General features: G+C 33.6%; 7 protein-coding genes across 20 annotated transcripts; 4 read left to right on the top strand and 3 right to left on the bottom strand.

The window, feature by feature from the left end:
• Positions 1 to 18563: 18563 nt before the first annotated feature.
• Positions 18564 to 41998, top strand: LOC141458173 (uncharacterized). Its single transcript, XM_074135815.1, has 2 exons — positions 18564 to 18921; positions 35714 to 41998. The coding sequence occupies exon 2, from the start codon at positions 35736 to 35738 to the stop codon at positions 38268 to 38270; it is 2535 nt and encodes an 844-aa protein (XP_073991916.1). The 5' UTR covers positions 18564 to 18921; positions 35714 to 35735; the 3' UTR covers positions 38271 to 41998.
• Positions 41999 to 53579: 11581 nt separating this feature from the next.
• LOC141458175 (SET domain-containing protein SmydA-8-like) lies at positions 53580 to 70504 on the bottom strand. The gene is made up of 8 exons (XM_074135817.1): positions 70013 to 70504; positions 63507 to 63652; positions 62097 to 62360; positions 59971 to 60225; positions 58458 to 58768; positions 56145 to 56506; positions 54011 to 54129; positions 53580 to 53854 (listed from the first exon to the last, which is right to left on the bottom strand). The coding sequence occupies exons 2-8, from the start codon at positions 63645 to 63647 to the stop codon at positions 53702 to 53704; spliced, it is 1605 nt and encodes a 534-aa protein (XP_073991918.1). The 5' UTR covers positions 63648 to 63652; positions 70013 to 70504; the 3' UTR covers positions 53580 to 53701.
• A 6956-nt stretch (positions 70505 to 77460) lies between these two features.
• LOC141458177 (SET domain-containing protein SmydA-8-like) lies at positions 77461 to 88148 on the top strand. 7 transcript variants are annotated; one of them, XM_074135820.1, is made up of 12 exons: positions 77461 to 77790; positions 78746 to 78916; positions 79279 to 80216; positions 83648 to 83730; positions 83833 to 83976; positions 84215 to 84388; positions 85259 to 85436; positions 86081 to 86098; positions 86308 to 86493; positions 87036 to 87262; positions 87377 to 87636; positions 87733 to 88148. In XM_074135820.1, the coding sequence occupies exons 3-12, from the start codon at positions 80193 to 80195 to the stop codon at positions 87966 to 87968; spliced, it is 1530 nt and encodes a 509-aa protein (XP_073991921.1). In that variant the 5' UTR covers positions 77461 to 77790; positions 78746 to 78916; positions 79279 to 80192; the 3' UTR covers positions 87969 to 88148. The 7 variants fall into 7 exon arrangements, with proteins under 7 accessions (XP_073991921.1, XP_073991922.1, XP_073991919.1 ...); XM_074135821.1 differs by lacking the exon at positions 78746 to 78916; XM_074135822.1 differs by lacking the exon at positions 86081 to 86098 and having other exon boundaries at positions 77462 to 77790.
• Positions 88149 to 90624: 2476 nt separating this feature from the next.
• Positions 90625 to 94427, bottom strand: Sf3b2 (splicing factor 3b subunit 2). 2 transcript variants are annotated; one of them, XM_074135811.1, is made up of 2 exons: positions 94268 to 94427; positions 90625 to 93968 (listed from the first exon to the last, which is right to left on the bottom strand). In XM_074135811.1, exon 2 carries the CDS (start codon positions 93863 to 93865, stop codon positions 90896 to 90898), a length of 2970 nt encoding a protein of 989 aa, XP_073991912.1. In that variant the 5' UTR covers positions 93866 to 93968; positions 94268 to 94427; the 3' UTR covers positions 90625 to 90895. The 2 variants fall into 2 exon arrangements, with proteins under 2 accessions (XP_073991912.1, XP_073991913.1); XM_074135812.1 differs by having other exon boundaries at positions 94088 to 94391.
• Positions 94428 to 94576: 149 nt separating this feature from the next.
• Sec31 (COPII coat complex component secretory 31) lies at positions 94577 to 120133 on the top strand. 7 transcript variants are annotated; one of them, XR_012460768.1, is made up of 28 exons: positions 94577 to 94778; positions 94911 to 95121; positions 95192 to 95366; positions 95439 to 95574; positions 95650 to 95747; positions 97272 to 97414; positions 97673 to 97775; positions 97870 to 98031; positions 98602 to 98727; positions 99106 to 99336; positions 99852 to 99938; positions 105727 to 105765; positions 106640 to 106766; positions 106855 to 107009; positions 107671 to 107821; positions 108371 to 108510; positions 108723 to 108887; positions 108973 to 109128; positions 109214 to 109469; positions 109829 to 110167; positions 110751 to 110857; positions 112414 to 112593; positions 113564 to 113716; positions 114036 to 114188; positions 115246 to 115317; positions 116840 to 117162; positions 117260 to 117348; positions 119059 to 120133. XR_012460768.1 is itself a non-coding variant. In XM_074135808.1 (26 exons), the coding sequence occupies exons 2-26, from the start codon at positions 94919 to 94921 to the stop codon at positions 117020 to 117022; spliced, it is 3756 nt and encodes a 1251-aa protein (XP_073991909.1). In that variant the 5' UTR covers positions 94577 to 94778; positions 94911 to 94918; the 3' UTR covers positions 117023 to 118579. The 7 variants fall into 7 exon arrangements, 4 of the variants coding, with proteins under 4 accessions (XP_073991909.1, XP_073991908.1, XP_073991910.1 ...); XR_012460766.1 differs by having other exon boundaries at positions 116840 to 117348; XR_012460767.1 differs by lacking the exon at positions 119059 to 120133 and having other exon boundaries at positions 117260 to 118579.
• An 82-nt stretch (positions 120134 to 120215) lies between these two features.
• On the bottom strand, positions 120216 to 128417 carry LOC141458172 (kinesin-like protein KIF23). Its single transcript, XM_074135813.1, has 16 exons — positions 128053 to 128417; positions 126912 to 127128; positions 126187 to 126527; positions 125391 to 125561; positions 125077 to 125275; positions 124677 to 124815; positions 124399 to 124595; positions 124206 to 124313; positions 123982 to 124127; positions 123554 to 123681; positions 122551 to 122654; positions 122352 to 122456; positions 122123 to 122269; positions 120974 to 121228; positions 120644 to 120883; positions 120216 to 120404 (listed from the first exon to the last, which is right to left on the bottom strand). Exons 1-16 carry the CDS (start codon positions 128055 to 128057, stop codon positions 120216 to 120218), a joined length of 2691 nt encoding a protein of 896 aa, XP_073991914.1. The 5' UTR covers positions 128058 to 128417.
• A 439-nt stretch (positions 128418 to 128856) lies between these two features.
• LOC141458174 (E3 ubiquitin-protein ligase RAD18-like) lies at positions 128857 to 134223 on the top strand. The gene is made up of 8 exons (XM_074135816.1): positions 128857 to 129073; positions 129153 to 129231; positions 129314 to 129839; positions 129920 to 130063; positions 130574 to 130770; positions 130856 to 131148; positions 132064 to 132484; positions 133688 to 134223. The coding sequence occupies exons 1-8, from the start codon at positions 129020 to 129022 to the stop codon at positions 134041 to 134043; spliced, it is 2070 nt and encodes a 689-aa protein (XP_073991917.1). The 5' UTR covers positions 128857 to 129019; the 3' UTR covers positions 134044 to 134223.
• The last annotated feature ends 9956 nt before the right edge of the window (positions 134224 to 144179 follow it).

The following is a 144179-nucleotide window of genomic DNA, read 5'->3' as shown; positions in this document are numbered from 1 at the left end:
ATACATTTTAGGAAAACCATAAGCCCCAAAAAAAATAATCCTTCAAAAAAAAAAAAAATGTTCAAAACACAAATTGGAACCCTTTTTTTCTATGGGAAGGTGGCCCTAGGTTTAATAATAATTTTCAAAAAATATATCAGTTGCAGTGGTTTTCCGGTAAGTTGGGGGCAAAAAAAAACCTTGGAAAAATTCCGCATTTCCGCCTTTATCTCACACTTAAAATTTTGCAACTATCTTATTTCCACGTTATTACAACAAAATAATAAGCGTTTTAAGGGGAAAACCAGGTACTTGCTTCCTTAGAAGTGCACTTAATCGAATTTTATTGGATAAATTGTAATGAAATAAAAGCTCTAAGTTCTATTATAAATGTGCAATGAATGAGGAATATAAAGCTCACCAAAACTTATTACCCATTTTTTTTTTTAAAGCATTCTCAAGCAACTAGTAATAATGTGGAATAAGCACTTTTCTTATAGTGTTTTGAATTGGTACGTCATGAAAGCTTCATACAATCACCTGGGGAACCTGAAAATGGTTAGAATGTTCCAAGAACATTTCCGGCGAATGGTCCAAATAAAAAAAAAGCTGCACAATTATATTTCCGCTGGCAAAAATTTAGTTTTCTATGATAAAGGAATTAAACAATTTTAACCAATCGAACTTACGAGTAATTTTAAATTGAAAAAACGTATTTTTCTCAGTTATAAAAATAAAATTAATGCTATAATATATAAATAAGAAGACAGAATTTAACAAAAAAAAAAATTAAAAAAATAAAATTGAAAATTAATTATTACGAATTTGTCAATTATTTTTTAGAAATTGTACTTTCATTGGTAAAATAATTTTTAGGAACTTCCTGTTTGCGTAGAATAGTAATTACTTTGTGTGAGCCAAGCTCAAAAAAAAATCATAAATTACGGATCGTAATTTTAGTCAAAACTGTCTCAAGCGGAAGTACGTATTACTCGTACCTACGTATGTACAGAAAATTTGTTACTTCCGGATTTTCTTGTAATGACTACTTTGATTTTTTAAAAAATGATTTCTCACTTAAAAATAACAAAGCATTCTATAAAAAAAGTAATAAACGTGCTTAAAAATAATATATTATTGTAGACATAATATAAGTTGTTTGTAGTATGAAGGAGTAAAGATAGACTATTTGTTAATAACGCCTTACTTCTGTGTATTGTAACACGAGTATACCCTCAGGAATGTAACAATAAAAATGTATATTATTATTTATTAATTGCATTTTGTTTTTTTAATCGAAAATTTTATTTTAGAAAGTTTTATAAACAGGAAGTGGTACTTTTAGAAAACTAAAATTGACGTAAACTCAAATTTTTATAAAATAAAAAGTCTAATTTAATACTAAAAAATGAGTAAATAGCAAATCGTGAGTGCTACTTACTTAATATTTTTTTATTTTTTCTCCATATTTGTGACCTTGAGATGAATCATTAATGAAACTGAATAGTAACCGAGGGAAGGGATGAAAAGACTCCCTCCAAAAAATTTAAAAAAATACAAAAATTTTTTAGTTTTAAAGAGAGAATTTTTCTTTTTTTTCAGTTTTATTTTAAAGAATATCGATTGTTATCAGATCAAGTAATCGGAAAACACTATTAGATTGATGTTCTGAAAATCAAATAGCATTAGGCACCTTTTATTATATTGTAAAAAAAGAAAAACTATATGGCTTACCTTAAATATTTTTCCAAGTGTTCCTATAATGTAAAATAAAATTTTAAATTAATCGAAACGATTTTCTTAAAATTTGATTGGTTAATTAAAAAGAAATTTGTATTAAATCTAATTAAATTATTATTAAAAAATAAAAATAATTCACTAATTATAAAAATAATTAATTAAACAAAAACCAAAAACAAAAAAAAATTAACAAAAAGAAAAACAATTTTTCATCCAACCGAGCCTACATGGAGAACGCCACCCGGCCTCCGACTGAGGCATGAATGAACTGAATCCCCCCCACCCACGTGTTACTTTGGAAGGGTAGGGAGGGTGGCGCGAGGGAAGTTGCTCAATGGGACCCCCCACTATTTCCGGGAAACCGCCTCCGTGCTTTTTACTTCTTTACCGCCCCACGGTGCCCGGCCACCACCCCATTCAATTATTCCAGTTTGTTCGGAAAATTAAAAAATAATTAAAAAAAACAAAAATTACTATAAATGTTTTTTGTTTCTTCCATAATAAAATTATTGAATTCGCATAATTTGCAATTTATACGCGTTTTTTTTTTGGGGGGGGAGGGTTAAAATAGTGTAACTCCAACTAATACTCGTTTAATGTAATCGTAACGGGTACGAGATGGCAGCAGCCCATCTTAGCCAGAAACCGATCAATCAGGTTCCGAAAGTTTTGTCCCGGAAGAGATCTTGCAAGGAGTTTAGAAATTAAAAAAATATTTTTGTTCCCCTACCCACAAAGTAGGGTGCCCAGAGTAAACATTATTTCGTCAACTACTCTGTGGTTACTCCCTTTTTTTTTTTTGCGAAGATGTTCTCTCCTCTCTGCAGGTTTACCAATGAAATCTCATGAGATTTCACTCAATCGCGTCTATTCTCTTACTCTCCAGAGAACTGCAGCGATTTTTTTTTTTTTTCACCGTTCTTGAGTTACTCTAGCCTCTTTCTGGCGTTCATTTATAGGCAGGAGCAGATTCAGTGCACAATCTATACTGCCTACTTTTCTACCTAATCTAAAACTACTCTGTCCACCTGTTCAGATCATGCTGCAGCTCTGTGGCTTCTCAGAAAAATGCTGTAATACCCATAAAAAAAAAACCTTGAATTCCATCACATGATCCTTGGATGGCCCAAAAGAAAGCGAATCAAGTTAAATTCCCAGAAACTCCCGGATGTACTGCGATAAACCACTATAGTACACTAATAAATTTCTCATATTAACCATTAAATAAAATCCAAGGCTTAAGACAGGGGCAATCGAACCCACTAAACCAACATTACATCTTAGCTTTGCGGGTCTAGCCTATAACTGCCTAACATACTTTACTATAAATTTCTCATGTTAACCATTAAATAAAATCCAAGGCTTAAGACAGGAGGAATCGAACCCACTAAACCAACAACACATCTTAGCTTTGCGGGTCTAGCCTATAACCGCCGAACATATTTTACTATAAATTTCTCATATTAACCATTAAATAAAATCCAAGGCTTAAGACAGGAGGAATCGAACCCACTAAACCAACATTACATCTTAGCTTTGCGGGTCTAGCCTATAACCGCCGAACATATTTTACTATAAATTTCTCATATTAACCATTAAATAAAATCCAAGGCTTAAGACAGGGGGAATCGAACCCACTAAACCAACAATACATCTTAGCTTTGCGGGTCTAGCCTATAACCGCCTAACATATTTTACTGTATATCTATTTTATTAACCATTAAATAAAATCCAAGACCAATCCAATCGAACCCAGTACTACAATACATATTAGCTTCGCAGGTCTCGCCTCTAACCGCTCGGCTAACGTGGCGCCCTAATTTTAATGTAAAATTTATTAAAAGCAATTTATATACTTGTTATTTTTTTTTTTGTTGATAAACGCCTAAATTATTACAATATGAAAAAGGGTAGAAAAATATTGAATCCTTACAAATAAATAAAAAATAATTTGCCTTGAAGGCAATATCAATTTAGAATCCTTTTAAAAGTATATTCTGTGTTACAAAAAAAAAACTTTTCCGGCTTTTCCTCATGGCTTTTCCAGGACATAAAGTACTTCATCTCCCTCATCCCTCCCCTAACTTACAGTTTTCTTTGATAAATTTCAAAAGATGGAAAAAACAAAATTATACGTATAATCAAAAGAACACGTTTTAGTTAACCAGAAGGTTTTTTTTTTTTAAATAGAGTTCATGTTAGGGGTTTGAAAACGGGGAACCAATAAGAATCTGAATTATTCAATTTATCTCACCCTTAGTTTTATTATTGTCAAAAATTACCTTTTGTTGTATCTCTACATTTTTATTTGGAACATTTGAATACGTACAGGTATTTATTAAATTTTTCAAAGAAAGAGAACATTTTAATTTAAAACATTTCTTTACAAGTTGTATTCATTGTGAAATATCAAATTAACCTTGCACTTTGGAAACCACTTTTCTATTTAATTTTTTGGTTTATCGTAAACGCTCCATTTTATGTCTCCAACCTGACTATACACACTGACCTTAACATTCCTTTTGCCACACAAGTTGCTAAAATATAGTGCTGCACGAGACCGAGACAAAGCGAGACTTTATGCAGTCTCGATCTCGGTCTCGGTCTCGTCGAGATATCTCGGTCTCGGTCTCGGTTTTTTGAATTTTTTTTTAAGTATTAAAAGCGGTTTGCTGTTAATAATCTTTTCTAATAATGTTATTATTTTCTAATAATTAATTTAATTTATATATTGGTAATGAAAATGTGTGTAAAAGAAGACAACTACTTACACTTCAATGCATCATATATTACTATTACTGTTATATATCTTTATATAATTTCAAAAAGATGTTGAAAACGCGACAAATGAAAGACCCAAATAACATATCTGCCTGCTATAACAAGTCGATTCGTGAAATAAAAAATACACCTCCCAACAAACTTCCCGCTCCATTAGTTATGGCTGTTGGTGAAGATAAAGAATCTGATGATTCACCTTTTGACGACGACGACGACTGCATCAATATTTTTGCAACATTTGCTCAAAAATCAGCAAATATCACCGAAGCATGGAAGACAGAAATAATTAATTACACCAAATTAGACCAAGCACCAGTAGACGTTGACATTTTAGAATGGAGAATTCCTTCAAAAATTTGTCTAGAATGGCGAAAGATATTTTTAGTATCTGTGCAACTTCAGTGCCATCGGAAAGATTATTTTCGCAAGCTGCGATGATAATGACCAATAGAAGATCTTCTCTAACTTCTGATTCAGTAAAAGCTCTTTTATGTATCATTGCTTGGGCAAAGTGTATCTTAAAAACGAAAATTTGTGGCAATATTTTTTAGGTGCATAGATAGTCTTTTTTTCAAATTCAATAATTCACTAATTCTAAAATATAATTCAAATAATATCAAAGTTCAAAGTATTAGATTATTAATAGTGAAATTTATGAAATTGAATGAATGAATGATATGAATTGTGAAATTTAGTGAATTTATGTAAAAATTATGTAATTCGAAGGGGTCCGCCACGGTAGCCGAGCGGTGCGAGACCTGCGAAGCTAATGTGTATAGTGGTACTGGGTTCGATTCCCGGTCTTAGGCCTTGGATTTTATTTAATGGTTAATATGAGAAATTTACAGTAAAGAATGTTTGCTAGTCGCCTCCGTCCGCGACACCAAACTGGTAGTTGGACGTAAAGCCCCGCCTGAAAAAATAGGCGATTACTTTACTTTGCTTACTTTACTTATGTAATTCGAAGTCAAATTGATGTAGTAATATTGAACATATATAATAAAATCGTATCTTTTAATAATTAATTCAATACCCGTAATGATTATTTATTAATAAAGAACACAATTTTATAAGTTTGTAGCTAAAAATTAATATTTGAAAAACCGAGACGAGACCGAGATTTCTCGACGAGATATATATCATGTCTCGATCTCGGTCTCGGTCTCGGTTGCTCAAGTCTCGTCTCGGTCTCGTTTCTCGTGCAGCACTACTAAAACACGATACAGAAAACTCCACTTCATCCTGCAATCTCATATAAATCCTCTAGCTCCAAAATCTTTCTTCTAGAACTCTTCCTGACAACCCGAACAAGACGCCTTAAAAGACAGTGGTGGCCTCGTGATCTCCTCTCAAGTGAATAGAGAGTGACTAACCATATAATGTTTTGGAGTGTTACCACTGCGGTAACTTCTCTACAACTTACCTTATCATTTATTGCTCTATTCTATCACTGTTACTTATAGCGCTAACGCGCTGATTGTAGCACAATAAACGCAAAAAAAAAAAAAAGAATAGGTTGATACTCTTCATTCAAATTTTATGTATTCAATATTTATTCTCTTTCTTTTACACTACTGCAATAAGAGAAACTATAGTTTGTCTGTCTGTCCCTAAACTGAAAGTACAACTTAATAACTGAAAAACAAAAGGAAAAAGCTCTGGGTGAGTAATTATATTTTATGATTCAGGGGAGGATGCTGCAGTGAGATCTAACAATAAGCTATTCGACAATATCAACGACCCGTAAAAAGTGACCACCTCACGGAAGGCTGACTGCAGAATTAATCCGTCAAGGCTATGGGGCTATAAGGATGATTGTAGGCCTATTAACTGGCCACTGCAGGCCCCAGAAAACACATGTATCGCATGGGCCTGGCAGATGGCTAGCCTTTGTAGGTTCTGTTAGGAAGAGGAGCAGGAAACGGCATTGCACGTGTTGTGTCAGTGTGAGGGGCTCGTGTGGCTAAGGATGTTACTTCTCCGGGGGAGGAAAAAACCAAGGCCTGTGAGCTTTACTCAAGAGTCACTCTCCAGAATTTTATAGTCTGTTTAAAAAGACAGGTCTCTGGAGGGTGAGCTTTAAAGTGAGGGGAGCCACAATAGATCCAAAGGGGTCGCAGTGGCGTAGGCCTTGAGGCCGCCCTAGTCTAATCTAATCTACCACTTCACGGAGTAGATTTTCCCGGTGTTTAGGGAAAATTCTTCTTTTTTTAGAAAATGGCTCTTAAATTATTTTCCAAAAACTTTTGGTTGCACATATGTAATTTCCGTTTGAAATATTTTTGAAGTAAAATCTGAAACTGGAAGAGGAAGTGTACGAGCTCATTCTCTCTGTATAAATTATTATGAATTCTGTCCACCGGAAGTACTACTTCACACAATAGATTATTTGCAATGGTTCAAAGGTTTTTGTTTTAATCTATTGAGTTTTGCTGTCTAAATCATTTAGCTAGGGCCAAAAAAAGTTACATTTAGAAATTCAAACATATTTGTCTTCGGCAAATCACATCGATTCGAATCTTTCTCACTGAACAGAGAATTTTTATAGTGAACAGAACACTCATTAATATTTTGAATTCAAAACTATCTTCTTTTTTTTTTGTAGAACTTATTGGTGAGGACTTCGCAGGCAAGCACCAACTTTCAATTTGTTTTATTCTTTTTATAAATTTTACAGACAAAACTACAGACTCCATCAATCTACGTAAACATACTTGAAGATGCTCAATACGGACCTTTATCCCTCAAACTCCGCCAACTCGTTTTTCCTGAGATTCTAAAGGGTAAAAAAGAAAAATTAAAATTAACAAAAACTTTCTCAGCAATGATCAAAGGAAAAATTCATTAAGAAGTAAGAGAAAAGTCTTGAACGTTTTCCATGACCTCTGTTTGAACGGCTAGTCGACATCCTTTTTTAAAGTCCCTTTAAAGTAAAATGGGGGATAAAAATGGGATTACTACTTCCTAAAAGGAATTAAAACCCTTTCCCCAACATCTGAATAAACGGAATCTGTCTTTGGACGGCAAAAATGCCCTCAATTTTATTTTGAGTGGGGGAGCTCAGTATCTTGAAGGATCCGGTTTGAACCCATTCACCCTGGGCCATTCATTCTGCGGCATCTAGGTCTTTACTTGATCTAAGAACTAGGTCCTTGTTATGCGGAATATTGTAAAGCAAAAAATAAAGTAATGCCTATTTTTTCAGGCGGGGCTTAACGTCCAACTACCAAACTAGGTGTCGTGGACGGAAGCGACTAGCAAACATACTTTACTATAAATTTCTCATATTAAATAAAATCCAAGGCCTAAAGACCGGGGGAATCGAACCCACTAAACCAACAATACATCTTAGCTTTGCGGGTCTAGTCTATAACCGCCTAACATACTTTACTATAAATTTCTCATATTAACCATTAAATAAAATCCAAGGCCTAAGACCGAGAATCGAACCCACTAAACCAGCAATACATCTTAGCTTTGCGGGTCTAGCCTAGCCTAACATATTTTACTGCAAAGTTCTCATATTAACCATTAAATAAAATCCAATGCCTCTAGACCGGGATATCCAACCCAGTACCACAATGCACATTGCGTAATATTCAGTTCAGTAAGGAGGATTAAATTTGATGCCTACCCATAGTGCATGGGCTATTTCTTGGAGAATTTGAGACTGTAGAGAACTGGATTCTTTTGGTATTGGAGAGCTTGATATTTAAGATTAAGATTAGAAAGCCGAACGAAATCTATGTCCCACCCACGGCACCGCAGCCTCAAGAGGCTTATTGGGCCTTCCCCTTTTGAGTCTAATAGTTGAAACCTCCCGTTCTAAAAAATGGTTGAGGACTTCTCTCTACCAGTTCCTTCTACGTCTCAAAGTTTGGCCTCAAAGTTCCAAAGATGTCGGTAGCGCAGCCGCTCGAACAACAGGTGAGAAACGGTTTCCTCCTCTTTTTGACACAATCTGCACAACGGTTCCGAGCTAATAAGCGCCCACCTTGTGCAGAACTTCTTTCTGAACCTGCCGTGCTTCAGTGAATAGTCCTGTTATCAGAGTAATCTGATCTCTGCCCAAGCCCAGGAGTCTCTTAGGTTCTTTGTTTACACAGCACGGGCATGACACTCTTGCCGTGTTTAACCTCTGGGAAGCATCACCCAGTTCTTTTCATGCTCTCTCTCTCCAGATCCAATCTCTGAGAGCCGCACGAACTACCACACTTGGGTGATCCCCAGGATAGGTTCCAGGCCAATGAAAGGAGTACTAGCTCTCCATTCCTGGCCAGTTCATCAGCTATTTCATTCCCCTTAATCCCCATGTGGCCTGGCATCCATTCCAGTTCAGAACTTTATTGTGCCAGGCCAGCTTGATATTTAATGGAATTTTAAAAAAAAAAAAAATTACCATAGAAAGTTCATTTTACAAAAAACAATGTTACGTTTAGAAAATAAACAATATGGCCTTTTAATAACATTTAAAATTTTAATCAATATTATTGGCGGATAGTTCAATAGATGTTCAATTTTAGAATGATAAATCTAGCCGCTGAAATTGCTCTCAGCAACTGAACAACATTTAATTAAAGCTGAGTCAATTAAATTGTTTCTAGTGAAATTATGGCGGGAGAGGGAATTATTACCGCGGTAGTTAGAGAGGCTCGACTGGAGAGTGTGATAGGGCGAGCGGTTAGCAGCATCCAACAGTATTATCTCTAGTTTAGTACTTTATTGGATGCTGCAGTCTAGAAAAATATTCAATAAGTGGCTATAAAGATGCGAACGCAAATATAAAATAAACTATATCTAGCTTATTTTCTATTTCATGGAGAACTGTTTCTCATCAACTGTTTTACTCGTAATTAAGTTTTAAGAACTTTAAACTAGGACTTCATTCACTAATTAGAGCATCATTCCTATTTATTTACTTAATATCCGGAAGTAATCACTGTTTGTTACGATTTGGGCGTGTCTGTATCTCAAAAACTGAAAAATGGATACTGTTTTTGTTTCCCCCCCCCCCCCACAATTTTTCTAGGGGACCTCAAAATATTTAATTCTTGGGGAATCCTGGAATTTCCAAAAAAAGTTTACCTGATTAAAGTACCTTTTTCCCCCTTCTCATTGGGTAGTAAATTATTTTAGAATTATCAAAATTGTTGCAGTACTACAACATCTTCCGTAGGTGACGTCAACTTTATCTGCCCTTTAATTCTTTTTGTCTAATGCAGGGGTCGCCAAATTTTTTTTTGATCATGGACTCCCCCTCTATATAATTTTTCGAAATCTCCATCGACACCCCCCATAAAAGTAATTTTCAGTAAATTAAAATAAGACTATCTAATAAAAATTAGGTACTGTGTTTTGTACATTTATTTTATGATTTTAAACATTTATTAAAGTAATTTTACATTGTGGAACCCCCCATACTAGACTTAAAAGAACAGAACTAAACAGACGCTATCGACTACATAAAAGACTCTTAGACGATAGATCAAAACTCTCTCTGGACAACAAAAGACTGACTTATACTTCTATTTTGAAACCCATTTGGACGTATGGAATAGAGCTGTGGGGTTCAACCAAACGCTCCAATCTCAAAAGGCTTCAATCCCTACAATCTAAAATACTTCGATCCTCAGGAAACGCTCCATTTTATGTCTCCAACCTGACTTCACACACTGACCTTAACTTTTGTCACACAAATCGCGCTGAAAACACGATACAGAAAACTACACTTCAGCCTGCAATCTCATATAAATCCTCTAGCTCCAAAATCTCTTCTTCTAGAACTCTTCCTGAAGAGACAGTGCGGCCTCGTGATCTCCTCTCCAGTGAGGAGAGTGACTAACCATCTAATATTTGGGAGTGTTACCACTGGGTAACTTCTCCACTCGTTACCTTATCATTAGTTACTCGGTTATCACTATGGCTAACGCGCTGATTGTAGCATAATAAATAAACGCAAAAACAAAAACATTGTTTAACAATAGTTTTATGAAAAATATCTTAATGTTGAAATTTAAATAACTTAATATTTATTAAATAATAAGTAAAGTAACCACAGTATTGCTTCTAAATTAATGAGATGGGTGTGCCTGGGTGTTTCTTTGCAAGGTTCCGCTATATTGGGTTCGAAATTGTTTTTCCTTTGACCCCCTGGCTCAGATAGACCCCTTATTTTGTTAAATAGACCCCTGGGGGTCTATATAGACCACTTTGGCGACCTCTGGTCTAAAATATATCTGAAGCTCGGTTAAATTACAAATACTTTAAAATATTCATTGCATAATTAATCAGGATGTAGCACAGGAAGTGGAACAATTACTCAATTATTCCTCACATCTTGGTAAATCTTGTAACCCCGCCCCTCCAATTAGTGAATCGACTCTGGACCCTTCTCGATCATTCATCTCGGCCAATAAATCGTTTCAAGAAATCAATGAACCTCCCCCCCCCATCTTTTATTGGAGCCAATCAATCAGAACTAGAACCTAACTAGTAACACCAGTTGATTCTGGAGTAATAAACAGAAGTTATACTTGTAACCAATCAAAGAGGAAAGAAAAATGGAAGGAAAAACTCTATTATTTGAAGCCAGTATTATATACACCGCCAAAGTCCAACATTTGTTCACATTTAATTTAATAAAAGTTTGTGTCCTCAGAGTACGATTTATTATTTGGGAACAAGTTGTTAATATTTTCCCTAGAAAATTCGTTATTACACCTTCTGGTTCAGGGAAAACAAAAAAAAAAGTGGGAGCCAGGAAAATTCCCAGATTTATTACAGTAATACTCGTACAACGCAACCAATATATTGAAAGTAAATTTCCCTCCTGTAAAGAAAATATAGCAACACATTTGTTACACGTATTTAGACAATCCAATGGAAAACGGAGGACTTAATTTTCTTTTACTTTTTCATTTATTTATTTTCCTCATATATTTGTTAAATTGTACGTAACAGAACAGCCGCATGTGGGACAAGGTTTCTATGGACAAAAATACATATTACAGCGCCCAATATGAAGCCTAAGTTTAAACTTAATTAATAAATAAATCGCTCTAGTAGCAACCATTCAGGGCTGGCGTTTGGTATAAAGTGCGGACTTATAATTGAAAGATGCCAAGTTCAGATGCTGCGAGTTGCTACTTTTTATTGGTTACAAAAAAAATGTTCATACGTAATAAAGAATGTACTTCCGCCTCAGCTCACTGTACCTAATTGGGGGACTTACAATTCCCGTCTGGAACAATAAGCTATTACTTTTACTTTTAAAATGATCAAGTTACTTAACTTACTCATTTTCTTTAATTCTTAACAAGGTTCGGTGTGGATTCCAAAAATCGTACTTTGTTTTGTTTCGCCAAATGTTTGTTCTTAATATAATTGAGAATTATTTTGTTACTAAATTATAAATTGAAAACTCTGTTATAATAAAAACAATAATTACTAGATATAGCATTACTAATAGTTAGAAATAGCATGATTTATGCCAGATGTTGTTGTAGAAAACTATAGAAAAATAAATAATAAAATAAATAAATGAAAAAGTAAAAGAAAATTAAGTCCTCCGTTTTCCATTGGATTGTCTAAATACGTGTAACAAATGTGTTGCTATATTTTCTTTACAGGAGGGAAATTTACTTTCAATATATTGGTTACGTTGTACGAGTATTACTGAATACTGTAATAGCACACCCGCTGTTAGCTGCCATCTAGCGGCAGTAACCTTGAATCTCACCCAACTATTTCCACTATAACTATATGTAGTCTCTAACTAAAATAACGATAGGTTACAGCATTTACTGATTTGTTAATTTAGTTTGAATTAATAAAAAAAATTCAATGGAGAGGATCCAGCTTACTTAAAGGTCCAGAACTGTTAAATAAATCTTATTTTTCTAGATGCCCCATAAAATTAATCTGCTTCATCTTTATTTGCAACTATATTAATACGCTTTATATTTTTATTGGTTACTAATTAATAGCAATTTAACAATTTTAAGAAGAATAAAATAAATTTATTATTCTGGGGCTTGTCACCTTAAGAATAAATACATGTGCAGTTGGAGGCCCTATTAGTTTGGCCTAACTTTTAAATATAATATTTATAAATAAAAATAAGTATTTACAAAAATGAAAAATAAGAATTAATGAAATAAAAGAACACAATTATAATTTCGGAGGAAGCTGAGTAGAAAGGAGGTAATTGAACAGAAGGGATTTAAAGATGGAAAGGGTAGGAGCGGATGGTGGACAGATGATGGCAAGGAGTTCCAGAGAGAGGTAGCACGTGTTAGGAAGTATTTGTTGAAGGATGAGGTACGGTGTGTGGGAATATAGAGATCTGGAGGAACGAGATCTAGTATTGTGAGAATGGATCAAGAATTTGAACTTGAAGAGTTGGAAAATATAAGATGGTCTCGTTGAGATTGGATAACTTGGAAAAGGAATGAAGCCCAAAAAAATACTGGCGGCTGTAGACAGGAAAAAGCCACTTCACGAGAGTCTCTGGGAATGCTGAAAATGAATCTTACGAAGCAGTTCTACTATTTTGCTGCAAAATTACATGTAATTGGAAGTAATTTGGATTTTTTATGAAGTTTATAAAGCAAGAATAAGCAATGAAATGCTGATGTTATTATTTTATTGCTGAACAATTTTTATAATCCTCGCAGTACGCTCACCACGGTCCCACCTTCACTCAATAGAACTTTGGTTAGAAAACTGGCGTATAAAAATTAACCCAAGTCTAAATACATAGTCTTCACACTCAAACGACAAACTCCACCATCTTACATCATACACCTATCCCTCCAGCCGTGCGGTACCTTGGAATGTACCTAGACAAGAGACTTACCTGGAACCCCCGTACGAGACTTAAACGTACCGAACTAAACAAACTTCTAGCCAGACTACTTGACAAACGCTCAAAACTCTCACTACAGAACAACGAGGACTCTATACAGCTCTTCTCACACCAGTATAGACTTGTGGACTCGAACTTTACGGGACAGCTAGAAAATCCAACATCAATAGACTGCAAACACTCCAATCCAAAATACTCCGCCGCATAGTAAGACGCTCCATTCTATTTTAGCAACCACACACAATACATACAGATCTCCAAATTCCACTCGATCTCCGAACTTGCCAAAAAAATTCGATATAAAAATTTGCACCAAAAACTCTCACTTCATCCCAACCCTTTAGCTGCTAACTTGGTCTTCAACTAAGCTAGCCTCCAATCCTCGAAGACGGCTGAGGCCCCGTGACTAATTGGGTGACTAATGGCGGGGCTAAGGAGGAACAGAAAAGGACTCTCTCATAGATAAGAGGATTTAACTCCTACAACAGCGGGACTGCAACATTAAGTAGAACTTCGGGTAGAGGTTATCCCAATGAGGGGATGAACTTCAGTGAACTTGAAAGAGAGACAATTTTAGTAAAAAGTTCGAGGGTGAAAAGAAAGAAATCATTACCCAATTGGGGGTATCACCCCTTTAAATATTCCTCTCTCTCTCTCTCTCTCTCTCACTTCCTCGCTCATCGTAGATCTCTTGTCAGCTCTTCAAAGCATACCACTTTTTGCCTCTATCCCAGGTTTAATAAGCTTACCAAAAACTCCCAATTAAATGGGGGTCTTATGTTTTATGTATCGCAAAAACGAAGGAAAGGTCTTCAACCTTTTTCCTCCTCATTATTTTGTTTAATCATATTTTATGTATTAATATATTGTATTATATAAATAATAAGAAACATTATATTAAAACATGTATTAATTAAGGTTATTTTTCTGTTTATATACTAAATAAATAATTATGTACATATAATCAATGACCGGCTAATTGGAGCTATGAATCATATTGCTTTGGACAGAGTTGTTAGCTTGGAATCGTTTTGTAGCAAGTGTGCGTGTGTTGGGGGCAGAGAGAGAGAGACAGAGAGATAGTTCTTTCTCTCTCTCACTCAGTCTCGGCTGGAAATGCGGGGGCGGCAGAATGATCTAACCTGGTGCCAGCAGGCAGGCAGGCAGGTAGCATGAACGGTTGCTTATTGATCCTCCTTACCATCGTATACTCTTGGTCTAAAACGAATATCTTCTGCTACTATTGGGTTCGGTAGGGGTTGGGCTCGTTACTCTTGGGGAAAACCCTTCTTCTTTTTTTTGTTCCTTGGAAATGTTGAAGGTTGGGAGGTTTACTCTTTTTTTTCACCACTTACTGGTTACCCATTAAGGAGGAAGAAAAACTTCAGGTTATCTTGGATCAATATTTATTTATGGGCAAAACAAAAATTTATCATTTCTTATTTGGGTTTAAATTTAATTAACAACATCTTTCATGATGCAAACTCACAAGATTTTTCTTACCCGCAATTTATGCTACTTAAATTTTCTTGTAACAATTTGCGCGAAAACATCGTTAATTTTTAACTTCCAGTCAAATAAATGCCTTCAAATTTGATATTCCGTTTACTAATGAAAATCCTATTATCATTATAGGTTGGTACCAACTGGTAATTTATGAAAAAGTTTCCGGTTTGTCTCCACAGCGACCAATGACGACTGACTATCTTTCGCACCGTATCCTCATTTCATGACGTTCCTCTCTATCTCTCTTCCGATGGTGTTCAGGTGATCTCATGGGAAGTTTGGGTTAATCAAATCTTTAAAAACTCTTGTTCCGAACGACATCATCTTATCTCTGCCTGAAGTTTCTTTGATTCCTTCTCCCCGGGCTCGTCTTCTTGATAATTCCGTCACAATGTCGTTTCGAGATGTGCTAGACCCAATTAGCTGCTATTACTATTACTAGTGCCATTAGCTCTTTTAAAGCCATAAATCCTTCAATGTCCAGGTATTCAAAATGGTTCAGATTTCTCGAACAAGATCGGGGTCAACGAGTTTAACTAACTTGCTTATTGATGCAGATCTAAAGCCCAGAACTTTGGTTTCCTTCATAATGGCGCTTCATGCACTTCGGCACTTCGCCTTTTTTTTTTACTTTATCGTCCACAAGTCCTGTTCAATCCTCTTGGGCCCACTGTCCAATCCTTTTCTTGCTAAAAAAAATCGTAACCTGCATCTACTTGGCATCCTGTTGACAGCCACCTTTTCCATGTGCTCTAACCATTCGATACGGAGTACCTGAGAAAAGAAAAAGCGTTGCTTACCTATCGTATATAAGATATTTATCTTCACAGCATTATTCCCGGAACCTCTACAGCTCCTCGCTGTATTCTGTTTTGAAAATATTTCTAGTGCCACTCATTGCGCTTATACCACCTTACGCCAGGACTCCTTGCTGGATAACTTCTTGAGATTCTGTATTGATCCATGTCTGAAGCAATGTATTCTCTCTCTCTTGCAAATAACCCCCCAAAAAACTTAATTAAATAATATAAACCCTTTAAAAGAAAATTGGAAAACTACTGAAAATCTCACAGTCCATTTTCCAAAATATATATATAATTTAAATCTAATAAAAACTCTACATTTTAAAGTTCTTTATTTAAAGAAATCATTTTCTCTTACTTCAATCTAGGAACTTTTAAGTTAAAGCTTTAAACAATCATGAAGGTTGACATTGTTGGGCCGGCTAGCTTATCTCTTAGAAAGAAGCGCTTATTTTCTTGTACAAGGAAAAACAATTAGAAATGTAATTTACTGAGTGGATTACAAGAATACATTCTAGGTCGACTGGAATAGATAACTGACTGGTAGGAAATCTAGGAACGGGTGTACTTCTATTTCAGATCCTGAAGGCCGCGTGAAAAGGGGAAAATGCCATGAGAGATTTGTAGTAGGCGATTCAGTCTTTTATTCAGCCTAATCTTTTTTTTTTACAAAAAAAAAATTATTAAGGTAGCTGCATTTCAGACAGTTTTCCGGAGTGGATTTTCTTTTATTTTACTTTTTCTCGCTTCTAGCGGAAGAGGAAGTATTGCGATCGTCCAGATTTTTTTGTTTAGAAAATATACCTTTTTGTATATTTGTACGTTACAATTCGGTATTTATCTGCTTCTCTTTGTCCAAGTTCTGTATAAAGCAGAAAAGAAAGCAGTAAATCATAATAAGTGTTCGAATTAAATAGTTCCCTTTTTGAAGCCACTTCCGTCTCACCTACTGACTATATCCGGAACTGGTCAGGAATACGATAAATATGCGTGCTTCGATGGATAAAAACAGCGATATTTTTTCTCAGTTATTACTGATCGCACGTTACCCGTTGACATTATCCAAATTTAGAAAGTAGGCCCAAGACGATCGCCCATAATCGGCTCAGATTATGATTGAAGTCAAAAGCTTTCTTAGAAGTTTAAAGAAGAAATCTTCTAAGATTGATAAGATTTAAAAAAAAAAAAGATACCATAAAGCTTTATTGTCTCATAAATTGTTCGTTTAAATAAAAACTAGAGCAGCTAGTTTTTCATAGATTGTTCAAATTTTCCCTCTACTTCCCAAAGGCTAAGATAGAGTTTTCCATATAATGGATGCAAAGTTTGGTTTTGTTCTTCGATTGTTTAAATCTTATTAAGAGTCCTGTACTTAGTATTCATACCAGAAAGTTTTCCCTGCTTCGTAATACGATTGAATAGAAATAGATTTTCTGGAAAATATTGATTACTTCCGCTCTTCCTCTTCCTCTTCCACTTGCACGCACACAGTTTATCCCCCTCCCCCCGGGAAACTGAACGATTAAAGGGCATTATGACATCATAATGTAATATACGTATATGCTATAGACCAGTGGGTCCCGACCTTTTTTTGTCGCCCCCGATGTCCCTAAAGAAATTTCACTCGAACCGCACACCCCCTAAAATTTATATTTTCCTCAAGGATAAATATAACAACAAAAAATCATACACGTGGAGCCTATAACAAAGAAAGTATACTTTAGGTACATTAAAATAGTAATTTCCTTGATATATGTGCAAGATAATAATATAATAATGAAAAATATTTGAATAATAATAATATCCTATTATTTACCTGGACTTTTCTCGTACCCCCTGGAATGGGTTCTTATTTAATACTTACTTACTTATCCGGCGCTACAGTTCGATATGAACTTTGGCCTCCCGTACAATCCTGTTCCAGGTATCCCGATCTAACGCCTTCGTCCTCCATGCAGTCACTCCAAGTCCTGCTCCACGTCTTTCAACCAGCTCGTTTTTTCCATCAAACTTCTGCTTCATTATTTTTTCTTGTCATCAGTCCCTCTGGTAAACTCTCTATATGCCCAAGCCAACTTATTTAATGATACTTCCATTTATTTGAGTGTTGACTGACTTGTTAAGCGATACTCCACAGACCATGTTAATTATCAGATTTTATAAACAAAACTCTGGACCACTCACTTGACTTCCTTTTACAACAGTTCTTGAGGCTCAAACTTATGCACTTTCTATTTAACTCCATCTTTCGAAACTTATTAATTTTATTTTTTTTACCAACATTTCCTTAATTAAACTGCGCAATGACCAAAATAGATCTTTGGCAGAGGACAGAGAAGGATGGTCTAAAGCAGTGATAGCGAACCTATGACCCGCGGGTCAGACACTGACCCACGCAAGCTTTTTCACTGACCCACACAATTGCTAGGCAACCATTTGTTTTTTTACGCGGATTGATTTAGATTTTCTAATTGTGTGGATAATTTATATTCTATCTGTATTTTTTTTACAGTCACGTATTGACACAAAAGCAATTTAAATGCCTATCTATAACCTTTAGTTTGATCATTACAGTTCTAAAACGCAAATGACGACAAATGCTTTTGTAGTATTTGAAATAACTTAACTCTTGTGCAAATGGGAATTAGTGGTGACCCAAGAACTCACGTCTCAAAAACGTTCGCCATCCCTGGACTAGGTCATCTTCAGGGCTAATTTACAATATACAGTTTTACATCATAAAAGGGTTGGTGTGTCTTCTGTCTTGTCTGTTCATGGGACTGAGTGTGTTCACGCTCGGAATTACAAATTTCAGGAAATACAATCAATTTTTAGCAAGATGTACGTGTACTACTACCAAAGCGAGCCAAAAAAAAAGAGGTTGGGGAAAACGCTGGTTTAAATAATTCATTTATTGGTAGATTAGCAATAGAAAGCGAATTAATTAACTTCGAGCACGGCCGTTAAGAGTGCGGCACTGTCGCACATAACTTCTCCTCCACCAATAACTATGGAAGGTATACGTATTACTAATAGGAGCCGACGGTGTAGGTTTGTCAGTGTGTAAGGTAATGTGGTGACGGAAGCTAAACTACTCAGAAGAGAATGGTCAGCGTACAAGAGGGGATACAACCAACCTTATAACTGTTTATTGTCACCAGTGGAGTGCGCAGTTTTTGTTCAAATCAACTGCAGAAACTTTGGAGTACAGTGGATTACTATTTTAATTTCTTATTTTTACCTCAGGTACACACTTTATCTTAGTTTAAATTTATATACTTATGATTAAGTAAGCAGAACTTGTACACTTCTAAATTTTATGTTCACGTGCTTTTATAATCCTGGTCGTGATAATTCAATTTTTAAAACAAAATTTAAGTATTACTAACATATCCGGTTACTCGCCGTGAAGGAGGTTGTGCTGTTAGCCAGGTTGAGGATTGGCCACATCTTCAGAAGAGAAGAACCACCTATTTGCTCTGGGTGTAACAACGTCCCTTTAACTGTACGCCATATCCTGGTTGAATGTTTCAAGTATTTTCCAGAGCTAGGCAAAAGTTTCAACATTCCCTCACAACTGGAAGAAGTATTGAACGAGACAACGAAAACAGCGTACAAAACTATTCTGCAATTCCTTAAAGATATTAAGGTTTTTAATTCAATATAACAATGTATATATATTTATCAGGATGAATGTATCTATTAGGACGAATGTACTTAGATTAGATTTAGATTTAAAATAACGGGGCGGGACCCTATTCCCACGGCACCCCAGCCACAAGAGGCTTATTGTGCCTTCCCCTTAAATCTAATAGGTGAAACCTCTCCTTCTAAGAAGGTTGAGGGCTTTCCCTACCAGTTCCTTCTGCGCTAAAATCTCCTTTGGTCTCAGAGTTCCAAAGCAATCGAATCAAACAGGTGAGAGGCCGTTTCCTCCTCTTCCTGGCACAATCTGCACCACGGTTCCGAGCTGATAAGCCCCTATCTTGTGCAGAACTGCTTTCTGAACCTTCCGTGCCCTGTGTTAATAGGCCTGTTATCAGAGTAATCTCATTCCTGCCCAAATCTAGAGTCACTTTAGTTCTCTAAACCCTCTTGCATGACCCTCTTGCTGTGTTTGACCCCAGGAAGTATCACCCAGTACCTTTCATGTTCTCTCTATGTATGTACTTATTAGGATGAGTGTATGAGGGCGTATATAAATTTTGTGTAAATAGGTGATTTTAAAATTTAGGCTAGATCTCTATGGGGTGCGAGGAATATCGAGTACGTCACTCCCAACTTTAGTTAGTTAGGTTAGAAGGAATGACGCGTTAGAGCCACCAATAGGTTAGAATTTCGACAAGATTAGATGTTAAAGTAAATCAAGTAAAATAGTAAAGTGCCTATTTTCCGGGATAGTTCAGGTGCAAAGGACCTTCGATATTACGCACCTTTCAAAACAAAAAACAAGAAAAAAAATATCCAGTTGGTAGAACTGCATATTACAAGGAATCAAATCTTAAGAGGGAATCTACTCAAAAGTCCCAAAACCTATTTTTTTTTTTTTTTATACAAATAAGTTGAAAGTAACTTCCGTTTCTGCTAACTCAGAACTTTAGCAACTTAACTTATTATATTCAACACATAGGATCGTACATTTTACTGAAATGGGGCTATAGAGGTATGCCTGTGGATCCCCCACTTTCATAAGTGCCCTTTATTTAAATTTTCCTGGAGAAAGTAATAGTTCCAGTGAAAGTTGAAAAAAGTTTGTCTGTGCGTAAATTAAAAGTGAAGCCTTTAAAATCGAAGTCCAAAACCGAGAATCAAACTCAGTATCGATTCTGAGCTTCACGAGTCTCGCTGCTGACTTTCTCGGTCGTCTCTTTAGTGAATAATAATAATCGCCGGAAGTTTTCAGTTTTTATATTTCGATTGAGTAAACACACGACGATCAAACTGTAGCTAAGCCAAGGAAATCTCTAAACCGGAAATACCAAATTAGCGAATGGATTTTTTTGGAATGGGTGCGAGGAGCCAGCCGTTCTACTAGACTTTTAGACATTTAAACGACCAAATACTATGGACAACTAATAATGCGGAAACCGGATTGTGGCGGAAGCTGGATTTTGGAGGCCAAGGCTGCTCCACAGCCTTGTTGTTGTAGCAACGATCATTATTATTAATGTAGTAACAGAGAGGACATGATAGCACTACACTTAGATTGTAGATTGATTGTAATTTACGGTCACATCACTTACGCAAAATTTACGTGAATTAAATTCCTTGCTATAATCTCTGGATTGAATAATATTCCGGAAATCCCACTTTACTGAATGGATTTATTACATCATTGCGCACTCCTTTCGAAAATAACGCTTAAGACATTCCTTACAATTGGTGAGTACTTTACATCCACGTTGATCTCACTTTTTCTTGGATTATAAATTAGTTTTGAGATAGTTGTTAAGAAAGCCTCTAATGTGCTATTTCAGTGTACTGTACGCGTGTACTAATGTTTTAAAAACTACGTAGATCTATCTAACTGTACGCAATGTGCCATTTCAGTGTACTGTACGCGTATACAAATATTTTAAAAACTACTTAAATCTATCTATAGTTTCTATTTGATATTTTTCTTGTATAATTAATTGGTTTTGGGATAGTTGTAAAAACAAATCCTCTAATGTGCTATTTCAGTGTACTTTACGCTTATACATATATTTTAACAACTAATAATATTTCGTACAACATTTGGTCGTTGTGTTCAATCCTGAGGGAGAGTCCTGTATTACGGGCCAGACATTGATCTAACTGATGGAAACATTTTTGGGTAACATTTTCCAGCTGTTAATCTCCTCTTGTAGGCCTCCTCGGAAGGCAGTTCCTTAAATGACGAACACTTTTTATTCAATTAAAGAAATTCCTTTTTAATTCATTTAAAGCAGCCAATGGGAATTATGTAATCGAAACATCTTTTAGTTCAGATAAGGGATATTGATTTCAGCCATTAGCTGGTTTATTGTTATTCATACAAACATACAAACCTCCACATTTCTATCCGAATGACTAACTCTACCGTAATTTTTAAGTTCATTGTCCTTAAGTTTAAGTAAAAGTACTGATTTATCTTCGCATCTTTTTTTTTTTTTTAATCGGCATTCTTTCTTCATTCTTCAAAATGATCAACTTGTAAACAATGTTTGTTAATTTTGTTTGTAACTGTTAATTTTGGCCAATCCAGTTGATTGTTTTCCCCACTTATTTTGTACAAATACTGTAATCAAACAATGAACCTGCTTCTTTTATCTCTATTCTACCGTACGACAGTGCTAAATATAGAAGACGATAGATGTACGAGTGAAAAGTATGTGTAAAGTTTTGGAAAAATCGTAGGAAGCCAATTTTGGGGGAAAAAACAATCTTAGAACTGTGGAAAAGTCCAGTGCATTTTCCTAGTTATAGAATAGACTTTTAAATTTGTTGACGTTCGTTGAATTTTCCGTTGTAGCCACCATGTATATTGTAACTCTTTCAGCCATCATCAAATCAATCAGTTTTTTTGTAGGAATTTCCACCTCTCACTTATATCTCCGTCTCACATTATACTTGAATCTCATTGAAACTATACTTGAAGCAAAGTCAAGATTTCTCTGCACCAAACTCATTAAGTCATGCTTGCTACGCGAATAATACTACTACTCCCTAGCCATCATAGCCCATGAAGGGACTAGGACCTCAGCCACCAACAGCTTTCCACCGTTCACGGTCCCTCGCAGCCGTTCTCCAACCGTGCAGAGCCCAACCGCCTCCACGTCATCCTCCATGTCCCTCAGCCATCTCAGCCTTGGGGCTTTCTCCCGCCATACAATGCTCTCTTTGGAGCCCTTATATCCTCCATGTGTACCAACCAACGCAGTCTTCCCTACCTTGCAGTTATGCAAGACACATCATCAGGCTCACCAAACAGTTCAGCCACTTCTCCTTGTTCGTCCTGATGCTGAAGCCTTCCTCTGTCCTCGCACAGATCCAAATATTCTCCTTAATATTTTCCTTTCCCACCTGCGTATCCTTTGCACATCTGCCCGGCTCCAAAACCCACGTTTCTGAGCCATAGGTTGATTTTTCTGTTGTAGCCACCATGTATATTGTAACTCTTTCAACCGTCATCAGATCAATCAGGTTTTTTTGTAGGAATTTTTACCACTCACTTATATCTCTGTCTCGCATTATACTTGAATGGCATTAAAACTATCCAGTAGGACAGTTGTATGAGGGTTGATCGTCAAAAACTGCACGAAAAAGCTGTAACGTTGAAAAACACCCAACTTTGACAATTTTTTTCTCTTTTTTTCTATAAAAGATAAAATTCCCAAATTTTCTTTAAAATATTGAACAAATCTTTGTTTACAAGTTAAATTTTTTTTTGGAACTACGTAGATAATACAGATTTTGAGAAAAAAAGTTGCCAAAAATGAGCAAAAACTGCAATTTCAGAAAATGTTCTTGTTCTTCTTCTTGTTCTTGTAAACTTTGTAGCGCCTAAACGCGTGAACCGATTTTCATGAATGAGGTGTCATTCGATTCGGAATTTTATGTAGATGTGCCTTGACTTTGAAACTATACTTGAAGTAAAGTCAAGATTTCTCTGTACCAAACTCTATAAAGTCATGCTTGCTTTTCCTGGCTAAGGATGTTACTTCTCATGGAGGAAAAACCCAGCTCTTCCCAGGAGTCGCTCTCCAGCATTAAGAGTCTGATTAAAAGGACAGGTCTGGAGGGTGAGCTCTAAAGTTGGGGAGCCACAATAGATCCAAAGGGGTCGCAGCGGCTTAGGCCTTAAGGGCCGCCCTATTAGAATCTTATCTTACGCAATTAATATCGTAAGATATTGTGAGTCTCACCTTTCTCACTAATTATCTCAATCGTAAAAAAAAAATTTGGGCATTATCTCATTTAAATTACGCACTAAATAAAACCCCTAAAAAAATTATTAGCGTTTTAAAAACAAGAATCTCAGTTTGATTAAACGATAGTTTGAGTGCGCTGCTAGCTAATGGTGTCTGTTCAGCTGAGAGCTAAAATCCCTCCAGCAGTTACGGCTGTTCAGCGCTCTAATCAGCTTACCGCTTACTTTGTCGTAGTAAATAATTTATGACCGTGGGTTTTTGGGAGAGATCCTACTCCTTTATTTAAATGCGATCAGGAATATCAAGTGAAAAAAACCCACCTACTAACTCAATCTGTATTATTGCAGAATCTTTATTCATTAATGGGTTAAAGAAAATGAAAAAAGAAGTATATTGCCGAATTTGATTGAAATAAAAACTTTCCACTTTTCTTTAAGAGTTTTCCTCTTACTTTTTTTTGGTTATCATCTGCTTATTAGTATTAGAGCTCGTTTTAATAGCTTTTCATTAAAAGAAAATTGTTTTAAAATTGTTTCGAGTTTACAGTTTTCAATTTTCCTTTTTTTTAAAAACAACAAACATATATTAAAAATTTTATTAATAAAGCTAATCCTGCTTATTGTAAAAATTAATCCGAAAAGAGAAAGGATAAAAAAAGGGATCATAAGGACCTCCTTAAAGTAAAAGATAGTAAAGTAACTGCCTATTCTTTCAGGTGGGCTTTACGTCCAACTACCACAAATTAGGTGTCGTAGCAAACATACTTTACTGTAAATTTCTCATATTAACCATTAAATAAAATCCAAGGCCTAGACCAGGGGAATCGAACCCACTAAACCAACAATACATCTTAGCTTTGCGGGTCTAGCCTATAACCGCCTAACATACTTTACTGTAAATTTATCATATTAACCATTAAATAAAATCCAAGACCTAGACTGGGGGAATCGAACCCACTAAACCAACAATACATTTTAGCTTTGCGGGTCTAGCCTATAACCGCTCGGCTACCGTGGCGCCTCCTTAAAAAAAAGGAGATACACCTAACGAACCACAGTTCTTCTTTAGCCCTCTACTATGGTACTTCAATAAGAATTCCCAAATCCTAGGAAGACGTAATTTCTAGTTAGGTTCCTGGTTCATAATGTTTGGTTCTTCTTTTTCTTCTTTCAGCTCTTAGTTTTACACATCGCAATAATTATCATCTGCAGGCCCAACAACCAATAACCATAGATTTATGGGCAAAGGAAGTATTATACATTTAAAAAGTAAAATTTCTTAAGAAATGTTTTTGAGGCTATGCTCATACTAGTTGAATCAATTAGGCTAGTTAAATGGAGCTAGAAGTACCCACCATTGATACGTATAATTTCTCAGCGAGGGGTGTTCACAAAAGTCGATCGCCTGTTTCCGTTTAATGTGACTAAAAAGCGCGATGTATATTTTTGGGAAATCATATGAGTTTAAGTGAATCATTTATCGTGATCGTTTTAATCGATTACTATCTTTCATTGGACTGTTTTTTTCATTTTGTAAGAAACATTTTATAGTAATACATTAGACTGTATCTTTTCTTTGTAGTACTGATATGGTTTGCTTTTCTTGGATTTCTTTATTCCTATCTTGAAAATTCATTACATTTCCGGTTACCTGATTTGGTCCAAAAGATTGTTTTAATAGTGCTATCTCAGTGAGGTGTCAAATTGGGAACTTCCTGTGACTTTTCTTTTTTTATGAGTTATTTTGACCACGTTACTCGTCAGACAGGAACTCAATTGGAATAAACATTTTTTTTATTTTTTGGACCCAAAAGAACTCAAAAAATGAATATTTTTGGATGAAAAGTCGTAAAATGTTTACTTGCTTGCAGTACGTTTTGCCAAATGTCCAACCAAATCGCCATAAGAAATGGCCAACTAATTATAAACATTCGGTAAACACTCGCTGACCTTTTTAACCTTTCTGAGGTTACATCTTTAAAATAAATCCTTAATTTTTACTTTCTTTTAGTTTACCAAAAAATTTTTACTTTCTCTGACCCTCCTAAATGCAAGTCGTTGCGTTTTTTTCTACTCATTGGATGCAAATCGGGTGCCTATTTATACGGATGGTCAGTGGTCAGGGTAACTAAAAAAAAAAAAAGGAATCTCTTCAAATTTTGTATTTGAATTTAGATGTAGCCAATCAATGGGCCCGATAATTAGCTTTTGGTCATAATCAACCAATAGCAAGTCCCTAATTTAACCAATTTCTTACATCCCAAAACTCGTAACGATTTTTTTTTTTCTTTCGCTCTCCCTTGATACCCAAAGCCTATTTTCAAATTACAAAACTTTGGTACCAATTGGTGACCAATCATTCATGTACGCCATCGAAATCATACACGAAATACCAACTTTTGAGTTCCTTACAATAATCCGGAAATGGATCGCTGTAAATATTTTCCTCTTTAATTAAAAAAATTCTTTCATATAATTATCTATAATTAATTCATAAAGACACAAAGCAATTATTAGCATTAATCGAAGATATTTAGGCCGTAATAATTAAGTAAATCTAATTAAAAAGAATAAAAAAAAAATTAGAATAAGGAAATGATGTTAATAGTGTTTGGAGGGAACGTTACCAGGACGTAACTGTATAAACAGTCGTAAAAAATGTTAATTGCATGCTGGTCCACGTCCTGTAATGGAGGCTTCCGCTTGGACAGTAGTCCAAGCCTATAGGAAGATGTTTTGAAAAGAAAAGGCACTTATTCTCTCTAATACCCCAACCAATCGTCCCTGTTGCTATCTTAAGAAGGCCGGATGGTTCCTTGAATTAAAACTCTTTAAACATCCTGGTCCTCAACGTGTCTCCCTAAACTCCATCCCGAATTTTTAGATCGGGAAGTTCTTGTTCGTCCTATAACCTCATGATTCTTTCTTATCACCTCATATTCCTAATTGTTGCTTTTTTTTTGTTTTGTTTTTTTGTCTTTAAGTCTAAAAAGAACGTAAGATATGTTTACTGATTTGCTGCAGGATGTAACATGTCTTTAGATTGGGAGCAATGGTTTGTCCTGTTCTTTAGGCATTACACTTAGGCCTAATTGTGGCCTACTTCTTATGAGTCTAGAACAGAGATGGCGAACCTATGACCCGCGGGTCAGACACTGACCCACAATTGCTAGGCAACCATTTGTTTGTTTACGCGGGTTGATTTAGATTTTCTAATTGTTTTTTTTTTTCAATCACGCATTGACACAAAAGCAATTTAAATGCTATCTATAACCTTTAGTTTGATCATTACAGTTCTAAAAACGCAAATGACGACAGATGCTTTTGTAGTATTTGAAATAAAGTAAAAGTGTTTACAAAATATCAAATAAAATGTATAATTTTACTCATATTTTGTTGGTTAAAAAAAATCGACAACCCAAAGCAAATAACCATATTTAGATTTTTCTTCAGATTTTGTTCAGGTTTTGTTCAGTTATGTTTGTAAAAAGAGAGACTTCCATAACCACTTGTTTCGTCCCCGTTTTACCCCGTTAAGCCAACTGAATTTTAAAGATGTTTAGTTTTGAAAATATTCAGTTTAAAATGTTTAAACTTAACTCTGGTGCAAATGGGCATTAGTGACCCAAGAGCTAGTACTAAAAAAAAAAAAATGAACAAAATTTGACCCACGTCTCAAAAAGGTTCGCCATCCCTGGTCTAGAACATCAAACCTCCCCTTCTTACAAGAATCAACAGTTTTTTTCTTAAGTGGTTTTTTGCGATACCTTCGAAGTACCTTGGTTCGCTCCTTAGTTCTATTTCTTTGCACCAGATTTCGCTGTAGTCTTTCCCTTTTTTTCTCATCCTTTTGTATGATACTCTGGTTTGATAATCATGTTAACCACCTTCAACTCTTTTTCGCAACCCTCGTAATGACTGAAGAAGGTCGTTATCATTGCTCGTCTGAAGAAAGCAACCATCTTGTCAGTTTACGTCACCAAGGAAACAGTTTTTCCTTCTCTTTTCATTTCTCTCTTAGCTTCACCTTATGACCTTATCCAAAAATAAAGCAATAATGGACTACAATAGACTACACTCTTGGATGTTTCCTTTTTGTCTTTGCCAAGATTTTTTTTTGGGGGGGGGGACATTCTTATCAGTGAATCTGATATCGTTTCTATTTTGGAAAAGCTTTATTTTTTCAGCTATGTTTTCATCAAGTTTTCTTTTTGTGGCATTGGCTTCCGCCCTCAGCCAGCATCGTCTATGTGCTTATCACTAGAATATCACTCACTCTCCATTCTTACCTACAAATACATTCGCTTCACACATTCATCCCTCTACTATATACAACTATTTACATACAAACTTACCAACTAATGGATGGATCAGTACTCCTATATTCCTGCCATCCTTATAGCTTAACCGAAATTAAAATCACCGTAATCCTTCTCTAATCATTTTCTTCCATTCATTCTAATCGGCTATAACTTTTAAATCCATTCATATTTCATTGCTAGCTCTGTTATAGACTTAAGCACATAGATGTTGGTGGAGAATATAATGTCTTCGTAGCGAAATGGTGCATCTAAATACCTGTATATATCGTCAAACATTCGTTTCCTTTCTACTCACATAACGTGGACATATCATTATTATATGTTTGAAATCCTCCTCCTCATCAGCAATCTACGCAAAGAGGAGAGAGGACCTTTTTGTTGATCCTTTGAAGATACGATCCACACACCGCGTGGTTCGCTCTCAGCCTGCTTATTGTCGTAACAACCCATTTATTAGTGACAGTTTCCTTTAACCATGGTTGTCTAGGTAACTGATCTGCCATAGTTTTATAGAATCTCCCTTTATTACCGTTACTGTTAATCTGTCAGCTACTTTTGTAGTACTGCTTTTGCAATTGTACCCTTGATATCGGTGTCTGGTAATTTATAATTAGCCCTTTTTACCCGCTATTGGTGGCTTCCTTTGCAAGATTATCAACAAGTTCATTTTCTTTTATACCACAAGTTTCTTAAGCTAAAAGACAGATAAAATAATGCTATTTTTAGAAGAGGTTGGGCTAGCTTATAAAAATTACTGGTCAATGATGTCATCTCACTGTTTGAGAAACCAATCTGTCGATGAGCACAGGATTGGTGTGTGTGTGTCTAAGTGAGTGACGTTGATTGTTCCACCTCCATCTACGAGTAATCGTCCTTACGATTACCTAAAATATTACCCATATATACTTCGCTCATTGATTTCACGTATTTGTGAATTAATTCGGCACGCCATTGTTAAATAATAGATTAATACTTCAGGAAACCATTGTCACTTCCTCTTTTCAAAATTTTATAAATTCAGTTTCTACAGGAAGTTCCTGTACGGAAAACTCTGAAAATGAATAATTTCTGTTCATAATTTTTGGTGACTGAATCATAGTATCAATAGGATGAAAAATTAATGCCAGTTTCAGTCAGTATAAACTTTATTATGCCGAGCTTTCGACCTAGGGGACTAGGTCATCTTCAGGGCTAATTTACAATATACTTTTTTACATCATTAAAGGGTTGGTGTGTCTTCTGTCTTGTCTGTACATGGTCTGTTCATGGGAATCGAATCCACTAAACCAACAATACATCTTAGCTTTGCGGGTCTAGCGTATAACCGCCTAACATACATTACTGTAAATTTCTTTTATTAACCATTAAATAAAATCCAAGGCCTAGAGAACCGGGAATCGAACCCACTAAACCAACAATACACCTTAGCTTTGCGGGTCTAGTATCTTAACCGCCTAACATACTTTACAGTAAATTTCTCATATTAACCATTAAATAAAATCCAAGGCCTAGAGAACCGGGAATCGAACCCACTAAACCAACAATACACCTTAGCTTTGCGGGTCTAGTATCTTAACCGCCTAACATACTTTACTATAAATTTCCCATATTTACCATTAAATAAAATCCAAGGCTTAGAGATTGGGAATCGAACCCACTAAACCAACAATACATCTTAGCTTTGCGGGTCTAGCGTATATCCGCCTAACATACATTACTATAAATTTCTTTTATTAACCATTAAATAAAATCCAAGGCCTAGAGAACCGGGAATCGAACCCACTAAACCAACAATACATCTTAGCTTTGCGGGTCTAGCCTATAACCGCCTAACATACTTTACTGTAAATTTCTCATATTAACCATTAAATAAAATCCAAGGCCTAGAGAACCGGGAATCGAACCCACTAAACCAACAATACATCTTAGCTTTGCGGGTCTAGCGTATAACCGCCTAACATACATTACTGTAAATTTCTTTTATTAACCATTAAATAAAATCCAAGGCCTAGAGAACCGGGAATCGAACCCACTAAACCAACAATACACCTTAGCTTTGCGGGTCTAGTATCTTAACCGCCTAACATACTTTACAGTAAATTTCTCATATTAACCATTAAATAAAATCCAGGGCCTAGAGAACCGGGAATCGAACCCACTAAACCAACAATACACCTTAGCTTTGCGGGTCTAGTATCTTAACCGCCTAACATACTTTACTATAAATTTCCCATATTTACCATTAAATAAAATCCAAGGCTTAGAGATTGGGAATCGAACCCACTAAACCAACAATACATCTTAGCTTTGCGGGTCTAGCGTATATCCGCCTAACATACATTACTATAAATTTCTTTTATTAACCATTAAATAAAATCCAAGGCCTAGAGAACCGGGAATCGAACCCACTAAACCAACAATACATCTTAGCTTTGCGGGTCTAGCCTATAACCGCCTAACATACTTTACTGTAAATTTCTCATATTAACCATTAAATAAAATCCAAGGCCTAGAGAACCGGGAATCGAACCCACTAAACCAACAATACATCTTAGCTTTGCGGGTCTAGCGTATAACCGCCTAACATACATTACTATAAATTTCTTTTATTAACCATTAAATAAAATCCAAGGCTTAGAAACTGGGAATCGAACCCACTAACCAACAGTACAATTTAGCTTCGCAGGTCTAGTAAAGTGAACTATTGTTCGGTTTCAAAAACTATGTATTTTTAGCAAAAGTTTTTAAGTACATACCTTCTCCATCTTTCACTTGTTAATGAAATTACGTCACCTCTCAGGAAAAATTAAAAAAAAAGAAATTATTCTTCTTTAAAGTTTTTCTATTTTAAAACTTTGACGCACTAAATACAACTTCCTTTTACGTGACTTTGCAAGAAAAAAGAACCTCTTTTGAGCAAAAAAAAAAAAAGAATATCTCTTTGCATAAATGCAAAAGTTTCTAAAAAGAAGTGTGTTTTCGCAGTTATTAGCACCTGGCCGCCTCTATTTACGGACATTACACTCCCTATATTTCTTTCATCTTTTACCTGTGAGTTGTGTTTCCAACTAATTTACAAGTAAATCTTCTTTTTTTTTTTAGTTATTAAAGCAAAAATATGTCAAATACATGCTGCTTTGATTCGCTTTGCAAAAAAGTTAATAACCTGATGGATTTTATCGCAAATATGGCATCAGGGCTTCCGGTTTTTTGACGTTTGTTCCCCTACTTTATTTTTTGTATCCCCTCAATTACTTATTTTTATTTTTTTTATCTACATGTAAGTGTTTTTACATATTTTGTACATATCGACATGAACTCATTTAAAGTAATCTAATCAAGAAGTTGTATAAATGTCCAAACTTGTCGTTTGTATGTCACCTGTCATTTATGACTTCATATAATAACAACGTTGGTTGATAAATAACAAAATAATTGAAATTTATTTAATTGTCTTTTTTCCTTATTAACGAGATAAAGAGAATTGCGACCATGTCTTTGTCAAATTGTTTATACCAGGGGGGTATCAAAGCTGGCGGCCCCCGAGGTAATTTCTTGGTGGCCCCACGATGTACTGAAATAAAATGAAAATAGAAAAACGTTTTTATGAAGGAGATAGCGCTTATGGGAGGGAGATCGAGGTAATATCGGTACACATGATTCCTCAGGTTCCGTTAACTACTGAAGACGAGTATAGACGTGGACCCAGGGTCTTTCCTGTGGGGCCTGTGGGCTTGACTTACTCGTAGTTCCAGCGACGTAAAAGAAATCCCTACTTTTTCAGGCGGGGCTTAACGTCCAACTACCAATTAGGTGTCGTGGACGCAGGCGACTAGCAAACATACTTTACTGTAAATTCCTCATATAAACCATTAAATAAAATCCAAGGCCTAGACCGGGGGAATCGAACCCACTAAACCAACAATACACCTTAGCTTTGCGGGTCTAGTATCTTAGCCGCCTAACATACTTTACTATAAATTTCTTATATTAACCATTAAATAAAATCCAAGGGCTAGAGACCGGGAATCGAACCCACTAAACCAACATTACATCTTAGCATTGCGGGTCTAGCCTATAACCGCCTAACACACTTTACTATAAATTTCTTATAATAACCATTAAATAAAATCCAAGGCCTCTAGACTGGGAATCGAACCCAGTACCACAATACACATTAGCTTCGCAGGTCTTAGTTCCAGCGACGTTTGGAAGCCATATGTTCTGCCACTCTCAGTGGAATTCCAGAATGATTTGGTTTTTATTTTAATGACGAAGTAGGAATTCCCTAAAATATATTCTTATTTAGGCGAGAAATATCCAAAAATGTTTGCTGTGCGCTATTTTTTGGATCACGTTCTTGTGTGAGCAACTATTTCCCGTCTTAAGAAATTAAATAAAACCGCATACAGAGCACAAGATTGACTGGATAAATGAAGATTGTCTGTTCTCAATCTCTCTGAGAATCCAAATATTCGAAAAACTAGAGAAAAATTTGGCAAATATGGGGCACTAAGTGACCAATGGTTTAATTGAGTTTGAAACCCCTGGTTTAAAAACTGTCGTTAGCTTGACATATTTCCAATATTTTCCTCAGCTAATGAAAATATGGGTTCACACTGTGAAATTAGCTTTTCTTTAAGAAAATTCTTGACCCGTTGTTAGTGATAATGCAGTTTGCAATTATTATTATCAGATCTTTTTACCGTTTCCTCTATTATCCAATGCATCCAGTGTCCAGGACGATTAGTTACGCTTTCGGTTACTTTCTCCATTCCAGTTTCCTTTCATTCCATTTTTTCTTTATTCTCCATTTCGAGAATTATTTCTGGAACTGGAATTATTAGCATTTTTGTTTTTTGGAGATCTTAAAGATAGTGAGAAGAAAACAGAGAAAACAGATTATAAAACTGGTTCCATCGCTGGAACATTCAATTTTGTTATGTTCTACTAACTTATTCATGATTCAGTTTCCATTTTGAATTAGCATTCAAATTACCACTGTTCGTGGATTCAGGAGTCATCCATGTGAAAAAGATTGCAGAGCGATGCAACGGAGTTGTTCACTAGTTTCTAAATAATTCACAACTTTATTTTCTTATTCTAATCAATATTTAGTACAGTTGTTGTTGTTCTTGTTGTTTTTACAATGAGGTAACTAGTTGACCACATTCTTTTACTTTTCACCAGTTTCCATTGTGAACAAATCGGTTTTCCTCAAATGTATAGTTTCAGTCGAATGAGGTCTCAGGAGTGGTGGCTTGTCACCACTGGGCAGAGACAGGCGAAGGAGTTCATTAAAGGCTATTCGCCGAGGCTGACTGCAGGAATTAATCCGTCAAGGCCGCGTGGGGCTATATGGGTGATTGTAGGCCTATTAACTGGCCACTGCAGACTCAGAAAACACATGCATCGCTGGCAGATGATAGCCTCTGTAGGTTCTGTCAGTGTGAGGGGCTTGTATGGCTAAGGATGTTACTTCTCGGGGAAAAAAAACCAAGGCCTGTGAGCTTTACCCAAGAGTCGCTCTCCAGCATTAAGAGTCTGATTAAAAGGACAGGTCTGGAGGGTGAGCTTTAAAGTGAGGGGAGCCACAATTGATCCAAAGGGGTCGCAGTGGCGTAGGCCTTGAGGCCGCCCTAGTCTAATCTAATCTAATCAGTCGAATGAATATGGGAACTCATGCTGCTCTATAGGTTCCTTGCAGTTGCTTGGGGTTGCTGGTCAGTTCTGCAATTAGGGAGCGCTCAAAGCGGAGTGAGGGTTCCGCTTTTCTCCTCGGAAAACTCGAAAGTAGAAACTTAGTTACGATAGTAATACTTAAGGTGTATTTTCACTGTGTCCTGACAAGAAACCTACTTACAAGAAACTTGTAAATAAAGGACAAAGAATACAACAAAGTTTACAAAAAAACAGGAGTCACCCTGATCATTCCAAGAAAATGGATCCTGGAATTACAAATGTATGTGTCTAGAATCGGGTACAAAACATCCTAGAAGGGTCCTCCACCACCCAACCCTCTCTTCAGAAGATGCCCATCAGAAGGCTTCTACCAAGAATGTGCTACAATTTGTCCAGTTAATCTTCTAACTTCCAAGAACTTTTCTCTCAGCTGGGTTCAGTGATTTATTCACATGTAGCAGGCAATAAGTATTTCACCCATTTTATATCATGGACATCCGTTCATTCTTTTTTAAAGTATGGCACTTTAATTTAATTCAAGCATTAAATTGAGATTGACCCGCAATGCTAAGATGTATTGTTGGTTTAGTGGGTTCGATTCCCGGTCTTAGGCCTTGGATTTTATTTAATGGTTAATATGAGAAATTTATAGTAAAGTATGTTAGACGGTTATAGGCTAGACCCGCAAAGCTAAGATGTATTGTTGGTTTAGTGGGTTCGATTCCCGGTCTTAGGCCTTGGATTTTATTTAATGGTTAATATGAGAAATTTATAGTAAAGTATGTTAGGCGGTTATAGGCTAGACCCGCAAAGCTAAGATGTATTGTTGGTTTAGTGGGTTCGATTCCCAGGTCTTTAGGCCTTGGATTTTATTTAATGGTTAATAAAAGAAATTTACAGTAAAGTATGTTTGCTAGTCGCCTCCGTCCACAACACCTTATTGGTAGTTGGACGTTAAGCCCCGCCTGAAAAAAGTAGGCAATTACTTTACTTTACTTTTTAAATTTAGATTGATTAACAGGAATTTCAAAAAATGTGGAACGGTATTTAAAAAAACAAGAAAGATTCCGTTCTGTTTCCGGTTACAAACCTACTAAACTTGACGCTTGATAAAAAAAAAGACGGAAATTATGAGCGGAGGTTACACTCTATTCAGGTTACAAACAGATGTTTTGTTGATGCTTTCTTGTATTAATAAAAGTTCAAAAATTTTCAATCAAAAAAGTTAACGGCAATCAACAAATGCAAGTTATCTGAGTTTAATTACAATCGAGTAATGAGCCTATCTTCCTAGGCTATCAGAGCCACTGATATCCTTCTTCAATCAAACATTGGCAATTAAGTAAAAACACTTTTACGAAGCCTACATCTTTTAAACCAGACTTCAAACCAAACTTTGTTCAGACTGAGACGTACCAAATTGTTACAAACATCTATAACTCTTTGTAAAACCGTTTCCTGTTCCGAAATGGCACATTAGAGGTAAGTTTAAAGGAAAAACTCTCACTAGGTGGACTTAATTATTCCTTAAATTTAAATTTGTTATTAATTTACATAAATTTAACAAAATGCCTGTATCAAATTAAGGTTTTTTTTGTTATTTTTTGTCCCTTAATATGTAAATATGTTCCCTTTTAATCTGTGCTAATATTTATCTTAAGAGTTTATATAGACGCTAAGCATCAAACCTCAATTTCTGGGTTCTTTCTTTTTTGTGTACATATGTAAAGTTTTGTAAATAAATAAATAATTATTATTGACAAAAGTCCATACAATAAATGAAAAAGTAAAAGAAAATTAAGTCCTCCGTTTTCCATTGGATTGTCTAAATACGTGTAACAAATGTGTTGTTATATTTTCTTTACAGGAGGGAAATTTACTTTCAATATGTTGGTTGCGTTGTACGAGTATTACTGTTATAAATCTGGGAATTTTCCTGGTTCCCTTTTTTGTTTTCCCCGTGAAAGATCAGGGAGAAATCTGTACTTCCGGGGACAAATTTATTTTATACGATTTTCCACTCTATAGTTCTGCTTACTTACCTCTCTCTAGCACTAGTAAGCTTAAAAGATGAAATAGATTACAAATACATATTTTAGGTGCTTATTTCTTTTAATACTTGTGCTTCTTTCTTTATCAACAGCTTACTATGAGCATGGACAAGAATGTTTTCAGCATTATCTACATGGTTGTTCATACTATCTGCAGGAATCGTACAATATCCCTGCAGTCATGCCATCCAACAAACATGGATAGAGCAAAATTTCCCTAACAAGATCACACAAGATGATTTTGAACTGTTGAAAAGAGACAATGATACCGGATGTAAGATACTGTTATGCCCGCGTACACATAATTACTATATATATGGTTATACATGTTGGAGAATACCAACAGATACGGAAATAATTGGTAATACTTTGTTTCTAAGAACAACTAGAATTGAAAGAATATTTGCTGGTGAATTTGAGAAATGGCCACAGCTGTTATCGCTGAATATTGAAATGAATCCAGAATTGGTTGAAATCGAGACGGGAACATTTAGTAATTTGACAAATTTAAATTATCTATCGATTAGTAATAATTATAAATTGAGCAGTATAGAGCCGGATTTGTTTACAGGTTTGGTAAATTTAAAAGAATTACAATTGGTTAAAAATAATCTTTACCATTTAACTGATCTTATATTATCGGTGAATCCAATCATTTTACCTTCATTAAGATCACTAGATCTTTCCCAAAATTCTTTCGATAAGATCAATTCAAATGATTTACACAAATTTCATTCAAAAATAAAAATATTGAGTTTAATGTTTTGTGGTCTGTCACAAATTGATGGAGATTCATTTAAAACATTGACTGAATTACGTGAACTAAATCTAGCCAATAATAATTTAAATGCAAACACTTTATCAAATTTAATTTCAAATTTAACAATAACAATGAAAAATTTGACTAGGCTTAGCATTGCCGGCAATTTATTGCATAAAGATCCATCAAAATTGTTCCAGGCAATCTCGTTGACAAATATAACCGATTTAGACGTAAAAGATAATCATTTTGATATACTGAAACCAAAACTATTTCCATTCATGCCAAATATAACCCGTTTAGATCTGTCTGGCATAATGGCTGTTAATATTGACAATAATACATTTAATGAAAAACTATTACCAAATTTAACAACATTAATTGTTGCTAGAAATAGTTTTCCCGGTGTACTTGAAAATCTACTCTTACCAAATCTAATAGAATTAGATTTATCAGAAAATTCTTGTGAAAATTGTTTCTTATCACCATTGTTTAAAATTAATGAATTTATTTTTGAGAAAATGGAAAATTTGAGAATCTTAAATTTAGCTAAAAATGCATTATATCAAGTGAAAAGTTTTACATTTTATGGTTTATTCAATTTAGAAATATTAAACCTATCAAATTGTTCAATATTTTTGATTGAAGATTATTCATTTGTCAATTCAACTAATTTAAACCAATTAGATTTAAGTTTTAATAATTTTTTAATGAATTATTCAATAAGATCTAAAACATTTACTGGTTTAAACAATTTAGAAATGTTAAAATTGCATAATTGTGGATTGAATTCAAATTTTGATCCATATTTATTTAGCGGGCTGCCAAATTTGAAGTATTTAACATTAAGAGATAATTCATTAACGTATATAAATTCATTATGGTTTGAAAATTTGACAAATTTAATTGAAATTGATTTAGCCAATAATTATATTGTGGAATGGAATCAGTTTAGGCTATTCAATAATAATAATGATTTAGTAGCATTAAATCTTTTCTCAAATAGATTACGTATTTTTACTAGTGATATGCTGGAAGATTTTCAGAAACTCCTATATCTGGACCTAAGGGACAACCTGTGGGATTGCACTTGCCAACTTGTGCTCAAAGTACAGGATTTTCTATCCGCCAAAAACATCAGTATAAATTCATTATCATTAAATACGACCAAAAATAAATGCTTTTCGCCGGAAAATAAGGAAAATTTAGAATTAATTAAATTTCTAAAAAGCCATATTGATAGAAATCAGTGTAAGAATATTCAGCTGGCTTTGATTATATTTTTCTGCTTTTTAGCCATTGCTTTGTTATCGGTTGGTGCACTTTTGATCTATTATCTGCGATGGCATATCCGTTATTGGGTGTTCCTATTTCGTCAAGCTATGAGATATAATTATTTCCCGGGCAATAATAAAAGAAATTCCAAGGATAGTAAATATAAGTATGATGCTTTTGTCTCGTACAGCCATGAAGATAGAAACTTCGTCGTAAGACTGGTTGCTATGTTGGAAACTCAGCCACCGTACTATAAACTTTGTGTTTTCGAAAGAGATTTCAACGTTGGCAACATAATCACTGAAAGTGTCTTTGAATGTTTAACATCTTCCCGGCGGACAATTTTAGTATTGAGTGATTCATTTGCTAGATCAACTTGGTGCCTGTGGGAGATGCAGTTAGCTCAACATAAACGTTTATTCTTCAAGGATGAACAAACTGAACCATTGGTTATCATTAAAATTGGCGAAATTATGGATCGTCATATGACGCCAACGTTGCGATATCTAATCAAAAGTCGTGTCTATCTACAATGGAATTCGGATCCGATCAAACAGAAATTATTTTGGCAAAGATTACGAGAAGCTTTGACACCGCCTAAAGTTCCGGTCTGAGCTTCTACATATATCTCTCTCTCTCTCTCTCTGTTCATTAATTAAATAGCCAAATGTGATCTATTATTATCATTATTATCATTTCTAGGGCACAGCCAGATTTGTAAAACACTTATCGAGAAGGTCCTTCTCTGATCGGGACAGACTGTACCTCCTCGTTGAAAGACTGCCTTCTCAATGTCCCAGACAGTCCTACAACTAAGAATAGTTCTTGCAGCATTGACTTACTGGAGAGTATTTCACTTCCAAATCCTTTTTTGAAACATTTCCTGAACATGTGAACAAAGATAGAAAGACTGACTCCAGATTTTCTGGTTTCTAGTCTACTTGGTAGAGTTAAAGTTCGACTCCTTACCAGTTAACTGTTTCGATCTTGTTGGAAAATGTGTCCCCTAGGTGTATCGTACAAAATTAGGCGATGACGAATAAATTCGTCAAACCCCAGAGTATGTTTGATATGAAATTGGGTTGCGATGAAATGACTTTTATATTTTTTTCGTTATTTGTTTCATGTCATTTATTCATTTATTTATATTAGGGGTCCACAAACTACGGCCCGCGGGCCACACGCGGCCCTCTGAGGACATTTATCCGGCCCCCGCCGTTACTTCCGGAAGGGGCATCTCTTTCATTGGTGGTCAGTGAGAGGAGCACTATATGTGGCGGTGCCGCAAAGCGCTGCGTCGGTCATGTACAGTACTACTTCCGGCGTCACGGCTCCGAAAACAGTGTAAAATAACAGCAGAAGTAGGAAGAAAGGCAAAGCACTATAACTAAACCGGACATTGGACCATCTCATTAGCCAAAACCAGGTCCCATAGTTCCCACAGAAATACTGGGCAGTTTGGTGATTTAAATTTACTTGTTCTTTATTTGAAATATTCTATTTGTTCTCGTTTTGTTTTTTTTTTACTTTAAAATAGTTTTTTTTTTTATATTCTGGCCCTCCAACGGTCTGAGGGGCAGTGAACTGGCCCCCTGGGTAAAAAGTTTGGGGACCCCTGATTAATATTAACATAAACAGGAACCAAAAACATCAAAAATAAATTTACGAATATAATTTAGTTTTAACTAAAATTGCAAAATTAAACTGCCGATGGTCACTACTGAAAACGCATGATGAATATACTCGTCATAAACAGTTAACTGGTTAATTGCATTTTCAGACTGGAAATGATAGTCATGCCCCCGGAAGTGTTTGAACACTTACTCTACAGTTTGGAATAAATTACTCCATGTCCTTGGTCTTATTTTCACCGTCAGTGATATTTTTGAAGAAGACACTCTGGGTCTTCAAGACTAATGTGCCAGCAAGGGATCTTAAGAATACTATAATATTATTCTATACTCTTAGATATGCAAAGAATTGTCTTTGGCCAGGTTATTCTTGGGTTTCCTTGCAGCCAATTCTAGGCTTTAATAACTTGTCCATACAGGATATCCTTTTACTGACGTTTCAACGTCGTATCTCAAGAATGACTAGTTTTTAACCCTCCCACGTCCATGAATTGCTTCTTTTTTCTTGGCAGATGGTATTTTTACCGGTTATACACCTATAGTAATTATTTTAGGAGCTTGTATTCTACTTAACTATAATTAACAATTATTATTTTTATTTACGAAATCAATTTTTAGTGGCTCTTTCAATTATTTACAACAAAGTTATTGCTTTTTTATTTTAAAAATAGTTTTCATTACTGAAATTACGACAGACATATTCGAAGGCCAAAAATACATTTTCTCTAACTAAAATAGAAGAGGTTTTTTTAAAAAAATGTTTACATTAAGTTGGGTGAGTAAAGAGGGGGCAAATCCAATTAAATACTTCTTTTTTGTTTTATCGATTCTATTGCTCAAATTTTGTCGATGTTATTTAAATTTTAAAAATAAACTTTCCATGATATTCAAAAAAATTTTAATACGTACTTAACAATCAATCATAATCTAACATTTGTGCATAATCAGCGGGTTAAGAAGTTTGAATGAAGCAATATGATCTTGATCGGCCAGTTGGCCTCCTATGTCAACGATTACAAATACTCTGCGTAAATGTGAGGAGATTTGATTACACCTGTGATGAGATAATTCTGACGGGGAAGAGATGTAGTTTAAGAAGTCTCATACTCATTGAGAGATCTCTTGGGAGATACGCCACAGTCTTCCAGGCCGAGGTTTTTGCTATTAAAATATGCGCTGAGGAAAACCTGCGAATGGAACCTAGAAATAGGGAGATTCGCATCTTTTCGGACAGCCAGGCTGCACTGAAGGCTCTCGTATCCTTCAGAATCACCTCTTCCCTGGTCTGGGAATGCAGGAAGGCCCTAGAACTACTGGCGCGGCACAACAAAGTTTGGTTGGAATGGGTGCCGGGTCATGTGGGTATTGAAGGGAATGAAAAAGCTGATTATCTGGCCAGGAATGGGGCTAACACTCCTTTCATCGGTCCAGAGCCTGTCCTGGGGATCACCAGGGGTTCGGTTCGCGCGGCTCTCAGAGATTGGATCTGGAGGGAGCACGAAAAGAACTGGGTGATGTGTCCTGGGGTTAAACACAGCAAGACCTTGATGCCTTGGCTGTGTAAGCAAAGATCCAAAGAGACCCTGTGTTTGGGCAGAAATCAGATTACTCTGATTACAGGCCTATTCACGGGGCACGGTAGGTTCAAGAAGCATCTGCGCAAGGTGGGGCTTATCAGCTCGGAGCCGTTGTGCAGATTATGTCAGGAAGAGGAGGAAACGGCCTCTCACCTGTTGTTCGATTGCGTTGCAATCGAACGTTTGCGCTATGAAACCTTTGGAACGTTGAGGCCGAAGGAGATAGTAGCGCAAAAAGAACTAGTAGGGAAAGTCCTTGACCTCTTTAGGAGGGGAGGGTTCGCCTACTAGAACTAAGAAGGGACTGGCACAATAAGTCTTCTGTGGCTGCGGTGCCTTGGGGCATAGGTCCCGTCCCATCTACTATCTTATCTTATCTTATCTTAAGAAGTCTCAACGGGACCACTCACGGGATCATTCTTTCTTTTTTTTCTGGCTCCTTAAAATTCAGCCTCACGAAGATTTGTAATCTCTGCATAAACATAGAAAACAAGTTAAGAAGTTAATACGGTTTTTTGTATTAATTTATCAATTATTTCTATTATTTATTAACTAAATACGGTCAATTGTCAGAAATAAATGAGAAGCAAAAATAATTATTAATAGGTACTAATATTAATGAATTAATAACTAATATTAACGGAGATCACAGATTCAAACCCATGTGGCCAGGACCTTAAGTTTTTTTTTTTTCTCTTCCTCCTTCACCTCTAAGTTTACTGCCCGTTGATGGACATTGTTGTCTCTAACAATAGAACTCTGATCAAAAGAATTGTCCCAAAAAAGGAAACCATAAACTTGTTCTCGAGTTTTGATTCTCTAATTGGTATTGTTTTTCGTCCAAATGTGGAGTTTTTAAAGACTGAAATCTTCTTGGCAATTCACAAGCAAGTGTTGATTAAGTAATTATATTTGTTAATAAGTCAGTCATTAGCTTTTACTTTAAATTGTATTATTTGTGAATAAATTAATTTTTAAATTTATGCTGTCAGAATCATAGAATTTATCAGAATTTTATGTTCAATTTGTATAAAATAATGTACTTAAATTGTGATAGATTTTTTTTTTTTTGTAATAATTAAATTTTTGTCAACTCTAGTTTTGTAACAAATAAATAAATATTTTGTAAATTAATTTTGTTAATTATTTATCAGATTTTTTTTCTTATCTCTCACAAATATTGAAGGGGATTATTGCCGGAGAGCTTGACGTAAATACGTTTAGCTCTTTCTTAATTAGAAAGGGAGAGCGAAGGAGAGAGTAGTAAGAGAGAGAGAGTAATAAGGGTCAAATTCTGAGTGAGAAGGGCTCCAATCAATCGGAAGTACTACTTCACTTGTTGCTCCAGATGAACTTTCTTCAGCATCATTGGTGCGACTCGGCCGCTTCCTGTCTCCAGTTGTAATGTGCAGAATACCCAGCATCTTGAATGGATGATCTCTATCTGATGGGTCCATTAATGGGTGGGGGACTAGGGTCCTATTTTCTCTAGGTACCACCTCTGTCATCTTCATCTTTAGATGGAGCCTTTCTTATTTATTTTCCGTAATCAATCAGTCAAATTGTTCTGCTGGGGACAGGTAGAGAGATAAACTTGGAAACTTTTAAGTTCTGAGTTTTGTTGATCACAAAGTACCAACTCTCGGCTGTATTGGATGTCTTAAAAAATAAGTACAACGAGATACTACCCTTGCGTATCATTTGAATCTAACCTTTCTAATTAACTGGCTTTTTATTAGTAGTTATACTAAGCACACAATACATGTATGTCTTGCTGGTTTACCTCATCCAAAATTATCGTAGATTGACTTCTACGTAGCTCCATCCAAAAATCGTGTAACATTTCAACCCAAATTGTGTGTATCGTGCAAATCAAGAGTTAGGTGATTGTAAGTAAAATACAGAGTGTTCATTTTAAGACGGCTCAAAAGCATTTCATGCTTAAAAGGTTAATCTGAGCAAAAAAATTGTAGAGGAAAAATTTGTTGCTCGTCACCTCTAGTTTCAGCTCACAAGCCAGGTTAGGCTGGAGGTTATCAACTGCTCTCTTTGAAGGCACAGTACTTGCTTCACAAGTTGTGTAATTTGCATTATTTGATAAATTAAGGAATATGTTTGATCCTTTACATGAAAGATATTGATCACTTACATATGTGGCAGGAGGTTTCCAATTTTTTTGGTAATTAAACGCAACTCTCCCAAAATTATCAAATAATTATTAAACCTTCTTGTTTGTAACAGATGTAAAATTATTTTTTAGCCATTTTGTGTGTGCTTGAGAACATCTAAAGCTCTTAACATTGGATTTTTCTTTAAAAAAAATCACTCGGAAAACGACTTATTTCCCCGATATTAAGAAAAATACTAGCTTTACTGCCTCGGCAATATTTTCAGTAGAAAGGGGATGAAAAAATACATAAAAATGACCTATCGCGTGCTCTTCTTTCTCTTTGATAACAAGTTAAAAAATTGAAATGTGATTAATAAATACCAGTTTTTGAAATGGCCTAGCACCTTTAATTTTAAAGATAACGAATTGCGGTTTCCGGTTTCTTTCCATAACTTTTTATACTCTTTAAAAATGTGTAAATTAAAATGGGGGTCAACTGCGTACCCGCACTTTTGGTGAGGAATCTAAAATCAAATCACATATTCTGAAACTAGAGGTGACGGGCAACAAATTTTTCCTCTACCATTTTTTGCTCTGTTCAACCGTTTAAACATGAAATGCATTTGAGCCGTCTTAAAAATGAACACCCTGTATATTTAGCGCATCTTTGCTATCATGTCTTTTAGACCAGCATTCCATTGATAAAACTCAGTATTTGAAAACTGAAGATTCGCGAAGCAGAATTAAAAGAACCAAATCAAGCCAACAAGGTTGTCTACTAGTAAAGCCCCCTAGCTTTACTAGACTTTAAACTACAGTAATTTAGCTTTAAAAAAGTTCAGCTTGCCCTGGATCAGCTTCCAGAATCGTTAATATTTTCAATAAAATAAAATAATTAAAATAAACTAAAAATTGGGCAAAAATAAAACCAAATATTGAAATACAAATGAAATAATCGGGTAAAAAACAAATACTATAAGTTATGCGCGATGTTTATTTTTTGAAGGCCACTATCACTTATTCCTGCCACTTGCGTAACTAAGTATTAGCAATTTTAAATGCTTTATCGTGAAGTACTAATAATAAAAATAAATAAAGAATAAAAAAACAAAAAATTCTAATAAAAAACTAAAATTGCGAAGTAATGAAGGTTCCATTGCTGAATTATTAAACTTTATTATTTATTGTTAATTTTTTTTATTTATTTAATTGCCCATCAACATCCGAGGTCACCAGGGTCTCGGCAGCTTTTTTTACAGGTGGACTGACGGCCTCCGGATAGGGTTATCTCGGTCTATCCACGGGGACAGTGAGCTGTAAGAAGCTCCCTAGGAAGAGAAAATGTAAAGAGTCATCAGCTGGATTCGAATTCTTTTACTTTATTATTACTTTTTTTGCATTTTCACTTTCTAGTTAGTATTAAAAGGAAATTCGATCATAAAAAAATGAACAAAAATTAATTATAAACCGGAAATAGGTTTTCTCAGTTCGAAAGTGTAGGAGGGAAGTGGACTAGTCCCGGAAATCATTTCTCCCAGTTCTAAGGCGTAGTGTTCCTAAAAATGGCATTTTCATCTTTGGAACCTGTAGGAATAGAAGTGGACTAGTCACTTCTTCAGGGATCTTGGCGTCCCTGCTTGTATCCCAGCCTATCAACACGAACAACACTCATACTGTTACCACCAGCACTCACACACACAATACGTTCTGTGAGAAACTCAATCTTAATAAATTACTAGTTTTTCCATATTAGGACCTCGTCAAATTCTTATATCCGTAAAACCACCTTATTTTGTATGTCTGGTTGGTTTGTCTGATGAAGGAAGTAAAACTTAAAACAGTAGCAGGTGTTACTTGGCGGCGTAGTGTTGGCAACCGGATGTGGAAGCGATATATATGTTGTAACACTAACACAGCCACAACTGGCTAACTTATTAGGAAGTACATAATCGATAGAGTTGGGGGTTCCATATTACAAGTTTGGCCGGGCCTATAAACGATCTGTACCTATACCCCTACATACATACGTTGATGTAAAGTTCCTCAATACGTGAAAGTACATAGGGAAAACCCCTTGTTCCTGTGAAAGGGCTAGACAGTTTGGCACCAGTTCCATTTTATAGTCTAGTAAACTTTTCCATTTTAATTATTTGCTAGGGATTTTTCAGCTGTCATAATAGCTTTTCTTATTTAATTTTCTCTTTTCACTAGTTTGATGTAATGTTTTCGTGGGCGTATACGGAGAAAATAATAATACAATTCTCAAAATAGAACGTTGGCATTATCCTCATTTAATCCAGAAATAATAACACCTCAATTACGAAATTTATTTCAACACCAATTTTATCTCTTGCAGATGAACTTGTGAAGCATTTATGGTACTTAGAGCTTTCAAGCACTTAGATTCACGGCCAACAATACCATCTTCAAAAACCTGCGATCTTTTCTGTCCAAATAGGAATGAGGTAACTAAAAACGGTATTCAGAGCATGATTGGGGATTAGGATTGGATGCTGTACTACATTTCAGTCGACGCTGTCCATTAAAAAGCGAAAATCACCTTATTGTGCAACACTATCAACTATACGAGTAGCAGCACTTTAGAGGAACCGGAAATTGAGGTTACGCTCGTAGTCAAAAATCGAACTTGAATTAATGAAATTAACAAAAAATAACTTCTTTTCAAGTATTTGCAGTTCTTTCTTCCCTGGCCGCTTCACGTAGTTCTGGTTCTCGACGTCCAATTAATCCCTCTCATTTCTCTTTTCCATCACATTCTGCATCTTCCAGTTTTTCCCAATCCTTTCTGCGAGTTCCGTTGCATCATCCTTTATTGCTTCCGTTAAATTCTCAGCGATTTTTCTTTTCATCTCTTTCTATTATCATAGTTTTTTTTTGCAATTTTTAACGATTTTTTACAATCGAATAAATAATCGAGATAATGTGTTAATCGAGAAATCGCGTCCGGAAGTTCCAAATGAAATCTTTTACGGAAGCTAGTAATGAATAAGCAAACAGCACGCATGCGTTTACTGCATCCCTGACCTGAGGATTCGAACTTTCATGTATCTTCAGAAGTGAACTTATCAGTTTGGTGTAGAGATTTCGACTTTACTTATGTTTCTGATCCGCACTTGGAGTCAGCTAGTGTAGGGCGAGACGGATACATTCAAAGTTAACAATAGTACTTTTTTTATTCTTCTTTTAAGATACTCAGTACTTTTGAGATTAGCTTTATAATAATCATTATTTTTAATCAAAAGTGTGTTAAAACTATTTAAGTAGTTCAAAACATATTTCATGTAACATTTTACATTATGTTATTAACATAAATAGCGAAATATTAATTGCGGGATTAATAAAATATAATCCTTTAATTAATGTGGATTTAAAGGTGACACTTCTCTTTAGCTCTCTAATTTATAATCATAATGATTTCTAGCCTGGAATTAGACTGGATATTCCCTTAAGTCCTGATAAAAAGTTTACTGTAATCCCAAAGGAAAGACTTAATTAATTTTCTTTTCTAAATCTGATTGTAATGTCTTAAGCGTCTTCCTGGGCGTTAAGAGAATTAGAACGGTACCCTCTACCTTCTAGAAAAGTTTAAAAACAAAAGAAAATATTGTAAAGTTTTTTCTTGTCCTTTTACTTAGAAAGAACTTTACTTACACAACTAATGCCTGCCACTAGTTTTTGAATAATATGTGGGTTTGATAAATAATAAAACTCGCTAAAGTTGTAAGTAATAACCTGATTTATTAACACATTACCTTTACTCACATTAACATTTACTAGCAACTAACGCTATTCATTACAGTCACCATTTACAACAGTCACAACAGTTTACTGTTACTTACTCACTACGTAACGCCACAAAACTGTTCCCCGACTGACCACTGGTCCGCACTGCACCGAAATGCACTAGTCTCTGCTACACAAACAAAGCTCTACTCACGTCTCTCCAAGACTCACTCAAAACTAACTGATTAAAACTGATTAACAACTCTAATAACTCGTTAAGAACTCTAAAAACTGACTTCTCCAGCTGTGTCTGCCTCCTTTTAACTGCGTGCCTCCCTCCAACTGGGACTGCCCTCCTCCAACTCTCTGAGCATAAGTTTCCACGCCCTCCTGACGTTCATTGGCTGGAGAAAACATACTGCCATAACCTCAGCTGGGGCCGCCCTCCTCCTACTCTCTGTCTCGCTCCTACATGTCAATCACTGGCTGGGAAAACACATATGCCACCACCCCAACTGAGGCCTTTCTCTTAGCTGGCTTTTACACAGGTCACTAACTCCTTGAACAATCTAGCCCTTTTCTTTCTAGTTCAGGTAGAGACCGGCCCTTTTGTCTACACAGTGGTGGCCTGATACCGACTTTGGTCGCTTAACCCCTAGAACAAGCTAGGCCTTTCTTCTCTGCCACAGGTAGATACCGCCCTTTTGTTTATGCAGTGGCGGCCTGTTACTGACTTTGATTGCTCAACCCCTAGAACAATCTAGGCCTTTCGTTTCTGCCCAGGTCAACTTTGTTACAATATTATAATTGTCTACAAAATTTCAATAATATTTCCAAAGTTTGGTGATTCACCCGTATTTATTTGTTTTTTACAACAAACAATCTCTGGATCTTATTTACTGCTCATTGTGTTTTTATTTCTAAAGCATTCCTAATATTTTTTTTTTTTTATTATTAACCCAGTGTCATTAATTTTTTATGACATCACAAATATTTCCTATAATAAAATATCAAGTATGATTCAAATTAAAATGTTCTGTTTACTTAGGTTAATTAAATTGTGAATCAACAAAAAGAATAAAATGAAATGAAATTTGCAACATTGGCTCGTCACTTTCGTTAGAAACTTGTACCATGCCAATTTATAGATTTGTAATTTTTACCGGGGAATATCCGTTTTTTGACGTTTCCGGTAGTTCAAAAAAACGGTTTTAATAGAGTGTTGTATTGTTGGTTAAATGTCCGTCAAATAGGTAACGATTTCTTTAGTTCTTGACGGGCCTCGTAAGTCAGCGAATTGACCATGCAAAGTCCTTGGTCTTGGACAAATGACGGCGCAAACTGTTTTGTGCACAAATCGGGCGGTGAATAATTAATTAAACAAATAGGAAGACAAATATTATACATATATCTAAGAGTGAAAGAGTTATGTTCAGAAGTTTTTTTTTTTTTTTTTTTTTTTTATATCCACTTTGATTTTTCCATTTTCCAAACTACTGCTCTACAGCAAAATAATTTAGGTGTCTTGGACGGAGGCGACTAACAAACATACTTTACTATTAATTCCTCACATTAAACATTAATAAAAACAGAGGCTAAGTGACAGGGAATCGAACACACTAAATCAACAATACATCTTAGCTTTGCGGGTCTAGCCTATAACCGCCTAACATACTTTACTATAAATTTCTCATATTAACCATTAAATAAAATCCAATGTCTCTAGACCAGGGAATCGAACCCACTAAACCAACAATACATCTTAGCATTGCAGGTCTAGCCTATAACCGCCTAACATACTTTGATATAAATTTCTCATATTAACCATTAAATAAAGTCCAATGCCTAGAGACAGGGAATCAAACCCACTAAACCAACAATACATCTTAGCATTGCGGGTCTAGCCTATAACAGCCCAACATACTTTGATATAAATTTCTCATATTAACCATTAAATAAAGTCCAATGCCTAGAGACAGGGAATCAAACCCACTAACCAACAATACATCTTAGCATTGCGGGTCTAGCCTATAACACCCCAACATACTTTGATATAAATTTCTCATATTAACCATTAAATAAAGTCCAATGCCTAGAGACAGGGAATCAAACCCACTAAACCAACAATACATCTTAGCATTGCGGGTCTAGCCTATAACACCCCAACATACTTTGATATACATTTCTCATATTAACCATTAAATAAAGTCCAATGCCTAGAGACAGGGAATCAAACCCACTAAACCAACAATACATCTTAGCATTGCGGGTCTAGCCTATAACACCCCAACATACTTTGATATAAATTTCTCATATTAACCATTAAATAAAGTCCAATGCCTAGAGACAGGGAATCAAACCCACTAAACCAACAATACATCTTAGCATTGCGGGTCTAGCCTATAACACCCCAACATACTTTGATATACATTTCTCATATTAACCATTAAATAAAGTCCAATGCCTAGAGACAGGGAATCAAACCCACTAAACCAACAATACATCTTAGCATTGCGGGTCTAGCCTATAACACCCCAACATACTTTGATATAAATTTCTCATATTAACCATTAAATAAAGTCCAATGCCTAGAGACAGGGAATCAAACCCACTAAACCAACAATACATCTTAGCTTTGCGGGTCTAGCCTACAAGCGCCTAACATACTTAACTGTAAATTTCTCATATTAACCATTACATAAAATCCAATAGTAATCGAACTCCGTACCACATCTTACCTTTGAATGGCTGTACCACTTGTTGTATTTTTTTTTTTTTTTTTTAAAGTAATATGATCGAATGTAATTGAAGTTTAAAGTTATCTTTTTACATCCGGCTACAGAAAAATATTTTGTTGAAAGATGTAATTAACAGGTGGCCAAGGTTACCTGGTAAACAACAATGGTCTCTACAGTTTAATGCAGTTTTAGAGTGAAAAAAAATCTCCACAGTTATTTGTGACAAAATTTTAAAAACCTGATAGATTGATGTAGAATTTTTTTTTTGAAATTTAAGCAATTCATAGTTGCTTAAATAGTTGAAAGTACTGACTGAGAGACTCTAAATGTTTAGGGGCCTGGGGTCGGCAAATGCGGCACGGGAGTCGCATGCGGCTCTTTTATCCAAATTTTGTGACTCTTCATCCTGCCCAAAATATTAACTAAAGGGAATCCCGAAATTGAATTTAACACATTCTGAATTATCGCAGCACTTTTACGTAAATATTAAAAAAAAGGAAGTAAAATTTATTATCTTCAATTTCCTGTTCGGCTTTATTTATTGCCAAGATCAGAAAGGAGTTTTATTTTATTTCCGGACAGCTTTAAGACCAAGATAAGGCTTACTAAAACATGCCTTTCAACCCAGAATGTTAAGCTGACATGTGCTTAGTACCGGGCAAACTGCAGGGCATACTGATCTCTGATCCTGTCGGAAAACCCTATCACCCCATGTCATATAAGAGAGGCCCCGTTTAATACCCCGTAATACTTTCCCCCCTCCTCTAGTCTATCATTATAACATTTATTCCCGGAGTTTTGCTCAAATCATTGTTTTGATAGCCTGTATTGAAAGGAATTTTCGGGTATCCTGAATGGGGATTTTCGGTCGGTGAAAGGCATACAAGGGTTGTATATGAAATTAATACGTTTTAACCAAACTGACGTAATACGGGATGTGGAAGTTATTTTCAATTTTCTCTATGACGTTCACGTTATTTAATGAAAATATCTCTTTATTTTTAATATTCATAATATTTTAATGAAGAGTTATATCAAAATTTTGCTTTTTGAGTTACTTAATATTAATTAAGTAAGAGTAGTTATCGTAATCGAGCAGAAATAGCCGCTTTGAGACTCCCCAAGTCTAAAAATCCACCAAAACTCTGAACTCAAAAATTGCAGGAAGTTGCAACTCGATATTTTTTGTAATAATAATAATAACAGTCTTTATTTTAATTTTTGTTACATTTGATTGCCAATTTAAAAGTATATTAAGTATCCAACAAGACTTACTCATGGTCAATGACCGTCTGAGGGTATTTTTTGTATTGGGTGCGAATAGAGAATACGTCACACACACACAAGGTTTAGGTCATAATCGATCAATCGGAAGTCCCACTTTACTGAAATAGATTTTCTTTTTTTTTGTAAATAATTTTCTCAATAAATTTTTCCAACCATTTCCTGTAAAATTTTTTGGTTTATTAGTTGTGCATATCTTCATACCAACAAAGTTCGCTTACCAAATGCAGAGATCACTCAAATTTTGGAGATCACAGACTCCGATTAAAAGAGCATAAAAAAAACAAAGATTCCTCGCTCGTTCATCAAGGATTCTAAGAAATACTTAGTAATTATGCAAATTAAGATAAAACATTTACTTAGCTAAGTACACTTCCAATTTAAGCCATTGTCTTAGGTACTTATTATTTAATAGTGTTGTTTTTTTTTTGTTTTTTTTCAAGTCAATTAGAAAACAAAAAATACTTGTTTTCAATTTCTTTGAACATTAATCTCTCTTGTGATCTCTTCCTAAATCTCCCATCCCTGGATTATTAAACCACCTCTGGTTTTTTTAGGGGGGGGGGGGATAATAATGAGTTTTCAATATCTCTGGGATCAATAAATCATCAGGTTTGCCATTGGGGGGGCATCACTCTATCTCGCTAACACTCAAATTTAAGATATATTAGCGTGCTGCCAGTACTTTATTTGTTAATAGACATAAGACATAGACATAATTTATTTGTTTTAAGATACATATCTTATACAAAAGAGTATGATTCAATAATTATATACAAAAATAATGATAATAATAATTTTTCCCTCAATTTTCAAAAGAAATAATAAATAAAATATATAGCACATGTAAAATAATTAAACAGAATAATAGAACAACAAATTAAATATTTACTTTTAATAGCAATAAAACAATAATAATAATAAAATAGATTACTATGATTCATTCTTTAAATAAACTATTCATTTTTTATAAATGCTCTTAGTTTGAGCGACCCTACTATATACAAGTAAATATTATTTGCCTGATCTTTGTCTTGAATTTCCAGCAATTTCGTTAATTTTGCCACTTTATCATTCACCCCATTCATATATTTGGCCAGATACTGCATTCTTAAAGGTTCGTACAAAGGGCATTCGATCATATAATGTTCTATTTATTTGTTAATATAAAGACCCAAAACATATTGCGGACCAACTCAAGTTATCTTGAGCTGTAGCTGAAAATTGGCAAATACGGCATTTTCAGAAAATGTTCTTGGTCTTCTTGTTCTTCTTCTTCTTGTTACCTTTTTTTTTTTTTTTTTTTTTTGTAAACTGCGTAGCGCCTAGACGCGTGAACCGATTTTCATGAATGAGATATCATTCGATTTGGAATTTTATGTAGATGTTCCTTTTGGGGGTCTCGATGCTGTACATGGAATGGGAGAGGAGTTAGCCCTATATATATATAGTTCACAAAATTTTAATTGCCATAATTCTCCGTAAAGGAAATAAACGATAAATGTTTTAATAGCTCGCTTTCAATTGATATTTAGATCAAAAAGCTTTAAATTGAATTAAAAATCAAAAAGGCTCTGATGAATGTAACATTTGATCGCTAAAAAAAAAAAATGAAAGTATTTCTTTGACGTCCCCTAAATCATTTTTTTTTAAAAAAAAAGGATGGCAGGTATTACAGAGAAATCCGTTGGTGATTATTTTATTTTATCCTTCGTTTCCCAAATCCAGCCCTGAAACGAGAATTCCAATTCAGGCCGCTACAGATAACAGCTTGTCTACCATTATTATTTTCCCACTTCCGGCAATGAAGACCAAGAGGTATCTTTGGAAATAGAAACATACAATATGATGATGATTTCATTCATTCATATTCTTACAAAGTTTAAGATTATTCATAGTTCGATGAAGGCCGATATCAACGGGGGTACTTGTTATTCAAAATACATGACACACTGACGTAATCTAATCAAAGTAATTAAAATGGAAACATTTAAAAATAATGACAATAAAAAAAAAATTTAATTAGTTAATAATAAAAAAGACATAATTGAGGGAAAAATTATATAGATGCTTAATCGTAATAAATGGAAATTTGTTTTTCCGACTTCAAATGAAAATAACATTATTTGAAGGGGCGGGGAGAATAAGGAAAAATCAACGAGGAAAACTGCGCAATTGGTTTGTGGAAGTTGAGAATAAATACCGAAATTTTTAAAAAATGTCCTGAGCTTAGAATTGTAATGAAAGGTAACAGACTCGGCAGCATTGGGCATGTAGGAAGTCTGAAGTTCAAGTCCTATCCTAGTTGAAGTGAGATTATGCTGAATTCCCTGCCAAGAGACAGAGAGAGAGAGATGAACATGAAGATTTAGGAAGGAATGGCAGGATTTTGCAGCCTTTACTTCCTGTATCCTCTTCTAAGGATTTCCCTCCTCCACCGACGCAAATGCAAGGATCAAGATTTCCTTATCCAATCGGCCACGTTACGTCTCATTGCTCTCTGACAGTTTTGAGAGCACTTTCTTCCAACAGATTACTGGCGGTAAAAGCGGCTGCCTGTGAAAGAGAATTATCTAAAGGCAATATTGCCTTGAAACGGGTCGGAACCCGTTTAAGTGGTCCAAAAAAAAGAACCCTTCTTCCGGTTACCCCAACATAAAACCTATGGCTTAGCAAGCCCAACATCCTCAACAGTTCCAAACTACATTTTCATGGATCTCCCACAGGCTAGTAATGTCCGTGAGCACTTTAAGTGCAAATGGTGTTTTCAGCAGATCTACCATGATATTCAATGCTGTTCATCTTTGAACAAACAAGTTTTTAAGGTTCAAAAAACATGTTCAAGTGGTTGTACCCTCAATTTAATTTTTACAAAAACAAAACAAAAATTAGGTTGTATTTACCATAACAAAATGTTCCTTTATTTACAAACAAAACAAAAATTCAACCTTGAACTTTTTACTAATGCTTCTTTTTTGATGAATTCAACGATTTGTACAATTTGTCTAAATCCCTTTTATTCTCCACAGCTTGTTGATAGATTTTCCCTTCAGGCAGCGCTAGTGGTTCGAATTTCAATAATTCCAACGATCTATCCAGATAATTGCCAGATTCCTGTAAAAAAATCAAAAAATGTTAATAGAAAAGAATAATTATAAAAGTTCAATTATTAAAACGTTGAAAATTTTTTTCCATTTGCACCGTTTTCACGTTTCAGAAGTTCTCTTTTGAATAAAAAAAGACATGGAAAACCAAACAATGTACTCATACCATTAGCAGAGCTTGTGCAGAAGTTTTTTCAGCCGCTTTGTGATCACAATTTCTTCGAGCTTTTTCTGCAATCGCTGCGTGCAGTTCGAAGTAGAGAACTCCTTTCAGACGACATTCAGCTGGAATAGAAAGAAATCAAATTACCTTCAGACAAACTATTTCTAGTATCTAGGTCTTTTAGATCTTAGACTTCCTACTATATGACTGTTTTGTGTTAAATTATAATTGTGGAGATCTATTACGCTGCCAAAGGCCCATAGCACGTTGAATACACCGTCGGTACTCGTCCGAACACCGAAGTTAAGCTAGATTAGATTAGATTAAACCAGGGCAGCCTCAAGGCCTACGCCACTGCAACCCCTTTGGATCTATTGTGGCTCCCCTCACTCTAAAGCTCACCCTCCAGACCTGTCCTTTTAATCAGATTCTTAATGCTGGAGAGCGGCTCTTGGGTAAAGCTCTCACAGGCCTTAGTTTTTCCTCCCCGAGAAGTAACATCCTTAGCTAGACCAGCCCCTCGCACTGACACAACACGTGCAGTGCCGTTTCCTCCTCTTCCTGACAGAACCTGTAAAGGCTATCAACTGCCAAGCCCACGCGATGCATGTGTTTCCTGAGCCTGCAGTGGCCGGGTTAATAGGCCTACAATCATCCTTATAGCCCTACGGCCTCAACGGATTAATTCTGCAATCAGCCTCGGCGAATAGCCTCTAATGAACTCCTTCGCCTGCCTCTACCCAGTGGTGGCAAGCCACCACTCTTGAGACCTACTCTGCACCCATAAGTTAATGGCCGCAGTCTTCACACACTTCGGAACCCCAAAGCAGGGCTCCGGGCCCAACGAAGTGTCCCGCAGAGCCTTCCCGGGCAAATAAATCTGCCGCTTCGTTTCCCTTATGACCTGAATGACCAGCTACCCAAACCAGAAAGACCTTTTTTTTTTTTTTTTTTTTTTTTTTTTTTTAACCTTATTATGGTTACTAATTTCCTTCAGGGCATCCAGGCAGTCCCAAACCAGTCTTGAGTTGGCCTGGTAGGAACTAATTGCTCGTAGAGCAGCCTGACTATCCGAGAAAATTACGATCTTAGAATTAATAATTCCTCGCCCGTTAATCTCGGCAGCACAGAACCTAATTGCAGCTAGCTCAGCCTGAAAAACTGTAGCCAGTTTCCCTAGGCTAACCGAAGGCCAACATTTCGGCTTCACCCCGTACACTCCCGCTCCCACGCCCTCCTCCATCTTGGAGCCATCAGTGTACCCAACGAATCTCCCACAACTGGAAGTCCACGTCTCCAAGCCTCCCGGTCTCCAATACAGACTTTGAAAGGCTAGTTATATTTGGGATTCATAGAATCCGAAGGCAGGCCCAAAATAGGATCGGCCTCCAGTTCCTCATATAACTATTGATATGCTCCTCCATGCCTGACGGTAATAGGAGCTTGTCCTTCCATAAGCCTAACGACAACGGCCCTTGCAACGCCCTGAATGTATATGTGCAGTGGGGGCAGATTTAACAAAACCTCCAAGGTTCTTCACACACTCTTGTAAATCCAGAGAAGTTATACTAAATCGGACTTGGTTAGTACCTGGATGGGTGACCGCCTCGAAACACTGCGTGCTTATTTAGCACTCACTTCGGCCGGAGTTAGGTGAGAAGCAGGATTATTTCTGCTGCCGGATGGTAAATGGGGTACCGCGATTTTCTTTCTAACTTTCTATAACATTGTGAAGGTTTTTACCGAGGGAACTTCAGCAAGAGGGTGAAGTTGGAACATACTCTTATCAGTGAACCGGACGCTTCTTTTTGGAGCTTTTTGTTAATTTAGTAGGCAATTGATAAAGGTTATAACCTTATAAACTTATAAGTTTAGTGTGAATCTAGGGGGATCTGTGACGTCATACTTTCTTTATAATGTTCTTTATAATGGAGAAAGAAAAAGTCAATCGCGGAAAGCAGAACTCTTGAATGCTTTCACACCAGGAGTTTGTTTTTAGATGAAAGCAATGAAAAGATAAACACTTTTCGGACTATTCTTGTATTATACTCATTCTTTTAACTTTCTTTAAAAGCTTTCAAGATCAAACAGGAAATCAAAAAAGAAAAACAAAAAGCATTTTAAAAAATCAGAATACCTGGAAACAACGTTTCAGCCAAATCAATCATTCGTCGACAAAGATCTTCTTTTAATTGTAACAAAGGCATTGGTACAGCTTGTAATCCTCTACTTCCAGAAGTTTGTCCAATGATTTGCACTAAAGCTAGTTTTATTTCTACAGCTTGATATTGATTATCAGGTACCATTTTTCTAACTTTGTCTAGGAAATTCCTACAGGAATCTATTATAAATTTTTTGGTATTAGACAATTCAACAGCGACAAGTTCTATTATAGAGTTAACTTTATTAACTTCAATTTCATTGTGGCATGAATTACATATCCATGGTTTGTTGGCATCTTCTAAGAAACTATTTGGCAGCACAAGACCAGTACAATTTCTGTAAGCAAAAAGAGAAAGAGAGAAAATTAATTCACAAAATACATCCAATGGACCAGAAATCTTGGGAGGGATCCAGTTATTGTTTCAGGTTTAATTAGAAGAAAATACGATTAGCGTTTAAGTTAACTTGTAGTTAACACTTGAGGGGAATTTAGCGAAGCTTCAGGAAGAAACGACATTAGGAACTAACTATTGATGCTTCCTTTTTGTTGTGATAAAAGTTATTTCCTGTTATGGATGTTCTTAGAGTTATTAATAATTTTTTATTGACTAGATGCGCTACTTGAAGTGGTAGGATCTCTATGGAAGCGGCGTATGAGGGTGTCGGGGCACCGAGGAAATTCCAGTCTTTGTCTTCTATGGCTGGTTCCAGTCGTATAGTCTTGTAGTTTATAGTCTATAAACTATAGTTTATAAACTTATAGTTTATAAGCCTGTCTTATATTTCTTAAGTCTTATAGTTTAAGTCAGGAATCCCCAAACTACGGCCCGCGAGCCACATGCGGCCCCCTGAGGACATTTATCCGGCCCTCGCCGCACTCCTGGAAGAGGCTTCTCTTTCATTGGTGGTCAGTGAGAGGAGCACCTATATGTGGCGGTGCCGCCGCAAAGTACGGTATCGCTCATGCTCAGTACTACTTCCGATGACGCGAGACGGCTCCAAAAACAGTGTAAAATAACAGCCAGAAGTAGGAAATAAAGGCAAAGCACTATAACTAAACCGGACATTGACCATCTCATTAGCCAAAAGCAGGTCCATAGTTCCCACAGAAATACTGGGCAGTTTGGTGATTTAAATTTACTTGTTCTTTATTTGAAATATTCTATTTGTTCCCGTTTTTTTTTGTTTTTTTTTTTTTACTTTAAAATAGTTTGTTTTATAGTCCGGCCCTCCAACGGTCTGAGGGACAGTGAACTGTGGCCCCTTGTGTAAAAAGTTTGGGGTCCCCTGGTTTAAGTAACATCTCGTAGGATCACTTACCCTGAGGGAAGACATCAACCGGTAGTTCTGAGTTCCTCCCATGCTTTAAGCTTCAAATAAGTTTCCTGCCTAAATATATATCATTTACTAAATCCTACACTCCTGTAGACTTAGTCTAACAGGGGATTTTACAATCATAAAGACTTTGATCCAGTTCTAAATATAAGCACCAGTTTACCTGTTAGCTAAGTCCTCTTTGCATTTGACTTAAATTTGATAAAGAAATTTTCCCATTTTCATACATAATCAACAGGCTCTTACTTCTTTCAATTGAGAGTAAAGGCTTTTCATCTGACTAAGTGAAAAGGGAAAATGCTACAGAGTATGTCGTAATTATGAAATCCTGTAGCATGGTACATAGGTGCTATTCTAAAGTTGCCTAGATTTTCTTCTGGGAAAGCGGCATTATTTCATTATAGCATAATGGTCCATATCTTACTCGGAAAATTATAGCGCATATACCTACCATACAATGGTACCATTAATCTAATTTTAGCTTCAAATAGCATTTTCTATTTCTAAGGAGCTTTATTGATTTAATGCGGTAATTTCATTAGTTTATGTATTTCAAAGAAGATCTGTGATAAAAAGCTTTTAAAAGAGATATTTTTCATTCAACAAGGTTTATTATTTATCAAAGTTTGTTCTAATTAAAAATGAAACATGCTCTATATAGCACTAATAATATGTACAAATAATTCGTTTAATTACAACAGTAACTTGTATATGCTTTGGAGAGGCTATATTGAACTACAAAATCTACATCTTATTTTACCTCTACTTATTAAAACTGTCTAGATAGGGCAGTTGTATAGGAGTTGATCGTCAAAAACTGAACGAAAAAGCATAACATTAAATAACACCCAACATTAACAATTTTTTTTTCTCTCTTTTACTATAAAAACCTTAGTGTCAACTAAGAAAACAACGAAGAAGTATAAAAAAAGAAGAAAAAAGAGATACTTACTCCAGATTACAGCCTACAGCACTGAAATATGTACCCATTTCCGTTGGATCTGAACACCTAGCACAAGAACAAGAGAAATATTTAGTGTCCTGAAGATGTGCCCTTCTGGTCGGTGTGGCCCATAAGGGATCCGTGTAGCAAATGGTAAGACGTTCACCTTGGGCTATGTCTCGACAAGCTCTTATAACCGCTTCACCAGTATCGCTAAAACTTTTACTACAATTTGGCCGGCAATCGTGTTGCCACAATGAGGTTCTCCAATAAACGCTTACGTAGGCTGGCTCACTCAATGGTATTTCGTGGGCGTTTATCTGCAAAGAAGAGATTAAGGAGCTCATGAAATATGTAAATGATTTTTTAGCTATATTGGTCTTCTGTAATTTGTCTTATAATAATAAGGTGTATATTTTTCATTTATGATAAACATAACAATGAAGAAAAATTACAATATAGAACACAAATGCATGGACATCGTTAAACCATAGACTTCCTGTATCTACCTGCGCATATACAAAAACATATTAAGCTGAGTCCAATCCCTACCATTCAGATACTCAAAAAATTGGGGTCTACTTAACTGCTTCTTCTCAAAAGATCTAATTCTAAACTCTCCCAAAACTGGACAAACAACTTCTCTACTTGACCCTAGATTGCACAAATGCACTCGCTCATTTCTCCTAAACTCTAAAATTCAACCCTAAGAACTGTCCCCCTAACCTTGGAATATAACTTCTCATCAAAATTAAAGTTAATATCATCGGAAATGTAAGGATTTTGTAAACAGGATAACCGCTAAAACTGGGACTTCCGACAGCACGTACGGGCAGGTTGCCCAACGATACCTAAGAGGAGGCCTAAATTTTGGTAGCAAGCGTCACATTTTTAGAAACCTATAGCTATTTCCTCTTCATGATTCCAACACAGAGATGTGGTAACTCCTTTTAGGACATACTTCCTGCCTGATTATGACAAGAAGGAAATGTTGCCTTAAAAAATCATAAGTAATGATAATCGCAAAATAATTTGCATCTCATTACAAGTTTTACAATTTGATCTCATCCTACCAACATGTACACAGTACTCGAGGTCCATTTAGGTAGCGATTGCAGGGTTATTTGAAGGGCGTGACTATGTCTCCCCTAGGTCTAGGCTCGTGTGACTCTAGAACAAGAAGGAAACTAGATTTAGGGCGCTATTGAGCATCGCAGTTGATACGCCAAAAAAATAAAACAATCTCCCCAAAGCCAACTTAACTGCACAGCTTGTACCATTCTTCTACATCTACAAACAAAAACATTGCCTCTGAAGATGCTGCAGCAGCAGATCATCGTGGATTTGACTTCACAGCCTCTCATCGACATCGCTTCTAAGTAGAGTGCAGAACACTTAAATATCAAAGAAGCTTTTGAAACATATTAGTTCTTAAATCAAACCTCCAAGTGCAGTTAATCCATTTTGAAACTGGAAGACAATGGATCAATAAAAACCTCTAAAACTATTATTCTTTCATTACCTGAATAATGCCACAAATTTGTAGAATATCTTCTTCGGTAAATTTATCTTCTAATTTGTAAAATCTCCTTAGAAACTGTGCTACAGCAAATCTTTCTTGTTCCAATTTACCAGTAGATCTTCGATGTTCTGTATGAGATTCAAGTTCCTGGAGTCTGTTCCAAAGTTCTGGTTTATGTTCCTTAAAGTAGCAAGCTCTTAGAGGAGTAATGCCGGCATATGTTGGATGTGGTGTTACAAATTGGCTGATCTTCACCTGTTCAAAGAAGAAGTTTTAACTAATTTGTAGGGAAAACGTTGCGGTAATTAGCCAGAAAATGGGAAAACCTAGACTAAGAAAATATTTATTGAATACTCTGCTTTGGATTCGGCCATTTTATTAAGTATATCAGGTTTTTATGATCTCTCTTATCTCTAACATGCAGAAGTACTGTAATCTTGCAAATTTTAGATTTTGGTCCTTTCATCAAAAATTCACTCTTGAACTCGAAAAAGGTATTTTTTAAAAACATTGGACAGGATGTGTTTCTTCCTGCGGGTTTACTACCCAAACAAACACTTAATACTCGCCTCACTACTTCCAATACTTCTTACACAATACAAATAGGGCTAGCAGTAAACGGGTGTTCAACAATTTGGGTTTACCGAACCCACAGGCGAACTCTAGCTCACCATCACCGGCACACATTCACACCTGCAATTTACACAGCCATACTGTGACAAAAAAAACATCGCACATTTAAGCAATCTAAGGAAGCTATAAATAAATAGCGAAGGATTTGGCCCTCTAGAGCATCCCAAGATGTTCTAAAGGATGGTTTTAGTTAGACGTAAAGTTCGCCTGGAAAAACAAAAATTGCTATACTGCTTACTTTTTGCAAATCAAGGGAACTAATCTTTTCAGCTAAAGGGGGATTCCAAACTGGGTAAGCGATCTTACTCTTGCCGGAGACTAATCAATCGTTAAATCTAGCCTCCTCAAGTCAACTAATTCTTACTAAAAAATCTAATTTTTGCAGAGAACCTAACGAGTTATAGCTAGAGCTAGTTGTTTGAATGGTTTATCAGATTTTATTAAAAAAAAAAAGTTAAGAAAACTATTATTTATTATTTTAATTTATGGGTAATAAAATTAGAAAAGTAAGTAGTAAAGTAATTGCCTATTTTTTTAGGCTGTGCTTAACGTCCAACTACTGAATTAGGTGTCATGGACGGAGGCGACTAGCAAACATACTTTACTGTAAATTTCTTTTATTAACCATTAAATAAAATCCAAGACTTAGATAGGGAATCGAACCCACTAAACCAACAATACACCTTAGCATTGCGGGTCTAGCCTATAACCGCTTAACATATTTTACTATAAATTTCTCATATTAACCATTAAATAAAATGCAAAGCCTAGGCTAGTACCGCAATACATCTTAGCTTTGCGGGTCTAGCCTATAACCACTCGGCTACCGTGGCGCCTCGGTAATAAAATTAATTTATCATTTTCCCCTGTTGAAGATGATGTTTGCCTTCACCAAAATATGTGATTTAAATTCACTATTGTGATATGTTAGATGTCTAGTTTCCCGGGATGGAGATTTGATGCAGATATTTAACAGCTGTTTCGGGCATTAGCTGGAAGATTGCCTAGCGATCTGTATTAGCGAGCTGTAATTATGGCTGAATGCCCAATTGATGAATTAGTACAAAATCATATTCATATGATGAACACAACTGTATGAGTAAAGTTATATAGAAGGGGGGTATACGGTACTTATCAGAAATGCATCCAGCATTGTTTAGTCTCATAATCATAGAGTCTGCGTAAATAGAGATCTGCATGAAGATTCAAGATCGGTAAATTATTGACAAATTTCCATGTGAGACTTCCAGCTTGGAAAATGAAAGACATTCGTGTGGATATAATGAGTATGCAAAGGGGGGGAAAGGAGTCGTTTTCAAGAAAATCCAATAAAAGAAAAAGTCTGATTTTCTAGTTTTGGAGTTAACGTTCCACACATTGACCCGATCATACTCTAAAAAGGACCACAAAGTGGATATATCCAATGAAAATGAGATACCGGAAGTTGGACTCAATCATCCAATTTTACTGACGTAGTAAACAACAGGAAATACCTTAGCATTCCTTTGTTCCATGGTCCATCTACATTCTGGCTGATGATTTTCCGAACTGACACACTGTATAGAGCACATCGGCCAACCACAGTTCGGACATGATAGCCAGGAATTTGGTGATAGTCCATTATGGCATCCCAGACAGACTGGGCCAGTCACTTGAGGTGGACCACTCAATAATGGTTTCTCCTTCAGCACTATCTCTCCAGAAAATACGGCACGACTAGCGCACAAGTATCTTCCCACCTGGGTATCTTCTTTTATCTGAAAATCAAGAGAATTGTTTATTGGATTAAGAAAAATCATTTTGTTAAGAGTTCTCACACATTTTCTTTCGCTTTTCGTAGAATAAAAACGAAGACTCATCAGATTTTCCCCGAAAATTAGTTGCATTTTTGTGCATTGTGCATAAATCCAACTACTACTAATAAGAAGAATTTCTCGGGCAAAGCAGTAAGTAGAGCAACCAGAGAAACTGATGATGATAAAATGATACAGCGAGATCTAGCGGCTTCGAGCACACAGGAAACTAGGAGATCTCTTTGTAAGATAGTGTTAGAAACATTTTTATGTTTCTGAAATGTTTAGATTATGTAGGCATTGGAAGTTTTAGTTGAACCTTAAAATTCCATTTCCTGTATGTCCAGACTGTTTTGAGTATCAGTTAAACAGAAAATTGGTTTGTTGTTCAGTGAAGGCCGTTTGTCAAGAAGTCTAGAGGGAAGTTTGCATTGTCTAATTAGTTATTTCCATTTTGCAAATTCCACGTTTGTATATGAAGTCATCCTAATGGTACTTATGACGACAATCTGGTGGAAAGAAATGAGTGGTTTTGTGGAAGGATAGTTCGCTCCTAAGGGAGAATTTAATGAATGTAAAATAACCTTTGTTTTCATTTATTCTATTCCTCCATTTCTTGATCAAGGCTCAAAAGGATTCTACACGGGATTGAAAGGAGCAATAAACCAGGAACCGGATCTTTTTGAAGGAAAAATTATTAACTTAAAGCAAAAAATTCCGATTCTTAATCTTCAGAGTTCCCGGAGGTTTGCGTTTAGTCCTCGACGCTTACATTAACCATCAATCAATAAAATCAATCCATCCGGTTTCCTCCACCCTCCTCCATAGTCTGCACAGAGACTGGAACGAAAAAAGTGGTTCATATCCTGCGTAGGTGACTTCTGAGCCAATCGTTTACTTAAGAAACAGAGTTGGCGAACTTTTAGAGCTATACCAATTCTACCTAAAGAACCTAACCATTTTTACATACAATTCTATGTTACAAGTTCTGCTGTTTGCTCTTTCTATACTGGCCGAACAATTCATCTACTTACAAAGCATCCAAAATCAAACAACTCATAAGAAAAACTAAGTCATATGATCCCCGGTATTTTGGCCATCTTTACTTACGCAGAAAACTGTACACTGTTGTTTGTGTTTTCTCCAATCAGCTTTCTGATGTTCCTTGCAACAATAGGCTACTTTTAGACAGGATGCACACCTATTTTTGGCTGGTTTTCCACAAATGTTACAAGTTCCTGATAGTACCATGATACCTGCGGGAAATTTAGAATTAATTAGAAAATAAATTTTTTTGATAAAATTTTGTCAATCTGAAATCAAAGGGTTTTGTTTGTAATTGTTGGCATTGGCGTTCGAGCTCTGTTTGGCGTGCCGCCATCTCGTGCATTGCCTGAATTGTCGTGCACAAACTGGGTACTAGCCAGAATATTTACCCTTATCCTATCCAACAGGAAATCCTAACTCACGCCCAACTCTCACATTCAATCCTCACACTGGTTACTCCTAAAATTACCAGGCTAGTCCATAGTACGAGTCTCAAATCCGTCAGACTTGTCTTTTTGAATTACCTCCACTTCTAATACCCTGAAACTGCAATGTATTTAATGCAGGCATTCTCCTCCATCTCGAGTCTAAAACTTCACATTGCACACTCAAGTTAAAGTAGCCGCCAGTTACTGTTGCACGTCTATTAATCAATTCCAAAAATTAACTTAGATCTTTACTGGTCCATAGACAACTTCAAGGGGGTATCCAAAGGTCTTTAGATTCTGTATAAATCTTTTTACGCAAGAGTTAATTCGGTAACCATCTCAAGTTCATTTCTTGCCAATAACTGCCAATGATTGAAGTGTTAAGTAGGACGCACTTCTACCAACTCATCAGCCTTTTTTGATAATCTGAAGACAAAAGGCACCACTGCTATCAACTGGATCTAATTCAAATCGCTTTCCTTCTACATTTCTATTGGTGAACCCTCTGCTTTTTTCGAGAGCTTTTAAAGTGAATGTAGCAGCAAAGCAAAGTGAGATAATCCTCCAAAAAGGGATCTTTTGCTACTTTAAAGCATCGCCAGAAGTGCACTTCCATAAAGTATCAGCTCATAAGCAAAGAATTAGGCTGATTTTAATCACATAAAAATTCGGTTACTAATCTCATGCTACTTCTCAGCATATTTTGAACTTAAACGACTTCTCCACTAATAGATATCTCCAGTTCAGAGTTTTTGATCTTAGTGACGTATCCAAAATCGGATTTTAAAGTTCCGAGACACAGCATAGCTACAAAACAGATCATTTCCTTCCACTCTTTTACATTCAGCAGAGACCTTAAAACTTGGTATTTCCTCTAAAAGTCGATATCGAAAAGTTCGTCATTAACTTCCGCTTAATAAGAGGGTAAAAAAAAAACCAGAAATGCTAAATTTATAATCTGTATTTAAGTTCTATGTAATCAGCAGGAACATACACCACCTGGTGACGTAGTAATACTAGGCTAATTTCTGTTGTAACTAAAAAACAAAAACAAAGGCAAACCCCCCGCCGCCCTAGGCTATTTCAACCAACTGTGTGTGCTGCCTAGCAACCAACTTTTTATCTTAAACCTCTTTTCTCCTTTACAAATTCTCTTACATCATTCATCTCCTCCTTTCTCTCAATTTTATTTAAATGACTTTTTCTTTCCTTTAGTTTGTCTTTAATTAATAAAATTTTAAACAAGACGAAGAAAAAAGGTTATAAATTGTTGTAAAATCAAAATCTTAGAAATAAAACAAGCTTTGTCTGTCTGTTTGTTTCGAAATTCAGCATTTTAGAATAAGAAAAACTTTTAAGATCTTGCCGATTTGTAGTTCTCCCCGGAAATAATCGTTTTCATATCCTCTGATTAATAATAGGAAGTATTTTTTTTAAGTAATTTGTCTGTCTGTAAAGTGAAGACAACACAATATTCTCAAATTGGCCTTACGTGGAATTAATTGCCTTACACGGCAATTAATAAACAAAATTTGATTGTTTATTAACTTAGATGATGATCTACAAAATTTTTTGATAATTAATTCGTTTTCTGGAACGATACAAGTGGCCCTTGTTAAGGATAATGAATGGAAATTGAGCTGCTTTCCTCTTCAAACAGGAATAAGGATGTCTACAGGAAAGTGTTGTTGTTCTTAGAGCTCCTGTAGGATTATTGAAGTTATTAGGAGGTTGTTATTGAATAAAGGAGGTGAACTGATGGCTTGGTAAAGAACTGATGAGGTGATTTTTATTAAATCAGGGCAAGTGGTGATAATCGAGAAGGCAGAGAGAGAGATAGCTCTTAACTTCCTCCTAACATCGAACAGTGGGGCCCTCTTATAACGTCTATTGTTCATGGAATTCCTTTTAATGGGAAACTTAAGGAAAAAGCAACTGCCACGAAGGAAAATTTTATTATTTATTACATTCTCTTGTAAGAAAAGCTCTTTCGATGAAAATGCCTACTTATGAAATACAGGATTTTTGGCATTTTAGGGGCGCCAAGCATAGAAGTCGCTGGGCTTCCAGCTTTTACTGAAGATGAAGAACAATTGAAATTATAAAGAAAATATAATTTATCTTTACAATTTTTCTAATTATCGATTAGATTTTCCACAAGATATGTTAACGATGAATATTTATTTTAAAAAAAGTCACATTCAGGTTCCCACAGGAGCTTTGGGAAGGTACAAATTTTGTAAGGACTTGTGTCCTGTGCTTTATCTTTTTTTCCAGTACAAATTGTAAATTTCGTAAATTTATTCACCCCTTCCCCCCTCTCACAGCCATTACTTTTGAATTTTATGAAATAAATAATTAATAAAAGACAGAATAATATATCTGAATTCGAGCTGCATATATTTCTCTTTCGTTGCTCCATATTTTTTGCTTCGTTAATCGTTATTTGCACATTCTTCCAATGTCATCTGGGATCTGATTGATGAACATAGCCAGGTCGAGTGGAAAATTCCAGCTACTCTAACGATAACATTCCTCTGCCGGGAAAGCTGATCCCTCTGCTACCTTCAATTTTTCTTTTCTGTTTCATCTACTGAAAAAGGAATAATTGTTTTTCCCCCACTATTTGCTCTATTTATTAGATGAAGTTAAGGGCACGTGAAATAGATAAGAATAAAATAAATAAAATTCAATTTATATGCGAAAAAACAATTGAATCACTAATAAATTCAAATATTTGATACAATCGGAAGTAGATGTATTACGTGACCAGTCATGCTGATATACTAATAATTCTTAAAAAACGAAAATTCCCCTCCTGGGATAAAACATTCACATGATATTCTTTAAAAAGCAATGATTATGTTGGCAAAATTGATTCTACCACACTGAAACTTCCTGATTATATTTGTAGAAGAGAGATTGTCGCGGAATAATGGAGTTGGGTGGGCAATTGGGTTATTGAGAAGGACAGAAAAAGTATTAGATTCAATTGATTAGAAAAAAAAAAAAGGATTACGTCTAAAATACGCGAAACTAAAACGTCATCAAGCATTACTTCATTACGTCATACTGTAATAATAAATTTTGGAGGGAGCCTCATGTACATGGGGTTCTAAGCTCCTCTTCCAGTCAATGTTAGTGCTGCACGAGACCGAGACGAGGCGAGACTTTATGCAGTCTCGATCTCGGTCTCGGTCTCGGTCGCTCAAGTCTCGGTCTCGGTCTCGGTTTTTTTGAATTTTTGTTTAAGTATTAAAAGCGGTTTGCTATTAATAATCTTTTCAAAAAATGTTATTATTTTCTAATAATTATTTTAATTTATATATTGGTAATGAAAATGTGTGTAAAAGAAGACAACTACTTACACTTCAATACATCATATATTACTATTACTGTTATATATCTTTATATAATTTCAAAAAGATGTTAAAAACGTGCCAAATGAAAGACCCAAATAACATATCTGCCTGCTATGACAAGTCGATTCGTGAAATAAAAAATACACCTCCCAACAAACTTCCCGCTCCATTAGTTATGGCTGTTGGTGAAGATAAAGAATCTGATGATTCACCTTATGACCATTTGCTCAAAAATCAGCAAATATCACCCGAAGCAGGGAAGACAGAAATAATTAATTACACCAAATTAGACCAAGCACCAGTAGACGTTGACATTTTAGAATGGAGGAAAACACTTGAGAATTCCTTCAAAAATTTGTCTAGAATGGAGAAAGATATTTTTAGTATCTGTGCAACTTTAGTGCCATCGGAAAGATTATTTTCGCAAGCTGCGATGATAATGACCAACAGAAGATCTTCTCTAACTTCTGACTCAGTAAAAGCTCTTTTATGATATGATTAGTGAAATTTAGTGAATTTATGTGGTACTGGGTTCGATTCCCGGTCTTAGGCCTTGGATTTTATTTAATGGTTAATATGAGAAATTTACAGTAAAGTATGTCCGTCCGCGACACCTAATTGGTAGTTGGACGTAAAGCCCCGCCTGAAAAAATAGGCGATTACTTTACTTACGTAATTCGAAGTCAAATAGATGTAGTAATATTGAACATATATAATAAAATCGTATCTTTTAATAATTAATTCAATACCCGTAATGATTATTTATTAATAAAGAACACAATTTTATAATTTTGTAGCTAAAAATTAATATTTGAAAAACCGAGACGAGACCGAGATTTCTCGACGAGATATATATCATGTCTCGGTTGCTCAAGTCTCGTCTCGGTCTCGGTACCGAGACCGAGATTTATCTCGTTTCTCGTGCAGCACTAGTCAATGTACTGTGTCGAGACCCCCAAAAAGGCAAATCTTCATAAAATTCCAAATCGAATGCCTACTTCATTCACACTAAAATCGGTTCACGCAACATTAATTTGAACGATTGCAAAACTTCCCCTCAATAGGTGTAAGAGCAGAACATTGCTTTAATATTACCTAGGGAAGCCCTAACCCTTTCACCCTGCCACAAATTTTATCAAAGATTTACAGAGTAATTAGTAACAATAATTTTGGAGGGGGCCTTACATAAAGGGGGCTAACTCCTCTCCCATTCTATGTACAGCGTCGAGACCCCCAAAAAGACACATCTACATAAAATTCTGAATCAAATGACACCTCATTCATGAAAATCGGTTCACGCGTTTAGGCGCTACACAGTTTACAAAAAAGGTAACAACAAGAAGAAGAAGAACAATTTTTGAAAAACTGCTTTTTTTGCACATTTTCGGAATCGTTTTCCTCAAAAACTAATTAATCTAAGCTGTTACGAAAAAATTATACTTATAAAAGAGGATATTTACTATATTTTAAAGAAAATTTGGGAATTTTATCTTTTATAGAAAAAAAGAGAAAAAGATTTTTCAAAGTTGGGGTGTTTTTCAACGTTACAGCTTTTTCGTGCAGTTTTTTGACGATCAACCCTTGATACAACTGTCCTGCTGGACAGTTTCAATTCGTATTTCCTCTTCCTGTATATCAGGAAATTGCAAGGGGTTTTAACCGGAAATATATTCATTTTGAGACCCCCCCCCCCCACTCACTGAACATAACTATTTTTCACTCTTTTGAAAATTTCTTATAAACGGGACTTTCCATCAAAATATTGCGCACACAATTCACTAATGGTCGTGTCTACTATATTTGTTGAGAATATTTTTTTGTACCCCTCTACGGGTTCTACGGTTTTTTTTGGGTAGTATGCCGGCCCCCTCAGTAGAATAATTTCAATAAAGTGCAGCCTAATAGCTATTTCCGTGTTTGAAGAGAGAATTACACTTTCCCGTTACAGGTACCCATTAAAAATGGGTTTATTTCAACCATTTTTCATGGAAAATCTTCTTCTTCTTTTTTGACGGTGGGGATTGCTAGGAAAACGAAAATATGGGGTTGACATGGAATCCCCAGACTAGACTGGAAAAGACAAGAAACTAACCAACGCTACAAAACTTCTCGCCAGACTACTTGACAAACGTTCGAAACTTAACCTACATAACAAAAGTGACTCTTATATCTACTGTTACATCGAAGTATGGGGGTTCGACAAGGCGTTCCCTCACTACGCCTCCTGGCATTATAGTCCAATAATACTTCAGAAAACTTCTTAACGCTCCGTTCTATGTATCCTAACCTCACACTATCCATAATGACCTCAAAATCCCTTTCATTACAGGTTCTTGCTAACACTCGTTTTCTCAAATTTCATTCCTCTACAGCAGAGCTCATCCTAACCGTCTCATAGAACACCTATCTTCCCTCCACATTACCAGGTAATCCTCTTGAGGAGATTGAAGAGAAGATGGCCTCTCGTGATCTACTCTTATCGTGAGAGCAAAGCACATCACTGGGTGCCTTCTCCACTCGTGATTTTCACGTATTTGTTTATCAGGTACCATATTTGCTTGTTGCAACAACCGTTGCAGTGATAAATTCCAATAAAAGACTTGAAAAAAAATATATATATATATATATATATATATATATATATATATATATTAAGAAAAAATTAAACTAAAAGGAAGTGAGTGGTCAGATCATACGTTCATCTTTAATTTTTAAGAGCAGATTAATGGTAAACCAAAAACCGTAATCTAATTTTAGCGTATTACAGTTACCTACGTACCTTCTCCAATGTAGCATCAGTTTTTATAACTAAACAGAACTATCACTAAATAACTATTTGGATTACAAAAAGAAAACCAACATAGACACGCTATTAGACAAAACATTCACTTCCTGTAGCTCAAAACTTCCGCTATCGTTGAGTTTCTTTTAAATAATGACAAAACTGCCGTGAGTGTGTGTGTGTGTACTGTACACCAGCCCCGACCGGGCGACCGACCGGGGTAATGTTTTATTTTGGTCTATCAGTAACTAGGTAACACGCACGGAACTAACTTCTGCACGATACAAGTTTATTGATGTCACAGTTTACGATCTGAATACTAAGGCAGGCAGGAAGGAAGGCAAAAAAAAAAACGACAAAAAAGGGCAGCTCCCCCCCACAAAACTTCTCGTTGGCCCCCTTCCCTGACTCCGATTTGAAGGAAGTGTCGAGGCAAACGCTACGTACCTAAATATAACACAATGCTAACAACCGTATAAACAGACTCGCCTGTATGTTATTTGTAAGACAGAGTTACACTAATCTAGCCCCTGTTACGTGTGCATTCGCAGCTATTCTTACCAGGTATAGAGGGGGCTTCATTTTAAGTATTAACTTCACATCATGATCAGTGTTTTATTCCTTTAACAGACCTATTTATTGTACTTCCTCTTCCTCATACTTTATCTTCCGGTCTTTCACTCATTGACTGTAACCAGTGTTCAAGGTTAACAAGTAAATTTCAAATTTTGAATTGCCCTAACTTACTGTAAGCTTAAATCTTCTTCCAATTTGATTTTCTTTTAAATTTTCACAATTTATCGTGTTCACAATGTGGATTTTTCCAAGCTTTTAATACACACACACACACACACACACAACACCAATAAATGTTTATCTGATTGGGTGATAAAATTGCATTAAGTTGATTAGTTTCCGTGCACGTGTGTAAGCCAATCAAAAGCGTGCTTCTTGATTTGTTTTTTTTTGTTTCCTATTTTTTACTGTTTTCCTAATTTTTTTAAAACTACAAAGTTATGGTACTTATTTTAAAATTTTTGTTTTGCATCACCTATTTTATAGTTTTCTTTTGTTGTTTATTTTCTTGAACATCTTACAAGTACGTCCAACCTTATTTTTTTGTTCCTCTACTTCTTTGTAGAACATCATTTCCCCTTTTCTGGACTGTTAACCTACTCCTTTTTTGACAACCAAGTTTCTGAGTCTTCTAAAGTCACGCCACTTGTTTCTTGGATGGCAACATCAGGACCCACCCATGACGTCGAGGGGGATTTGAGGTAAATGAGCGTGCGAAGATGGAGACTGAAGACTCTTGATAGTAGAGCTCAGTGGAGAGCCTTGGTTGAGGAGGCACTGGTCCTTCAGGACTGTAGCGCCGAAGAGGAGAAGGAGGATTCTTAAAATTACACATTTACAGCCCTTTACTTGGTTACTTAACAAAAATGTTTTAGAGTATTATTGGTTAGTGCCCCTGACTCCCTTATTTTACGAACTATTTGGATCTTATAACAGGATTGTATAGATTGCTAAAACCTTCCTATGTTTTCCTTAAAGGAAACGCCAGGACCTAAACGCCTACTCACAATGGCCACCTTCAGATCGTGAAGCTAACTATCCTAGCTGGCCCAGATCCAACTCTCGCATCTTAAACACTCGAAGATTCTTATCGGTTGAGAAAGTTGAACTTGAAATCGGATAACTGGCAATGCATCCCCCCCCCCGTGGGTCATTCCAGTAAAGGGCAGAATACCTTCCAAGGGATACATTAACCAGTAGTTTGCATGGCCATACCCTCCACCTTACGAGTACCTCATTACGCGTTGTAGCGCACGAGATCGCTAGAACGGTAATTCAGAAAGCTGCTCCAGGATACAAACTTAAGGTCCTGGCGTTTCCTTTAAGGAAATCATAGGAAGGTTTCAGCAATCTATAGAGCCCTGTTGTAAGACCCAAATAGATCGTAAAATAAGGAGTCAGAGGCACTAACCAATAGCACTCTAAAACACTTCTGTTAAGTAACCTCGTACAGGGCTGTAAATGTGTAATTTTAAGAATCCTCCTCCTCCTCTTCGGCGCTACAGTCCTAAAAGGACCAGGGCCTCCTCAATCAAGGCTCTCCACTGAGCTCCAATCAAGAGCCTTCAGTCTCCACCTTCGCACACCCATTTTCCTCGAATCCCCCTCGACGTCATCAATCCATCTCATTCTTGGCCTACCTCTTATTCCGACGCCTCCGGGGCCTTCCATATAAAAGGTGTTTATCGATGCGGTTATCCACCATCCTCTCCACATGTCCTAACCAACTTAATAGTTTAATCTTAAACTTAAATTTTAAGAATACCTGCTGTAAATTTCATTTATCCCAAGTTATTTTTAAGCCTAATTTAAATAACAGCATAATAGAAAATTTGTAATCCCTTAACTTAGTAAAACACCATTAGATGGCTTGATGTAACAAACAGATAACCTATTTTTAGAATAGGTTAAGTAGTTACTACCTGGTTCTTCCCCACCACCACCAATTTGTTAAAAAAGCTCGTTAATTATTTTATTAACTAAAAACTCAAAACAAGAACTAAATCGTATGAATTTAGAATTTCTATTTCACGATCAAAGTGCCTTTGCAAAATGGTCTGTAGCACTAAGTTGTCTTAGCCCAGCAATGTGAGCTTGGTGCTTAGAAACAAAAGAAACAAGAACCATGTTTCCTGTAGCACTGAGAGCTAGTAGTTATGGTAGGAGGTTATTTCCTGTTAATAGGGCTTAACCGAAGTGCTATTATTAGTAAATAAATTTCGTAATATTGAGTTAGTAAACATTATTAGATAATAGTTTCAAACTAAAGTTTAAAATATTGGGGAAAAAAAGCCACCAAGGTCAGGTTTTAAGCAAACCAATTGTACCAACAATGTGTCATATAAATTATTGGTAACTGAACATTCTTGTTCCATGTTATTCTAATTTGTTCGGTTTGCATTTTCATTATTTTCTGGTGGATCTCGAATTAACTTTTCTCAACAAGAACTGATTCCTCCAGGATAGAGGCAAGTGTGCTTACCTTTATCATTTCAAGACATCCAGGTCAAGTTCTTCAGATCAAAGAACTACCTAATCGATCAACTCAATGAAGTGGCAATCTTCAGCGGTTGACTGATTTTCTATTTTTTACTAAAACCTTATTGGTTCGCTGGTGGGCAACTAAAGAAATATCAAATTTGACTTTCTGTTGTGTCTATTCTTTTTTTAGAAAAGGAACAACTCCTCAATGCAGTCCCATAGAGGCTGGAGCCCGCCCAGGGAAGTATGTTAGGACCAGGCCTCTGCATATTTTACCCAGATGATATTCCTGTACATATTAAACAATGGGGACGCCACGGTAGCCGAGCGTTTATAGGCTAGACCCGCAATGCTAAGATGTATTGCTGGTTTAGTGGGTTCAATTCCCCTGGTCTAGGCCTTAGATTTTATTTAATGGTTAATAAGAGAAATTTATAGTAAAATATGTTAGGCGGTTATAGGCTAGACCCGCAAAGCTGAGATGTATTGTTGGTTTAGTGGGTTCAATTCCCCTGGTCTAGGCCTTGGATTTTATTTAATAGTTAATATGAGAAATTTATAGTAAAGTATGTAAGGCGGTTATAGGCTAGACCTGTAAAGCTGAGATGTATTGTTGGTGAGTGGATTCGATTCCCGGTCTCTAGGCTTTGAATTTTATTTAATGGTTAATATGAGAACTATACAGTAAAGTATGTTTGCTAGTCGCCTCCGTCCACGATACCTAATTTCGTAGTTGGACGTTAAGCCCCGCCTGAAAAAATAGGCAATTACATTTATTGAACAATGATCCCATAATTGGAAAATTAAACTGAATGAAATCATGAGCAATTTTATCTCCTTTACTTTGAGAAAAGTCTCGACGCTTCCAGTTACTTGCTAGCCAATCTCTATCCAGTCTGCGGACAAATTACCTGGGATCCCAATTCCAGGAACTAAAGCTATCATATTCACATCTGCCTTAAAAGAGAAGACAAGATGCTACAAACTACTGCGACGTTTACCAAGGAGGAAAATAATACTCGTAAACATTGATACACACAAGAATTGTACCTGGACCTACCCGGAGTTATGGAGCTGAACAATGGGATTCAACCAAGCCTATTTTACGCCAGTCAATCCCAATCCAGAATCCTCCACCAAATCTGTGGCTTTCCCTATTATGTTTCCAAATCTTAACCTCGATAATGGTCTTAATATCTCTTTCAATTCTATTTCTGATTATCTCGCGTTAGGCTGGAAACATAGTGGAGCGGCGAGCAAAGCGGCGATGATAGCGAAGAGCAAAGCGGCAAAAACAAACACTCTCTATAGATAGCGTTGCTCTATCTTCTCTTTGCTCCCCACTAAGCGCGGTCCTGTACGGTTAACTTGTGTTTGTTTTAGCCTCTTTGCTCGCCGCTTTGCTCGCCGCTCCACTATGTTTCCAGCCTTATAGGAAAAAACCATTCCATCCCCTGATATTCTTATTTTCAGCTATCATTCGCCCAGAAAACCTAAACTCTTTTACTCAATTATTTAAATCGCTTTTATAGGTCGTGTAATGTTAGCTCTAGGAGAGGGGAGGAGGGAATGCTTCCTTAGAGAGTGGCATTTCTGATTAATATGTGGCTTTGTAAAACTCTGTATAGAATTTTAACTTAAATGTAAGAGAAAAGAGAATAGGAGAAATAATTGGATGAAAAACTGATAGTTCAGGAGTTAACTCAAAATCGGGTGAGAGCAAATGAAATGGAGTGAGTTAAAAAGAGTAAAAGAGAGTAAAAAGTTGGCCAAGTGTTATTTCCGCTCACCTCCTTTTTCATCGGAAAATTCCAGGTAAAAACTGAATGTTACGTCCAATTTTTGTCGTGATAAATCCTGTGATATAGAAAATGGTGAGGGTGGTATCCAAACGAGCTGTTGGAGAGAGAGGAAGGGAGGAAGGAATATTGTGGGTGGACCAAGGGGAAGTCGAGCCACACTTGGAGATAAGGTCCAGATGATTGAATATCCTGGCTAACGACCAAAATATATAACACATTGCTCTTTTCTGGTAGTTTAGTGACGGGGGCGTTCGGCCTTAATACGCTTACAAGGGGAGTAGGTAGAGTAGTGACTTCACCAATATGAATATATATTTTGTTGTGACAGTCTGAAGTATAAATTTAAAAAAAATAAAATACACTTCTATCTGAAATTTTGCCAAAAAAAAAGGTGCGAAATTCAAGCCCTCTTAATTCATAAAAATCTCAGATTCTACTTTATGTTTCTCTTAAATTGTTACTCTCCCACATTTAGTGAACAATCTATGGTGTACCTGCCCAAAGAGTAAGACCTTTAGGTTAATTTTGTAAATTAACTTTACAAAAGGCACGATAATGTTTTATTTTAAAGGCTTTATTATTTTAAGTACTTAAATAAGTCTTACAGGAGCCCTTTGCTTTCTAAACTATGGAGAGAATTTTTTTGGGGTGGTCGCGAAAATATATTGTGAACTTGATAAATTAATTCACTTAATTTACATTTTAGTAACACGTAAATAGAAAAATAAACAAGTTTTCTTTGTAGGTTCTGTCAGGAAGAGAAGGAAACGGCACTGCACGTGTTGTGTCAGGTGAAGGGCTTGTCTGGCTAAGGATGTTACTTCTCAGAGGAGTGAAAAACCAAGGCCTGTGGAGCTTTACCCAGGAGCCGCTCTCCAGCATCAAGAGCCTGATTAAAAGGACAGGTGAGCTTTAAAGTGAGGGGAGCCACAATAGATCCAAAGGGGTCGCAGTGGCGTAGGCCTTGAGGCTGCCCTAGACTAATCTAATCTAGTTTAAACAAGTTTTCTGGGTTTACTTCATTAACTCGCGAACGTTTAGCAAGTAGTGGGGATATATGTTATAGAGATCCTATCAAAGACACCGTGCAAATGAAGTGTAAGTTTGTTGTTCTGTGGCAGTACACTCTTCAACGGAGTTTAGGTTTCGCCCAGTTGCCCAGTGTCCGTTAATCTTTTTCAAATAAATGGCAAATGTTAATGCCTATAAAGTTCTACGTTTCATACAAATTAAAAACATCCTTCACTTATTTACCGGCTTATTTCAGTTGAATTTATACACTAAAACAGGATAAGTGGCTAAAATGAAAATTCAAAACTTCTTTGTTTCGTATTTCTGAAGGTCTAACTTTAATTTCTATATAGGCTAAAGTTAAGAAAAGGGCCAATCAACCTGTTTAATTTAGGTTAGTGTAGATTCCCTGTTTTATTTAATGAGTGAAATAGAAGAAGATCCTTTTGTTGCAATCTAAACTGAGAACGTCAGTGTTCGTTGACCTTTTACTTGACAGCCCTAAAATGTAAGAGTAGAGTGATAAACAGACTTGTTTTAAAGCAACAGTTTTCAAGACTTATTTAAACTATAAACGACAGGACAGACAATTACATTTAAATAACCATTAAATTTTATTCCTTTTTCGTAAATAGAAAAAAAACATCCGGTATAGCCGTGCAAACAGACTTCCGCTAGTACTTATTTTATACCTAATTAAATTTTCTTGTAACTTACAATTTGACTAAAAAGATATTAGCCATCAATATTATAACATAATCACAATGATATAAAATGATTCTATTGATTTAAAGTGTGATGTTACAAGTCTAAACAGAACCTAACTGAGGAACAGATAAGAACCTAAAGTTAAAGAACAATTCTTAAGTTTTTAAAGAATTTAATTTCTATTTCTTAAGCAAATTGCCGCCACGCTGTTATCTGGTGAACAGTTCCCGCAAAGATGGGTCTCAAATTACCAGTATTTCTTCCCTAGTACTCTCCTTTCAATCCAGTCAATTCCTCTTTAATCTAAAGCAATCTCTTTTACTATATATCTCTCTCTAAGCTTTGCTTCATCTTCTTCCTATATTTCGTAAATAAGGGGCCTCTGTAAGTTTTGTTAGGTTTAATTCTGACACCGTATACTACTGTACATTTTTAACTCTATTCTATGTGTAGACCAAGGTCTTATTTTACTGTCTGTAATTGATAAATGTGAAAGTGAAGACGTATGTCATAAGGATACGTTAATATTTATAAGAAATTCGGACTTATATGAATTCCACTTAGTTTTATCATTTTTGAGTTGAGTCATTTGAAATAATCATTTTCAAACATTTAATTTAAATTACTAATTTTTTTTTAAATGTTTTCTAACATTTTTTTATTTCCATATTTTTTTTAAAAAATGTAACTTTATTATTATCATCTTTTGTGTACACTAAAATTTGCTGGTTGTAAAATCTTAATTCACTTGATGGTAATTTCAATGTATATTATTGGTGAATTTTTAATTGATCACTAAACTGTACAGCCTTTGCCATCTAGCGGCGATTTCTTAAACTAGCGCTGTATTTATTAACCTGCAAATAAGAACCTCCTTACAGTTCAAATTCTTATTACAGAACTCCGCACATTTTCATCGTTTTAGTCTTAAAATTATTCTTTAAACTGGTGTAATGTTAAGTTTTATTGTAATTTTTCTTTACCACGGTTTTAAACAAATAATTTTAGACAAGATTTTTCCTAAGGCTTACTATAGTTACAGTTATCTATTAATCTAAGAAATATGTTGATTATAGTAATATAAAGTCAATACAGATAAATGAATTGAGAGTGTAACTTGTAAACAAAATGTTATCTATTATGTCTAAGGTCACAAAAACGAGATATCTATTCTACAATGTTTTCACGCAAGACAAGGTAATTACTTTCAATTTTAGAACTATAGTTTAGACGTTGTACTTAAGAAAAAAAGAACTAAGTTTTATTGCAAATTCTAGAAGAAATTCTCTAATACTAGTAAAGTTAGATGTTTTTTAGATGTTATACTTTAGGTAAATTTGTAGTCTTTAAATTATAACACCGGCGTAAATGTTTGTAATATAGTATGCCCAGAATTGACTTATAATTTCGTAGTAAAAGCTCCAGAATTCTTTTTCTCTGTTTAGAAACTGTTACTTCATCTTGAGTGAATTCACAACAGTCTTTGCAGGGTTTTATTTTATGTTGTACTGTTTATTTTTACTTAAAAAATGTTTGATTAATTTGAAACTCATTTTACTTTCGTATAAGTCTGATTAGTTCAAATACTTAACAGTACGTTTTACTCAAAACTAACAAGTACGTGTCGAATATATCCGCTTTTTAGAACATTCACCACACTTTTTGCTTTAAAAGAAGTTTTCCCCTTTATATTCAATGAAATGAGTTTACTATTAGTTAGTGATTTGTTTAGTATCAGTGAAATGTATAAAGACAGAACTTGTTTTAGTTTGCCTTATGTTGTTGTGCTCTAATTTTGTATTTAGAAATGCTAGTTTCTTAGTTATTTTTACTGCCAATTTTGCCTGCAACATCGAGACATTGTATCTTGATCTCAAAATCTTTCTGCAACAAAATATGACATTAAAGTTGATCTGGTTGTTACTATTGTTATTATCGAATATTATGCTTGAAAAATCGAAGAATTCTCGAGTATCAGTATTTACGTTACAAAAATAAAGTCTTAAAATTGAATTTTACTTACATTTTCTGGGATCATAAGGGCTATGTGTAGTAGGTATTGTTCTTTTTTGTACTAAGTACTTTTTTTTTTCTACTGAATTATGCGATGAGCTTAAAATAATTACTTATAATTATAATATCTTTGTTCTAGAAGTTCTAGAAATCCTGTAAACTGTTGTCAATAAATTGGAACTACTCTAGATAAGATAATCGCTAGCAATCAAGTCCTCTGGTAACGTCCGATTTAAATATTAAGTTTCAGTTTCCTGCGGTTTTTATAGGCCAAATTAACCCGATAGGGCCAACATATCCCCACTTTAAGGTATGGTAAATACAATGTTTTAAAAACCTTTAACGATAAGAACAGAAGCAAACGTTAACTTTTTGTTGAACATAGTAACTTCTACGCTTATTATTATCACCATTTATGTTAATATAACTTTAAATAGTAGTGCGCTAAAAATTTCATTAAATCAAATAATCCTAATTTGTTGCATTGATTTTATTATTTATTATTCATTTTGTAAGTTTAGTATTTATTTTAATGAAGGCATTAATCAACAATATTCATACATAAAACAAAGCATATGAGACGTTGCCAAAATTAATTTAGCTTTGTCGACCATAGTTTTAATATATAAGTTTTGTTATAATAAATAATGTTTATATTTAATTTTGTTCTAGATTTTCTGAGGTTTAAAATATACTGTGTTTTAATCTTGAATTTAAATTTTCAAAACTCTGATGTGATACTTTGAGGGACTTTGTTTTTGAACAACTTTAAGTTTTTATAGTTGTTGGATCTTCGATAAATGTTAACTTAAACTTTATTAGAAGGGGAGCTGAAGCTTGTGGCATCGTTTTATGACCAGAAGTGCTGCCATAAAATGACGACACTAGTTCCGAAAAGCACAGAATCCTGCACTTCCTCTCATTACACTCTAAAGCATGGAATGCTTCCCATTTGGTGAAAAAGAATAGATGGTAGATTAATTGCTCCTTTGAAAAACAATTTGGAAGGGCACCATATTGATATTAAGAAGACCAACGACTGAGATTAAATAAAATGTATAAAAAAAAAATGCAGAAACAAGAATACCGACAAGACTGATGCGTATTTCGTTGATTGAAACTATGCAATTGTCGCCTTATACGAAGGCTCCCCACAGGTTTAAGGTTCTCTGTAAAATTGAACCTTAAAGAGATTACCTAACTGCAAGAGTAAGAACTCGGCGTGCATGGATGCGATAACCTGTATCCGTAATATCCCATAATGCAGCTTCCCTAACAGAGTAAAGAGAGTAACGTTCTTCCGTATTGCAATTTAGCCCAGTAAACTAGATTTAAAAGCATAATAGAAGAACAGAAAAATGGAATACAAAAAAAAAACTTTGAATTTAAATGTTTAAAATAACGAAGCCACATGGTACTTTAAAGTAGATTAGCTTATTATAGCCACCGACTACTTTACAACAGGCAACCCTCCACATCTGCAATAAACATGGTGTTCGTCGTGAATAGAGAAAATAGTGGGATTACCCCACTCTGCACACTGAGGATAGTTAGAACACGCCAGTCAGTTGCTGACAGGAATTATCATGGGGAAGAACAAGAAATGCAAGGTTAGTTAATTGTAAATTCGGAAAAAAAAATAACAAACAAGAAGTTTTGGCGGACAAAGCAAATCCTATCAAATTAATATTTTCAATCCACTAGACCAGATTTTAATACAACTAGTGTTGAGTTAGCTGTTGAAATTTTATTAAAAAATTCGTTTTAGGGATTCATTTTGATGTAAGTAAAATTTCGTGTATTGCTTCTACTTGTTAATGAAATCAATAAGATCTGCTGATAACCAATGTTCTGAAGTAAAACGAAATAATCGTAACTTGAATTAGGGCTTTCCAGAACAGTGTTAATCATAAAATTTTCGAAACTTTCCTCGAATGCTACTCCAAATATGTTCTTTGAACTTAATATGCACACGTAAGCATATCATTTTAACTTATATTTGTAGAAATAGTTAACTTATTGTACAAGGATTCTGGAGAAGTTGGCATTTATCCCAGAACTTAAAACTTCTTGTCTACTTTCCTATTAAGTACCCGTTTTTTTGTTAAAATAGAGCTACTTTTTTAAAAACAACATTTAGTACAAAGTTTAACATTTAAACACAATTTGTAAGTTGAAACTTGAAATAATGTAGAAAAGTCATTGAATCTGTTATTCCTGATGGTTGTTGTATGTGCCATGCTGCGATCATTTTCCTGCAAAGTGGGATTTTACCAGCTAATACTTATCTTGAAAATTCTATTGTATTAGTCTCATCCGGTCTTCCGTTATTGATATTTTCGCGGACCAGTAAGGGAAAAAAAATAGTTTCTAATACTTTGGATCCTTACAAAAACCGACTTGTTCTTTTAAAAGAATGAAATGTGTGGTATTACCAGTTATAAACGCTAATTCAAACAAAAAATGTGATACGAATGCAGTTTTTTTAAAATAATATTCACTGCCAGAATAATTTCAAAAACCTTTTGAAGTTAAAAGTAAAATAAACATTCGTCAGGTTATTTGTATTTTTATCAATTATTTTTGAAATGTTGTCTTTGTTCTTTGTTGCAGTAATAATTCATCATGAAGCACTGTCAATTAGTGCTCGACAAATCATGTCGATATTCCCCAATGGCTTTATGCCAAAGATTTCTTAATAAATTATTTATTTATTTTTTGAGGCTTCAAAATTTTAAAAAAAAATGTACACCATCAAATTTTTACTTCGTCTTTCTGTTTAGTTGTAAGAAATAAAAATTAGTTACTAAGAGACTATGTCAAAACAATGGACACAGCTACTTCCTATCACTAGGCGTTTATTTAGTAAGATAAATTTTTTTATAATTAATTTTTTTTCTTTTTTTCTTCGCGTAAAATTCATAATTGATAAGCCAGAGTCAAATTTGACATTTTACTTATTAAGGCTATTCCCTATCATATTTATCATTTTTATAGACGACTATTTCTTTTGAAGAAACGTTAATAACAGTAAAGAAACCCATAGTAGGACTTATAAATCACATTGGATTTTAACTTAATCAGCATCCTCTTTACAGAATTATTTTGTAGAGGAAGTCTAACATACCTTATCCCTTCAGTGGGTCCCTGACGTTATTCTAAAATTTGTCTGTGCCTATTTTCTGAATATGTTTTGCCAATTTCTTGCTACAACTCGACTGGGTATGAATTATTTCTAACAATCATGACAGATGTGCATACTCACGGCAGAAGTTGCTCCAAATTACAATAGTTTCATTTAGTTGTTTCTAGTTGTCAAATCTATGGATGTCAGGGTATTGAGCGAAGATGGTACAATTAGCCCCGAAAATATTATATTTTATGTATACGTAGATTTGAAACTTAAAATTTGTGCCATCTCTGTAAACTTGACTCTAGTTTCAAATATTTTCGTTTAACATAATCTATATTAGATTACAGTAGGCAACCCCATCTTTCAGATTATGGTCTTACCCCTTAAATGGTAGTTTTTTAAAAATAGATACTGTAACTTATATAATTTAATTTTTTTTTACGTTTTTTTTAGTTTAAAAAAAAACATTTAAAGTTTACTCCATTTATTTACATTTATATTATAATTAAATATTACATTTATTGCTATTCGTTTTAAACATTAAAAGATGAACAGTATTGGGCAATTTTCTCGAAAAATGAACCTATTGATTGTCCTTTTACGATTGGTACTGATAACATATAGGCCCAACACTTACGTAATACATTTATGAGGTAAAGGCATTTATGGATTATTAGTTGGCATGTTACTTTTCCTTTATAATAGTGAAGCTATTTGTTAAACGCCTTTTTTACAAAAAAATTGTAAACATCAGCTAGAATTTTGGGAATGGTTACAATATGAGAAGGTCGTGTTAGTGTACACATCAGTTTGTTTTCATTTTCGTAAAGTGTAACTAAAAATAGTGCAAAAAAATTCCTCTTATAAAAAGTCTATGATAAAAAAACTCTTGATTGCTTGTTCATTTAAATGTGCCAGGGAATGCGTGTTGCTTAACATTTAAAGTCTATTTTTAGTTTCCACTGAGTATGCTTAAATCTTTTAACTTAACGAACGAAGAAGACAAGTTAGTTTTCTAATATATCCGATTTCATTCATTCTGTGCAATGTATAATGCACATTTAAAAATAAAATTTAACAGATTGCCTTTTTAATATTATGCAACATTTAAATTAGTAAAACACCTGTTTAATTTTTAGATGTATAAAAGGTATGTAGAAAAGGTATTTTCATTAATTGGTTAGTTTGTTTTGAAATAGACGTCAGTTAATTTTTAGATCAAAGTAATTCTATTAATAATAAGTTCATCATAAGTTTAATAAAAGTATTTAATAATGAAGGGCAGCGTGAAGAAACTACAAAGTTCTTCTTTTTTTTAGCTCTAGTAATTGGAAGTTAGAATAAAGTTAGTTGTGGTGGATTGAACAGATGGAATATAGTGTAGGAGGAATCTCCGTCAGAGAGTAACTACGCCCAGAGCTCATATTGATCTTGGAAACTCTCTGCAGGGCTGTCCAGGGCCGAAGGTTGTTTTTGGAAACTAGTTTAATTAGGCCCTGAGTTAAATGAAAAACATGCTAACTTTTCCATGCCAGACTCCAATAGACGCATTTGTTGTTTAAGCTTATAGTCGTCTTCCAGGCTTCTCGAGTCTCGGTTGCTAAAAGGTTTTTCAAAGTCTACGGGCATTCTAAATATATTAGCAATACGGAAATAGATCTTGAGCCCTTTTGTGGCATTGTAACAAAACCTAGCGTGATTAGATATCAACAAGTCGATGAATGTGGTTGAAAACCTGAGGATAAGACAGACGAAAAAGTTTATCCGTTATTTGCAATAGTTTTCTATGGAATTATTCCAACAAAGTCTTTTGTAAATTTTTATCTTTTAATCGGAAGAAATCTTTCTTCCTTTATTAAGTACCAGTTAACAGTTTCTCACATTTTGTATTTTCTTTGCGTTCCTTAGGAGACTGTTACGAAAACCGGAGAGAAGAAAGAAAATGAACCTGATAATTTATTGGAAATGAAAACTTCGAACATAATGGGAAGGTATATTTTATAAATATTATCTACATTTTGTTTTTGGTTTATAAAATATGTATTATCAAATGTTAAAATTTGTTTCAATTAATCAATCATTTCTTGTTGCAGATATCTTGTGGCCAAAGAAGATATAAAACCAGGGACAATAATCTTAAGAGTTCCTCCGTTAGTTTTAGGGCCGACCTGTATCAACAACACTCCGATATGTTTGTCCTGCTATGCACCAATTAATGATCTAGTCAGTTGCGAAAGGTAATTAATATCATCATTGCTACAAAGATGTACCAATATCAGACTGCACTTACTTTAAAAAAAAACAATTAAAATCGTTTTAAGTAGTTGTTATCAAATTCTGTTGACTGTTTATGAGTTAAATAAAAAAGTATCAGCCAAAGCTCTTTTTGCGGACACTTTAGAAAGTAAACAATACTATAACATGTTAGGCCAATATTTTTTCCAAGCACTGCTTAAATATTTTTATAAATTTCAGGTGTAATCAATGCGGATGGCCAATTTGCGGTTCTGGTTGCAAAGCACAATATCTAGAAGATGGACATTCCGATGCAGAGTGTAATGCTTTGAGAAAATCGACAAGAAAACCTGAAACTAGTAAGGACTATCATCTGTACAACATCATACTGCCTCTGAGAGTAGCATTATTGAAGTAAATTATTGCATTGCTTGATGTAATTAGAATGCATTGCATTATTATTTTTATGTAATGATTCAAATAAGAAAACCGTTGTGTCCCCTATACCAACAAAATTCACAAGTTTTACGTTTAACATTTACAATTTAGTTGAAAAGTTTAAAGAATAGTTAAAACAATTTTTTCTAATAAACTGTACTAAATTTAGGACTTTACGATTTTTTGCAGGGAAAGAAATACATTTCTCTCTGAATCTAATCCAGTGGATGTACAAATTGTTGTACAAATTTTCCTATTCTAAGAGTGCTATTCTATTCTTTTTAAGAGAAGTTTTTAGATAAGCGATTAACAATAAGTATATTAGATTTCCCGGGTTAAATCTACCTGCTGACCCTTAAGATTTCTTCTCCTACGAGCTTCTTAAAGCTCACTGATAGACAGTGTTTTCTGTAATTGTAATATCTTCACCAGCGCTATTTCAACTGTTTTTTATTCTCTTAAAAATTACTCTATTTTTGTAAAAAGTTGTCCCCTTTTAACTTCATTCTTGTTATGCCTAATGTTCCAAGATTTGAAGAACATTACTCTTGACTCTTATTATTTTAATCCCATCTAGACAGACAGTTTGTTTTTGGTCAATTTTACAGATTATTTATTTCATATTTATATTTTATGATTCTGTTCTAGAACTTTTCCAAAACAACTTTCTTCTTCTAAGTATTATCTTTGATTTTATCCAGCACTGCAGATTTTTCACCAAAATATTAATTGAAAATTGTGTATTGACTTTGCTATTTGCAATTTATGTAGAGGTCTTTAATTTATTTAAAATCACTAATCCAGTTTATAACTGTATTTTTTTAAAAAAAACAAAATGATTCTAAGGTTGTCCAATCCTTGCAAATGGGCTGAAATACAGAAAATGCAATCGCATACGAAGTTCAGGAAAAAAAATAAAGAACTGTGGAATAATAATCAGAAAATGATTGATTGCATGAAAATGGATTGTGGAATTACTGAGTTCTCGGACCAAGAAATGCATTCGATTTGTGGTTATTTGCAAGTAAGTTTTTTTATCTTATAATTATGTGTTTTTTCCACTTCCAATTGGCTACCATTGTTGGCGTAGGATCTTATTAACTATTTAGTAAGTAGGGAAAGTTCCTGGAGGTTTAAATAAGTTATATATTGTACAGGATATAAGTTTGAAAACCTCCCTCAGGAACTTGAAAATCTGGACAGCATATTGTGGTTTTATATTAAGCTAGAAAAAAAGGCTATAAGAACTTATGATTTGTAAGCCTGGGTTTTGAGAGGTTCGTAGTTTAAGAACTTTGTTAAAAAAAGAAGCCTGTGGTAGAACTGTTTTTGTTTTATTCGGCAATTTGAGTTGATTGAAACTGATCCGATACTAGATTTCTAATCCTTTTCCTTTGGTGTTACTCTTTAAAGCCCAGGAAATAATTATAGTAACTGATCCATCACTTTACGTTCCTTCCTGCTTAGAGCCCTTGAAGTATCTACTAAATTTCTAGATTAATACTGCTTTTTAAATGTAAATAGTGCTTTATTAATTTGGATGCATTTATTCGTTTTTACCCACGGCAAGAATACAAATAAATATTGTTAAGGACAAAATTTATCCTTTACACCTAATTTTTATTAAGTTTGCTTTGACTATTTTTTACGCTATCTTTTCTGATGTAGACTACAATAAGTATATCAGTAAGTACTCAAATAAATTGTTTAACTTTGAGATAACAATGATTGAGAACAAATTATCACATTACGTAGAACTATTAAAGATAATTAATAAACATATATAATAATATTGAATCTTATTATTAAAATTTTTTGAATGTATTAATTGTAAAAATAAGCAGTAACAGAGTACATTTATAACATTGAATAATTTTTTAATCCTTATGTTGTAGGTGAATTCTTTTTCAATAGAAAATTTGGCTTTAAGTGGTCTATATGGGAAAGCATTTCTTTTAGCGCACGACTGCGTGCCGAATACGGCTCATGTATTTGATAGCAAGTTTTGGATGATCATTCATGCAACCACTTTAATCTCTAAAGGAGATGCTGTTACTTTATCTTATGCTAATACATTGCAGGTACATAATAGTTTTTTTTTTCGTTTTCAGAAACAAAGTAGCTGATATTAAATGTTATAGTTTTGTCTTACGATACGTGCTGTGCTGCCAGCACTTTAGTAAGCCAAAAAATGTAGTCTACAAATATTTCTGTTTAACTTGTGTCTAATTACGCTATCCTTCGTTTTTCTCATTGTGCTAGACCCCTTTAAAGGTCTATTGGATAATGGATAAAGCCTACTTCTTTAGAGGTCCAAAGTTTTGGACCACCAGACGTTTTACCGACATGATCTCCTCTGGTCTCAAGATGCCTAACATATCCCATTTATGACATTTCTGTCGTATACACTTTGTCCGTCTTCAAAAAATGAAAGGATACAAGAAAAAAGCATGCTCGATGGAAAAAAATCTTTCTTCAGCTATGTTTTTCATGTTGCCCAAATATTAGTCTTACCTCAAGCCTTGATCATTCTCCAAAGATCTTTCTTTGCAGAAAGGAGTAAAGACACATACATATAAGGCGTCTTATTGAATGAATTGAAATAATTTACTTACATTTTTAGGGCACCATGGCTAGAAGAGCTTACTTAAAGGAGACTAAATATTTTAATTGTTCATGTAAACGATGTAGTGATATCACAGAATTAGGAACATTTCTAAGCGGTGTTAAATGTTATTCCTGTAATGCTGGTTACTTACTTCCTGTAGATCCATTGGATATGAAATCTGTTTGGCGATGTTCTTGTGAGTCAGAGAAAAAAGCTGAATACATTTTCTCACTTGTCGAAAGGTATATATCTCTATAAGCTCCCTTAATATTTCCCTCTTTTTTTGTACTTTGTAAACCATGTTTTATTTAAAAATGTTCAAATCTATAAATTACAAAATGTTTTTCTTATTTAAGGATTTTCACTGAAGCTGAATCCATTAAAAATAAGGGAATAGATGAAATGGAAGCTTTTATACTAAAATATTCTTCCACACTACATCCAAACCATTACATTCTATTCTCAATTAAGTGTTTATTAAGCCAATTATATGGAAAATTTAATAATTATTTAATACAAGATCTTTCACAAGATATGTTGAATAGAAAGGCTGAACTATGTAAATATTTACTTGATATTTTTGATATCATTGAGCCTGGTCTATCCAGAATAAGAGGTAAAAATTATTTAATGTAAATGATTACATAATGTAATATTTATTTTATCAATATTATTATAAAATTAAAAGTTATTAAAATTTTTTTATTTCTAGGAATCACAATGTATGAATTTCATGCACCATTAATGATAATTGCTTCACAAAAATATCAAAATAAAAATGAAAAAGTTTTGAAACAACAATTGAGACAAGTTAAACATTTATTAACTGAAGCCAATTTAATACTTAGTTTTGAAAATCCATTAACTAAGGAAGGGCAAATTGGAACTGCTGCAAAGCAAGCTCTGGAAGAGACGAAACACTGGGAAAGACACATTGGGAGATTATAAAATGTAATGTTTTAAATGGAAGCGATGATTATGATTAATACAATGTACTAACTTCTTTATTTACTAAATTTGTTATCTTAAATATATTTATTTTCTACAGTAAAGTAAAAATGATAAAGCTATTTATTACATTCTGATTGAGGGGGAAAAAAAGGCAGATTAAAATATATAAAATCTCAATTTTTGGTTTTTATTTACAAGATAATGATAGGTAAATTTCTATACCAATCCTGATTCTTTACGTTCCAGATCACGAATCTCTAAGATGTCACTCTTCAATCTTAGTTTTGTGATCTCACGCCAGAATTCTTGTCTATGATCAGGATTGTCCACGCCAATTCTCAGAAGTGTGCCTTCATTCACTCTTACTAGTGTGCGTCCAGTTATTTCATGCTGTAAAACCATATTTTTTTTTTTTGTTTTTCATATTTATTACAGAACTTTTGTTTAAATAAGTTTTAAAATAACTTTATTTAAACAAAAAATTCATTATGTTTTTATCCAATTCTTTTTTTCAAAAATACTTACTAATTTTTTTAAAAAATTAATTGCAAATAGTGAGCTTAGCAGGTTACTGGAAATTATACCCAGAAATCTGTAATTTATTCTCTTTATTGATGTTGTGCTCTAGGGTTGTAGTTATTTAAGATTGGTGACAGTAGCTTTGATTCCGAAAAAGGCGTAGAAATCCTCACTTAACGTTATAACCGTACAGCATACGTGATACATCGTATTTGCATCTTTAAATCATTTATTTGCAAAAGAAGAATACTAAAATTAATTAAGGGAAAATTAAGCAAGCTTTTTTTACTGATTGCAAAAGTAACTAAAGTTTATAGCAGTTACTCTTTTCCATTTACATCCGAATTACAAGAATAAATTATTTTATGTTCATCTAAATTTACTGCTCTCATCAGGGATTGAGATAACCATCAAGGAAAAAGGAGCGTTTTTCACTTCTTGTTTTTTTTTTGAAAAGCAAGATTCACACAACGTTTTACTTACCTTACAACCTAAGTAAAGGGCAAATATTTAACATACGAGTAGATGTTCCCTTTTGTTCGGTTAGATCGAATATATTTACGAAGAGGACCTCGAATTCGCATGGATATATCACTTACTGGGTAGTAAGATTTACAATTGTCAAAACGTATATCGCATAACGAAATGTTCACTTTAATTTATTCGTCGGGGCATGCTTGTTTACTTGACTAAGACCAATTTAGATTCTCTTCCGTCTGAGAGATCAGTTCATCATATACTTAATGAGAATTAACTTCATTTTAAAGCTTATTTAAAGAAGCAAGCATGCATTCAACGGAGAATACCATTAATACCACCGATCCAATATCTGTTGTATCAAATTACTTATATTAAGAAAACAATTTAATAATGTTTTTTTCCTATTATTTATTGGTAATTCAAAATATGGCGATGCTGTGAAATTCGAGTTTTCTCATGAAATATCTATTTTGAGCTCCCCTGAGTGCGAAAAAATTGTTTTTAGATAAAAGTATGTGTGTGAACTTAAGTTTTTAAAGAAAGTAATGAGTTAGAGCTTTGATAATTCTAGTCAGAGAAATTGGGAATGTTTGCAAACCTTTTTTCCATTCTATATGACGTTTATTCTTTCGGATACAACATGCTTTTCTATTCTGTAAACCGGGTCAGTATATTCCTTAAGTCTTTCAGAAACCAATTCATTTCTTGGCTTACTATATGAAATCTTAACACACTAGCTTTCTATTTAGCCAATTACAGTTAAGTGTATAAATCATACTGGGTCCTTCCTGCAGCTATCCAATTCCACAACTATGCAGTTTGCATCCTTCCTCTGGGTCATCTTTAAATAATTGTCTTGCAGAAGCTACACTAGTTTCCTCCAGAAATCTTTAATCTCGGTGAGTTAATCAAAAGAAAAAGTGAACAGGTTTTAGACAGAGCAAACTTTACAAGCAAATAACAAGATTTGATTACGACGTGATTTAATGAATCTGTCTGTGTACTGATTTTTTTATGACAACTATTCGAAACATTTAGTTGTCGGAGAAAAAGTAGAAACCAATTTAGTAGCTAGTTTGTACTTAGTTGGGCAACAGGAGAATTTAAAGTAGCCTTTTTTTCTTAACAGTTATCAGTCAATCTAATGAAATTGGCAAAATAGAAATAATTAAGTCAGTTTTTTTTTTTTGCAATTTTCTGAAAAAGAGCCATTATGATAAATTAAAATGCAATTTCTTTTTTAAACGCCATAACTATTGTACATTTACGAAAGTAAAAAAAAAATCGTAAGTTTAAAATATTACCTGCGAAAATTTGTCTGCATACAATGGATAATAATCACTGCAATGTCGCTTCAACCATTTCTGAACATCCTGTACTGTCCACAGGTACACAGGTTTCGGCCGTGCCGCTCGACTCTAAATAAATTCATAGTTGTTTTCACAAAATAGTTAAATATACTTTTGAAAACAAGAATTAAAACTTACATATCAGTACTATTGACTATTTTTTAAAAACTTGGAATTTGAGAAACTTTTAAGTTCATTTTTTTATTACTATAATCAATATGAAAGACTTCAAAAATTAGAGGAGCATGCTATGCTGTTCACTTCTTTCTGATGAGGATGAAACATGAAAAAAAGAACTCGATAGGTAGTTATTCTATTATTTATTAACTAAAACATTAGGCTTTAAAGATTTTGGAAAATTAATATTTAATAAGGAATCTTCAACTACTACAAATATACACAAATATTTTAAAATTATTATTTAATCATTAATCTTTGCAAAATATATATCACGGGTAGCCTCATAGGGTCAGCTTTTTTTACCGTTGTAAAACAATAAATGCACATTTAAATCATATATAATCAATTCAATAGTTCTGCATTTAAAAATGTCACTTAAAAGTCATTAAAAACAGATTAAAATTTAAATTCTTTATATTTCTTAGTTGGTTTTCCCTCTTGCTGCTGTTGTTTCTTTCTTTTATTTTTTTGTCGTTGAACATGTTCAGCCAGCATGTCAGAAAGATCTTCTTTTTGTAAGTGCGACTGCTGCTCTCTCATTTGTTGTTCATATCTAGCGGCCATAGCATCTGTATCTAGATCCAGTTCTGACGGATCTAGAGCCAATTCTACTGTATCTCTCCTAGGAGCAGGAGCTGTACCAGTGCCCACGGCTGCGGCAGCCGCTGCTGCGATCCCCTGAGCAGAGGTCATATCGTAGACATGTGTGGAGGCCATCATGGCAGTTCCCACCCTGTCAACTCTCTTTTCAGCCAACACTTGGTAAAGTGCAGGCGTATCACCCCCTTCCATTTCTGCTTCAATTTTTTTCTTCCTCAATTCAATTATATCTGGCGTTTCCATTCCTGTGGGTATGGAAGCTATCCCTGATGGTGTTATCAGACCCTCAGATGGCGTTACAAGTCCTGTCTCATCCTTTTGTATTTCATCTTCTTCTTCCTCTTCTTCGCTCTCTTCCTCACTGTCTGATTCTAATTCACCCCATACATTTTTCTCAACTTCATCATCTTCTAGTTTAAGATCGTTTGCATTAATATTAGTAGCGAAAACATCACCATACAGAGGTTTTCCAGTTTCGTCAACAGGGGGCTTTCCCCAGCCTCCTGCATGGTAGCCAAATGAACAACCGTCTGGAATCGGACAATTTAACCCTGGTATCTTTAGATTAGGATACGAAGGAGGTGGTCCATATCTCTGCATTGCGATTAGCCATGGAGGTGGTACTTTATGAGCGCTTGGTCCAACCGGCATGCCCAGAGCTGTTCTCAATTCTGCAGACAAATCGCCAGGCTTTTTCTCTTTCAGCCTTGTCTCGTATTCCTTTCCTTCGTAATACAGATCTCCATGTATAGTTAGTCTAGGCTTAGTTTGCCATTTGAAGAAAGCATCGTGTAATTTTTGGTAATCTATATCTATCTTACCCATTTTGGGCCTAGCCCTTTCTCTCATTTTTGCTTTTAATGTTCTTTGTTCTTCTTTGTCTTGCAGAGAGGATCTCATCTCCATTATTCCTGTTTTTTTAATGAAGTCTGGCAAATCAAATGGCGGTTTCTCTATACCTCTTTTACCTTGCAGGTATTTTCTTTTGAAACACCAATGTCTTGGAACAGGTACAGTATTCCGATGTGCTTTTAATTGCACCAATAATTTTGGATCTCTTGCAGTTACGTCGTGCATTTCTACCACGTCCGGTCGACTAACCAATTGTTTTAGTTCAGCTATACTTAATCTTGTAAGTTTCTTCAATTTTCGTTTCGATAACTTCGGTTTTTCATCACCTTTTTCACCAATACCTTCCTCTAGATCATCTTCTTCGGGTAATTTTGGGACCTTTATGAGATCAGTTCTTTTGGCACCCAAAGCAGCAGAAGCAGCAATCTCCTTGCTGATGTCAGGTACCACAGCTGGTTCAACTATTTTAAACATATCAAATATCCTACCAAATCCTCGGTAATGAGGTTCCAACTCAAAAAGATTAAGTTTTTCTTGAATATATTCCACTTCTACTTCTGTCTCCTCTTTTGTTTTAGTTTCATCATCTTTTTCTTCTTTGTTTTTTACATTTTCTTCTTGTAGTTTAATTTTAGAACTCTTATTGCGTTTCTTCTTTCTTTTGTTCTTCAACTTCTTTTTCTCATCTCGTTTAGTTATCTTCTTGCCAACTTTATCATCTTCATCTTCATAGTCTTCTATGTCATCAAAAGCTGATTGGAGAATAACAGGAGTTGGTGGGTCAGCTGGAGGATCTGGTTCCCGAGTCTCTTCAGCTTCTACAGGTACTCCCAACTCATTGGCGCGCTGAGTTTTAAATGCTAATGCTTTCTCAAGTGCCTGGGGGAGTTTTTGGTCGTGCTCTCGATCACGATCACGTTCTCTTTCCTGTTCCTTTCCAATCTTAAGTCCTGGAGGTGGCTGTACGTGCATATCCATAAGTGATGGAATGGTTTGGGATTGTTGAGGAGTTTGTTCTTCCTCACCAGGAGGTCTCTCCTGCATTTGATCAAAGTTAGGTGGAGGTTGAGAATTGGGAGGTGGCATTAAAGATGCCATTTGATGAGCCATAGGCATTGGCTGAGAATTTGGTGACGGCATTAGTGGTGGAGGTTGAGATGTAGGAGGCATGTGCATCATCGGTAGGGGTTGGGATGTCGGTGGTTGAGGAGCGGAAGCTTGATACTGCATATGGTGTGGGGCCATTGATGGATGTTGTAAAGTAGGCTGATAGTTAGGTGGCATTCCAGGAGGAGTCATACCTGGAGGAGGGGGTGGGGCCATACCAGGAGGGCCTGGCGGAGGTGCCGCCATACCTGGAGGAGGTGGAGGAGCCATTCCTGGTGGCCCGGGAGGAGGTGGAGGGGGAGCAGCCATTCCGGGAGGGGTCATTCCAGGTGGCGGAGGAGCTGAAGCTATTCCTGGTGGACCAGGTGATATGTTCATTCCAGGAGGATTAATTTGCTGAGGAGAAACAGTCGTACCAGGGGGTGGTGGAGGTTTCATTCCTGGTGGAACGGGGGGAGTTCCCAAAGGCATTCCTGATGGGGGTTGGGGTGGGTTCATTCCAGGAGGTGTTAAGGATGGATTCAACTGACTGACAGGCGCTGAGGCAGCAGGCAGTGTAGCATTAGCAGCTGGGCCAGCAGGCTGCAGCTGTTGACTCATCAGTGAAGGAATTCCAGGAGGAAGTGTCAACGTGCCCATTCCTGGAGGTGGAGGCATTGTACTAACACCAGGTGGTCCATCCCCGTAATCTACTTTTTCATTATTTACTGCTGCACCATAAAATTCAGAGGACAATTCAGTTGTAGCAACAGATGAAGTAATGTCTGGTGCTTCATTATTATGCTGCATATTTGTGTCCACTTCCATTTTTTACTCGTAACGTACACAGATCTTAAAATTGTTAATCTTCTTAGTGAAAACTGGGTTTTCTATCGCCACTTTAATTCCTTCTGGGGGTACGAGGTGAAATCTAAACATAGAACAAATAATTTATAACTTGATTTTTTAAATGAATTAAAATAATTGGAGGCATACTAGATTTATTTTTAATCAACGACTTTTTAAATTATTTTAATAATTTAAACGTACTTTTTGTGAAAGCACTAAGTCAATTTGGGCTGATTTTGCGGCTTTGTTAATAGTTCTTCGAAAAATGCCATTCGCAGTTTTAGCTTTGTTGAAACCTTTTTCTAAGCGGTTAATGATGGCATAATCACTGTTATTAATGCAACTTATCCCAAGAGGAAAATTCACTTAGTTTAAACTTACTTTTGGTTTGCTACTGGCATAAGATGTCTCTTCTACCATTTAGTAGAATATGAATCACACTATATAATAAAAATGAACTAGTTATTAACAATCAAATTCTAAACACAAATACATAACCTAATTGTCTTCACTAGCTTCAGTATAGAGCAGTTCTACCAATTTCCAATTCCTACACAATAAGTAATTAGGTTATCATCCTTTAAGCAATATTAATTACGATCTCAATAGAAAAGTCGAATGAGATCCTCACAAAATGCTATTTTTGTAAACAATAAATAAATATAATTTTAATAACGCAATATTATTTGATTTGAAGAAAGGTTTGATTATCATATCTGTAGCAGCTACTACTCTTAAAATTGGCAATCCTCATCAAAACACATGACTGACTGACAAGTTTGTGTGTGTCTGTGGTTTAGTTAGGGGTAGCCACGTTGGAACCGGAATTTTAGAAATAAATATTTAATTCCTATAGGTTTTCAGTTTTATGCCAGAGAAATTTAGTAACAAGGTATGTATAACTGAACGAAACTTGTAACTATTTCCTTGGGCTGGGAAAGGACACTCTCTTTTATGTAGTGCTTTTCTTTTGTGCTAATGTTTTTAAAGCTTTGTTTATAGTATTAACATCTTAAATTTTTAGATTTTAAAATGAAGTTGAAAGAAATCGAGCGGACAGTCAATACTTCATGGTCGCCCGCTGAAAATTATCCAATACTTTTGGCTGCTGGAACTGCAGCACAACAATTAGATGCTTCTTTTAGCACTTCTGCTGCACTTGAAATATATTCTTTAAATCTTAAAGATCCTTCGCTTGATTTGGAGTTGAAGACAACAGTACCTAGCCAACACAGGTACTTAGTAATTTCATAGTACGTACTGTTTATTGTTTACATTCAAGTAACGTAATAATTTGTTTGTTAGGTTCCATAAACTTGGATGGAGTGGAGCTGGCCAAGGAATTATTGTAGGAGGTTGTGATAATGGCATAGTTCAGGTATACAATGTCCCTAAAGTACTTTCAAATGAAGAAGGACTTGTTGCAAACCCAGAGCGGCATACTGGTGCAGTTAAAGCTTTAGACTTTAATCCGTTTCAGGTAACATTCATAATAAAATTCTGTATTCAAAAATTTTGAACATTATATTAACATATAAGGTTTTTGGTACAGAGAAACCTATTAGCCACAGGTTCAACAAATAGTGAAATATATATTTGGGATATGAATAATACAACTCAACCAATGACCCCTGGAGCTAAATCTCAACCATTTGAGGACGTGGCCTGGCTAGCATGGAATAGACAAGGTTAGTAAATATTATCAGATTTAATTCATTTGTAAGTTAACGTTTTAATTTTTTTGTTTTGTTATTTGTTTTTAGTCCAGCATATACTGGCATCAACATTTTCCACACGCTCTGTTGTGTGGGATCTTCGAAAGAACGAACCAATTATTAAACTAACCGATACAACGACAAGGGTATGTTTCATTAATTAGTGACAGTATTAATTTGTTAAAAAAGTTTAGTAAAAACAATAAAAGTTCGACACTTTTTTCGACATTAGCTTTTCGCTTTGCAGCCAACTTTGACATTAAGCAGCGGTAACCTTCCTTTTAATGTTAATGAATTGTGCACTTATGGTCTTAACCTGGAGACTAAACTGAATTAGATTAATCAAGAACTAAATGAGGATCAACACACACATACTAAACTGAATCATCTGCTCCTACTGAATGGAACTTGCAATTGTCGATTGACATTGTTGTTTAACAACCTCATTTTACCACTTTAATTTCATATTCAAGAAATCCTTTCGTTCCTGGCACCTCTCGCTTAATCACAAACAGCGATTAACGTGCTTATAGTTGTTCTTAATGAATATATAGTTTTCGTGACCGCATATTGTTAAACTTAGGATGGAAGATTTGCGAGGAATCGGTCAAATAAAACAACTCGTCTTTTTGCCAATGTTTCGACAAATATATTGTCCTCTTCAGGGCTTAGTTTCTGTAACTCAACCAACCCGCATAGCCACGCCCTGAAGAGGACAATATATTTGTCGAAACGTTGGCAAAAAGACGAGTTGTTTTATTTGACCGATTCCTCGCAAATCTTCCATCCTAAGTTGTTCTTAATGCTTGTTTATCGCAGACCTCTTTAACCACAGAAATTTTATAATCTTAGAATTATTGTTCCTTCATATTCTATTTATTAAATATTCTAGATTTAATTCCTTATTAAAGATTTTTCATAACATATCGCAAACATTTTTCACTGAATCGGCTGTCTTTATAGCCAAGCTGTCCACGATTTCGTTATTTCTGATTCAGAGAACCTCGAATCACACTAAGTTTAACATGTTACCAAATCAAGAATCAATGGGTATTAGAAAGGGATTAGTGTACTGGACTTCCACGCGCCGATCCCGTGTTTAAGTCCAGCTTTGTGCCCTTAGCTTTCTCTTCCTATGAACCTCTTATTGCTCACTGTACAACAACTGTGTAACATAGAACATTTAGCCTGCATTGTATTAAAAAATGAACACCAAGCGCGAATAAATGACTCAGAACTTAAAACGCCTTAATTAAAATTGCGTTACACTTATTCTTATTTTAAACATGGCGTATTGTTCGTGTTTAACTATTCTTGTCAGCTTGTTTGTGTTTGATTGCATCGTTTATTGGTTGCGACCTTCTGACCTTTCAATTTGTGCGACGGGTGTTAAATCACTTAAAATGCCTACTTACTCCCCGCTGGCCCATTTTTCTTGCAAGTGGACGGAGAATTAGTTAGTTTCATGTGCATATATTAAGTTCATTTCATTCAAATCTGAACAAAGTATATTTCTGGATTGCTTTTAGGAAAAGTTTCTATCTTTTTTTATATTTAAGTGTATATAGCTACGTTAATTAAAAGTAAAGCTCAACTCCAACTACATAATTTTCATTCCATTAATTTTCTGAACCATTTTAAAGAAAGATAATTTATTTTTGTTGATCTAGGTAAGATGGAAAGTGGTTGCTTGGCACCCTGAAGTTGCCACTCAGTTGAGTCTTGCTTCTGAAGAAGATTCAAATCCTGTTGTACAACTTTGGGATTTGAGATTTGCGACAGCACCAGTTAAATCATTCCATGGTCATAATAGGTTTGTTTTTTCTTTTCTTTTTTGGTACATTAGCTTTTAGTCTCTTTGAAGTTAGAAATTGTTTGGAAGGCTCACTTCATAGTTAAAAGAACTCGTGAAATACTTTTTTTTGTATTCATCCAACTGTTGCATACTAAGCTTGTACTTAATTAAATATTTTTTCAAAGCAATTTGTGTTTTTGGAATGTGCTCTCTTGAAAAAAGAATTTAATCACATGTTGATGAATATTTTCTTCTTTTTTTTAATTATTACTTTAGAGGAGTGTTAACGTTGGCGTGGTGTGCTCAAGATCCTGATTTCCTCGTCAGCAGTGGTAAAGATAATAAAATTCTTTGTTGGAATCCAAATTCTCAAGAACCGGTAAGTTCTAGCACATAACTTTCATAATTTATACAATTCACCCAAATTTTATAAGTATGATTTTATTATTTTTTATATTTAATTCCAATATCAGGATGGTGAAATTGTTTGTGAAATTCCAAACACACAACAATGGATTTTTGAAGTAAGCTGGTGTCCAAAAAATCCATCACTATTAATTAGTTCGAGTTGCGATGGCCGTACTAGTATCTATTCTTTAACTGGTTCTCCTAGCCAGCTTCAAACTAATACGAAGGTAAGTTTTGTAAAATATAATCCCTTTTATTGGAATTTTATGATAATTTCGTATAAGTAAATCCTTATTTACAATGAAACGTCAAATGTTTTAGTGCTGAATTCCTTTGAAAGGACAATAAATATGTATACTCGTTTGAATCTAAATTAGCAGAGAGATTCCAGATTATCTTAATTCCTAATAATATATTAATATTTGAATAATTTTCTGGGTTAACTTAGACGTTAGACTTTTCTATAAGGTGTTATTTTAAATATGTAATTTGTTTACAATTTATTTAATGATAATTGGTAGCAAATATTTTGTAATCAATTAAGTAAAAGACAAAAATAACGTGGATAGTGTCTGCTTATATTTCTCTTCAGAGTAGTTACTATAAAACAATGAAGATTTCTGGAGCCCTGGAAAATCAGATTAAATTTTGGCTGTAAAATGATACAACATTTTGGGTTCAAATATCCGTTTATTTATAAATTATTTCTTCAAATACATATTTTAATAAAATTTGTTACAAACTTCTAGAAAAAAATACATACTTCTTTTGTAATATCAAAAAAAATGATTCTCTAGATTGCTGAATCATTTCCTGGAATGAGAGAATACAGTGAACCTCAGGTACCTTCATCACAACACCCTACTATTGATTTGAAGAAAGCTCCAAAATGGATGAAAAGGCCAGCTGGTACAGTATTTGGGGTAAGTACTGATAACATTATCTGTTTCTCCTATAATGGGGAGCTTTTATTCAGGCTGATGTTGTATTTAGATTCTTTGTCTTGCTTTAGTAAGAAAGGAAGTCCTACATTTTACAATCTTATAGTTGAGACCATTTGGACTGGAGTCAGTTTTTGTGGAAATGGTTTTTTATTAATAGAAAAAGCAGTAAGGCCTACAGAAAATAGAAAAGCATATTTGTAGTAGAATAGTTTCAACTGTTATCCGCTGCTAACAGTGAACGCTAACAGAAAATGAAAAACTATTGAAAGTTCAAATAAGATATTCAGTTTGAAGTGAGAATACGTCATTCAGTTCGATAAATTTGATTTTAATCGATTAATGTTTCTTTTCTTTCAGTTTGGTGGAAAACTAATTACATTTGCTGGAAAACATGTTCAAATTTGCCGAGTACCTCAGGATAATAATTTCATAGAAAGATCCCGTCAACTAGAGCAAAAAATACAGGAGGGCAATTATCATGAAATCTGCCGAGGAAAACAAGACCCAATTTGGACATATTTAGAAGCTAGCTTTTCATCACAACCAAGAATTGCTATTAGAGATTTACTAGGTTACAGTAAGGAATCTGTGAGTATTTACTTTAATATATATTTCTTTAAATATGTTTGTTAGTTGGTTTTTAAGCGGACTGTATTATTCGGAAAAGATGAATGATTAACATTAAATGCTGCAAAAATAATAAAAATTTCAAAATTTAGCAAATATACATGAAAAGAATTATTAAATTACATAAAATTTTAGCCATTTTCGTAAGCCTTCTTGCCAAAACGACTAGAATAGTATAATTACACTGTTTTAATTATTTTAATGTTATTATTTGTAATATTAATTGTTTCTTTCTCTCTATCTCTCTCTGTTTCTTTCTTTTTCTCATCTATTTCTTTTCCTTCTGTTCTCTCACTATATCTTTAAAGGTAAGAGATTTGTCTTCATTTCTTCCTAGAAAAACTGACTTATTTGTTTGTTTGTTTTATTTATATATATATATATATATATAACAATTATAACTTAAGTAATATTATTTTTAAGATCAACTCCTTGTAAAAATTTGAACAAGTTAAGTCAGTATACTTAATTTCCAGGTAACTAAAATGTTAGGAATCTCTAGTAAACCAACTGTTAATAAGGAAATGAACCATCTTGCAGGACAGTTTTCAGCACTGGGACAGGTATTTAGCTTAGGTATATTGAATAAAATAATATAAGGCATAATGGTTAAAATTAAAAGATATTTAAATGGGAGGGGCCATATAAATCCGTGGAAAAGATGAAAATCCGAAATTAAAATTAATCCGATGATTAATCCGTGAAAAGAGACACATCCGAAAATTTGTAACACAATACAATACAATACAATACAATATATTTATTGCTTATAAAGGTTACAAGACCCTTTAGCAAGGAGTTTGCGTTCGACATTTTTTTTTTTTTTTTTTTTTAACAGAAAAATTTGTAAATTAAATAACACTTTACTATACAAGAAGAAAAAAACAGAAATAAGTAGCTGTAACATTTAAAATTATAAAAAACAAAAATAAAAAGCCAAGCTACTGAGATACAAAATCTAAAATAAAACAAAGTAAACATGAATATAACTACAATATAACTATAAATATAACTGAAATGAAGACTTTAACAGATATTAAACAACCAAACAAATATAACTGGCCAAGCAAACCATGAGATACATATTATTATTCCAATTGAAATTCAACAAATTTATTCATTCTGTTCATTAACTAATAATATTAGCTATTCATTAATAATAAAAGAGCGCAACTTAAAAGCTCCGATAGTGTAGTAATATAAATCATTAATTTTCATCAAATTATCTATGGTAAGAAGTTCGGACAGTCCACAATTGGTACCCTCTATGTATTTATCTATGTAATGTTTTCTGAGCGAGCTGTAAATAGGACAATGCAAGTAGAAGTGATTCAAATCCTCTTCTTTCTTCATATTGCAGATTGTACATAAATTTAGATAATCCAGGTGGTATTTATTTCCTTTATGTAGAATATATAAATTACTATTGCCGGCTAATCTGATCTGTGCTATTATTCTAGTTTTATGGATTGAGTTTCTACAAGTTATGTAATTTTCACCTAAACCTAAAGTGCTAATTTTTCTGAAAACGGAACTAAAAGAAGAATTAATACACCTATCGATACTCAAACTGAGACAATGATTTTTTAGTGTTTCTAAAATAATATGCTTATTCTTAATCAGATCTGAATCACGTTCAATCTGAGTACTAACATCGATGCCAATAAGAGAAAACTGATTTGAGATTTGAGAGTACCAATTGTATTCCTCCGAACCACTTTCATGCATCTGTTTCAGTCGCATAAGACAAATTTTTGGGTATCTAGAATCAGGCATTTTAAGGATAGTAGACAAATAGTTAATAATTCTTGAAAATATGTTAACAATTAATGGTACACTTCCAGTTTCTATCATTACGAGGTAATTAGGGGTATTGTACGGTAGTAGGAGGAGTCGTTTTAAGTACATGATCAATACTTTCTCAACTTGTGGAAGGTACCTAAGTGACCAGATTTCTGAACCATACAATGCAGTTGCACCTACTATAGAATTAAATAATTTTAATTTTGAATCCCAGCTATTTGATTTACCTGATATTAGTATTTTATTGATAACAGAAGTTGCACTGAGACCTCTGTTTGTTAACTGCTTAGCAGCTATTGCGAATTTTCCGGTCGAACTGAATGGAATACCCAGGTATGTGAACTGGTTTACATACTCAATTACGCTTCCTTCATAATAGACGGGCAAGATTCTTTTCATTTTAGGAGAGCGTCGAAATACTATTATTTTTGTTTTATCAGCGTTCAACTCTAACGAATTGATTCTGCAATATTCTGAAACACAGTTCAATTTCTGATTTGCGTCACTTCGCGAATCTGCAAATAAAACTATATCGTCCGCGAAAGAGAGGCTGAGAATATCGATATTTTCTTCTATTTTTATTCCTATTAGATTACGTGACCTTATAAAATTTTCAAAATCCGATATGAAAAGACAAAATAATAGTGGCGACAGAGATTCGCCCTGAAGCACGCCTTGGGTGACCTGTACTTTCCAGTCAGATATTTGGTTGTTTAATATTAGTTTTAAGTTTGCATGTTCGTAGAGATTACTCAACAGTCTAATTATTTTGGCGCTAATACCTAGTGAATATAATTTCTGCCATAGATAGTCATGTTTAATTGAGTCAAATGCTTTACGGAAGTCTATGAATGTGGCATATAAGTAATTATGTTTTAGATTTGAATGAATGCTTACAGTAGTGTTTAACACAAATAAGTTATCAATACAAGAGCGTCCCCGCCTGAAACCCGATTGCCCTTCTGGAAGTAGATTATTAGATTCCACCCAGTTCATTAGTCTTGTAGCAATTAAAGAAGTGAATAACTTAGTCACCGTATTTATTAAGGAAATTCCCCTGTAATTTTCTGGGACATTTTTACAACCTTTTTTAAATAACAACAACATCAACGTGTCTGACCATTCTTTCGGAACAATTTCAGTGCTGTATATTACATTGAACATGTTTAACAAATAATGTTCCCATTCCGGTGGTAGATTTTTATAAATTTCATAAGGGATGCCATCAGGGCCAGGGGTTTTGTTAATTTTACATTTATTTAAAACATATTGAAATTCTTCTGATGAAAAATCACCATCTAAATATGGATCAGTGACACTATAGAAATTGTTTTTTATAGGAATATTTGCCATATAAAAGGAAGATAGAACATTATACCATGTGTCTACGCTAATTTCATTTGTTTGGCACTTAGTTGGCCTTAATTTTCTTACTGTAAACCAAAATTGCTGAGAATTTTTAACATTTGCCAGATCATTAGTAATTTCGTTTTCAAATGATTTTTTCGCTTTGGTAATTTGAGCTCTGTACTTATTTCTAATTGTAATATATTCAAGCAAGGCTTCAGAGGAGTAATTTAATTTTCTACATTTCTTTAAAGATATACGGGTTTCATACTTTAGTTTTTTGCAATCTTGATCAAACCATTTAGCGTTATAATTTACTCTAGACCGAGGCACAAAGTTTCTGGTTTGCCTCATATTGCAAGCCTCTACAGAACTATAAATGGTACTTACAATGTTATTATAGAGAAGTTCACTATTGTCACTATTATAATATATATTACGGTTTTCACTCATATATTTTTGGAACTCTTGCAACTGATACTGATTCCATTTAATTGATTTAATAATGTTACTTTTATTCGCACAATACTCATCACTATTATTATTTCTATTTCTTTTACTACCACTATAATTGGCTATATTATTGTACAGAATCATATGTAATTGGCAAGGTTTGTGGTCGTGTAAATTATAATTATCTAACAAATTCATATCATATATGTAAGACAAAGATTCTATATTAATCCAAATTAGATCAACCGTACTTTTCCCGCCCGATGAAGAAATAAAGGAATAATTACCCGGTCTATCCGTTCCAGTTCGACCGTTACAAACTGTCATTCCTAGAGAATTCATAGTATCCATTAATATTTTACCTTTATTATTTATAATACTATCAAGTGATTGTCTTGGCCAGGCCAGCATACTACCCAAAAATATCTCCTCCTCCAAATTATCCAAATCCCCAATTCTTGAATTAAAATCCCCGCCTATTACATATACCGCATTCTTATCAGTAGTTTCGGACAGTGTACATACATATTCATATAACAATTGAGCACAGTATTCTATCTCAATGGAAGGTTTCCAATAATTTACCCCAATCACTATTCTCTCATTACTGAATGAAACTAACACAAATAACCAGATATTTGATTTATCTAATAATTCCAACTTACAAGTTAAAGTTTTTTTATAAAATATTGCAATTCCCCCACTGGCTCTTCCTACTGATTTTTCCTTAATTGCGCTACTATATTCATAATTATACCTATCTTTTAAAAAGTTTGGCAATTTCAAAATATCACCTACAACCCATGTTTCAGTAAAGCATAATATATCATTTTTAACAAGTTCAATAATCTGATCGGATTGCAAGTTAAACAAAGTGTTAAGGCCTGAAATGTTCCAATATAAAATAGAAAGCTTATTACCTTCAAATTTTGTAGAACTATTATTTAGATAGCTTACATTATATGTGCTAGTGATCGTCTCTGGGCGAGGAGATTTGTTGACTTTCTTGGTATTTAATGATGAATAGAGTCCACTGGTTCCAGGTGTACTCAACAGTTCCAAATTTTCTTTCCCTTGTAATATAGCATTCTCCGTTACCTTTCCACTGTGCTCCCTTCTCGTTTTTGGGGTAATATCAAACACACGAAGTCTCTGGAGCCTTGGCTGTGCCCTTATTAAATTCTTCTTTCTTTTTTAGCAAATTATTCATACAAACTGACAAATCGAGCTGGAAAATCTCTTTCAACCTCAAAACGCCATCCTCATTACTGTCATAAATCAAGCCTGCAGTCAAGTCCCACTGAAAGAAATGACCCTCAATCAACAAGCCATCAGTTCGCCACGCCGTCCTTAAGTTTGGATTTAACCGCTTAATTTCTTTTTTAATAACAGCTAAACACTTTCTTTTGATCCTAGTTCTGAAGGCCAGATCTCTATGTACCACAAATGAGGTCCCTTTCAGTTTATTTGTTTTTCTAAGAATACAGGTTGTTGAGTTGAAATTTGAAAAACTCGCCAAGATCGGTTGAACACCGCTATCTGGGCGGCCCATGGGATACGCATCATTTATAAATAAATCTTCTTTAGCAATATTTAATTGATCAGTACAAAAAGTTTCGATTTTAAGTTTATAGTCATCCCCAGTTTTATGTTCCACACCTCTAAAAATTAAATTTTTACTTTTCGCTTTATTCTCTATGTTATCCAATTGGGCCTCTTGTAATTTATCACGCATTTTCAAATTCTCAATTTCCTTTTTCAGCACTTTATTTTCATCTTGCAACTCATTTATTTTTGCTTCCATCCCGTAAAAATCTTCTCTCGTAACGTAGTTCTTTGAATCCAATAATGCGCTGAAAGTAGCCATCAACTTTTCCATAGAGACATTCACAATTTCTGACTTAGTAGGTGTTGCCATTTCCAAATCGGACTCTGACTTTAAAAGTTTTCTACTAACTTCACCAATATTTTCTGGGGAGCTTCGAGACCTTTTTAATTTCTTTCCACTTGATTGTGTGTTTTCCTTTGGACTGAAATAATTTTTTAAACTATTAGGCATGAATAAGTTGTAGATTTCAATGTCACCGACGATCAATTGTATAAATTTAAAATCAGTCTCCAATAATAAATATTCTACCCAATGTTTGTAGGTCAGAACATACACTATTGTGAAGTTTTGTAGTTTATATAATATATTTAAACAAATAAATAAACAAACCAACAGTTCAGCCGCTATAACTCTTAGATTATATCCCCACCACTCCACTATATTCTAACTCACTTCAAAATCTTAATAAAATATGCAATTTTCTTTCATTAATTACGCATTAACGGTAAGTACAATCGACTCCAAATTTTCACATAGCGTTTATTAATGCTTAATCTAACACTTTGCACAATTTCAATGAAAAAGAACACTTATAACCCTCAAAATCCAACACAATTTAAGAGAGCGATGTGACCCCTGTCAATACAAACAGCAAACTCGAAAAAAATTTGTAACACAGTCAACTTCATTTTGTGGTAATCGTCTTTTTTTGTTTTACATTTCAAATTTCACATTTTTGGGTTATTGCCATCAATTTGAGGTTTTTCTGGTCGAAATATCTCACACCTGAAGAAGAACATAACCTAAAACTGGTTAATCATCATAAAATGAAGTAGGCTTGAGTTAATATTAGGTAGATTTATTCTTTTTAAATTGATATAAATTATTTTTTATAACCAACTTTTTACTTTTTTTACCAGGATGGATATGAAGCTAACATGCCAGATGGTCTTGGCTTAGTAAGTTCCTTCTTATTATTACTAGACATTAATTGCTTACTTCTGTAGCAACTTATTGTGATTGTATCAAATTATAGGAAATAGTTTTTCCTCTAAATTATTTTGTTCTGCTGAGATTTCTTCGGAAAATTCTTGAAGAAAATTCGTAAAGTTTATTTGTAATTTTTGTTAAAACTGCAATTTATTTGGAAACATCTTGAGCGTTACTCTTGCCCCATGAACAGTAGTAAAGTAGTCTGCTACTAGGATACCATTCCTTTGGTGTCGAACAGATAATTGCTATTTTTTCATGTCCATTTGTTGTTATATGACTACATATATTGACTATAGGTATTTTTCTAATAAACAACAAGTAAATAGTTAATGGGGAATTTCGAATTAGGCTTTTCCTAAACCTTGTTCCTGGTCTACACAAGGATATTTATTGTTCGAGATTAATATTGTTCATATTAAATGGGCAAAATTATTGGACTTGGAAGTGAATGAACCAATGTAATAGAATCAAACCTTCAGATTCCTTGGCTACATGATAGTCAGGAATGAGACTAATGAGGAATGATTAGTGTAATGAAAGAATGATCGGGATTTTTATAAAATTTCAGCTCCAAAGATAGGCGTCCTTCACACCAAAGGATAAATAAATATAGATAATAAATAAACAAAGGAAGAAAGTGAATTATAAGGGGTTATATTTATAACTTCTGAGGGGGGATTATACGCTTTACCATCAATAGAATTAGTAAAAACTCCAAGTCTGAAGTTATTAGTAACTTCTACGGTAAAAATTGTAGTAAGAGAAAGTTGTTTCAATGTTTCGCTTTAGATTCTGTATAGATATAATTTTTCCGTTTTTTTATTATTTTTTATTTTTTAGAACTACAATAACTCGGAAAACTTAAATGGTGGAGACATATTTGACAGTATATCAATGCAGCAACAAACAGCTGAAGAAATTAGGTCCCTAGAAATTAAACAACCTTTTAAGTTACTTCCAGATAATGGTAAATTTTTAGGATATTATTAAGCATTAGAAATTAATTATTTTCTGTTAAGATTTTTTATGGTAATTTACTATTATTTAAATTTTAGAGGTTGACGATAAGATATGCAAAGCGTTGCTGATAGGAAGTATTGAAGATGCTATAACTATATGTTTGAATGAAGGCAAAATGGCAGACGCACTGGTATTGGCTAGTGCTGCAGGTCCAGAAGTTCTAGCGAAGACACAGCGGAAATATTTTCTGGTATTAACTTCAAAATTGCTTAAATGAATGTAGTTCATGAATTCTGTTTGCATTGCAAATGAATGTCAGTGCATTAAATGTGAAACGCAGAGACGTAATTTTGTAGGCTCTCGATTAAATTTCAGTAGTATTAATTATAAGTTTTCAACCAAATTGTGTAAATTACGGCCAGAAAAATAAGTCTTGTGGGTGTTCACGCCAATTTAGTTTTGCTCCACATATTTTTGGTCAACCTAATTCAACTTAAATGCTTCACAGTGGTCGATTCCTACTTTACGATAACAGCTGGTTTAATTTTGAGCGCTCTTCGAAATGCTCACAGGTCTTGATCGCACAGGGAGTGCATACCAACTAATCCTGTTCAAATATGCCCTCAGATTGCTCGTACATGGGTAACAGAGGTTCCTTTGGCTGCGATATATCGCTTCCCTCTGCTTCATCAACATCTATTCATTAATTCGAGAAAACCATCTATTTTTTTAAATTTAACAACTACCATTTCCACACCACTATTTTAAGCTTTTTTTTGTAGCGTTTAAGTTCTTAACAGTAGTATTTTACATTTATAACAATTACTCTACATTTAAATGTATTCTTCTTCTTATTTTTTAAATTTTAATTACTACTTTAATATTTAACTTGAAGTTTTACTTTTTAACAGAAACGAGAAGGATGTATAAGACATATATTAGAAGGCTTTGTCAAAAATAATTGGTCTAGCATAGTTGATGACTGTGAATTGTCAAGTTGGAAAGAAGCTTTAGCCATTGTCCTAACTTACAGCTCTGACGACACCATGCCTTCTTTGTGCCGTGAGATACTTTTTTTTAAATGATACTAGTGCATATCTTAAAAAATAAATCTTTTTTAAGACATAGAAATTATGTATTGTAATCTTAATTGTGCCGTTGTAAGGACAAATATCGTATTAGTGTCATACGATCGTAGTTCGTTTTTTGTCCTTAAGACCTTGTTCTGAACTGGAAGGTTCTGTTCAAATAAAAAATTTGACACGATTACCTTAAATTCTTCTCTTTTTTTAATTGAGAAAGTAAAAAAAGTATGTTTAATAAATATAGTCGATATGTTCTTGAAAAGTATAACTAGAAATACATGAAATAAAATAAAAAGATTTTTACTATTGTGGGTTGATCACCTTTATTTCCATTTCTCCTTTTTCTGATACACATTTCTATGTAGAATAGGGTACTGCTCAACGTTTCTCGAATCAAAAACTTCGTGTCTTTTCTATAGATGAATTTTTTTTTTTAGATTCTTTTTAGAGAACATTGATTAAAATCAGTTTCTCTCAAAAGTGCATAATAATCTCATCTTTTTTCTTTTTTTTTTATCTGTTGCAGAGAAACTTGGTGCCCGACTAGAAAGGGCTGGAGGAGAATATTCTTCATGTGCGGATATCTGTTACATCACGTCCGGTCACATAGCTCCATTAATTCATAAGAAAACTTCTGGTATTACGTTAAATCCTGATAATATTCAGGTACTTATCATTATTAATACAATTTTTAAGGATTTTTTTTACTATTTTTATTTAAATTTCTGCGCTTGCACATTCGTTATTTAGTTAATTGCAAGTTCATTATGATTTAGGTGGAAAGATGATGCAGACAAAAAAGTCCATCAATGCACCGTCATTTTCACATCTACTTTTATTTTTGAGACAAGTTCAACCATCTCATTTTGTGCTTCTAGGAGCTTGTTGAATTAGTATTAGTCGCTCAAGGTGCTCTGCAATCAAGAGGTCAAAGGCTACCCATAGTAGGAGACGTTGCTAGATTAATTACCGAATATGCACAGTTGCTGGCCTCTGAAGGTGATCTTGAAACTGCTTTAGAATATCTTAACGATTCACAAGATGTAAGTATATTTGTTTGTTTTTGAAAATATTACAGTTCGAAGCTTCTGTCAAGCTTTTTGTTAACAAGCTTTTTTCTTTTTTTAGGATAGCGTAGTAGATTTGCGCGAAAGATTGTATTACGCTTTAGGCCACAAAACATTGTATAACACTCAACCGCAACAACAAATGCAACGGCAGTCTTCTTCAATGGTACATCAGCAACCTCAACAGCTCCATAGAAAAACTTCCATACCGTTTCAGGTCTAGTAAACAATTGGAAAAGTAGTTATTGGCAAATTGAGAAAATGAAAAATTTGGCTATAATAATTGGTTTCCGTTTTTAAAGGTGATGCAAAATGTACCTAATCAACAGATTCCAACACCACCAATAAGTTCTTTTGGTAGGCCTCCATCTGTTAGCGGAGGATCAATATCAGGTTCAATACCACCAGTAGTAACTTCACAACAAAATTTTGGTGGCGTGCCTCCAATAGTTCCCAAACCATCATTAATTCCGCACCAACAAGGAATTACATCACATCCGCCTCCTCCACCACCGCAACAAAGTTTCGCTAGAAATTCTCCGAGTCCACATGTCCCAGGTACGTTCTAAATTTTTGTTTTTAGTTCAGTTGAAATTGTCTAGATTCCGAATAAAACGTTCTTCATTGAGGGAAAAACATGTAAACACTCAGTTACACGACTTTTTAAAATAATCAAAATTACAACGTCGAATTCTTCGAAGACTTCTTTCTATTAAAAGTTATTTGGCTTCATTGTAGGTAATAAAAGGACTTCAAGAAGGAAGTGCGTTGACTCGTATTTTGAGTTTTGTTGACCACAGACACATATATGTACATACACTCCACAGATTCATTTGTAAAACTATTGTTTTCATTTTTAACAGGACTTCGAATCGTTTATATCAGGAGAAAACTAACAAGTCTTTGATTGTTTGCAGGAACAACAATGAAGAAATATATAGTAGATCCTTCGGTAGCAAGCAGCGGTTTTAGAGCTGGAGGACCTCATGTCTATAATACTTCGGCACAAATGGCACCTTCTTCTCAGCCTGCGGTACCAATGTTTGGTGGACCAGCATTTACTCCGGCTCCAGCTTACACTCACCAAGAGTACGGCCCTGGATATGGAGGACAACACCTACAACAGCAACAACAGCAAGGACCTAATCCTGTTAATACTTACCAGTCTTACAAATCTCCTACGCCTCCTTTAACACAACAGCCAGTGCCAGCATTCAGACCAAATCAATCTAATAATGTCCCTTTTAAACCACCAGGTAATTCTGTTATCTTACTCAAATTTAAACTTTTTTATGATTATTATTATTTCCACGAGGAACATATGGGGATAACCCTGGTTCTATTTCAGTACCTTAGTTGTACTTAACGCATCGCATCATGAAAAAAATATATTTTGTTGAGTCGTCATTGAAGATGCGGTCTTGTAGTAGTTTCTAAAATAGTTTTTAACTGAATAATATTGAAGATTGCTGCTGCCAATACGAGAAGGGATTTTCTTATTTGTGGCTTCCATACGCGGTTTAGAACACATCAATGCCTAGTACTTCTCTAGACTTCCATTTCCTTTGATGGTTAGTGTACAGAGAGATAATACTGTCCTTGGAGACCTCCTTGAAAAATCTTCTAGTTACGAAACAAATGTTGTTTTTCCGCGAAGAATTTTGGCAATGTATATAATTCGCTTTGGCAAAATTAGTACTTAGCGATGTCCTTACTAATGTATTCACCTCACTTAGCTTTTATCTTCTATAGATGTGTCTTTTCATTCTTCATTATTGTCAAAATATTGTGACTTTTTTGCCTAATATAAAGCTTTCTTAAAGAGAATACTTTATTTAGGGGGAACACTTTCTAACGCCGCTCCACCTCCTCTACAGCTGTCTGCTCAAAACAATCCCCCATCAGGCTGGAATGATCCTCCATCACTTGGACCAAGAGCAACACAGGTACCACCAAATTTCAGTAGCTTTTTATTATCATTCAATAGTGTTGTAAGAAACGTCTTAAGCAGGGCTTTTCAAATGAGTTGACGGTGAACCAATTTTCTTAGACAAAGTTCAAATGGAAGTAAGAATATTACCAATGTTTTATTTTCTCATGAGTCATCTTTTTTTGTTTTTGCCAAGCTTTCGATCTAGGAATGAGGTCATCTTCAGGACCTATATATTCTATCGACATAGACAGGACAGAAGGCATGATGTCTTTACATATACCAATGTAAAAACGATAATACTTATTAATAGCATAAGCCTTAAAGATGACCTAGTCCTATAGGTCGAAAGGTAGGAAAAAATAAGAAACAGTGACTGAAATTGGAAATATTCCTTCTTCCTTTGTAATAAATAATACTTCACGAATAATCTAATGCTCTTTAAAGTGAAAAAAGGACCATCGTTAGTCTACAAATCATATGAATATGTTTTTATTCATACATTAGTCCGGAAGAAATGATTAGTCATTAATTTTAAACAAAATGAATATGAGATATTCATTAAAACTGTCCCGTAGGACAGTTGTATAAGGTTGATGATAATAATGTAATAAATGAGCTGTTATGTTAATGGTGCACTTTAAATGTAGGACTGCAATTGAATATTTCTTTTCAAATTACTGTAAACAATTTACGAAAAGGAAATAGGAAAGGGAATAAAGTATGTAATAAAAATTGTAAACAGCGTTATCCAATTTAAGAAAAAAAAAATATGTGTACAAGAATAGGCGTATAAGACGAATTCCAATGCGACTTGAAAGGCCCTCATATTCCTCCGTTAGGGGCGCATAGAATGTAGACTTCTTGGGAAATTATAGGTAATATTGTTGGTTTAATAGGTACATTAAAATAAATCAATCCTAAGAATAGTTTTGTGGGATGCACCAAGAGCAGGTAGAGATTGGATTTCGCCCCCAGGAGGTTATCATATCGTTATTTGTTTATTTAATTTTATGTATGTACATTCCATTAAACACGTTTTGTCTTCACATTATTTTACTATCCTAGAATATAAATTTTAAGACTAAAATAAAAATACATAAAATAATTAGCATCACATCTAACAGCTCATTTTATTATTTTATAGAAGAATATAAAAGTATGTATTTTTTTTTGTCTTCTAATTTTAAAGTTGACGACTATTTGAATATTTGTTTCAAGCTACCAATGGCCAATCATTATTATGTGAGTAAAATAAATGGTTTAATTGATAGCTTCTCTTAGACATTGCTTCTTACACCGATTTTTAATTTAATGATTCTTTCATCTAACATTTTATCAATTTATTATCATTTAGTGTTTCTTTTGGAGGATAAAAGAAAATCATATAATGTTTATGAAGAAACCTTGTGGACATTTTAATTTTAGAATATTACTAAAATTAAAAATATTTTGTTTTATTTTTTTTTTTTACCATCAAAAAAAATGTTGTCTACAAGGTTGTTTTCAAAGTAAGAAACGCTATATCATCTCTAACGGTAACAAGTAATAATTGGAGGGTATGATTGTTAGTTAATGAGACGTGGCGATTTAGAGATGTCGGCAGTTCACTCCGGAACGAAACTGTACCAGAAGAAGAAAAGTGGCAACCGAGATGGTGGTGGCAAGGTAGAATGCGAAAACATCTGGCCGCCCAATCTACCTTCCTTTTTCTTTCCAGATACCAGAGAAATCCATTTTAGCTATCCACAGGTGTTTTTTAAATCTTCCTATATGATCCTATTTCCTTTCTTAAAAAAAAAAAAAAAAAAAAACCTTTAAAGGGTTATGTATTTGGGGGACAAATCCTTTTACAATGTTCTAATATTATGCAGAAAACACAAAGTTCACAAATCTGGTTATAAATGTTCTTACGTCACTTCAAATGCTTTGTAACGTAATCACCTAAAATACTATTAAAGGTTCAACACTTTTGAATGTTCAACAATGTCATAACTACCTAATTTCGGGCTGACATTCGATCAGGTCAGAGGAAATTTTAGCTGCTAATTCTGTGAGAGATAGAAAAGTCTGACATATGCGGTTGGTGACAAGACTTCTGCGAATGCGTTTTTTTAGAACTATGTATGAATAATTTATCAAGAATTCGTAGTTTTTTTTTCTACTTTGCATTGTTTTTACTGAATTTAGATTGGTTAATGTATTACGTATTGGTTTAACATGATCCCGGAAATATCCTTCGATTACTTCAACCATAGACGATCATTGAAACCCTAAGAATTTTCAAATATTTCTGAATGATCCAACCGTGGAGGTCATCAGCGACAATAATAATTAATTTCATATTTCCATCCGTAGAATTTATTGCTTACTGCCTTCACCTAAAAATTCCTAATATAGTCTTGTGAATCTATTTTCTATTTTATTTTTTGTTTTTGTTTTGTTTTTTCTAACAGTGTTTCTGAAGAGTTTTTAATTTTAATATTGTGTAGATATCACTCACAATCATTTTTTTATTTTTATTTTTTAATATGTAGATTATAAACTTCGTAATCTATTTATTTACTTCCTAGATTATGAATTATACAGAGTTGGAGAAAACTTTTTTATTTTAAAATATTATTTTTAACGATTTGTAAGGTTTCTTTTGTTGAGCGTTTGTGTTTTCATAAATATGCTAAACTATTTTTCAGTTATTAATAAACAAAATTTTTGTTTACAGCAAAAGACTGATCTAGGTCCTCAGAGTCCAATAACACATCCGTTGTTTAGTTCTGCACTTCCACAAACAGAGTATCCTGGTCAACAATTCCAATCACAAATACCTACTCAACAACCTTTTCAACCGGCAACTCCAATTTCTGCAATGCATCAGGTAATTTTTTTAAAATTATTATGCTATGGAAAGTATTGTCAGAATTATTTTTGAGATGAAAATAAGGCTGCCAATGTAAAAATAATTAGTAATAAACTAATCATTTGTTTGGAAGAGGTTGCCGCTCAATTTGTAGCAATCTTCATAGAACTCATATTGATTGTTCTTAAAATGTTCTTAGACCGATCCCCTTATTAGCACATGTTCTTACTACTAGCAGAAAGCTTATAATATTGATTTAATTGGTTGATGGTTTTTCTTATTTCACTTCTGAGTAACTAACTTATCTCTGTTACTATTAACTAAGTATTATTTGCAGCCAATAACAGGAGGATACGGTGATCCCCCTATATCAATGGCCAGACCTGCAGAACCAACAAAACCTAAGGCACCAATTCCCCAACAATATCTGTATATTCAAGTTGCCTTTGATGATTTGAGAAATAAATGTTCATCCGTTTCCAACAATGCAGTAAGTTCAATATTTTTATTTAATAAAATTATCGTTGATCTTATTTCAGTGAGAGTGGTGCTCGTGTTTTATTTGTATTATTACAATATCCACCGAAAATGCCTGGAATTGCTCATATATTTCAGAATATCTCGCTAATTCGCAAAAGTTTTTAAGATATATTTATTTATTTTCATTTGTTCTTTGGAAATACATGGAGAAAGTTTGTATACCTACTATTGTATACCAGTACTCCAGTACAGTTAATATAATATTTTTTTCTTGAATATTTATCTTCGCACGTCACTAATTGGACTTCGAAAAGGTGGACAATTTTAGGGCAAATAAATAAATGTCAATAAGCATCAATTTACTTTGCTAATCATATTTTAGGCAGGATCGTATTTATTGCGTAAAATATTTAGCTTTATATCTCGGAATCCAATACATGCTTTTAATTTCAGCTACTCGTGCTGAGTTCTTCGGTTATTTTGAAAGATATTGATCAAAGTTCTGCATTTTATGAAGAATATTCTGTTATTTTTAGTTCATTGGAAATGAAAGATCTTCTTGGTTGTTTTTCTTATTTGTACAAATGAACTTTTCCTTCATTTTTAAATGCTTATGTTATATAAACATGACCTTACCTATGCGAAATGCATATTTCTTCTGGAATATTTTTGTTGGAACACAATAAAGATTATGTATGTTACTATAAATTTAATTGTTAACGATTATGGTCAACTATAATAATATATAGAGAACGTTTCTATTCTTAAATTTCATATAGAACAACCGTTAAGATTCGCAGTGACGGATTATTATTATTAATACCTAGGACCAATTTTTATTATATCCCTGACTTTCATCTATCACCAGAGGTAGAAAATCCGTTTGCTGTATAGAATATACTTTATGTTTTCGTTTCCCACGTGCGTGTTACGACGAATAAAATCAGTACAACAATACAGCTTTGAATTTCCTTTAATACTCTTGATTCTGATGTCATTAATAAAAACGAAATGTAATTGACAATTGCTATTAATAATTTTTATTAATGCAATCATTTTCATTTTAGCTCGTTAGAAGAAAATTAGAAGACGTTACTAAAAAGTTGGAATTACTTTATGATAATCTCAGAGAAGATAGAGTAAGTTTATTTAAAATATCTTTATTTATTGAGCTATACATGTGTCTACATTTTCTATAAATTAGAATACAAATTTGTGAATTACTAAAAGAAGGATTCTTTTTGAAGCTAACAAATTTATAAATCAATTTGTTAACAACCGTAGAAACTAAGATGAAGATGACAATATGAAGATATCATATTGTCTTGGTACTATTGCCAAGCGCAAGTGTTAGCATCTTTCAATCAACCAAAAGTGGTCCATATTGAATGAAACCTGTTCCCAAAACTTTTCCGGACATTTACAGACAGTATGGGTATTTCTGAGAGTGAAATGATTTCATTCGCTACTTTTAAAAACTGAAATGGTGAACAGTGTAAAAATTAATTGGGGAATGAAGCTGCACCAAAGATGTTCTCGTCCTTGTGAATGAAAAATTTACAATGACTCACCATTACAATGGTTAATGTAGTTGATTTATGCAACTGAGGTTGTACTCAAAATATATACCAATTTATTCACCACTGCACAATGTATCTCACGTTTTTTCATGTTCACTGAAATGAGAAGGGACCACTCTCCCCTGTGTTCTAGTTTCTTATTGGCTTTCTACAAAATAAAACTAAATATTGTTTACTATCTTAGCTTCTTTCTTGACAATGATTAATGCTGACTTGTTCTGCCAGGATATTGGAGCAATTCATAGAGGCAATGTTGGCGGCTGGTGGTCAAAAAAAAACAGACTGCGAAAATTTATTTTGCAGTCATTCACTTAACGCGATATTTACCGAGTTAGATGAAAACTCTTCTTAGTTTATTTGATTTTATTAATGTGTCGAATTGTAAGTACCCAGACCCAGAGGTCAGCGCCTATATTCATAAAATCCATATTTTAGTCAAGAAGTCAATTGTTTTTAAATGGCTTAAAAGGTTTTAACGTCAAATCCTGGTGAATTATATTTCATTCCGTCTGGCACGCCACATAGTTTTCAATTAATGCAGTAATTTTTCATTATCGTGGAATTCTTTTATTACTTCATCAGAGATGTTATACTCCTGTTTCGGAATTCTCACCATTGAAGGGTTTTTTTTTCATTGCTTCTGATTGAGTCCACACTGAGCTTTGTTACTTCCACCAGATGTGTATTTACTTTGTAGATCTGTGTAGGAGTTCTTGAAAGAACGGTGAGAGAAGGCAGTTACACTCGCTGTGTAACGCTTCCTTTCCAACATATTTTTAAAATAAATATATTTTTTCTGTTTAATTAATTATCTAAACATCATGGTACACTGTTGCGGAAATCTGAAAGTGTGTGTAAGCGGTTAATCATTAGCAGTATTTCATAAGAATATAGTCACTTAAATAAGATCATGTTGTTAATCGAATACTCAATAACATTCAAGCCAAAGCCCTAGAAAAAGTAGGTTTGCACATACTTCGATTGAGGATAAATGTCCTCAACAACCTCCTAAAAAAAAATACATTTTTATTTTACGTAATTGTATTTCATAAATGTTAACAAATTTATTTTATTTTTTTAGTTAACTACAGCTACTATGAAAGGATTAGAACAACTGGTACAATATGTAAATAGTTCAGATTATAATTCTGGCCTGGCATTAATATCACATATGGTAACTGGTTCAGATTTTGCACAAATTGCCACATTTATGACTGGGTTAAAAATACTATTGCAAACGGCGCAACAATTAAGGATTAACTGAGAACAACTAAGGCGCTTGGTCAGAGAGACTACTGTCTGATGAAATCAAGGTTTTGACCAATGGGTAAAGTCCAAGGAGCGCCTCCATCTTAGATGTATAACCTTTCAGTTTGTTCAATTGCTTAAAAAAAACAAACCGAGGTATTGGAAAACCCCTTCTTATTTTATTGTTTTTAAAGCTAAAGGTATTAAAGAACAAAATAATAATAATATTGAACTATTTTTTTGTGCAATATAGTTTATTGTTGTGAAAAAAGTTTACATTATCAATGGATATAAGAAAAAGAAAACAAAGGATATGTCTTTTTTGCTTTTTATTGTAAAAAGGTAACAAAACTTACATTACTTTCTAAAACATTATGAAAAACAACAATTATTTTATTAATTCGAGCACTAAAGCTCATAATTTTTTAGAAATATTCTCAAAAGATTGCCCTAAACTATAATAAATAAATAAAATACATTACAACTAAAATATTAAAGAAAAAATCATTAAATGAACAATACTTAAATTGTTCATATTTTTTTACTTTAGTTTGTATAGTAGGATAAAATTTATATACATATATCTACGCATGTAGTATGATTAATAGGCTTCAAATATTAAGGGTCTTTGTATTCTAATATTAGCCATAGTTAAGCTACTCATTTGTATAAATTCTTTATTTCAACTTTATATCTTAGAGGAAGAAATCGAAAAACGAAATGGGGATAAAATATGTACAGTATTAATCAGTTCAACACGATCTGTATATAATTGAAAAAAAAAAGATGAAATATTTCTCATACTTATTGGTTAATTGTCAAATAATTTTCAAACTAAGTAACATTTTAACTGCTACTGGATAAATAAGTCTATCGCATGTAGGTATGTGATCATTAGCATGGCAGTGCGATATAGTACAGCTTTCAATATTCACTCCGCCAACGGGATAGCATAGTAGATGTGGTACAAGATACCTACCGTTCGGTTAGCTAATTTATTGCATTGCCTGAATCGGCAAAATTTATGTGGATACATTTCTGTTTCTCGTTTGAGGGGTTCACCTCAAAAACGAATGCTACTACTTGATAACAACCTGTTTTACAGAGTTTAAAGAGACTCGAGTTTGTATTTTATTGGTCATTAACATAAATAACGAGCTTAATAAGGTTTAAAACAAAAAATAAGTTGAACAATAAAAGAAGCTCTACCGTTTGAGTATAGTTTCTTATTTATTTTATTCTTTTATAATGTAAAATTTGATTTGAATAAAACTTTCAAAAGTCTGAAAATAACTGCATAATATCCAGTTATTTCTTTTAAACAATTTTTTCAGATAATAAAAGAAATTATATATTTTTAATAACACTAAAAAAGAGATGTAAAAAATTGCGTCTTCGGGGAAAAAGTAAACTCTATGTAGAGTTTATGATATTTTAATGCTTATGGGCATTCACATCATTGTATATTATAAATAGATTATATATATATACATATAAAAAAAAAAAAAGATTAATTCAATATATTAATGACTGTTCATATGAAATAAATAATCATGTTATTTATTTTAAAAAAGTTTCCTTTTTACTGTTTTCCGTTTTGTAGAATGAATAACAAGGCCGATTCTGCGAATAAAACTTCTCGGTCAAAATACTTCAATCGCAAGTGTTTTTTGTTTATTTTTTTAAAGTTTTATTCTGATCCCTTTTATAGTATTGTCACTCGTATGATATTAAAAATTAGTTGATATGTTATTAGTCAAATCCTTGTAATAAATGCAGGTAGTATTTTTTTTTTACTTTCTCTTTAAAAGACGAAAGTATAATTGTGTAGATTTAATAATTATTTAATTGGCAGAACTCAAAAACCAAAATTAGCAGATAGTTAAAATTGAAATTTTCACGGAAAAGCGGAATCTTCTTTAATGAACAATTCCCATTTTCTTCTATTTTTCTCATAAATCGCTCGAGCGATTTCCCTTTAAGCATACCTGTTGTCGTTTTCATTTGAACTTTTTTTTTTTTTTTAGGAAATTTGATTTTTGGTTGTTACAGAAAGAAATGGTTATAACGAACTTCTTCCTCCTAAAGGTTACTTTGAACGTACTCGTATTATTAGGATCTAATACTTACGGGACTAAATGATCAACTGAAAGTCTGATTTGTAGAAAATGCGAGAACTTGTACGAAAGTAAGAATATTTTGAAGGGTATTTTCTCGTTAATTTCTTTTACACTTAGCAAAGTTTGTTAACTTTATTTACTGACTAATGAAAACAAAAATTCAGTTCAGGAATCTAATGATTTTTTTAAATATTTTCATTTTAAATCGAAATAAAATCTATTTACATGGTTTACCATTTTTAAAAAATTTATAATTTCTATCACGGTATTCTGGAAAACACGTATCTCCCGAGTAGAGATACGTAATTAAAATTTACAAAGTTGTCTAAAGTATTTCTGCGCATTCTACAATTTATCTCTAAACATTCTACTATTGTTATTATTAAATTACTGATACGGTCCTGAAGATGTGCATCCGGTAACTTGGCAAGAAAGAAAAGTTTCTTTAATTTCAATGTTTCAAGAAGTGCAAATATTAATTTTCAAATTCGCCTCTTACAATTTACATATTTTCCGGATATTGAAAACGCCACTATCCGCTATTTGTCAAAAGGAAACATGAAAATCTACTACCTTAATAAATTAACCAAACTTTTATTTTACAACTTTTTTTTTACAAATATAAATAAAGTAAAAAAACACAATTATTTATATTAATATTAATAAAATAATACACATACTTTAAGTTAATAATAGTACGTTTCCTTATACTTTTTAGTTCTTAAATTTAATGTTCACATTATAATCTAAAATATTTTGCAAATTTTCCATGGTAAAAATTATTAAAAGATTTAAAATGGATAAAAATAAATAATATAAGTACATATTCATAATTTATCCCCCTAAAAAAAAAAAAAAAAAAATTGATTAATACATCCTTTACCAATAATATTATTAAATTGACTACAAAAACGTGTTTTTATTAATATTAAAAAACTCAGAAATATCTATAAATGTTAAAATAAATGTAACAGTGGCCTAATATAACCCAGTTTAAGTGTTGATTCTATTAAAGATTCGGATGTCTACCAAGTTCGTTTTAATAAGTTACTCTTTCTACTTCTCTGTGATATCTTCTTCAACAATTGTTCACACATGTTTACGACGAATTTTATGCCCTTCCAGGGCAGCGGAACTACGGGTTGCTGCTTCAATATCTCTTCGGATTTCATCTGGACGTTTACGACTAGGTGATCCCGATGGTGATTCTTGTCTTAATACTTCAACATCATTAAACAGTACTTGTGCACCTCCTGCGGCAGTTGGAATTACATCCCCCTGTGGAAATTAATGTTTTATTTTCACAATATCAGTTAGCAGAATCAGGTATTCACCCAAGTGTGCACTTAGGAAAATTCATGATGGCTATTAGCACAGAAAATTGGCAAGCATTTGTTTAATCCTTTACTTTCAAGAAAATACGACTGATTTCGAGCAACAAATTCAATCGATGTTTTGCTGTTTCATGTAAGCAAAAACTTCTAAAAATTATTAACAAATAATAAAAGCGGGTCTACCTTATACAACCTGGTTTCCAAATCTCCATCAGAGTCCTGCCCTTGGGTCATAAGACAATATTTACTAGTTTTTTCAGTGACATCTTTAATATCGGTTAATTTTGTAACTGATTTTCTCTTTGTCATTGTTGGTTGCATTAATGTATTTAATGGAACTGGAGTTTTCGGTTTATGTTCCAACCATACATCACCAGCTGACCTTGATCTGCGATATCGACGATTTACTACAGGGATGCCCATCTAAAAAATATATATTGTCTAATTATTTATAGTTTTTCATCTCAGAAATTATTCTTTAAAAAATATATAAAACAAAAAATGTTCACTAACCCTCCTAGCTGTTGATCTACAGTTAGTAGAAGGCGCAACAGTTCCTGAGGGAGTAGCCAAAGGTGCGCAACTGCCTGCACTGCTTCCGGACTTGGGAGTCTCGATACCACTTACCAATGACTCTATAGATCTGGAATCAATGGGCAGTCTCGCCCTATTACCAGGAATATTTTCAAAATCAGAGTTTCTTATATCTTCATCTGACAACAAACGTTTTACAGCTCGGAATTTCTCATCTTTACGGCGCATCTCGTACTGTGAAGGAAATTGTGTTTTAAATATTTTAAAAAATATTATGTAGGCAAACATTTTTAATTAAAAAAAAAAGTCTAGCTTTGTAATGGAATTACCCGATTGAAGTATGTAAGTATTGTTTTGTAGCGTGGAAACCGCAGTGGTTACCTTGAGAATAAAGGTCTACTTAGCACGATAAATTAATCATAGGGAATACATCGAACATTTAGAGACGGGAATTCAAATACTTAAAGATTCCATTCACTGAATTACTTTTACATACCAGAACAACTGATAAGCAGTAATCGTATTGCAAAGATGGACTTTAGGGGAAATAACAATCAATGTTAAAGATGGAACAAACACACAAAATACCACGTTGCAGAAGATAGATAGATGTGAGCAAGAGGATGCAGAAATTAATGAATACAAAATTTCCATGATGCACTAAGAAAGTCAGGTTTAATATACACATCATAATTTAAATAGAGGGTTAAAGACACAGAAACCAACAGTAGGGCTCCACTAAAAATTATTTTGAGTGATGAATTGAATATTATGACAAATAATACAAAAAATTATTTACAGTAGCACAAAGGTGTCTCGCTTTATAGTTATATATGTTCTTTGATTGTATCTATGCATGTTTATTGTTTCCCTGACATGTTTCAATAATCAGCGGTAGATTAATCTAGTTTGGTGTAAAGATTTCGACTTCATTGATTTCCGAGACGGACATGATGCTGACTCAGCATCGTCCACCTCTGATGATAGACGAAAGACAAAAACCAGTCTGGGATACAATAAACATGCGTGATACGACGGATCAATTAAATAGTCCCAACAAGTTATTGTAAAACGGTCAACATTATATACCAGACTTTTTAACATAAAAATTCACAACTGTCTTTCTACCTCCAGAGCAGTTTTCTGACTTCTTAGCTTCCTTTCCATTTCCTTATTTAATTTATCCTGCGCTTGAGAAAGCTTATTTGAATAAAGTTCTTTCACTTTATCTTTCTCAGCTTTATTTTGGGTCAATAAGGTATTCTTCTCGGATAACTATAAATACAAAAAAAAATCCAATTAATAATCTTTATCACCGATAATTTACAAAGAAAAAAAAAATCAAACTTAATTTTACCTGATTTCTTAATTTTTTTACCGCTACTTCACATTCATCAAGTTTTCTCTTCATTTTTGCAGCTTGTGCATCAGCATTTGCCGCTTTAGCCTCAATTGCTGAAGTCTAAAGCAAGGATAGGATTTTTTTTTATAAAAATATTTTTATCAACTTGTAAAACAACTAGATATGGGGATGGATAATGTTTAATTCAATTTACCTTTTCCTTTTCTTTTTCATACAACGATTTCCAAGACTGAACTTCTTGGGCAGCTAAGAAAGCTTGTCTCTCGGATTGCATTAATATATCTCTAAAATCGGACCCTAAAATAACGACCCAAATTAATGGAAAAAAAATCTTAGGCCATCCACTTTTATGTTTATTTTATTTATTTTTTAACTGCGAGCCCACTTAATCTAAATTGTTAGCAATTACTATTTCTTCGATTATATGACCTCTTGAGCCTTGACCAATTATTTATTTTAAAAAAATACATCTTGAACATCGCTGCAATGATAGCAACTACTTTTACGCTAAGATGTAAGTAACTTGAAAGAGATTCTAATTCTGAAGGCCCAGTAAACAACTCGTTTGCGTACTAGAAAAATTTTCTCTTAAGTGAAGAAATCAGACTCTGATCACAGTAGATTATAAGGGTTACGATAGCTTCAAAATCACGTGCAAAACTGATTATTCACGTAAGTGTGTCGGCTCAAAAAAAATACCTATAAATTCTTAGTAAGAGGATCTGCTTGATATCAAGAGCATAGCAAATACGTAATATATTATTGTTATATGTGTATGTGCACAATAGATATATTGTTTGGCAAATTACTTGTTGAAAAAATATGAGGCGATAAAATGTTAAGTTAATTAGAAAGTTTTTATTTGAAAGTGGCTGTAATCTTGATACCACTGGAAAATTTAGCCAGTAATTATTGCCTAGGCATGGTAACTTCTCATCTGCCTAATCCTGTTTCTAAGTCTGATGCAATGATGTCTCTAATGATTGGTTTCATTTTATTTTAATTGCCAGTTCTCTCAGAAACCTCTTTACAGGGGACTAACATTTATTTTATGTTAGTTTGTTGTGGGCTCTATTTGGGCAAAAAAAAAAAAATATTGAAAAACCCGGTCAACTGGTAGTACACTGGTAAAGGCTCCGGGTGTCAATAACAAGTTCGGTAGAACAATGGTAAGCAGCAAGTGCAGAACAACTTACTTTTTGCGTGATATTCTCTGGCCAGTTGATTAAATTTCTTCAAATTATCATCCATATAACTACAAAATCCTGGTATAGCTTCATTATCGTCTGGTTCAATAAACCTTAAATCTGGAATTTCGGTAAACCTGAAAATAAATCGAACAAGCTTTAATATAAGCTTTATATGAATATTTATTATATTAAACCCATTATCTTCAGTTGTATTTGTAGTAAAGTAATGTGGAAATTATTTAACTGCTGGATAAGTGTATTCTACCATCGATTTTTGATTAAACAACATACCATACTACACGAGAAAGAACAAAGTGAAAAAAGAGGACGGGTTGATTTACTGATATACATTATTTAACACTAGAGAGAATAAAAAAAATTAGCAGAGGGTTGAGAAGTCGAAATGGATAAACAAATATTTAAAATACTCTTACAATTCTGCAAATATTCCATAGCCCTTCGGTACTCCATTAACAACTGATTTACTTGTTGATGGAACTCCGTTTTCCAACATATCCCCACTGCCGATAGCCAACGGGTTACTGTTCAATCCTCCATTATTAATAGCCTCTTTGTAAGCCTATTTGATAAATTGCAATTTCATTAAAAACGATCCGTGAAATGATAGAAAATTCTACCGTTATAAAACAACATTTACCAAGATTGCTCTCCTTCTTCCAGGAGTGTGGCAAGTATTTATTGGTTTCACAGCGGAAGGACATAAGATTTGTACTTCCTGGCTCATCTCAGCAAACTTCATTACTTGCTAAAAATGATATTTTAAATATTGCGTATAAAATTTTTCACTTTAGAAAATCCTTATTTTTAGAAAATTAAAAGAAAATGCTCACTAAATTTTCATCATAATCATCCATATGCTGACTGACACAAACAATCATGGAAACCTGCCCTTCTCCATCAAAATAATTTTTAAATAAAAGTGTTAAACGTGATTCCCTGTAGGGTATTATTTTATTGGCTCCATTTTGATTCTCTCTAAGTAGTTCCAAACAGGTACGCAGGGTCAATAATGAATTGTTAATGTTTCCTATAAAAAATTAAGTTTTTTTTTCACGGCCTCTTTTTTAAAACTTTATTAAAACTTTGCATTGACAAAAAGAAAACCAACCTGCTTCTTTAAGGCGTTGACCAGTATTTTTGGTTCTATTGGTTCTTTCACTGCCAGCCAAATCAACAAGGGATAACTGGCTAATAATCATTGATTTCTTATCAGTTACAACTTTTTCTCCATCAGCATCAAGTGGAGCCTGTCGTTGCAAAAAAAAAAAAACTAATTAATCGAAGTCGAAAAATGTAGTTAATGATTCCTTCCTAAAAATGTCTGGGAAAATGATTCAATTAAATGTAATTGATCCCTTTGCGTGCAATTAGTGTGCTAAGTATCAACAGAATGTTATTAATAATTATTTATAATCGGTGAAGTGGTTTTTCTTGTTTAGGACTTCTTTTTTTTCGCTAACATACAACATAAAAAGATCATTGATAAATGCATGTTAAAAAAAATCTACCTGTACTACTCTAATGGTAAATATAGAATGACTTCGACTTGATTCTGAATTTAATTGCGTCTGGGCCACTCTTTTTCGTTTTTGAGCACGATAAAATATTTCAAACGCCTCATCCGTTGAATATACTTCCAATTCGTTGGCTGCATTTACGTACATATTACGAGAAGCATCCTCGCGCACTATCTTTGCTTGCAATGGCCTGCAGTTAATAAAATAAATGTTATGATTAAAGCAACTTTTTATTAACAATAATCCTAAGGAAAAATGTTGAAAAAAAATAACTGTTCTGTAAACAAAAACAAAATGCAAAATACCTTGCTCTGTTTCCATCTTCGAAAACATCATCCAAAAGATCATAAACTGTATTGTTATATATTTCAACATAAGTTATAAATACTGCATAACAGTTGTCCTCATCTATATTGTCTAATTTTGTAGTATCTCTTATTCTACCAACTAGATCAGGGTCTGACCCTTTTTTATCACTGAAAATTATTATATTTAAGATTAAAGGTGCCAGAATTATACGAAGTCTAAAATAATTAAAATTATTAAGCTAGGCATCACACTTGTTGCGTAACTCCAAAGATTGATATGAGGTCTAAGTCCGGAGAGTAGGTATCTTAGGTTATATAGGGTTGGATTGGAAAGTTGAGATGATAGAAGATAAACTAGAATAATATATGTGACCCAAAAAGTCCACTGATGTACAATCTGGACGGGAGTTATGTAAATATGAGTTGTTAAGTTTGAATACAGACCAAATTCAAGTGCAAAATTGATCGATAGATAAAATTGTTGTGAAGCAAGTGATGTAATTGAAAGTGTATCTAAGGGTTTAGCATATCTCTGGCAAATGTTTCATCATCGCCCTCAATTATATACAATATCATTGGGATAGCCTCAAAAGGCTCTTTAGACTGCTTAGAACTGTAGCTTAGTCTTCTTCCTTTAGAGAAATTATAAGTTTGAATACTCATCGAGAAGCTAAGAATGTTAGCACCACGGGTAAATAAAGAAAATTTTGAGCGTTTTATAGTACACAATCTAGAGCTACTTTTTTATCTGTTACAAGAAATGTAATATCTTAAATTTTGATAAATAACTTACAACTTATTGCGGTTACCCTTAGTTGAAATAATTTGCGCTAAAAGATCCTGTTCCTTGTCAGCAAGAGCTTCTTCCTCACTTTGTATATCAAAACCATTTAAAAGATCTGGTTTAAATATATGCTTTTTGGCTTGATAATCGGCTATACTGTTGAATATAGTATCAAGACAACGTGGTAAAATACCTCCATCCTGGCCTGAACCTGTCATTGTATAAGTCTTTCCGCTACCAGTTACACCATATGTGAATAAAAGCGCATTTTTACCGTTAAGCACACTTTCAATTAATGGAAGTGCTACATTATTAAAAACGCTCTTCTGACTAGTACTATCCGGGAACACCTAAAAAGAAGAAGATTAATTATTAATTTCTTTACGGCAAGACGCATCTGTTATTTAAGGTCGAACCGGCACGAGTGGAATGAGACTCGAAATTGTAATAGAGAGTAAATGCAGTTTAATATTATAAAAATGTAGGTAGAAAGAAGTATATTCTAGCTAGTTCCAGGAAACTGAAGGATCTATTTTTCTATTTAGTCTGTGACTGGGGGATCCCTTGTTATAGCAGAAGATGCAAAGCTGGATATTCAAGACTTTTAGATTTAGACATATTACAGCAATACTGCATATTCACGTACAGCAGTTCTGAACCTATAATACTAATCTAGAGAAGAAAACATGCTGAACCACTCATTAAATAAAGTTAAAAGAACTTTAAAGACTAACTCTCTTAAATGTGTATAACATAGCTTTAGTTGGTCCTCCATTTCGTAAATTAGTTAATGGTGGAGATATTTTTATCTGATTTGGAAGAATGACTTCAAGACAGGATTCATCCGAACTTTGTAAAGGTTTTACTCTACAATAAACTTCAATGGGCTCTCGGGATGGCTGGCTCTTAGGAGTGCCGGGGCAATAAGCTTGTTTAGGTCCTCTATTTCGCCTGAAATAAATAAAATACAAAAATTGTAAGCATAAGCAAATGTCATTAGTCACGTCATCAAAAATCCAGTAAAAAAATGGAGTGAGTTGAAAGAATCGTCGTTTTTCATTTTAGTATCTTCAGTGATAGATACATGCAGTTTTATTCTCTAAAGCTACAAATAGTGAATGATTGTTTAAAATATTCTTTAAACATTATTTAAATTCTAGAGATGTTTCTTTCTACTTCTGATTGTTTACTTGAGAGTAGTTTACGAAATTATAGTATGATAAGGCATTATAAGAGATATGAACGTAATATAGCCGAAGCAATTAGGAAAACTTGGACAGTTATAAATATTAATATTTTGAAGGAATGATAAACCAAAACCTGAAATTAATGCCATCTTTTACTTTTTCAATAGTTGATGTAGATACTCTGATCTTTGCAGTGAATTCTGATGCAAAGTATCTCTCATTATCTGAACCGAGATTTCCCAATCATATTATGAGAACATAAAATGTAGATGGGTACTTCAAGGAATGGGAAATTCAAGAATTACGAAATTACAGTTAGGTATGTTACCCTATTACCCGGAGTACAGCTTCAATCTTTAATCAAGGGTACATTTTCTTCAGGCAATTCAATAATTTAGAAGAAATCACAAGAGTGTATTGTATACCCGGAATTCAATAGCTCACTGAGCTTTACTAACTACTGTAAAACACATTTCCTTGCATTTGGATTATTAAAATTAAATTGTTAATTTTTTATGAACAATTAAACAACGATATTGCTTTTACTCACACCATAATTCTGTTACTGTGATATAATCATATATAGCTGTAACGATTTCCAGCATAAATGAATAATTATAAAATTGAATGTGAATGCAAATATAATATAAGCAGCCTTTACAAATTATTAACCATAAAAGTTACTTACTTCATGTTAGTGTGACAGCCCAGCAAAATATGTTGAATTCAAAATTTATGACAATCAGGGTCAGAAAAACCGTTATGCGAAGGTATTTTCCGTTGCTATAATTGTTTACATTACTCTTACTCTTAACTTATATTTGCCAATGATTTAACTTTTTGCACACTTTAATAGTAAAAATGTAACGACTTTGTCCACAATTCAGCCAAATTAAGCACGACTTATTCAGTAACAAAATAAACTAGTTTAGATTTGAGGGAATCATGCACACAACCGCCAAGCTTAGGTATTTGTTGCAAATTTGCAGTGTTATCAAAACAAATTCTGTTATATGATTTTCATTGAAATGAAAATAATTTAACCGTTCATTTTTTTTCCAAGAGCATCGTTAAATTAGAATTTGTTTCTCTATTATAGTTTATATATAGATGACATCAATTTATTTTCTCTTAATATGCCCCCTCCTTTAGAAATTCGAACACCAAATCCTGGAATAATTTTTTGTTTTAAGTATATGAGAGCATTTTGATATTAATTTAAATCAAATAATTGCTGTTATAATCAAACTGAAAATATGGGTTTATCAATAATTTCTGTGGTTATTTTACAAGTCAAAAAGTGTGGATTAGTCGTTCCACTTTCTGAGATTTTAGCTAGTCAAGGATATTACAAATAAATGCAATAGAAATTAAATAATTAATTAACATATTTTCTTCTTTAATAATAACTTCAAGCAGTTTTTTGCTTCAACGATTCGTGATAAGATTGACTACATAAGTCAACCCTATTCTTTAATTCCCTCTTAAAATACGAGAAACCTGGGAAGGTTATATGAAAGACAAATGAAGCGTTGTTGTCAGACAATTGAAGTGGATAATGGTAAATGAATAATATGATTGCTGAGTATATCATGATGACATTTTAAATGTGTAATATTTTGTTTAACAGTCTCATTATTAACTAAAAACTAGCAATGCAACAGATTAATGACACAGTAAATTGGCCTCCTGAATTTTCAGAGTTGAAAGTATGCTTTTTTATCCTATTTCTTTATTGATTTAAAATTTACGTTATTTGGTGGTGAATTAAAGTAAATTATTTTTCAGAGACTGGATGTAATATTGAAATGTGGAATTTGTTACGACTTTATGAATAATTGCATGATTACTTCATGCTCGCATACATGTAGTTATTTTTTACTTCAAAGGCATTTTATAAATAATTTAAAATCAAGTCGTTTATTAAAATAACTAAACCTATTTTACAGATTGCTCATTATGCATAAGAAAATTCATGCAATATAAAAATCAGTGTCCCACTTGTTATGAAGAAACCTATGAAATAAATCTGAGAAATAATCGACTATTAGATGAAGTTATACTTATTTATACTAAGATAAGGGATAAGTTATTAAGAGCATCACGTTTAGCCAGTGTAAATATTCCTCCAAAATATGAACCTAAAGAAAGAAAAACAGAAAGTAAGGAATTACCCACTGAGAGTGGAGCACCAATTTCAAGTTCATCAAATGAAGGCGAAGAATGCGAAAATAAAGGGAAAGCTATTGAAGAAGTAGAGGAAAATAAACTTCTAAAGTTGCTTGCTTGTGAAGACGATTCAGTTGTTGTTAATGGAGTTAAAATTCCTGGCATGTTCACCTCTCCTAAAATATCTTGCACACGCCCAAGAAGACCTGAAGAATTAACCAATTGTCCAGTTTGTCAGGTGAAAGTACCGGCTAGAAATATTAACATTCATCTGGATTCTTGTCTTGCTCTGGATCCGGGAGTAAGGTGACTTTTTTAAATTTTTATGTATGCATTTTTTTTACATATATATATTTATTTCATATTTGTGTTTATTTTTCTTTAAGACCGAAACCTAAGCCAAGGAAAAGAAGTCCATTACCAAAGAGGGTGTATACAATGATGCCAGAAAAAAATTTAAAAAAGTTTTTGAAGGAATACGGTTTGAGCACAGTTGGAGATAGAAAAACCTTGATTGCACGTTTACAAAGGTTAGTACTTAATTAGTAGGTGGAAAAGTTTTCTGAGTATTTAATTCAGAGTTTTTTCTTTGGTTTATTGAGAGGACACCTGAGGATGCTGATTTTTTGAAGGGAAGAGATCATCTAGATTCAAAGAAGAACATTCAAAGAGATTGTATCGTTAACAATTTAATTCCATCCTTTTTCTAAACAGAGTATGGAGGAACAAAAATCTAATCTAATATAGATAGCCACAGTTAAAGCTTTAATCACTTTTCTAGATTTACTCAGTGAGTATAGTTGTAGTAAACAGTGTAAAAAAAAGGATTTTATAACTGCAGAATGTCTTTATAATTTGAACGCTTTAATGCCCTAAACGTAGCATACTGCCCGACACCGTCAAATTCATATTCGGTTAGAGATTTCTCTTTTATTTTATCTCTAACTTATAATTGTAAATTTTCAACTTCCTTAGTAATATAATTATTGTTTTTAATATAGTTATGAAATATTATTATTATTATTAAATATTTTTAATAGGTATACAGTAATTTACAATGCCGAAAATGATGCAGTAAATCCTCGTCCTGTTTCTGAGTTAATAAAACAGTTAGAAAGAGAAGAGAGAGAAGAAAAGAAACCAAATACCATTATGAAAAACATGCAAGTCCCAGCACCTAGAATTGCGGTGCCTAAAAATGACATTGAAGCTATTGAAAAAGCCAACAAAGCCTATTGTGAGTATTTGTTTTTTAGTACAAATTTTATAACACATATAATAATCATACATTTCAAACAATTCATGTGCACATTATTTTCCAGGCAATGAAAATAAAGCTAGCTTTATGAAATTGATAGAAGAGATGCGAGCTCGAGAAGGTAGATACATAAAACCGTTGAAGCCAACGAATAGAATTTATAGTGACGATGAAGATGACCCTAATAGAGTAACTGTTGTGGATCATCAAGATTTACCAACTACATCTGGCTATAGCAGCATAACTAAAGAAACTAATATGGTAGCTTTAAATGATAAAGACAAAATATTGAAAACATCAAATCACGATGAAGTAGATGGTGGTACTGATTCTGATGATGATATTTTCCTGGCCTCGGTAAGTAATACTAAACCACGATCGATAACTGGTAGCACGGAAACATTGTTTCATGCCCTCCCTCCCAAAAAATAATAATAACAGTGATCGGTTTATTTTATTTTTTCATTTTTTTTTTTGTGCAAATAATGTCGAGAGCTTAAGCAATTAATCCGTGTTGTAATAGTAAGTGTAACGTTTGGGCACGTTCTTAAGCAGTCATGAAGTACAAATCTAATTATAGGAACTTCCAAAAAAAATTATAGAAATGGTAAAATACTGCAGATTTCAAATTGAAGATCCCATTGGTATTCATAAAATCGTTGGACCCGTTTTCAGAAAAAAATCTAAAGTCAAACATTCAATACTTCTGAGGAAGATATTTTGTTCCCTAAGACACGGTCTGATCAGTGGCAGTACCAAAAACTATTTCCTACGATTTTTTGTTTTGTTTTTAAGCTAGAAAATTCACATAATATACATTACACTACATAATAATACCAGTTCATGTTCTAAAAACCACTTTTTCGGACTAAGTGGTCCTAAAAAATAAGTGTTCCTAGTAAAAACAGGATATCGAGAATTTTAAATTATGGTTAAAGTTCCTCTTATGAAATTCGTTAGAGAAAGTAAAAAATATATTAGTAATCGTTTTTTAAGTCATTCGAAATCTAAATTGCTACAAATAAGAAAATTGATCATAATCGTACGAATTAGACAAATCATTACTTAGTTGTTAGCAGTGCTCTCTCGGAAACGTTTTCTGTTATTAATAATTCTAGCTGAAACAAATGTCAATGTGAAAATTACTAATGTATTATTTCCCTATTGCTCAAAAATCAAGGGCAAATCAATGTAGTTCTGATTTTTTGGCCCCTGTGATTAACAGAATCTCTTCCTTTGTTTTAATATATTTTTAATTTTCTTTGTATAAAGGATGCAGAGGAAAAAAAAGAAAATGGAAAAATTGACTGGAATAAAACAGCTGTATCATCAGTGAGTGAAGAAACTATTTATGACTTGATGACGCAGAATCCTTCCTTAGAAGTTGATAATTTGTCTGAAGAAGAAAAGAAAACTGTAGAAACAGAAGAGGATAAATTATTTGATAATATATCCGATGATAAAAGTAGGGAATCACTTTCAACTGCGTATTCAGATTCTGACCATTCTCTATTTGATAGTGTAAGTGTAAAAAAGAATTGTAACGTGCTCTCAGAAATTGAAAATACACCTAAGAATAAAAAATGCCAAGGTATACGTCGCCGATTGTCATTATCTTGTAAAAAGAAAACAGATAAGCGTGGACGAAATGACAAAAAAGAAAATAAAAATGAAGAAATTTACCATGATGAAGGTATTTATTTTTTTGTATTCTAAATTAAAAATAAGAAAGTTATTTTTAGAAATGATCTTTGTGCTTATAAGTGTAATCTATATATCGAAAATTGCAGAAAGATCAAACTTAATAATTTAATTTGTGTATTTCCTTGGGAATCTGTGAAGATAAGCAATCAGAAGATAAAAGTTTTCCTTCTTCACTTTATCTTTTCTCTAAAGCTTCAGAAGTTTTATATTTTCTCGCAATCATTTTCTTGTTTTTTTAAACTATGAAAACTCATGGCCTTTTGTAGATCTAAAGAAACATTTTTTATTGAAAAAATCTGTTAAGATGCCTTCATGTAGATTACATTTAGCTAACGTTCCTCCACCCTCAATCGTGGGGTAAACTTTTGTTAAACCTAAGCCTAATAGTGTTGAAATACGTGTAGACCTAAGTAGTTTCATACTAAATTTTCTGTAGCTGACCTTGTTTAGTGTGTCATTGTTCAATGGTGTTGGTATTGTTATAACGGAATCCCACAGGGGTGCCAAAAACCAAGAAGACGTAGGAATCCACTTTTTCCTTCGGTTATTATTAGTAGGCAATGTAAGTGTATACTATATTATTCATTATCTAGGAAAAATAAGATGTGAAGGAGTTACTATGTAGAGGTTGCTTGCTATTCATTGTATTCCAATTCCTGTTATTTTCTCTGAAACCGTGTTTCCTAAGTTAGAGGTAGTTTGCAAGGAATGATTTATTCAGCTATAATAGAAAATTAGAGAATATAGTCTTCAGAAAAGAATTGACATTCTTGCATCAGATCAAGTTCTCAGCTATACATACAACAGAAGGATTTCAGACGAGAATGACTTTTTCAATGCACTTTTCTTTCATTTTATTTTAATTTTTTACAAATAACTAACATTTTGGGAGGGAATAAGAAAATTAACTGTTTAGGTTTAAATCGTTTTAATACTTTTTCACTTAGCTTCTTTTTAACATCTTATTTATTTTAACGTACCTTATTTGATATGTTTAACAATAAATTTTAATAGAATTAAAGCATAATAATTTATATTGTGCTGAAATTATTCCTAATTAATTGTGACAAGCAAAAAATATGTTGCTTGCTATTTTTATTCACAAGAAGAGGAGGGAGGCGCTTTCAATTATGACGAAAAACAATTATTTTCTCTCTTTCTTTGTGTTTCAACAAATAATTATTTTTTCTAGGTGATGTGAATAAGTCTGACAATGAACAAGAACAGAACAGTATTATGGTTATTAGTACTGAAGAACAAAAAAATGTGCCTATCAACGCTGAAGAGAAAGATGACAATGATATTGCCGCTGAAGTTGTAGATGAGAGTGCTGAAATTTATTGTGCAGAAAAAGAAATTGTCAACAATGAACCATTCATAGTTAATGGTGATTGTGAACAGCCTTCAGAACATACACCATTGAAAAGATTAACTAGAAGTGCCAAAAGAAAGTCCTTGTCAAATCAAGAGGTTAGAGCAAATGAACTAAACATACCAATGAACACAAGAAAAAGATCAAAAAAAGAGTTATCACCTGTATTTGATTGATGGAACTAACTTATTGCCTATTTTATTCACACATTTATATATATTTTTTAAAATGTTATATGTGTTTGGTCTGTTTTGTTTGATGTTGACTTTGTCTGTAAGAAATTTAATATCATACAATTATATATTTATTTATTTTATAGATAATAAATTTTATTACCATTGTGTTTTGTATTGAAACTTGTGCCTCTATTTTGTAATAGTAATTAATGCCTATTTTGTAAGATGTAATTAATGCCTAAATATTTTTTTAATTTAATTTCTCAGATTTTAATCTTATATCAAATATTATTACACAAAAAATGTTTATATTTAAATACCTGTTATGTTACTTAAATATTCCCTTTCCATTTCTATTTTAAAGAATCCCTATCTATACTTAAAATTTTGTGTCTGCCTCAATTTATTAACCTTACTCCTTCATTGCGTTCGTGACGTTTGGGCACAACTACAAACAACAGTAACTAAAACTAATTTATTTGATTGTATAGTGGCTGTATGGTAAAATTTCAATGGCAAAAACAAACAAAGAAAAAACGTAACTTATCCCACGCTTCTGCGAGTTGTTTGTGCCCAAATAAGTATGAAGAGCAAATAAAAGAACAGGATTTTAAATTGTAAATCTTAATTGAAATGAAAACCCTCTTACTATGTTCTAAATTAAAAACATTTTACGGTTTGCTGAAGTAAATATTACAAAAGATTTGTATCCAATTGTACAAATTTGCAACCAATACAAACCAGGAAACTTAATGAAAACTGCGAACAAAGGAAAATGGGAGAAAAATGACATTGCTACAAACTGAAAGTAAATTTGTTCAGTAAGTACATGTTTAATAAACAGATAGATTACACAAAACGATGGCGTACAAAATGTTAAATTATGCATCCAATTTAAAGTGGAATTTGACTAGATGATAAGAAGTGAATGCTAAAATAAAACAAGAAATTTAAAATGGATGTTTTTGTAATTAAGTAAACAAGTAGTAATTAGTCCAAAAATTAAGTAGCTTAACGTACACTTGAAAATTAACTTTATGTTGTATTTATTTTTTCGTTTAGATTAGAAGAAAAAGATTAAATTCATTCTGAACAATTTAAGGAACGGTCTTATAGAAATTAAAGTAACTACATTTATTATTTTTTATATAATTATTCCAAAACTTTGGTAAGACAATTGTGTAAGGGTTGATCGCTAGAAAGTGCACTAAAAAGCGTAACGTTTAAATAAAAATACCCAACTTTGGACCATTTTTATTCTATAAAAGATAAAAGTCCTAAACATTATGTATTATACAGGGCATATCGTTCATAAGTGTAAACTTGTTCAACTACATATGTAGGTTTCGAGAAAAAAAGTTGCAAAAATTCGTCTTCTTGTTAACTTTTTTGTAAAAACATTACACCTAAACGCGTAAACCAATATTCAAGAACGAATGAGGTGTCCCCCGATTCGGTTCATTTAGTACATTCTTTTACATAGGGCTCTTATGTAAGTTTGATACCTCCTATTATACGAAGTCAATCTAAGTTAAATGGTGTGCTACATTTTACTGAACAATTATTTTTTGTATGAAAATTGCCTGCATGAGTGATATTTAATAAATTCTAAACAATATTAATGAAAATTTATAGCAATAAAATTGTTTAAATGTTATTATTATTATAAACATTAAATAAAACTCGTAACTTGTGAAGCTATGAGCTAATTTATGAATGAAATGTTGGATGATAGTTGATTTGTGTACCTTTTGTCGTTTAATCAACCCAAACACTTAACTTTTAAAATTGTAAGTTTATGTTTAGGAAATAACTATAAGATAAATTACTTAAATCCTGTTACTTAAAAACTATAACATCGGTAACGAACCTCACTTTATTTGAATCTCCTTCATTGCATTTCAACTTTTAAATAATCAATTTTTGTTTAAAGTTGGTATTATTATTACGTTGGGATATTTAATCTTATATTGAAATGTGTTCTGTTAAATTGGACTGTTAAGAGGACAAGCTGTATCGTTTTTAATATCAACAGATCATTAAAAAAGTATCTAAACATTAGTGAAAACTTAATATAATACGTGTCGCTATGCTCTAGCTCGCAGTACCAATCATGGCCCTTCTGTACGTCACACAAAAGTTGAGGTAATTCAGATCTATTTCTATATTCTAGTCAATAAACAAATAAGGAAATCTATGTACCACCAAGCTAACTAGTGGAGCTGTTCATCAGGTAGCCTAATCAATCATTTATTACATCTAATTAAAACACTTGATTTTTATTTGCAGTATCTTGAATAGAACGTTTATTTATTCATGATTAACTGAATTATGATGATTTTCAGATTGAAAACAGCCAATATTGGGAGTACTACCTGCAATACTGTCCATCAAATGAAGATAAAATGAAAAAGACGTTAAGAATACATCCAGTGAAAATGTCAAACAAATAACTTTTGTTGTAAATCAATTACTAAAAAGTGTATTATTTAGTTTTAATATGTACTATGCATCACAGTCTAAATAATTATGCGATTTTTTAATACTATTGCATAAAAAATGAACTCAGGAGCAAAAAAAAAAAACATTAATTTTTGTTTAAAAAAGGCTATTTATTGGCATACCTATTTTTTTACATACATTAATTTTCTATTATTGTATATAAATACATACATTATTTTTATAAAATGCAACAAAAAGTTTAAAACAAAGAAATTACAAAAACAGAATAAAAAATTAGTTTCAGAAAAATCCGACAGAGAAAACCACTTATCAGGAAAGTAAAAAGTTAGTTCCAAGATTCGCCATCAGGTAGCACAGACCTCTACATTTAGCGCAACGAAAAAAAATTCTCTTCTGTACGACTTAAATGACGTAGGGAAGTAAATCGCTCGTCACTCCAAATTTTTCTAGTCAGACAAGTTTACAATGTAACACTTTGAATAATGGATAAGATTACCTGAAGAACATGTCCACAGGCCAAGAGGTAGTTACATTTCCTTGTCTTCATTATTTTCCAGAATAGAATGCATGACAACCATAATTGCCGCTGGACGGCTACAGCAATTTGTTTGAAACTTTGTACAATTACAGAACGTATTATATTCTATTATTTTTTATTGAAAACTGTTTTCTGAGTGAATGATTTTAAAAAGGTTATTGGAGTGCAAGTTCAACTCCAGGACCTTCACTCTTTTCTGACTCATAGAACTACTGGTTAAAGATTTTCTAAACTTTTTTTAGAAATGTTTTGTCTTAATTGCGTATATTTGGTTTCTAACGTATATTTTAATGTTGCACCATTAAATACCTACTAAAATTTCTACCCTGATCTCTTTTGGTTGATGAATAGCAAAGTTGTCTGGATTGTTTTATGATTTCTCGAAAACGACTTCACCAATTTGTTTGTAACTTTGTACAATTACTGAACATATCATATTCTATAATTTGTATTGAAACCTGTATTCTGAGATATGTTTTTAAAGAGATTTTTGGAGTGCAAGTCCAACTCTGCACCATCACCTTGCTTCTTAAGATACGGACCTATTCTCATTAACTTATTTTACGGTTCATCCACTGATTAAATATTAAAAATAGTTTATTGCTTAACCCAATTTCAATTTTAAATGAAATCTATCAAGCCAATTTTCAAGAATCGCCAAAATGAAGTCGTATGTAATACCTTTCTATTTTCATATTTAAAACTTAAATTACTTTTAAAAACTCAATTCCAAAAATTAGTTAGACTAAAACTAGTCTAATTAAAGTGAAAAATAATAACAAAAAATTGATAATTAGTTGGAACTATTTTATTATGAAAAATACCGCATCGTCACCATCCGCATGTGACGTCATAGTCCCTAATAAATTAATTAACAAATATTTTAAGTTTAAAAAATCTTATTTTTTTTAGCCATAATTTCAAGAAATTCAATATAATTTGATTGAAATTTTTTAATATAACAGCTTATATGTAAAACCTCGTGTAAGTAACGGCCATTTTGCCAGTTTAACTCGTGCTCTCAGCCAGGCAACATCGTAGTTGCAAAGTAAATTCATTTTCTTAATTTAAATTGAAAGTATTGCATAAAATTTTTATTATTATTGATATAATAATACAAAAGCAATAAAATTATATAAAAATTTATGATTTTACAAAATTTAATTTCATTAAAATCGAAAAAAAAGATTTGGCTGCTTAAGCAACTTGTTCCAACAGGCATGAATTTTTATTTCTTGGAATTAATTAGAGTTTTTTTGTTAATTATCGATCTTTTAACTTCTATCTAATTGTTTTGATTAATAATTTAGTTTTTATAATAAAAATTAGATGGAAATAGTAGTATAATTTTTTCAAATCTACAAAAAATTGTTTTGCACAATTATGTATTTAGTACAATGCGTGATAAAAAATGTAATGTAACTTAAATCGAATCAAATTTAACTTAAGTTGACCCAAATTGATAACTCAAATTGACCCAACTTTCAGGCATGAATGATTGATTTAAAATCACGTTTTTTTTCATAATTTTGATATTTGTTTTTACTTTCAATCTTTTAAACAGCTATTTTATTAATTTTTATTTATGATAAAGGTGGTCCTAAAATTTATTTTAATTGAATAAAGTTTGGAAGTAGATTATTTGAATATCACTGAGTACATTTATAGATTTGAGTGAATTTTTTTTCTTTTTAAATTATTTAAATAAAGTCAGCTTTAGCATATTAGGTGCTTACTAAATGTAAAGTAGGTATTAATGTGAATTTAGAATGAGTTGGTAGCGATAAATTAGACTATTTGTTTAGCTAATAAGAAAATAACATAATAATGCAGAGTTGTTAAGTATCTTCAATTCTTCAAACTAATTATTATTAATATTTGTCTTTTCTTATTGTTGCAGTTAACGAGTTCGGGAGTGTTAAAATCCCCGGGAGTGATTGCTCGCGATTGTTTCAACTCTTTATTAAGATGAACAGCCAGTGCGTTTTAAATATACAAAAAAATTGCTTCGGTATCTTCCGAATTCCGTTACAGTCATGCGTTATGAAGTGTTTGATGCGTTATACGTCATTTTGATCATGGTCAAATGACCAAGGATACTCCCCTACAGACAACTGACCAGACCTCCATCCCCACTCCACACCACCTGACAACCTGGACGTCGCAGCAGACCACATCGATGGATATGTAACTGCAAGATATTGTTACATATCCCAACCTACAGCAGTATAAGGTAGACTGGGGAATTCTTAGTGGCATATTGATGACGCGTCGGGCGCGATTAGTGTGTCACTCGCCTAGAGCGAGCGGCACACTAAAATCTCCTTTTTCATAATCTTAATATTCTAAATTTTGGTCAGGCTGCGCTTCAAAATTAGTATTCTCCGAAATCTCGACTCCGATCAAAATATAGTTAAGTATTGTGAATTATTTCCGGATGACTTTACGTCCAACCAACGATTTAAATAATAAATAATTATAATTCCAATTATTAGGGCATATTCGTTTTTTGTGCATGATTTTTTTTACAGGTTTTTACACAAGCATATATTTAGGAAATATTAGTTAGATTTTTAAAGTAGCATCAAAATTAAAGTTTAGAATTTGCTTTTTAGTTAGGGTTTTCAGGTGGACATCATATTAGTTAGTTTTAAATGAATACAAAATTAAAGTTTATAGTTTGCTTTTTAGTTAGGGTTTTCAGGTACACTCAGGTACACACCAGCTACATTGGAAAGACAACATATTAGTTAGTTTTTAAAGTAAAATCAAAATTAAAGTTTAGAATTTGCTTTTCAGTTAGGGTTTTCAGGTGGACATCATATTAGTTAGATTTTAAATTTATACAAAATTAAAGTTTATAGTTTGCTTTTTAGTTAGAGTTTTCAGGTACACTCAACGAGCTACTTTGGAAATGGACAACATATTAGTTAGTTTTTAAAGTAAAATCAAAATTAAAGTTAAGAATTTGCTTTTCAGTTAGGGTTTTCAGGTGGACATCATATTAGTTAGCTTTTAAATCAATATCAAAATTAAATTTTAGACTTTGATTTTTAGTTAGAGTTTTCAGGTACACTCAACCAGCTATTTTGGAAATGGACAACATATTAGTTAGTTTTTAAAGTAATATCAAAATTAAAGTTTAGAATTTGCTTTTCAGTTAGGGTTTTCAGGTGGACATCATATTAGTTAGCTTTTAAATCAATATCAAAATTAAATTTTAGACTTTGATTTTTAGTTAGGGTTTACAGGTACGAATAAACCAGCAACATCATCAACATCATAATTATATTTAGTGCATGATATTATTAGTGCATGACAAAATGACACTAGTCATTTTATTAAAGTAACTGGAATTATAATTAAATTAATCGTTAATATGACCACTATTAATATCCTTCTTCGGAACTTCAAGTCCAAGTAGAGCAGAGTCGGTCAGTCCATTCTGCATGTTACTAAGCATCTTCGCTTTTTCTGCATGATTTCTTTTTTACAGGTTTGTACACAAGGATATATTTAGGAAATATTAGTTAGATTTTTAAAGTAGCATCAAAATTAAAGTTTAGAATTTGCTTTTTAGTTAGGGTTTTCAGGTGGACATCATATTAGTTAGTTTTTAAATTAATATCAAAATTAAAGTTTATAGTTTGCTTTTTAGTTAGGGTTTTCAGGTATTCATCAACCAGTTACTTTGGAAATGGACAACATATTATTTAGATTTTTTAAATTTAACATTAAAATTAAAGTTTAGAATTTGCTTTTCAGTTAGGGTTTTCAGGTGGACATCATATTAGTTAAATTTTAAAGTAATTTTAAAATTAAATTTTAGAGTTTGCATTTTTCTTAGGGTTTTCAGGTATCAATCAACCAGTTACTTTGGAGATAGACATCATATTATTTAGATTTTTTTTAAAGTAACATTAAAATTAAAGTTTAGGTTTTTGAGTTAGGGTTTTCAGGTGGACATCATAGTAGTTGAATTTTAAAATTATTTCAAAATTGAAGTTTAGAGTCTCCTATTTAGTTTAACATTTGCTGTTTATAACACAAACAACACTCTTATACTTACACCATATCAGATATCAACAATCACATGATGTAATATGTCTCATAACTACATTCTAGGATAAAATCACTTTACATTTAAATAGTTCGATGGCATTTGAATAATCAAAAAGTATTGTATTATAATTCTTGAATTATCCAATTTTTTATTACTTAACTGTGGTACAGTTGGTTCGAAGCAGTTATATTTTTGTTGGTATCAAGAGAAAGAAGTCAACAAATTGGATGACGTATTTGATGAGGTACCTTACTGCCCAAAGCAAGACATTATTCTCCAGATTTGTAAAGCTGGACCAAAACAAAAGATGATATTTTAGATCTAATTAAAATTGTTGTAGTGTTGAAAAAATTATATCGGTTAATTAACAGTCCGTATCATATCGTAATAAGTATGTTCTGCTGCAATTAATACGAGTTAATATCGATATAATAACAAATAATAATATTAACAAAAAAGAAAAGGATAATTACTAATGTAATTTTATTTAATGATGGCGCTTTTTAAATTGCCATTAACTACTTTAGCATATTTAGTGCTCAAATCGAATTAAGTAGAGTTTAGGTGTTAAGTTATTCAACTTTAAGTTTGAAATTAGAATCGAGCTACAGACTTTGGTATTAATGAAACATGCCATCACAAAGCTGCGATAAAATTATACATTTAAAAAGTTTTTCTCTTTATTTTGTTATGGAGAGGGTATGGATTAATTATTTACAGAACTCAGTTTCAAAAGTTTGGGTTCAACAGAAGGTAAACTGACTTGAATTCTATGGGTGGATTTAGGCCTTTTGTAATTTTTAACTAGGCTTACAACTTAGTTATGACTCCTTAGAGGCGTCATCCCCAAGGAAACAGATGCATCTGAGGTGTAATAACTAAGTTGTAGAACTATACTTATGTTATTCTAATGATGTTAATCTAAGATATCTGAGCGAATTATCTAAATATTAAAATAACAATAAAATAATATATATATTTGGATCTTACGAAGGCAATTTGGTGGATATAGGAATTCATTTGAAGCCTCTATTGTTCCTTCCAAAGGCAAAAAGTAGATATATGACAAAACAGACCTAACTATTCAACGATTTCTTGTCGAAGAAAGAACGACTTCTTTAGCTCCACAATCTTCTATCAATCAAATCAAAGCCAATTTTGACATCTATAATCTTCACAATCAATTTTCTTTGTCACCAAAAAACATATGAATCATCGAACTTATTTTCTACTTGCCTGGAGAGGCTCTCAATGCTGGCCAGGGAAAATACAAGTTTCATGTTTTTGCATCAATTAGCTGTTAAATTTCGATTTTTCTTCAATAATTTGGGATCGTTTAACATGTTCTATGTTTCTGAACCTCACCTTCAAAACAATGCTTTTAATCTGTTCTGTGATTTGTTTCAAAATTAATACATTACTTTAGGATCTGTAATTCAAAGTGTATTTTTAAAAAAATCAAAATTAACTATAGCAACACTCGATTGCATTGAACATTAGTCTGCTTGAACTGCAGATAAGGTGCTCTTCCCCCATTAACCCCCAATCTTAGTGCAGTTTCATTTAAGTGGTAAATTGTTGAAATGTAAATGATTATTCGAATACTCAAGCACATGCAGGGGGGCAGTTTTTAGCTTACAAGGAATGCTATGTAGACACTAGAATTGGAGCATTATCAAAGTTTCTTATGAGCAGAACTTAAAACGAACCTTCACAAAAAACAAAATGGTTATATAGGAATCAAAATGGTTAAGCTTGTATAAAACTAAATCTCCAAACCTTGTACTCATAGTCTTATTATGTACACAATATGTTAAAAAACAAATACGTTCAACTTGTTAGTTGGGACCGTTGTTAATATCTGGATCAGTTAGCTTGTTTTGTATGGTTTGTTCTAAGTGAATGTGTTTAAATTTATAAGTTCTGAGTAGGCCTTACAATACATGAAATGTAGGATGTGATCTTTTTCAGCATTAAACCAAACTTATAATTGCTTTTAGAGTAAAATTTCAATCTTTTCTTTTAAATATAAAACGGTACAGCATTTTTTTACTATTTGTCATCTTAAATTGGAGGAAGAAGTCTTAAATTTCATTTTTCATTTATCAATCTGATAAAGGCTCATTGACTTATGGGAACTAATAGAACGGTACTTTAGCCGTTTCTTACCCCGCAAGTATTGAGCAGTAACCAAGGTACGTAACAGATTTACTCAATTTCAAACCCAGTTTTATGATATCGAGCCAGCTAAGGGTCTAACTTGTTTTTAAACAGCTCAATTGAGCTAGTTTGATTCCATCTCTCATCATTCGACTTTAGAGCTTTGTATCCATCGCTGTCTAAACGTAACAAATTGCTCACGAGTAAATTAAGATTTATTTCTATTATATCGAAGTTAATAATTACTAGTAATCCGATAACTTTCGATAGATAAAAGAAAAGAATTTAAAACGTTAAGATGTTTAGTTCCTTGTAGAAGTAAAATACAATATTCCAGAATTGTTAGATAAAAAAAAAGATAACGGCGTGACTATTACTCCTTGTAAGGAACAACTAGATCGTTTTGTAGATCACAGGCGGCAGAAAGGTGCTCAGATAATTTCAGAAATCTCATCTGTTTTACACTCTCCATCAAACAAACGTTGTCAGGCTGAGGATTCCAAATCTCTTCCATTCATTCTAAAACATGATTCCATTTTTTCTTTTCGGTGTTAAATTGCAAAAGCAAAATTTTGGTGACCTTTATATATATATATTACTATTTAATATGTATTATGTGTTGCCATCGTATTATTACCTAAAAAGGTTGTAAATACACTTTTCTAAAACTACACCGAAACAGCAATCTTCCTCATTTCATAGTCTTCGCTACGAAATTCCAATAGCATTTTTTAAAGCTACTAACAGAACAACAGTCCTGTATTGAGGTAACTGCAGTAGTTGGACTGCAGCCAGCCTGAGTCACCTCATTACAGGGTCTTCAAGTTTGTTAGAAGTAAAAAAAAAAATGGAAATTGGATTTTAAGCTAAAAGACAGAAATTGAAGTTGTTTGTTGTTGTTAGGAATTTAGG

Source organism: Rhodnius prolixus, unplaced genomic scaffold (genome assembly GCF_049639745.1).
Source record: "Rhodnius prolixus isolate KJV_2025 unplaced genomic scaffold, Rpr scaffold_5, whole genome shotgun sequence".
Classification (NCBI taxonomy): Eukaryota; Metazoa; Arthropoda; class Insecta; order Hemiptera; family Reduviidae; genus Rhodnius; species Rhodnius prolixus.
This window is presented reverse-complemented; position numbering and strand designations above follow the sequence as displayed.

Bases quoted from the DNA above. Each gene is read 5' to 3' on its own strand.
- LOC141458173 (XM_074135815.1), top strand. From the start codon at position 35,736: ATGTTTTCAGCATTATCTACATGGTTGTTCATACTATCTGCAGGAATC.
- LOC141458175 (XM_074135817.1), bottom strand. From the start codon at position 63,647: ATGGTACTATCAGGAACTTGTAACATTTGTGGAAAACCAGCCAAAAAT. The intron at 58,769-59,970 runs GTAATGAAAGAA...TCTTCTTTGCAG, and splicing joins AAATTTGTGGCATTATTCAG to ATAAACGCCCACGAAATACC. The intron at 54,130-56,144 runs GTATTCTGATTT...TTTCTATTCCAG, and splicing joins GGCTGAAACGTTGTTTCCAG to CTGAATGTCGTCTGAAAGGA.
- LOC141458177 (XM_074135818.1), top strand. From the start codon at position 77,722: ATGTTATCTATTATGTCTAAGGTCACAAAAACGAGATATCTATTCTAC. The intron at 83,977-84,214 runs GTAATTAATATC...TATAAATTTCAG, and splicing joins GATCTAGTCAGTTGCGAAAG to GTGTAATCAATGCGGATGGC. The intron at 86,494-87,035 runs GTACATAATAGT...TTACATTTTTAG, and splicing joins CTTATGCTAATACATTGCAG to GGCACCATGGCTAGAAGAGC.
- Sf3b2 (XM_074135811.1), bottom strand. From the start codon at position 93,865: ATGGAAGTGGACACAAATATGCAGCATAATAATGAAGCACCAGACATT.
- Sec31 (XM_074135807.1), top strand. From the start codon at position 94,919: ATGAAGTTGAAAGAAATCGAGCGGACAGTCAATACTTCATGGTCGCCC. The intron at 108,511-108,722 runs GTACTTATCATT...TTGTGCTTCTAG, and splicing joins TAAATCCTGATAATATTCAG to GAGCTTGTTGAATTAGTATT. The intron at 110,168-110,750 runs GTAATTCTGTTA...TACTTTATTTAG, and splicing joins TGTCCCTTTTAAACCACCAG to GGGGAACACTTTCTAACGCC.
- LOC141458172 (XM_074135813.1), bottom strand. The intron at 124,314-124,398 runs GTGAGCATTTTC...TATCATTTTTAG, and splicing joins ATGATTATGATGAAAATTTA to CAAGTAATGAAGTTTGCTGA. The intron at 120,405-120,643 runs GTAGACCCGCTT...TAATTTCCACAG, and splicing joins TGGAAACCAGGTTGTATAAG to GGGGATGTAATTCCAACTGC.
- LOC141458174 (XM_074135816.1), top strand. From the start codon at position 129,020: ATGCAACAGATTAATGACACAGTAAATTGGCCTCCTGAATTTTCAGAG. The intron at 129,232-129,313 runs GTAGTTATTTTT...CCTATTTTACAG, and splicing joins TACTTCATGCTCGCATACAT to ATTGCTCATTATGCATAAGA. The intron at 129,840-129,919 runs GTGACTTTTTTA...TTTTTCTTTAAG, and splicing joins GCTCTGGATCCGGGAGTAAG to ACCGAAACCTAAGCCAAGGA.